The 124,214-nt window shown below is 40.5% G+C and overlaps 4 protein-coding genes across 12 annotated transcripts; 2 read left to right on the forward strand and 2 right to left on the reverse strand.

Annotated features, from left to right (window-relative positions):
- Positions 1 to 32,340: 32,340 nt before the first annotated feature.
- KRAS (KRAS proto-oncogene, GTPase) lies at positions 32,341 to 56,719 on the forward strand. Of its 3 annotated transcripts, XM_052690603.1 has the most exons (7): positions 32,341 to 32,477; positions 33,244 to 33,366; positions 39,905 to 40,083; positions 42,323 to 42,482; positions 48,203 to 48,318; position 51,042; positions 54,100 to 56,719. In XM_052690603.1, exons 2-7 carry the CDS (start codon positions 33,256 to 33,258, stop codon positions 54,214 to 54,216), a joined length of 684 nt encoding a protein of 227 aa, XP_052546563.1. In that variant the 5' UTR covers positions 32,341 to 32,477; positions 33,244 to 33,255; the 3' UTR covers positions 54,217 to 56,719. The 3 variants fall into 3 exon arrangements, with proteins under 3 accessions (XP_052546563.1, XP_052546561.1, XP_052546562.1); XM_052690601.1 differs by lacking the exon at position 51,042 and having other exon boundaries at positions 32,342 to 32,477; positions 48,203 to 48,326; positions 54,100 to 54,218; XM_052690602.1 differs by lacking the exons at positions 48,203 to 48,318; position 51,042 and having other exon boundaries at positions 32,342 to 32,477.
- ETFRF1 (electron transfer flavoprotein regulatory factor 1) lies at positions 55,568 to 60,708 on the reverse strand. 3 transcript variants are annotated; one of them, XM_052690606.1, is made up of 4 exons: positions 60,639 to 60,708; positions 60,109 to 60,204; positions 59,635 to 60,011; positions 55,568 to 58,634 (listed from the first exon to the last, which is right to left on the reverse strand). In XM_052690606.1, exons 2-3 carry the CDS (start codon positions 60,151 to 60,153, stop codon positions 59,796 to 59,798), a joined length of 261 nt encoding a protein of 86 aa, XP_052546566.1. In that variant the 5' UTR covers positions 60,154 to 60,204; positions 60,639 to 60,708; the 3' UTR covers positions 55,568 to 58,634; positions 59,635 to 59,795. The 3 variants fall into 3 exon arrangements, with proteins under 3 accessions (XP_052546566.1, XP_052546567.1, XP_052546565.1); XM_052690607.1 differs by lacking the exon at positions 60,639 to 60,708 and adding an exon at positions 60,421 to 60,616 and having other exon boundaries at positions 55,568 to 58,518; XM_052690605.1 differs by lacking the exon at positions 60,639 to 60,708 and adding an exon at positions 60,421 to 60,616.
- Positions 60,709 to 60,847: 139 nt separating this feature from the next.
- DNAI7 (dynein axonemal intermediate chain 7) lies at positions 60,848 to 78,929 on the forward strand. 3 transcript variants are annotated; one of them, XM_052690616.1, is made up of 15 exons: positions 60,848 to 60,926; positions 63,705 to 63,786; positions 64,755 to 64,846; positions 65,800 to 65,901; positions 66,380 to 66,517; positions 69,210 to 69,356; positions 70,124 to 70,227; positions 71,194 to 71,470; positions 73,110 to 73,215; positions 74,374 to 74,540; positions 75,574 to 75,718; positions 76,383 to 76,597; positions 77,228 to 77,395; positions 77,597 to 77,710; positions 78,654 to 78,929. In XM_052690616.1, exons 3-15 carry the CDS (start codon positions 64,826 to 64,828, stop codon positions 78,927 to 78,929), a joined length of 1,980 nt encoding a protein of 659 aa, XP_052546576.1. In that variant the 5' UTR covers positions 60,848 to 60,926; positions 63,705 to 63,786; positions 64,755 to 64,825. The 3 variants fall into 3 exon arrangements, with proteins under 3 accessions (XP_052546576.1, XP_052546577.1, XP_052546578.1); XM_052690617.1 differs by lacking the exon at positions 60,848 to 60,926 and adding an exon at positions 60,937 to 61,080; XM_052690618.1 differs by lacking the exon at positions 60,848 to 60,926 and having other exon boundaries at positions 62,939 to 63,786.
- An 11-nt stretch (positions 78,930 to 78,940) lies between these two features.
- Positions 78,941 to 117,592, reverse strand: IRAG2 (inositol 1,4,5-triphosphate receptor associated 2). Of its 3 annotated transcripts, none has more exons than XM_052690614.1 (41): positions 117,485 to 117,592; positions 115,338 to 115,959; positions 114,540 to 114,650; positions 113,627 to 113,807; positions 113,338 to 113,414; positions 113,181 to 113,259; positions 111,975 to 112,133; positions 110,672 to 110,789; positions 109,212 to 109,262; positions 107,610 to 107,687; positions 107,105 to 107,161; positions 105,268 to 105,327; positions 105,094 to 105,158; positions 104,904 to 105,003; positions 103,275 to 103,388; positions 102,910 to 103,011; positions 100,477 to 100,640; positions 98,826 to 98,940; positions 98,230 to 98,392; positions 96,397 to 96,474; positions 96,125 to 96,186; positions 95,210 to 95,275; positions 94,146 to 94,260; positions 92,909 to 93,056; positions 92,047 to 92,128; positions 89,173 to 89,219; positions 89,027 to 89,091; positions 88,785 to 88,901; positions 86,787 to 86,860; positions 86,578 to 86,644; positions 85,737 to 85,791; positions 85,624 to 85,651; positions 84,860 to 85,000; positions 84,316 to 84,450; positions 83,359 to 83,506; positions 82,426 to 82,469; positions 81,690 to 81,767; positions 81,520 to 81,584; positions 80,994 to 81,095; positions 80,794 to 80,898; positions 78,941 to 79,623 (listed from the first exon to the last, which is right to left on the reverse strand). In XM_052690614.1, exons 2-41 carry the CDS (start codon positions 115,930 to 115,932, stop codon positions 79,380 to 79,382), a joined length of 4,455 nt encoding a protein of 1,484 aa, XP_052546574.1. In that variant the 5' UTR covers positions 115,933 to 115,959; positions 117,485 to 117,592; the 3' UTR covers positions 78,941 to 79,379. The 3 variants fall into 3 exon arrangements, with proteins under 3 accessions (XP_052546574.1, XP_052546573.1, XP_052546575.1); XM_052690613.1 differs by having other exon boundaries at positions 103,257 to 103,388; XM_052690615.1 differs by lacking the exon at positions 96,397 to 96,474 and having other exon boundaries at positions 103,257 to 103,388.
- Between the last annotated feature and the right edge of the window lie 6,622 nt (positions 117,593 to 124,214).

Consider the following 124,214-nt stretch of genomic DNA (forward strand, 5'->3'; position numbering starts at 1 on the left):
ACTTTGTGGTCTTTTCAGTACATGCAATTAACGAGGAGGGAAAATAAATCTAGCATCAGAATTAGTATTTTACTGGAACTGAATCCTGTGCATAATTTAACACTTTGGGGAGTGAACATTCTCTGCTTTCTTGAAATAATTTAGAGGTAGTTTTGAAATAGAACACATTTGTATAAACATGTCTTGGGATGAAAGATCTGGTATTTAGTTTTCTCCTACATTACTGTCTATAGGATGTGCCATGCACTAATCTCTAGACTGTGATTTGCAAAGTGTTTCTCTTGTAACTCAAAATAGTCTGGCATAATTTCACCCCCCTTCTCCTAAATAAAGGACTGCAGGATAAAAATCCAATGCAGTGTATTTCTGTGCTTGTATTATTGATGGGAACACAGAGGAGAAGCTTGGTTTACTGTGTCCTCAATCTAGTGGTTCACATTTTTCAGTACTTAGCAAGGAAAACAATTATTACCACACATGGATTTCTCCAAAACTGTAAGCTTCAGAGCTACAGATAGCTTTTAAAAACTGTCCCAAAGTTACCCAGTCAATCTGCAACAGAACCAAGTGTATCCTTCAAAGGCACTCCTTTGTCCTCTCCTGCCTCAGTGGGACAGCTGGCTTTATAGATCCATGGAGAGAGATACCACATTGATAAAATCAATAGTACTGGTATGACATTTGCATGAAATTGGATATGAAATTTCCAAATGTATTCATGCCCATTAAATATATTGTTCTGTTTATAAAAAGCTTTGTTTCTCCTAAATCCTTCTAAGACTAGCTTATTTAGGATCTGATATTGTTAACCTGACTCTTGGAAAAGCCTACAGATTCTGTTGAAGTGCTGAAGAAGCTCTCAGCGTGCACCAGAGCAGCAGAATCTGAATCTCAGGCAGCAGACCCTGGTGATGGCATTTAGAGAGAGCTTTTTGCTGTAACTATTGTGATGTTTACTCAGCTAAGAATATGTAGTTGTAATAAGTGTTTCATATGTGCTTTCAGTACCCGTAAACAAAAGCTTTCTCAAGTAAATGAACACATTTGTTGTTGTTTAATATGTTTGTAAAGCTGGGGCTCATTTATTTTAAAGTTAAATGAAACCTGTAGGGTAAGTTAGGGTGTCAGATACCACACTTCAAACTACACTAATTTGCACTCGTTTGCCCGTGACCTCAGCATTTACCTGCATCTATGTTATCTGCCAGAAAGCAGAAGCTTTGAATTTCTCCTGGATGAGGAATCCTGTAGATTAGCACAGAAATGCATTTTCAAATGCCTGGGTCAGAGCTATTTTTCCAGTGTCAGTGACACCATGCTTGTACCTCCTGCATGGAAGAGATTGTACTGAGTTACCCTGCTGTGCTGTGGGGCTGTAGGCTTGGAGCTATGCACAGAGCTGAAAGCCAGAACCAGCAAATTCAATCATAGACTCACTCAGGTTGGAAAAGACCATAAAGATCATCGAGTCCAACCATGACCTAACTAACCATACTACCCTAGCGAACAACCCTCTGCTAAATCATGTCCCTGAGCACCACATCCAGACGGATTTTGAACACATCTAGGGATGGTAACTCAATCACCTCGGTGGGGAGCCTATTCCAGTGGATAGAGGGTTATATCCCATGTAACCTTTAGAGGGCAAGTTAGGATTCAAATGGAGCAGGAAGTACACCAAGCTAAGGTGTCACGAGAATATCGCTTGGATACTTGCACGGTTGTCCTGGTCTGATCTGCTCAGGGAACAAACTCCTGAAGATGATGTATCAGAACTGTCATTCAATCCGCCTCTGTGCATTTTCATTTGGCATGTTGGGGATGAATTGCTGTTGGTCAGAGGAAACCTGCAAAGCCTGAACCTGATGGCTTGCTTTGTACAGTTGCAGTCAGGTTCCTGGTTCATCAGATACGGCTGACGTCATTTTCCTATTGATCCGGTAAGCAAGAATTTTCAGTCTGCTGTATTCAGGGTACAGAATATTCAGGACTTCAGCAAGGAATGCTCCTCTCTCGAGCACAAAAGCAAGGCAGCCTTCCTTCCTAGAACCAGTGGGGCAGCCTGCAGGGGCTCCCACTGATCTCCCCAAATCCGTGGGGATCTGCTGTGTTTTGTTCTTGTCAATGGTTTTCAGGCTGGTTTGGCCTGGTTTCATGACTAGTGGGGTGGAGGAACCCACAGATCTACACCCTGGAAAAGGGAAACAGGGAAAAGGATTGAGAGATGGGCCCAAAAACAAAAACAAACAGCAATGATCTGAGGAGAAACAAACTATTTTACTAAATAAGATATTGGGATGCAAGATAACATACCGTAATACAGTATAATTAGAATTGAAGCAAATAAATATAATGAGAGAGAGAGAGTCTGAAAGCTGAAGGCCTTACTCTAATGCTGAGGTGAGGTGATCTAGGGAGCACGCATACTGCCGAGGTCAAAAGGGAAGGGTGGAAAATGTTTTGTGGGTGGTATTTATCTTCTCCCACTGAGCAGAAATGGTAACAGAACAGTGAACAGTTCTCTGGAGGATGTAGTAGTTCTTCTCTTCTGGAACAAGTACCTGCAGCATTAACTCTTTAACTCCCAGTGCACTACATGGTGTTGTGATGTGGAATACCAATAACCAAACATCATAAAACCATGACAGTTCTTTTCTCCATCTTGTGCTTCTGTTCATCCAGAGCTGGCTATCTTTCTGCCCCACTCTTGGTACAGCTCTGGATGTATTAGTAGCCCATGGTTCCTGGAGAAACCCAAAATGGCACCATGTACTTGGTTTTGGCTATTAAATTATCAAAAGTGGGATTTTTTTATACTAGTATCACAATTGCTACTAATGATAGGGTTGTTTTGTTTTGCTTTGTTGGTATTTGTTTTGTTTTTGTTTTGTTTTTGTTTTGTTTTTGTTTTCTTTCAGGGTATAATTGCTTGATTGTAAAGCAAGTTGGAACTTTGCCAGGAATTAATTTGTCCAAGTGTTCTCAGAACTGCAGAACACCACCAGTGAAAACCTATACTAGTCTAGAGAGATGTTGTTAATGGCCGGAGGAAAGATACTTCTGCAAAGGAGACAAAAGCTGCATCAAACTACCTGCATGGAATATCACACCGAGAAAGAAAAGCACCTTTTGCAGAGTAGAGAAATGGCTAATTTGTGAGACTGACTACGTTGGATTCTCTTCTCTTGCCTGGCTGAGTTGTGTGCATGCAGCTTGAATTCTCTCACAATCAAATCTGAAATTCATTTGCTGCAGGTGTTTATGCGTACAACCAAGGAAGTGCCCAGGCATCTCATGTGTTTGCAGAAGCTCACAACAAAAATAAAACAAACAAAAAAGCTGTAAAGACTGATAAAGAGATGAACTGAATAAACCGAATATATTAGAATATTTGTATTTCCCGTTCCCATACTATAGCAAACAATACCTTTACAAGGTATTGTTGGAAGAAAAATGCTGGCTTTTGGAAGAAAAATGCATAGACAAGAAATACAGAAGCGAAACCACAAGGTTGTAAGTGAAGTCCGCTAACCATTGCTTCAGTAAACAGATCACACATACAAAAAGTTAAGACTGACAGTTTCACATGGACAGCTGCAGTTCTGTGATGTGTTATTCCTCATCAAACTGAAGTAATAAGAAAATGATATGCTGACAATTCCTATCATTATCTTATGACTTTCTTGGGTTTTATTGCTGGGCTGTTGCAGATTTACTGTGTCATCTTGGGCAAGTGATTCAAACCTGTGGTGTGATGCCTCAGTTTCCACTTCTGCAAAATGAAGGCAATTCGTAAAGGTGCATAAGGATGATTTGGCCACTGAAAGAAGCTTGCAAAATCAAATTGAGAGCTGTTGAAACAGCCAACATGTAAGATGGCAAGATGCTTTTCTGTGGATTGTAATTAAAAAAATAGCTTCATTTCTTAATGTCAGGCCATGTCTTGACCAGTATCCATTTTCTATGTAAAACTCATGATGCCATATGCAAGTCGTTGCTGAAAATGTCTGCTTTCATACTGCCAGGCTAACTTACTAGCACAAAAGCTCTCACATCTGTAGTGTAAAACAGTGTACTTTTAGTATCTTTAGTACTTTGTATCACAGGCTGAGTAGTGCTGATTTTTCCTTCCTCCTTCTTTCCCTCCTTCCTTCCCTCCCTTCCTCTCTCTCTCCCATCCATCCACCCATGCATCCATTGAATGTAGTTTTGGTGAGGGAAGGACCTGTTTCTGAATTCAGTGGATATGCTCATTCAAATGTAGGAAAAGTGCTGGAACAGTTAAATGTTTCAGTTAAATTCAAGGTGAACTGAATAATAAACAATAAAAAACAATGAATTGGTTTTTGTTTTGGGAATTACCAAAATAACACAATAGCAAAGTTTAGGAAGCAAAAAACTGCATGAGGTGTTCTCTTTTTTTTAGGGGGGTGGAGGGGAGAGGGTGTTTTTGGTTGGTTGTTTTTTTTTTTTTTTTTTTTTTAATTAAAAGGGAAAAAAAATCTAAATTGAAAGGATTATTTTTTCTTTCTTTCTTTTTTTTTTTTTTTTTTTCCCCCCATATCCATACAGACAGCACATAAAAGGCCAGGCTAATCACTGTGGGGCATTATAAAGTGAAAATGTACTTATGCCTATGATAAGGGACAAACAGAGTTTCAAGATAAGAGCTAATTCAAATCAGAAAGTAGGATCCAAACACTGAGTGCTTATGAGGACTTCTGACATTGGCACTCCAGGATTAAAGAATAAAGCAGAACCTTGTCAAAAACTGAGATGATTACTTAACGTTTGTCTCTCTGTTCTTCAGCTTTTCATCTTCTGTTGTCTAACTCTTTTTCAGTAGCTATGGTAGCCATTTAGATGGTGTCTTCCTTTCAGAGCAACTCTAGAAATCAGAAACTGGTGGACCTATTCTTTCTGTCAACAGATTCCCACTGAAGATCCACTGAGATCTCCGTCGCTTGGTGTCAACACTGTTTTCACTCACCAGGGCTGTCCTTTGCTGCATCGCTGGCGGTGAGAGTCTGCTTGGATTGGACATGCTGCAACGTGGTCTGCAGTGGGACGTGTTACCACCTTGGCTTTGAGAAATATCAACAGAAGGTGACTTTGATTAATTGTTATTATTTATACAGTCATTACTTCAGGGTATTCTGCTAGAATACTGAAAACATCACTGTTTTAACTTAGTTGGGCAAAGTGTACAATATTACTGAGGTTTTGAAGTATTGTAGGGATGGCTCTCTTTTACTAAATGCTCTTATTCATCATGTTACCTTGTCATCATATAAATAGCTTAGTCTATACTTTTATTTATTGCAGATCTGATCTTCAGTCTATCATGTGTTTCAGTTTTAAATGGAAACAGTAGTACAGGAAGGTACGGCCTATCTTTCATTGTGTTTCTACAAGAACAATTTGGAGACAATAAGGAAGAGAACATTGCAGAAAAACTCTCTCACGGGGATTTCAGTCTTTCTAGCACCTGGTGGCATTCTTTACCGTAGTTTATCCGGGGGATGGACACTGGGAAAATGCCTTTGGAGACTTTGTTACAGTTTTGTCCACTAAGAAGAGTGTGAAGGTTTGACTCTGGAGTGGAAATGAGAAACAAAGAGAACAGTTCACCTCTTCCGAACTCTGTTCCCCCCCAGTGTCTTTGAAGCTGTTCACATAGTAGAAATGGTTTTCTTTGGAGTGCTGTGTTGAGAGAGAGAACTAAAACAGTTGTTGGCTGCTTACCGTTCTCCCGCCTTGCTCCCAACGTTGCTATGTGCCAAACACGGAGCAGATGAACAGGGCAGAGATTACATGGAGAGTGTTTGCCTACTCCTTGTGGTATAATCCTCCAGCTCTTCTAACGTATGCTGAACTCTAGGCCAGCTCTGTTAAGAGACAAACATCAGAGGGCACTATGGTGGTCTAGAGTAAGGGAGGTGCTGTGATGTAGAGTCTGATATGAGCTTGAAACAAAGCATGTAAAATCCTTTCAGTACTTTGAGCTTAATATGAAGGTATTAAGGGTGAAACTGATGGCATTAAAATGCTTTCTGCTTTCCTAGTTACAAAGCAGGCTGTTTGCAGCAAAGATTATAGACCATGGAAAATTGATTTGGGAGCATTGATGTTGAATCACACTGCGTTACCTCCATTGAAATCATCATAGGATCATTAGAACTGAGTACTGTATGTGTTTCCAGTGCCACACAGGACACAAAGACACTCTGCTTACCCAAAGAGAATTGGCAGGATACGCTGTAGAGCTATGTAGAACCAATTTGTTGTCACAAAAAATTTTTTTGACAGCATATATTATGTCATCTGGAAGAACTGATGAACTCTCCTTTTCCTGATGGTGCAAAAAGTGTTTTTTTCAAGGAAAGCTGTTCTGGAAAGAAGTGGAGGATTTATTCCCACGTATCTACACAGAAACTCTTGTTTTCCTGTAACTATACTGGATTTATTTTTAATTGCAGAACTGAACAAAAACTTAGTACCTTCACCATTAGCAGTTGCAAATGGACATGATGTAAGGACTAACTTTTACTCAAAATTTTATTTTTTGTCTAATTTAGATGGATGATTTCATGTATGAAATAACATGAATGAAAGTCTTAGCCTCTTCACTGAGGCTTCAACAGAATGTGCCTGAGTCCTTAGAGCTTAGCACCTGAAGCTTCTAATGTTTCCAGGATAGCCTGATGTAGCTGAAATAAGTGCACAGTTCTGCATTAACAATCCTGTTCTAGAAATGAGTTAATAAACCTGTGGAACTTTGACCATCACTGATGTTGAAGTAGGTAAGATCTGTAGCCTTGCCCTTAAGCAAACTCTTGCCAGCTCTTTGTACACTAGCAAGGTTGAATATGGCTGTTAAGCTCATTTTAGGTCTAAACTGTTGTTGTCTGTTTGGGACAAACTCGACTGCAGTTCTAGATTTAAGCTTCCCTTTTTTTTTTTTTAAACTACAGATTAATGTGCACTGCCCATCCCATCACCATGATTGGTGGGAGAGCAGAGAACAAAATCGAACAATGTGTTTAAACCTAGGAGATAAAATGCTGGATTCTTTCTCCAGGTGATTTTTTATGATGGGAGAAATTATTCTGTTATTTGGTACAACATTAATTAAGGTGAAGATGATGTTGTAGGACAGGAGACTGATGTAGTCTTCAGATAACCTTGAAATAGGAAGCATAAGTAGATGCAGCAGCCTACTGTATGAAAGCCAGCAATTAGGAATTTCAGTGAGACAGTTAGATGAATGCACAAAACATTGCAAAGTAAAGAAAAGGGAAAGAAAAATGAAAGAGTAATTCTCAAGGGAGACGTTATAAGGAGAAGCAATAAAGTTGTCTTCTATGCTGTCAAGAGCTGGCCTGTTTCCAGACATGATTAGGTGAGGCTGCGTGGCTGCTGGAATACCTGTAAGTGGTGTGAATACTGCCGTGTGAATTGTTTCCTTACAAGACTGCCCCTGGATAAGAGGTGCAGTCTTCAGCTCCAGAGTAATAGCTGAGAACAAACAGGCAAGAACTGTAGTCAGTACAAAATTTCACTGAAGTCACTGGTGGCTTGTAGGTGTAGGAGCTTGCTGGCTCACTTTTGATTGCAGGTTCCTGGGCCTTAGCTGCCAAAAAATCTTATGAATTGCTAGTCTCGGAATCTGTTATTTCTCAATCTTTCAAACATGCCAGAACTTGGCTGGCAATGAACTATTCTTGCTGGACAGGACCATATAAAACGTTAACATAAACCTCTTTGAGTGAACTGATCACTTGATTAGATTGTCTCCTAGGGAACTGATCTGGTGTAATAATGATAGTGAATGAAAGTGGCTCTTGCTTCACTGGAACGAGACTGTTCTGCTGCTCATTGGCGGCTTCTTTGATCAGTGTTCAAGGGTTAAGCTAATGGAAGCTAGCAGGTATGCTAGTGTTGAGTAGATATTACACTCCTAACTATGCCTTTGGTGAGGGCATGATGAAATGAGAATGGCGTGTGAGTATTTTTGCTCTTGTCTTTTGAGTAATCAGGGCTCTCTCCTGCAACTTTTACAAAACTGAAATTCTGAAATGTCTGAGATAATAGATCCAGAAGAGATGAGCAAGGAGTACAGAGGTAGCAGGAGGTCAGAGCAGGTGACCTGTTTTGTTGTTGTTATTTTGTTGTTTTGGGGTTTTTGCAGTTCGATTACTGATTTTTATGTCTGTCTAAAATATTTACGTACAGCTTCCTGTGCCTTACATTTCCATACAAAGGGAACAGTAGTATTTCCTTTATTTAATAACAGTGATCTGTAGTCCTTGGACAATGTGCTGCTATGGTTAAAAGTACAGTGGGGGCTCCTTGTGATGGGAGGTATACTCCTCACAGTGTTTTGGGTAGGGCAAATCATCTGGTACACATTCACAGACTTGCAGTCAGATCTCCCTAGCCCAGGTTTTTTGAGGTCTCTGTGGGGTAGGAAGCGAGATCAGCAGGGGTTAATGTGGTGATGACCTTTGCAGCTGGACTCCAGCTGCTGGTCCCAGCTGCCACTTGCACAAAGAAGGGAAGGGGGTGGGGAGAAATGCTACTAGTCCAAAGGTAGGGAAAGCTTTGCACTGAAGAAATTAAAGAGCTCTATGCTCATTTGCCTCCTGAGAAGCCCATTGTACTTCATTTTCCCCCAGTTCCCTGGGGGAAAGGATCCTTTCTAAACATGGTTTCCTGGGAAAGACAGAGACCATCCTCTGTAATGAGAGCAAACATAGCAGACTGTGTAGAAAAGCCTGAAAGTGAGCTGCCTTCCATACTGAAGACCTACGTATACCTGACATAGCCTTGGAGCAGCTGTTTTCAGTCTAAGTTGATATGATTCGTCTTTGTTCCATTTACCTTTCTATTGCTTAAATGGAAGGTCTTTTTTTCTGGGGATGACTGTGAAACTGTCTCTAAAAGTATTTTTTTCAGCTGTATTTCTACAAGGAGTGCAGAGCAAAGCTTAATTGATTAGTGTAAAGTCTAGGAGTAATAAACTCTAAAAAAATGTTCTGGAAATAATATCATTACCTATGTTTACTGTCAAACCTTACATCCCTTCCTCTCTCTAATGTGACATTTGCTTTTTACACCTCTGCACAAAGGCCTGAAAACAGGCTATGTGTTCACTGTAATTATGAGTCAGCCTTTACCAACGGTGACTCAAATATGCGACTCTGGCACCTGTTTCATGTCTGTCTGGGTTTTGGATAGCACTGATGGTGGCACATAAAGCAAAGGTAAATACGAGTGTGTTCCTTTCCTGGAAGCTATTTGTTCAATGCGTTGGATGATAAAGAACAAAAGCTGTTATAAAAAAAGGTGTTTACAAAATTGCAGCTGCAATAATAGGACTTTGTGGGGGGTGTCTTGTATCACTTGCTTCCGAGAGGGAGCGGCGTTCAGACTGAGTGCCACTGACTCTAACACTTCCTTTGGAGTGTCGTTTTGTCTGCTTTATGCAATTTTGGCAAAAGGAGGAGTGAGAATAATGTTAGCTAATTGTATTAACACTAGCAAGGCATATTGTGAATGAAGAATGCTATTTAAGTGTCCACTATTGCTATTATTCTCAAGGGGAAAAAAAAATCTCAAGTGAGTAAAATGTTCTGCATCTTGCCCAGAAACTGCAGGTCTGTGAAAGAAGGCAGAATCAAGGCAACATTCTACCCTAGTTTTCCCATATATATCATTCCTTGAAGTAACAAATTACTGTTGTGTGCAATCTCAATCATAGTCAGCACTGCACGAAGAAGATCCAGATAGGTATCTGTCTGAAGTGTGGCTGCTGATGTACAAATTCACATGAAAAGTAAGTTGAAGTGTAGGGAAATGCTCCTCGCTGAGTGTTGCATTTGATCCTGGCAGGTAAAAAGGCTTTTTACACCTTCTCAAGGACATCTGTGATACAACAAATGGCAAATTATTAGTATTTGCAAAAAAAGTTACGATTTCAGTAAATCAAGTTTGAAACCAGTTCTTGAATAGGAATCCATCTTTACTGAAAGCAGGGTCAAGGTGGGAGAAGTGCAAGACATGAGTCTGAGTCAGGCTCCAGTTAAAATCTAAACAAAGGTAAAGCTAAAAAGCCTGTGTGGTTATTCTGCCTGCAAATACTGTCCAAGGGCAGGAGTGTGCAGAGGAGGTTGAGTCCTGATCAAGTAGGTTAAGAGTGGATCTGCAGCTTATCAGCTTATGAATGCGGGGGAGGAGGACTTAAGGATTTGGTCTTGGGACAAATGGTTTTCTTTCTGTCTTTGTCACTTCTACCTTTATGAACCTTTACAAACCATAACATTTTGGATTTTGCACATAAATGCTCTTAATTGCTTTTACTTGATTATGTTTAAGGCAACTGTAAGGTAAGGGTCTAACATCAACACATACACTACTGGCATGATTGGCAGACTTAAAATCAGGACACTGGAACACTGTCACTGTGTCAGCAATTAAAAAGCCATTCCACAGGATTCCAAGAGCTCTCCAACATATCTCCAGTGATCCCCATTGCCTGTTTATGTCTCATTGTTCAGGAGTCTATGTACAAGTGTTTTCTAGTGGTCGGCATTAATCATAACAGTCAGAACAATGCCAGAAGCCCAGAGCTGTGGAAGAAATCTTTATGGTTGTGGTAGAATTAACTAGGACATGTTTTTTTGCCAGTTAGCATGAATCACAGTCTATTCCTGATAAATACAGTGATAGCTGAGCTGTAGTGCTTCACTAGCAGAGGGGGAACATTACAGGTGTTTGTTTTTCCTGTGTTTTTTAAGTGCACGTTTGCTAGCATAAAACACAATTCCAAGAAGCAGTATTCTTCCAAGGACCTAGGGCACAGACACAGAGAAAACATTTGGGAAATTCTCCCAAAGGAAAAAGTATGCTTCTGTTTACCCTAAGATGGATTTGGTTTGGCTTCTCAAGGAATAGAAGATACCATCTTGCACTTCACATGTGTCATGCAGAATATTTTAACTGAGAGAAATAGCACAATGCACCAATATAGTCTAAGGGCTAATCAGCTGGAAGTAGCTTTGTCAAAAAGAACCTGTGACTGGTGGCCAAGTTGTCTCTCAGCCAGCAATGTGTCTTGTGTTAAGGAAGGCAAGAGCCTCCATTGTAGCATTAGGAGAAACGTTCCAAGCAGATTAAAGAAGGTTATCCATCCTTTTTGTTCAGCAATGGATGAGAGACTTCTGGCATGCTGGATTCAGTTCTAGAATCCTCAACATGAGCAAGATATGGAAATATGGAAGTGAGCCCAGCAAAAGGTTACTAAGATGATTAAGGGATTGGAGCATCTGTCATGTAAGGAGAAGCTGAGAGCTGGGCTGAGGAAGCTCCACAGGTTTTTGTCAGTGTGTATAAATATCTGACAGAGGGATATAAAGCAAAGCATGTGCAACCTGTGGGCTGTCCAGAACAACTACTGTGGCCTGACCCCTGCAGCCGTGCCATCTTGGAGGTTGCTCTTCCCCACCGAGCAGCTCAGCCCAGCCCATCATTCAGCAACAACCAAAACATTAGCCCCAGACAATTCCTATTCTCTCAATGCAGCCCAGACAAGCCAAAACATTGGTCTCTCAGGATATAAAGCAAATGGAGACAGGCCTTTTCAAGTAGCGTCCAGTGACAGAAGAGAAAATGGGCACAAACTTTCTACTTCAATCAGGAAAAAGCTTTTTCACTGTATGGGTGATGAAACAGGAGAACAGATTGCACTAGAGGTGCTATCTCTGTCCTTGGAGCTATTCAACACTCAGTTGTGCATGGTCCTGAGCAACCTGATCTGGGCGACCCTGCTTTGAGCAGAGGGCTGGACAAGTCATGAGTGTCCAACCGTTTGGCTTACCTGGGCTGTACTGAGTGAAGAGGAATTGTCTTGGGCTACATATGAAATATATAGTATAGTTCATTATATAAGTAACAAAAATTTTACTTTTTAATATATTTTTTATTAAAGCAACCGAAAAGGGGGCAACAATACAACATAGAACTAGTGGGTTGGACAGGTATGGACTAAATGATTTTCAGATTTGCTTTCCAGCCGTAATCATTCTGATTTTGTGCAGGAAATGCTAGTTCAGGACAGAGAAATGAGAAGTGATTTGCTTCCTTTAAGACCAGCTAGACAAATCCTGATGTAGCATGCTGGAACGTGCATGGAGTCAATGAATGAGGCTCTGAAAATTTTAGAAAGTTATTCAGACGTGGAGGCATTGTTGGTGTGAGGAAAAGCCACAGTTAACTCTGTGTGTTGCTAATTGCACATGACCATATAGAAGCTGATGGGTCAGGTTTGTTCCTTGTTGGTAAGCCATGATTTGGGACAGACAAAAATATCTTTAGCTTTCTTGGCTGGTTGTGTGGTTGAAGAGACTGGATTCAAGCCAGGCGTCATGGCAGGCTTAAGCTATTCTAAGCCAGAAGTGAGAAAAGCGGGTGCTCACCAGAAAGCCTCAGAAATGAGATTTGGTGAGATGAGTGGAACTGAGGGAACAGGGACAAAGATCCAGCCAGAGTAGGATATGTTGCAACAGAGGCAAATTGGCATTGAGCAGCTCAGCAGCACCAGCTCACCTGTTGCATCATCCGTCCGTGGGGGAATGCATTACAAGGGAGGCTCCTGTTAGCGTGATATCTTGCATCTTTCAAAAGGCTATGAGACTGTGCCTGCATTACTCTCCCAGGGAGAAAGAGCAGCTCTGGCCATTTTTAGCCCTCTAAGTCCATAACGAGTGTTACTTACAGAAGCTCCTTTAGCCAAAGTTTTGCACTGGTTGAAGGACACTTCCTCAGAATATCTGGAGTTTCAAGAAACAAAAAGATGCAAGTATTGTGGAAGATCATGTTAAAATTTGTATTCATGCAAAGAAATTAGCTAATAACAATAGAACAGTAAGAAACAGTATTTATTTTTATTATTATTATTTTTTAATGTCCTTCTTTTTTTCCTTGAATAGGAGACAGAAGGGAAAGAAAAGTAAGGTTAAAAAAGTAAGGTAAAAAAGTAAGGTCCGGGCTCAGGCACCTTCTGGTCTTTATCCTTGATGAATTGATAACCTGGGAAGATTTAAAATGTTCTTTGCCTTTCTTGGTGATGTGATGACCTCAGTCTGAAGTGTGTCCTTCCTGAATGTATGGATGTGTGAACAGAGGGCCATACTTCATGCGCACACGCATCTGGGATCCAAGGACCTGGTTCTTGATAGAACTACATCCTGTGGCAGTCAGCTGCTCTGGTTGACAAAGGGTGTAGAGTGAAGCAGCCCATTTTCCCATTAGAGAGAGGCTTCTGCAAATAAACAGTTGATGTCTATGCCGCATGGGTGGGCTGTTCGAGTGTTTGAAAAGGCTTTCCAGAGGACTGAAGCATTTCAGAAGCAGTGGTGAGCTTTGCCCAGAAGCAGAAATGAGGGGACGGAAAGTTCTTCATTTTGTGGAGACCCCAACAGCTAATTAACAAGAACAAAGTGCTCTAGTTTGCCTTGACCACTCCTTAGCCCTCTAGGCAAATCCAAGGGGACACAAGGCAGTTCACTGAGTTGCAGTATGCATACGTTTCAAACTGCCACTGAAGTCATCATTTTCTTTGCTAAAATCATTTTAACTCACTGAGACAGACTTATTTTTTCCCACAAACACATCAACAAATAGCTTGCTCCCACCCACGAACATGCAAACAAATGTATAAGTTACACTAAGTGTTTCTCCTCCTGGCTGCCAAAAAAGAAAAGGAGATTGTTACTGTGACTTCTATTTTTAAATACTTGGGAGGTGCTCTAGTGCTACAGCTAGAGGGACTGTATAATACCTAGGCTCAGTCTGAAAAACCTCCAGTGGTACTGCAAAGGCTCACAGAAATAGCTGAGTGGTGAAATTCTCCGCCTAAATGATGTTAGCAGAATCATACCTTCTGCTTTAAGTTGAATGCATGTATCAACCTCCTTTAGGGTAGCTACCTTGCTAACTGCTAGCAGGCTGCAAATATCCTAAGTGCTTTCCACAGCTTTGTTGTATGTGAAACCCAGCCTATTAAAGCATAGCCCAAACCTGGCTCAGCCATCCCCCTCCTTTCTCTATTTTGGGCTGTGGCTAGGTGTATGGACTAAGATGTTTCACCGGACAGAAGCTGGAAGAAAGGGCCTGTTGTTCTGAATGGGAGGTGTGCTATGTGACATAGTGCGCAAAGGATGTGTGCTTGGAAGGGCTGATGTGCAGAAATCATTAGCAGGGTGTGTCAGCACAGAGGGGGGAACCCAGACCCAGGAGAAAGAGCCAGAGAAGTGAGAGCAAGGGAAGATGAGGCTGGAAGGAGCAAGGGGTGGAGAAGCAGAGACTAAGACTTTCCTCTTTTAGCTGTTGGTTTGGTACAGCCTTCATGTGCAATAGCACTCTTAATAGACCTCAGTAATCTGATCCAAGTATTCAATGGACTTATTGATACGAAGAAAGGAGACTTACTACAGAGCTAATTTGTAAGTGACATTTATTCAAGGAAAATAAATGATTCAGTGATGACAGTTGAAGTTAGTGGCAGCATTTGGGCCTACAGAAGTCACTGCTGGGTGTAAAATACCTGAAGACACACAAAGAAGCAAACTCTGGAGTGCATAAAAAAGAGATTTGCACTTAACTGTTGATTTGCCCACCTTTGTTAGCTAGATCTTCTGCTCAGAGAAGCTGAGTTGAATGAGAACCTGTTGCAAGATGTAAATAGAGCCAACTTTTCCTTTCCCTTAGAACTTTGTGAGGTTGGGATTAATTTGTCTCATATGCGTGGTTCTGTTGCAAGAAGTACCTCAGTACTGATCCAAGCAGTACCCTAAAGATTTTCCTGGTCTACACTTGGAGCAAGTGGTGTGAACCATCTTTACATTGATAATCCAACCACATTTGAATTGCTCTTGGTGTCAAGATATTGCCAGCTTCTCCTTTAGGACAGCCCTTTGTCCTGCAGGTACAACACAAAGAGGCTCGTGGTAGGAGGCAGTGCTGAATTTGGCCTGCTACGTGAAAGGGACTCTCAGTAACAGAAAGGTAATTGTGCAGGAGGAGCAAACAAGAGTGTAAGTTAAGGTCCAGAAATGGATAATTCCTGTTTGCTCTCCCTGCTCCACACCTTTTCTGACCACTCTCCTTAGTTCTACCTGTGGCTTAGCTTCTAGTTTCCCTGGAACCACTAATTCAAATCCTGGCAGGATTACTCAGCCCCGCTGTAATTTTGAGGTTAAATGAAACTGTAAACCAAAGATTTTGTGGCAAAGTGTTTGCCCTGGTATGCTTACCCAAAGTTGTCCCAGTGCTTTTTGTACGTGGCATGCTGAATTCACTGCTGTCCTGTCACTGGTTCTTCATTCCTCCTGATGTATTCATTTATTTAATTGCTCTACTTCAGTACTATTAGATTAGTCATGTGTTTTGAGGGAGATAGCGTAATATACATTTACTGTCCACAACTTCTGCATGTCCTAATTGATGTAGTTTTCTTTCCATTCCTGAATTTATAATGAATTAATTGTATATGAGTTGAATATCTGCTCATTTAACATAGCCATTAATTTTCACAAAGGTACTTTCAGTTCAATGTTTAAGAATTATCAGCTGAGATGGATTCTTTATTCTTGAATATGAAATAGGACTGTGGGCAATTTGGAAAGGACAAATCTGAAATGTTTTTCATTATCTGTCAAGCTAGAAGCAGATTGGATGGAGATTTTGTTGTTTTCCTGTAAGAGAAAAAAAACAACAGCAAAATATGGGTGTCAAATTGTGACCCAACCCATGCTTTTTTAAACTCTCTAGCTTTCTAAACTTAAAAACAACCTTCTATGCTTTTCTTTTTTTTTTTTTTTTTAAATAAAATATTGCCAAAAATATTCTCCTGACCCGAAATCTTTAGCTGCCAAGATTCAAGTCTTCAACCATGCTTTTATAGCCAAGTTACAAATCCATAAAAAATAGATTTATTGTCTAAGTAGAAATTAACTCGAACATCCTTAAGCCAAGATTCACATAATTCCTCTATATTTCAGGATAAAATGTCTGTTATTCGCCCTCTTCCCACCCAACTCTTGAAATGCTGTATATAAAAGCCAGGTATAAAAACAAATGCTTTTTAAAAATGGGTAATAACTCATGTTGTTAAAAGATAAAGCTTTGCAACCTAAAAACAACTCAAGGCAACTTATCATTCATTTATTTTCTCAAAAGGTCTTCCATGCTTTAAGTGAAATAATGAAAACTAAGTCATGATGATGTCTCCAAAACCAGTGGTGACTGAGTGGACTCCTGAGCAATTGCAGCACTTAACTTGTTGTTCAGGAGTTCATGTTATTACGCTTTTTTGCAAATGAAATCCTAGCCCCATGGGACAAAGATTTAACCCTCTAGGCTTCTGGGACTCTTAGAGGGCAAATCATCATGGTGGAGGTTTGCCAGCACATAAAGCTGTTCTTACCATACCTCATATGTTCCATGTGCTATTCTGGCTCATGTTCAGCTTTCAATTCAGAAGTCAATGAATCTATTAATGAGTTTCTTTGTGCGTGGGTACGTGGCTGTAGCAGCTCCTGGGGAGCCCCAGCACCCCTGCAGCCACTCTTGGGTCCTGCTGCAGCAAGTCCTTTGAATTCTGTTGTGAACCCCACAAGCAATCAGTACAGAGTTTTGAACTGATCTACCGTCTTTCTAACAGTACAAATAAAGATATGGAAGCTAAAGATAATTGATAGGATAGTAGCATTAATTAATTCTTGGTGACCTGTCTAATTGGAAATTTCTGTTTAACCCATGCAAATACAACTTTGGTCCCAATCATCCCCACTATTCATCCAAAGCCCATTTCCCACCAGCACACTCTGCTCCTTCCAAAGCCCAAAGCCCTTCCTCGGGACGCACCCTAGAAGCACCTGTCTCTCCCTAATTGTGCACTTACTCTGCCTGCTTGACTCCTCCAGCTCTGCCTGCTGAAATGCTGCTGCCTCATGAGAACTGCAGAAAACTTGGCTTAGTTTGCACTTCCTACGAAGTGTGCACAGATGGGACTCTGGGAGAATAAAAGGACACACCAGAGAAAAATCCCTATTTGCAGTAGCTCTCTTCAAGATTCCTGCTGATTGGTCGGTTGGTTGATTTTCAGAGCTGCAAAGGATGTAAGTATTTGTCTTGTTTTTCCCCCCATCACAATGGTTGCAGATTAAAGCTGTTTGTATTTTAATAATTTCCATAGCAACATCTCACCAGCATTAATTTGGCTAAAAAAAGCTGTGTTTTATTTGTGATATTGCAGTAAAGTCTATAAAACGCCACTCATCAAAGGCATTTTGAAATACGAGCGAAAAAAGTAGGGAAATCATAGGGAGATATTTTATGGAGCCAGACAAAGTTGCTGGCATTTGGTAGCGTGGAAGAGATAACAGAAAATAGGGTTTGTTTGTATGTTTTATAAAAATATACAGTATTTAATTCAGAAATGTAGAGTTGGAATAATAATCTTCATATATGTAGCAAGGAATAGCTACTCTGTACTATTTTTTTCACGTAGATGAGTCCATGTGGCTTTAGCATAGGCTATTTAGGAACCACAAAAAGGCCCTTTTAGTACAGAGTATGAGCATTCACATAGGCACTTAGACCACAGTAACTAAATTCACACCCTGGCAAGTGTCACAATAGATTCCCCAAACAGTAACAAGTAATTGCTGTGAGCTGGCTGCTGTTGAGAGAGACTTGAAGGACTCCCATGGTGGAGAGGTGGTTAGTGTCACTTGTAGGCTAAAAGAGCTTGAAGCTACGGAAGAGGAAATGACTCAGGGTAAGAGAGGAAAATCAACTGATGGCACTGTTTATTAAAGGAGGTGGAGGAAAAATAAGCATAACATCATCAGGTCTGTGCAAAGTATTTCCAAGGTATGAAATTGCTAGCGTGAATTATGTATCAGTATATCAGAGAATCCTGTATTTAGAACATAGATAGACAACAACTGAAATGTCCTTGTTTTTTTTTTCCCCCTGGCCTCCCCTTCCTTTTCTTCTCCTTCCACCCACTCTTTTTCTCCTTTGTAAACTCTGGTGGTTTAGATAAACTGAAACACTGATCTAGCCTCATCTCCCATTAGAATCTGCAAAAGGAAATATCTGCAAGCAAGATGTTATATAACCAGGACCAGTTAACCATGTGCATCTTTCCTTTATAGTGACTCCTCTGTTGTGGATTCAGCGTTCAAGTTATGCATTTTCAGTACAAGTAGAACATGCAATTTGAAAATTAAAGTATAAACAGTCTACCTTATTTATTCATACCCCAATTTGTAAATGAACAACAGCAGCATAACCACTTACATTAGTCTGATTGTAAACCAAAAGAAAAAATGCCTTGAAATGAGCAAAAAGCAGTTCTCTATGTCATTTATAAAAATCCCTTCACACAAAGAGATTTCAAAGCCGTTGACTACACTATGCTCTGAGCAAATTTTTACTCCCTTTTGTGCCTGTGTTTGAAATAGAGCACATTTTGACAGGCTATACATTTACACTGTATGAGCTTTGTAAAAAAAAAACTGCAGTGTAAAAACTGCTGCACAGATTTGTTTGTGTTTTATTTATTAATTTAAATTAAGTAGGCTAAGCAGAGAGAATGCATTTGTTAGCTGAAGTTTCGACAGGATTTTGAGTTTAATATTACTCTTGTTAGTCTGGGAAAAGCTTGGAATAGTCTAGGAAGTAGGATTTAGGTAAAAGGTACCATTAGTTTATGTAGGAGCCAGCCTCCTACATAATAGGCTAGAGGACAAATAAGGCGTCAGCGTTCACAAGAAAGAGCTAAATCTAAGCATGTAATTTGGTGTCTGGCAGTTCATATTGACATAAACACACCCATTTGGGTCAATTTTTGTGTTTGGGGATAGGGCACAGTACTTTGTTGAGCTTATGTTTGGAAACTGTCCTTCAAGCATTAGACTTTGTAACACTGGCTTCTTTCCTCAAGCATCTGAGCTAATTGGTTTGCCACGTTTTCATTGTAACAGGTTTAGCAGTGAAGAAGTATGCTTTGAAAAAGAGTATTTGATAAAGCAATAGCATCTGTTAAGGGCTGAAGAGAGACTTCTGATGTGACATCGTTAAATGCCACACAAAATATTTCAAAAATTTGCCAGAAACCATTCTTGAAATGTTGCTAAAGAAAAGATGCATTCTTACCCTGCCCCCACACAGCTAAAACTCTGCTTTTCTCCATGTATCCATTGTAGCTCATGCATTCAGTGTAGGATTTGTGTACCTTCTCCTTTTCATAGAGCAGCTTGTTTAAATGAAAATGCATGCCTGTTTTGCTCTATAAAAATACCTTATTTCTAGTCTCCTTTGCTACTTTTCAAGACAGATCTTCCCTCATTACCTGCTTCTGTCATAATACAACTGTTGGAAGCACACATATTTGAAGAGAATGGCAGCAATTAAACAATGTAGGTATTGATTTCATTGCTGGGTAAAGCCTGGATTCCTATTTCAGTATGATCTTGTACTCTAATATGCACAGTTGCTGTCACTCCAAGACCTGCTTAAGTTAAATGTAAACGTAGGCGGAACGGTTTTTTTTGGTGTATGTGTGCACACACACGTGTATGGACAGATATGGTCTGAAATCAAGAGAAGTCAATGGAAAGACTCAGCACTGACATTACTGTGCTTTATGTTAAGATTTACCTCTGTAAAAATTGATTTTTCTTCCCTTTTGCCTTTAATGTGTCATCAGACAGGAATTCTGTTTGTCTCTATGCATGTCTTGTACAATACAGCTTTTGAATAGGATTTTACTAACTGATTCCTGCATGTGAATGCATGTGATACACATTTGTACTCACCTAGCCAGCCTTTATCTTGTTTCTCCTTAAAGCAAAGAAACTGCAGAACAGAGTAGACTCAAATCAAGTCAGCTGAATTAGATTTCTGTAATGCACTCTAACTATATTGTTTGTTCACATATATATGCAGAACCTCTATTTGTGATTGTACTGTGATACTAATTCTTTCTCTGCCTTCAGTCAATGAGTATTTTTGTAATTAAAGTTTAAAGGACGGACAGAAACTGCAAAGTTCATGTGCAAATATGACCGTATCTTTTTAAGGAGTAAAGTTAATTCTAAGCTTTTTTAAAACTGCAAAAAATATATATTTGAGCTTCATAGACAAATGAAATTTCAGACTGATTTCACTCTCTAAGCTTGGGGAAACTTAGATATTAACTATTTCTAAGGAGTGGTTCTCTGTTAAAAAGATGGTTTTGATGAAAATACAAGAGTGATGTAAGATGATACTGGTCTACAAGGAGCAGGAGCAGGACAAATATAGGACATGCAATCTGAAAAAGAAAATCGAAAGACTCGTGAAAGCAAGTCAGAAATTACTCTTTCATTTAGGAATCTATGTGGCAAAGGGGAATTTTTATCTCAAAGAGAGCTATTGAAGAAAAAGAGCAAGCTAAGCTCATTCTCTGCTACCTTCTGTCAGACTGACTGACTGTAGGCTCTTGAAATCTGTTTGAAATGGTAAGAGATCTTCTAGCTTTAAGGTGATACAGCAAGAATGCAATGGAAGAGTAGAGAGCAAGAAGGAACATAAGAAAGTAATCTTGCATTACATGCTTTAGCTGTCAAGAAAGCATGAGTTAAGTGACCTAAGTGGGTAGAGATGGGGGTCGGTTTGTTTCTAGGATAAAAAATGTAAGAGAAAAAGCAAAAGAGAAGAGAGAAATTATTTTACTGCCTTGATTATTTCCCACCCCCCAAAAATCTCTTTGTTCTATTTTTTTCCAGAGCCATGTGTCCTAAATAAACATCAGCATCCTTGCTAATTATGTATGTCAAGGTGCTCTGAGAACTGCCTGGAAGCCAAAAGTATTCCACGGTGTCCTAAACACCGTGCTCCACAGTCATTCGCTCTCCATAACTGTAGGGTGAGGACAGGGGTAACAGTCTTCAGGATCTTATTTTTGGTGAACTATACTATTTGCACAATGACGTTTTGCAGTCCTATATCATCTTCCATTCCTGGGTCTCAAACAGATTTGTAAGCTTTACTAGCAGAGATGCTTTATAGGCATTTCAGAAGAATTCTTTTAAGGCCACTAAGTGACATTCCTTGTTTGTGAAGAACTGCTCTTGACAAAAAACAGAGCTGTGCTTCTGTGTTTGTCTTCCTGATAGAAAATGATCTGTCAGCTCTTATGCTGATACATTGCTATATCCACCTTTCACATCATCAGGCTTTCACTCTTCCCCTTGCCCCATCCACGTGCCCTGGTTAAGTAGATCATTCTTCTCGTGCTCCTTGCATTAGCAGCATTGGTGGCAGGTGAGCCCTCCCTGGCAAGCATGCTGTGGAAAGAGTAAAGTACATCTCCTATAGAAATGTATTTGCCTCAGCATTTCTATCCTTTTGTACCACAAAGCTTAAGTCAATACATGACATGAAGAAAGATTTAGCATCGCTAGTAGGTGATGCTTTCACAGGCATGTGAAATCTCACAGAGAAGCTCTGAGCCTGCTGCAGAAGTGCCTGGGCAAGCTTTGCTCTATGCTGTGTGAGAGGTCAGGCTGGCCTCCCTCCACAAAAGCAGGGAGGTCAGACCATGGGGTTCAAGTTGCTTGTGCTCATCAGTGGCTTACAGGATTAATGGTTATAGAGGGCTGCTAACCTGCACACAGGACCTACTGGGAAGAGATAGTGTAAATGAATTTAGATTGTTACTTTGGGGCTGATCTGTGAATGTGAGTAACTCTGTACGCAAAAAATCACATGGAGAATGCCACCAAAATTATCTAGCCTCTTAAAACATAATTTGGAAACTTAAACAAGGCCATAGAGAATCTCAGAATCTTGTACTGACAGTGTGCTTAGGAGCACTCTTCACGTGTGACTTCTCAGCAGTTGTGAATAAGGCTTTCAAACACATCTATGGTGCCTGCAGTAGGTGGGAGAAAACCCATGCCAGTCATGAGTGGGATAGTTCCAACAAGAAAAAGAAAACTTTTGAGGATTTCATTAGCTCTTTAGCTACATTCTCCTACATTCTCCATAAAGCTGTGCAGTCTCTGCTCCTTAAAAATCAACTAGCCATATACTATATCTTCCAGACAGGCCAAATAAAACAGAAGCCTGCACAGTGTCATGTCAGAAACACGTATGCTACATCTACATACATAGGGCAACTACCTACACAGCATAGGGCAACTCTCCGTTCTCCAGTTTTGACACTACTTGCATCCAAATGGATGCAAACTGCGTGTGATAACATTTCTTAAGCATTCCCATAAGCCAGTCTGTCTCCTCACAAGTGGGACCCGGGGGCAAGTGCCACATTGGTCCCCATTCCTGGTATGGTTCAGCCTTCCTTCAGAAGCAAGAAGATTGGGAGCATCTTTATCAGTAATCACATGCTTCCATCTCCACAACTGGCAATACTGGCTGCTGCAGAGCTCAGAGCACAGCAGGAGATGCAAGTCAGAAGCCTGGCCTCTCACCGAAGTGAGATCTTGCCTCTGAGAGGAGGAGGGATGCCTGCCATCTGGACAGACTTAAGACAAGGCCAGAAGGGTGGTTTGGCCACAGCTCAGTCATGCTCAGTCCTCATGCCGCATGTGAGGGTGAATGCAGCAAAATCAGGAGCTGCCAGGGTGACAAACCCAGTGATTCACATTTGCTTCTTAACAATGATACTTTTCATCCTTTGACCTATTCAGAGAAGGTCCACTGACAAGGAACTGCTCCAGAAGTGTGTATCTCTCTGACTTGGGGCTACATGAATAAAGTGGGATGTCAACTAAGTCCGAGGAGTCACTTAGATGCCTTTGAAAACTGAGAATGTGAATTAACAATTCAAAAGGCAAATTTGGGATAAAGATGGGCTTTATTGGAAGGAGGGAAATGTAAGGAATTCCCACTTTAACATTTGAGAGGCTGAAGTGTATGTTTGTAAAGCTGATTTCCCTGGACTTACTCTTACAAAAAAAACTTGAAGTGTATTTGTTTCCTTGGGAAGCTGAATTGGCATATTTATTGCATTTCCTCCAAAAAATACATTTTTATAAGTGGTGGATTTTTCAGGCAAGTCTGAATAATGTCTGGCAAATAATAAAGGAAGAGTGTGAGGGAAGAAAAAAACATTTCTCTCACTGAATCTGATGTTAATGAAGTTTTAAGAAATAATATGCTTTTATACTTACTTCTGATCTCACTTATAATAGGACCATTCCTGAGTAGCTTCATTGACTTCAGTATATTTCTGTTGGTTTATACAACTAGATTCTGATGTAAAACACTGTACGAAATATCTCGTGTACTAAGCTGTCTGCTTCTTGTTCATAACTGCTAGGTTCCTGACTACACTGAGATAACAAAATTCAGTTTTAATGGATATGCCTATTGCTACAGTCCAAAACGCCTTTTCTGTGCTTTTTTTTTTTTTTTTTTTTCCCCCCCTTCTCTCTGCTTTATATATGTACTTAAATACTATTTTAGAAGTCACATTTTTCCAAGCGTCACCTGGTTACGAGGACCTCTTTAGAGAGAAGTATTTCAGTGAAGCTCCTTTTGGAATTACTGTCCCAAGCATCATGGCAGTTTAAAATCTCCAGTACAAAACTTGACTTCTGTAAACAGTGAGAAAGGGGAAAGACTGTCCTGTCTGTTTTCCTGATCAGCTGTAACTTTGTCTTCATTTTGCTCAACACAGTCTCTGGTGGTTTGTCTTGTCCAGTTTTAAATGATTCATGTGGTAAATGTTGCATATTAGACAAAAGAGCACTAACTGTGGGATAAATATTTGGAAATATATATTTTCAACAGAAATTAGTGAGAAGAAAAATGAGGCAGGTAGAATCTAATCAATTACTGGATCACAGCCTTCTTCCTTTTCTTAGGAAGCAGGTGCTTGAAGCTGGGTTCTTCTCTCATTGCTACTCTTGTGATTATGGAGCAATTCCTCTAAGTAACTGCAATCACTCCACTGGAAAACTGACACTTGTGAGAACAGAGCTGAGTGTGATGGCCACATCTCTCCAAGAAAAGCAAGCAGCAGCTTTAGTTTAAGTATTTTGGCCCCTTCACCAAGCAGCAGCAAATTTTGATGCTTTGTAGGTCAGATTTCCTCTCTGAGAGCAGGATACAGAGGTGCTGACTTGGGTATTTCCTTAGGGTAATGTGTCTATTTAAAGTTCATACAGACACTTGCTGATTACCACAAGGGTGGCTAAAAACAGCATGCAGTCAATTCCCCTTTGCACAAACACTACTTGCCCCAAGAAACTGATGCTTTGGCATCCTTTCTATTCAGGGTGCTCCCAAAACCCAGAGCAGCTGCTCAGGCACATCCAACACCCCTTTCTTGCCTCCATCCCAGCCTTTGACTGGGAGGAATCCTCCAGGACTGACCCCACGGTGTGGAAAAGTGACTGGACCATTATGCCCGGCTTTTATATTGCTGCTTCATTACACAAAGGGAATTAAGAAAGGTCTAAATTCCCAGACAAAGAGGAGAGCTTCAACCCACAGAGTGTCCTTAACAATTTTGCGTGCGTGGTTACTGCTTGGGATTCTCAACTTTTCTGTGAAGAAATTCATCGGGGTGTGATACATCATGTGCAAGTCATTAACTCCTTTCACCATAGCAATATATTTTCAAACAACAATAGTGCTCTTTATTAAAGCACTTAAAAATAGCGTTCTAGTGCAAAAGGTTATCCAGTGCCTTTCTACTGTATAGTGTGTGTCTATGGCTCTGACAATTTGCACTGCGTATCAGTGATTTATTTGGGAAATTCCTAGAGAGAAGGGGCAACCTGCGTTAAAGCCTTAATGCATCAAATTCAATGACATATAATAAAAAAATTAACAGTTGATAATGTAAACATATTGAGGAGATTGTGAAGAATATTCTTTCTCCCTTTAAAGATGTTGAGAATTAGTATCTAAGGCTAAACAACCTGGCATCTCTATTGCAAAGCTCAAGTTTTATTTTAATGCGATATGAGAGACTTACCAGGGTGGTGGGAGGAGAGAAAGAGGCTGAGACTCAGTGGCACACAGCAAGGCACTGGGGCTGCTCCCTGGCTCCACTGCCACAGATCTGATCTGGATCTGACCCTAGGGTGATACCCTGGCCTTGCCCTGGTGCAGGACACTGGCCCGTAGCAGTGCTCTGCAATGCTGGCCCTTCTTAGGGCCTCAAAGCACCAACCAGTGGAACTCATCACTGCAGGATTGCTTTCTGTCGATGCAGGACATGAACTGCTTCCAATAATTTTAACCTAGACTGCAGATTTACACCAGCTGAAAACCTGGCTCCAAGCGGACTGCGAGGGAATTTCCTTGACTTTTCTCCTCCTTCCCTTTAGAAATGAATTACTGCTGCATGTTTTCCATTTTCCTATAAGCTTTCTATCCAGTGACCCAAACACTCCAAAATAAACATGTACATTTCCTTCCTTGGTACTCTATGTCAGGATCTATTTAACTGCCTCTACAAAAGCAAGTGATCCTAAAAATCCCACAGTCGTGGTTAAACACAAGTTTCCTTTATATTTTTAGGGCCATCTCTAAGTATATGCGCTACCCTTCAGCACGCATTCCCGTTCTTGCAGCAGTTATAGGTGCCTTTCTAGGGCTGCATACTGCTGCTGGATTCTACTAACTGGCGTTAGACAATTTTGCTGTGATTTATTCCAGTTCATGTCTGGAACAAATGCAGCTGTTCCTGATCGATTCTGAGTGTGTGAGCCGATAAATAAATGTACAGTGGAATCTTCTGAAATGAAATGGGATGAAAACTGAGTTACAGTGCAGCAAAGCAGGACCTATTATCTCCATGATGGTGACCTTTCCTGAAAATGCAATTCTAGCATTGGAGTGTGTCAAGGTGTGAGGAAACAGTTATCTGTGCTGCTGCTGCTGCTGCAGATACATGCTACTTCTTTCTGTGTTTGTTTGTATATTATCACTTGTACTATAGTAGCAACTAAAGGCCTAAACTGAGATCAAAGAATTGTTTTGAGGGTTGCTGTAAAATACATGCTTTAAGATAAATGTAATTGGTCTGGCTGTAGGTGTTGTGCAAGGACAGCAGAGCAGGATGGTGAGGCAAGGGGCAGGAGCTGTATGTCGAAAGCCATGCTGTTGCTGCTGCTACACTAAAGAAGCACTTGCTACAAGGAAACATGCTGGTATCACCCTGCTTGTACCATATTTCATCATGCTGCTGGAGGGTCTGGCCACAGGACTTGTTCCATGTAGTTTACCTTCTACCAAGTGAGAGCACAAAAATTAGTATATTCAGACTTGGTTTTGGTTTACAGGATAATCTACTAAGAGTACAAACAGGCTCTGTTTTAAGGGTCCTGTGTCTGCAAACGTGGTTGATGCTTGCTTCTCTCCCCACATAAAATCCCTTCACTGTGATTCAATGGTGTGGTAAATGCACTGTGACCACACAGATTTTGGCACTGGTGTGCATGAACACTGAAGTCACAGGGATTCGATGCTGCCATCATTTGGACAACCCAACTGTGGGCCACATTCTAGCCACAGAGCTGTATATGTGTGCCACTCACGCAGCACCTCTTGCTGTGTGCAGGTTTTCTGGCTTTTCCAGCAACTAGGTCTCCTAGGCTGGTTCATACCTTGACTCAGCCACCTCCCAAATGAAGCAGTTTGTGATGAAGGCTTGCCCTGGGATTCTGCTTTCATTTTCCCAGGGGAGATTGGGAAATACATCCTGTCCAAGACATATGTGAACAGCTACTTCTGCTGGAATGCTTTCAACTTCTTTTAAAAAGACACATTAGGTCCTCATGCACTGTCCTGAGTTGCAGCAACATGCTCAACCTGCTTAAACAGAAGTTTAAGAGGTCTAGGCAAAACAGGTAAAAGACCATTGGTGAGGAAAAGGAGATGTAATTTTCAAAGTCCTGACAACATTTTTTTTTTCCTGAAGTAAAAAGTTTGCAGCAAGAGTAGCTGGAAAGAAAGAAATTCATTCTTTTTCTCTTTGTGCAACATTTTAATATTTTTCCATATGTTTCTGATTATCTCAAGGAGATGTATAGTTTTACCACACTCCAGAGAAACAAAACCCTTGGTGAGCTAGAAATCAGCTAGGTCTCACAGATTTTAATAATACTCAGGGATGTGTGTGAAGGCCAGCGAATGAAGGCCAGCGATGCTGAAGGGAAGGTGAAGCTAACACATAGAGCCAGACATGTGCAGGTGACAGAACTGCCATTTCCTGAGAGCTGGACTGCTATTAAAATGCAGGATTAATCCAGTGTTTGGCTGCAGTGTGGCTCCTACCCTGGATCAGCCACACATGTAGAATCCCCTCACCGCTGGCACAGTGCTTTAAGCAGGAGGGATTTTGCTGACACTGTTTTGCTCTGGGCAAAGTACAGGATCTGCTCAGGCACTCGTCCTTCTCCCAAGATCTCCCCAGCTGAAGAAGGAATCACAAAATTCATCAGCAGAGCATCACCGAGCAGCCAACCCTCACACAACACAGAAGACACAGCAACATGCAAGTGTGCTGGCAGCACGCACAGAGGTTTTGGAAAGTTGGCTTCAGCTTTCATGTAGCAATTCATGGCTCAGTTGAGGTGCCACTCATGTGAATTAGCACTCGTATTTTAATTTCAACGTGCCATTTTCCCTTCTCCACTTGATTTCTCCAGTCAGTTTCTATTTGGCATGGGCACAAAGCGATGGTGAACTCATACTGTATCCAATGCTCTCTTTCCCATTCAGATGTAGTCTTCAGTCCCATGGGAGACACATCAGCTCTGCAGAGCTGCATATCAGGGTGTCTTGGGTGCTGTGCTGCACCAACAATAGGAGCTAAGTACCTAATTCCTTGATTTAGAGAGGCAGTTTGGACATACCGCTGATTTTTCCAAATGTTTTTTGGGCCAAATCTGAAGAAAGCCCATTAACTTCATTGGGTTTGGATGATATCCCATATACACACAAAACTTGAAGAATGATGCTTTAAAAGAAATACCAGAGTTAAATTGGGACATTTTAACAATTCTCTTTGTATTTGAATTTAGTGGCTGTATGCTGACAATGTAATTAGCAAGATGCTATGTTAATTAATGCCAGATGACATTGGTGGGATGGCAAAACATCCAGTTTTCTGAAGAATAGCTCACAGTTGAACTGTTCCTCTCTCCCCACCCCATTTTTAGCAGAGAAACATACTCAAAAAGTCAGAGACATCTGAATTAAACCAAAAGTCAAACCATTTACGAATATTTAAAATGTGGCATAGCTCAGTGCCTCACTTTCAAGCCAAATCTAATGTTACTGCAGAAAAATACATCAACCATCTCTCCTTAGATCCTACATACAGAAAAGGAGAATTTGAAAAGCATTGCACAGTGGACAAATTAGCTGTCACTGAAGCTGAAGGAGCAGAATTTAGACTTGTCCTTCACACAGAGGAGTATTTAAAAGGTAATTTTCAGTTTAAGGATTGTGGATTTCTTGGGATCAATCAGATAATTTGTAAAGAATTTGCAATAAATGGAAAAATACATTCACATACAGTCTGAATTCATACATGTTAAACTTCAGTCTGTACATGTAAAATTACTGAGCAAATTTGATAGGGCACAGAAATTAATACCACGTGAGAACTATAGTGTGTATAATTTTAATTCATATATTTTAAATCGCATGCATAGAGATATTTACCTATGGATATGAAAACTTCTGTATTTAAGTTCATGGTCTTTTACTGTACACCTATTGTGAGTAGAATTAGAGACTATGATTGTATTCTACTGTGTCAGATGAGAAAAATTTGTAAGGGCATTTGTGCTGCTCTAGATAGGACTTCAAATCTAGTGGTTTTACTAGCAGTAGGGTGGTAAAATGAAGTTGGCAGGATTTCCTTAAAAGTCTTTATTTTCCTGGGAGGGTAAGCCAAAATGATAAAAACTAAAGGCTGGTACACCCCACACTGCAGAGATGTCTCCAGTGCCACTCAGGGGTGACACATGGACTTGTATCAGAGCCAAATAATGTGCCTGCATGAAACCAAATGCACAGCCAATACAAACTCACACAGCCAGGTCAGGAACATTGTCATCTACACACCTTACCTGCCACTTCAGGCATCGTCTGTCCTTGAACAAGGCACCATAATGATAGCCTAAAAGCACAAAACCACCAGAAACCCTAGCACTGTGGCCTCTGACAAAATTACATGCTCATGCCTGGCCAGGACAGAAGGTCTGATGGTGATGATCTGACAAGATGTGCCACACTGCTGGTTGCAATGGCCACGAACCCTTGGCCTAACTGTATGTGACAAATTCTCTTTACTGGTATTTTTTTTTAATTCACAGCAGGCAAACTTTTAAGTTGCACAAACCCACCCATCCTCCTGTAGTCATTCTCCATTGGCTTTGCATCTGCTTTGCATAGGGTTAGACACCAGGAAAAACCACAGGAAAATTAACTCTTGTCTCAGCTTGTCCAATCTCTGTCAGAGAAAGCTTATTATTTATCCTGAGTCTGGAGCTGTATTTTTACATTTCCTCTCCCCACCCCACAAGCGCTGACAGTCAGGTGGTGAAAGCTCATGCATTGTCATTGTTAAAATGATATTAGCTTTCTTGTATAATGTTTGGGATTGGGTATATCTGAATAAGGTAAATGTGTGGTTGAAGGGGTTATAGCTGCATTTGGGCCTGGTACATGATTTCAGAAGGGAACTGGGATTGGTGGTTTGCCCTGCGTGTCCTCAAAGATCCATATCCTGGGAGGATCCAGAGGACTGAAATATTTCAATGCAAATATGAGGAAGCCTTTGAATTCATAAATATGCTTTAACTTTACAAAAGCATTTAGCTTCAGCACATGGAAGTGTCTGGTATTTTAGACATCTTCACCTGTGCAAAGATAATAACTGTCTGTGCTCTGAAATTGCTCTGAAGAAACAATCACTAGAATGTGGTATCTCATTGAACAACAGTTCTGTAAAATCTAGGAAGCTTTGCATCACTTGTGCCGACTTTTCAACAACATGTAACTTAATATTTTTGACCAGTTCATTTATTTCAGCTTGTTGTTAAACCACTTTACCCATAAGCCTGAGAAGGCATCTCTAAAATCACTGTTAATGAGAGCAAACAGCAAGTTTGTGGTGGACGTTTATGAACAAATCTGTACACAGCAAAGAAATAAAACCTTGCATCCTGCTTCTTCCAGAACCCCAGCAATTCCTTTCGTCTTCCAACTATTCGCACAGTGATTGTTTGCACATTTCACTGAGATCATATGGAGACACGGGGATTCAAGCTGTCATCAGGACCTGAATCTTTCACAGAGGAGGTTCTCTTCTCTTCTGATCCTAGCAGTGACTGCGTGGGCTTAAAGATGAACAGCCTCTCCCCATATAAATTCCATAGATGAGAGCAAGCATCAAAGCTGTTTGTGGAACATCAGCATTATGTACGGGACTGGGAAAGTTCTCCTGTGACACAGGCATTTTCCCACTGTGTTAGGAAGAACCACAACACTCACACAGTTTTCCTAGGGGGAGCAAAATACCAAAGTTGAGATCCTGTTATCCTAAGAGAGCTGATCAGGGCACTTAACTTCAGTTACCGAACATCTGCATTCAAATCCTTTCTTTGCTTCTTTCACACCACAGATGGGAATGTGGGCTTTCCACATCCCAAGCTTGTGGTTTTACCACCAGGCTACTTGTTCTTTGAAAGCAGGTTTTTCTTTAGGTTTTTACATCTGCTCATGCGAGACAGTCTACTTAATAAGCAATCTGAATCACTCCGTTTTAGCACTCATTTGTGAGATGATTCTGTATGTTCCACTGTCATATGCATTTTCATGAGTATTAGAAACAGTCTAGTAAGAACACTGAACACAAAAATGACGTCTAAGGAGTGAGGAGAAACAGGGATCATAAGATGCTTACCAATTTCATTTCCTCTACAGGAATATGTTCATAATAACATATTCATAATAACATATACCCTCCCACTGCATATATGCATCCTTACACAGGCTTCCATAGGAGTGCATAGGACTTCTGTCACTGGGTTCAATGACAGAGAAAACTGATTTCCAGAACACAAGGAGAGCAGCTCGTCCGACCTTTCCTAGGCTCTGCCTGAAAAGAACAGCATTTTTCACTCAACAGCTCCAAGATGCGTTTGCTATCTCAACAAATCTTAACACCTTAGCATCAGGGAGCAGTGTTAAAAAGCAGCAAGGGGGCTCCAGCTTATTTCAGTGAATTAATCACAGGAATACACTTTCTAAATTAGATGGCACAGTCCCAAAGGGTTAATGGCTTTGCTGCTCAGATAGGTACAGCCCAGAATCACGCTGAGAACCAAAGAAGCTGGAAGTTGGGTCACACACAGTTGTGGAGAACAAAGCTCCGGCCTCTCAAATTAAATCTCTTGATCACCAGATGTGTAGGCATGCTGTGTTTGTTTTTGACCTTCCATTTTCAAGAGGGAAAGCAAAACGGCTCCAATTAATCCCTGGTGTAAGCCAGTCAGCATGGCTGCAGTCAGCCCCGGAGCAGGCTGTTATTAGGAGCAAGCTTCGCCATCTGAAAAAATCCCACGGCTTTGGGTGCAGTGCGTGCGTTGAGAGGGTCCCGTGTCACATCTCCTCAGATACCAGGAATTACGCTTTTGGGCTTTAGTAAGAAAACAGGCTTAATTATGCAATTTTCAGCTCGTTTAACAACAAAACAAAGCAGAACGTTTATGTTCGTTAACTTTTGGACTGAACATCTCAGCGGCTAAATGCCGGAGCCTCGCACGTTATTTTGAAATCAGCCAATGGCCATCGGCTGCCTGAGCTTCGCGACGACTCCGCGAAGCCCGTCTGACATTTCTCTGACCGGCTACGGATAAAACTGCTTTATTTTATTCTTGCCGAGGCGGCTTCCCACGCCTCCACGGCCCGACAGCCGGCGCGGCCCGCTCGGGGCAGGGAGCATCGCCCGCAAGGCGAAGGCGGGCGCAGGCCCCGTTCGCCCAGCGCCCCGCTTCTCGGGAGAACGCGCGCCCCTGCCGCCCCTGCCGCCCCTGCCGCCCCTGCCGCCGCCGCCGCAGCCCTCCAAGCGGGTGGCCCCACCAACGGGCTGCGGAGGGAAGCGCCACCCTCCCCCCTCCACACCCTCTCTCACCCCCGGCCGGCTGAGGCGGCGCGGCGAGGGGAGGGGCCGAGGAGCGCGGAGCGCATCGATCGCTCTCATCCATCGGACGGCTCGCTCGGCGCTCGGCTCCCTCGGCAGCTCCAGCTCCGGCCCTCCCCGTCCCCCGCCATTTCAGACCGGGACGGAAAGGGACGCGGAGCGGGCGCCGCGCGCGGCGGGCAGGGAGACGCCGGCGTGCTCCCGCGGCCCGCAGAGCGCCGGGCAGGTACCGGTACCCGACCCCCCGGGCCGCGCTTTCCCCTCCCCCCCCTCTTTCCCTCTCTCCCCGCCAAGGCGGGGCAGGAGAAGCGACTCCCCGCAGCCGGTCGCCCCCTCGCCCCCCCCCCTCGCCCTCGGTGCCGCTGATCGCGGGGAGCGGCCGGACGGCGGTCACCCAAGCGGCCCGCGCCCGCCCCTCGCCTTCCGTCCCCGCGGCGCGGCGGGACAGGTGGCCAACGCCCTCCGGGAGCCCGGCACCTGGTGCTGAGTCAATCCCGCGCCTCGCGCCGCTCCCCCTTTCCTCCTCTCATCACCCCGCATCCTGCCCGCGAGGTCGGCTCGCAAACTTAGGCGGCCCCGGCGGCTCCGCGCTGGGGGAGCCGGGGCGGGGAGGGCGGCGGCCGGGCCGCGGAGGTGCCGAGCCCGTGCTAGCGCCCTCGCAGCGCTGCGGTGCCGGGGCTGGGCGGGATGAGGGGAGAGAGGTGAGAGCCGCGGCCCCGTCCCGCCGAGCCTCTGCGGCTGGCGGCTGCGCTCCCTGCTCGATGGACGGAGGGGCGGGCTGCCGTGCCGCTGGAACTTGAGAAGAAAGCGGTGGGGAACGAGAGCCTGTCTGAGGAATCTCTTCCCTTCGTAGCTTTTTGTCCTTTTTTCCGGGAGGGAACCGCTTTCCGGTAGTAGTAAAGGAACGCGATAGTGAATGAAGCTACACCGACGGCATCCTCGCTGGTCTGATCCCAACCCTTTCTGCCTAACGTTGCTTTCTTTGCCTCCAGGTCTGCTAAAAAATGACAGAGTATAAGCTTGTTGTCGTTGGAGCTGGTGGTGTGGGCAAGAGCGCCTTGACAATACAGCTCATTCAGAACCACTTTGTGGATGAGTATGACCCTACCATAGAGGTAAACACCTCCGTCTTCGTGTGCTGGGAGGTTAGCAGTGCTGGTGGGAGTTGTTTGCTGTTGGACATTACTGCAAAAACGCTATGGAACAAGACTGTATTAAATAAAAAGTAAAGAATAGCATCACACTGGCATTAGCAAACTGCTGTATTTCTTGAGCTGGCTGTATAACAACAGCTACAGTGAAAAATGAGCAGTTCTGTGAAGTGGAAATGTGGCGCGTGTTAGTTGCTGTGTTGTGTTGGACACTTTGAACGTGAGTTTGCAGGATCTTGGTAAGGAAGTACTTGCCAAACTCTAATGGAGAAAGGGTGCCAAAACTCACTGTAGCTCCACATCGGTCTCTTAATATCAAAATGGAAAGTCACACGTAAGGAGAGATTTTACTTCTGAAATGCATGTGTCAGGCTTTCTCAGCTCTTATCATCAGGATCTGTGTCACATGGTGAGGAATGTGTTCTGGGTTGTTATGCTGAATGAGGCAAAAATTTGGAATTCAATTTTTTTTTTCTTTTTTTTTTTTTTTAACAAGCAGTTGTATGTTTCTGTGGGTCTAGAAAAAGATGCAGGATAGCTGCTATCGTGAATTCTTTTCTGTACATGGCACAGTCCTTCAGAATCTGAAAATCTGTTTGAACTTACACAGTTCTGTTATTTTAGAGGCTTTTAATGAGTAGGCAGGTCTGGCTTTGTAAATAGTGTTGTCTGAAATCTCCAGTGGGTAGTTTGATGTAATAACCTCAGACTGTATGAAAGGAGAAATGACATTATAACTTACCCGGGATTTTTATGTTCCCAGCACTGAAATATTCTGCAGCTTATGACTTCACTTATATGTTTACACAATGAGGTGCTTCCAACCTCACTTGAAGGGATCGCAAGGGTATAAATCTGGGCTTAATGTGGTGACTCAGAAATGGTTCTGGAGTCATTCTCAGGTAGGCACGAGTGAAAGGAGCCAGTGTCCCAAGATGGTAGGAGGCTGTCTTACTTCAGTGAAGTACAGGCCTGAGTTGGTGTTCCACAAAGGGGGACGCACCAGGCTGTGTTTGGGATTACCTTTAATGTGCCTGTGTACTTTGTCTGACGCGTGGCCAGGTAGATTACCCTATGCTTGCTGAAGGTTTTGTGAATGGATAGGAAGAATGTTTACCTTGCACTAGCAAGGTAGCTCTTTCAGTTATTAAGATTTGAAATCTGAAAACAAAATGTCAACCCAGAACAGTCTTAAAAAACAAGAAACACAACTCATTGAGAGGAACAGGCAAAATGGGATTTTACTTTTTGGTTGCAAAAGGAACTTACAGAGTTGTTGGTAACACTTGTACTACTTGCTCATCATCTAGGTTTCTTGGATTAGAGGTACATTTAAATTTTGCAGAAAGCACTGTTGAGGTTCTACGTTAGAAGTTGTCTGAAAAGGACAAACCTGTGTAAACCGTTCAGGAACGCAAGAACTTAAATGTCAGTTCTAAATCACTTGAGGGATTTTTGCTAATCAGCAAGTTGAGTATTTTGAGGAATGCTGAAGGAATTTTAATGATAATAAAACATACGGTTCTTGTAGGAAGGACATTGAATTCTAGAGCAGCGGCTTTTATTCACTAATGGACAGGGTAAGTTGTCTGTAAGGCTGTGGTGTGGTCTGCAGTCAACCAATATGATTTTCTGGGAGAAACCTACAGCCTAATGGATTTTACCTGCATCAACAGCTTGTTGAATGTAACAGTATTAGTCTGCTTGTACTCAGCCAAGAACTTGTAGGGAGCTGGTTGCTGTTTTTGCCTTGTAAATCCTGAGACCTTATGGATGGTTATTCTATCTACCCACCTGGTAGATCACTTTGTGTGCTCATGGTGTTATAATTCTGTAACTTGCTTAGGTTTGTAGGGAGTGCATACTTCAGTTACTGTGGGGTGCTCTGTTATTTGGAGAAGCAGATGGGTTCCAGCTAGGGGGCTTGTAGTTGGGTTTAAATGCTTCACTTCTGGCTTGAGCACAATCCCTTCAGAAGGGTTTGGTTGTGCTTCCTGTGTATAGGTGTAGTTCTGGTATGGGGCTGCCCAAAGAACAGTAGCTGTAGAAAGGCTCACTTTTTGTGCAATGAGGAAATAAGGCTACGGTTGTGACCAGTAAATAAGTGGTTCAGTAGTGTCACAACTATTGTTTTTCACTGACTACTGTTTCTTTTTCTGGTTGTTTTTTTTTTTGTTGTTGTTGTTGTTGCCAAAACATGCCTTTTCCTCAAAAATAATGAGGTATTTTGGAGTAGGCATAGAAAAGAGCTGAGTGTTTGTTGTATACTGTGGGTTTGTTGTATACTGTGGGTTCCATACCTACCTGGTTGTTCAGTTGTTTTAAATCTTTCATGGTAACCATTGTGAAATTCATCTCTTCTTAAATTCTTACATTGCTGAAACAGTGCAGGAGAGGAAAAAAAAAAAAACAAAAAACAACTGGTTGCTTAACTACAGATGCATTCTCTAACATTCACGTCTGTACTCTTTTCAGTGGAATTAGTGAATGAACAAATAACTTACCTGATTGGGAAGCTTCATGTCTCATGATCCAGTCAAAAAAACATGTATTTATTTTGTACTTTGTATCTGAATTTATTACAGTTGATGACAGGGAAAAAAATGAAATTGCTGTGTGCTTGAGTAACTCCTGTTATTCAGAAATAAATTTGTTGTGTTTATCACAATTTCGTATCTTTCTTGAAATGGATGTCAAAGCACATTTACAGCCAAGCAATTTTAAGTGTTTTTTTTCTAAGTGTGTACACTCACCCTTTGAGCTCTGGCTTAATGCACAGAGCAGTTGGACTGATGCCCTCTACTGGTCGAGATTCGTTAAATCTTTATTTGCAATATCTTCCGTGATTACTTTAAAATCAATTCTTTTTATAGTGTCAGCATACATGTACTAGCATTTAGGTCATGTTTTCAGTGACTTGGAGAAGGAGTTGTCCTCCTTGCTGGCTGTCAAAGGATTTTTCAATTGGATTAGCAAAATCCCTTGAGTGATTTAGGAATACTGATATTTAAGTCTGTGTGTTTTTCAGTGACCTGTGCACCTGTGGAACTTCCACCAACATGTAGTAGCTTCATAATAATTATGATATTTTAATATTTAATCATTGGTAGAGTGGATTCCTAAAAAAAAGTAGTTACTCTCCTAGATGGGGTTTCTTTAGTCAGTGGGTTGTTTTTTTTTTTCCAGATAAACTCAATTTGTGACAGGAAGCTGAGATGCCATCTTTAGTTATGGGTAATTGTTGTGAACAAATGGAATTATCATTGTTCCTTTAGCATAATGTGTGTGTTTTATGTTTTTTATGGCTTGAAAGCAGACTGTGTGATTAATTAAATTGAAACTCTTTGATGTAGATAGTGTCTGCATACTCAGAGAAGTGAAAGTTCATATTTGGAGTCATGTATAGTGTTGCATTTAATTTCTAGTTTGCATTTTGTTTTATATACAGTAGTCCTACGTTAGGTGCTTTTCCATTGCCATATCTTCCAGTGTGCAGTGAAGCTGCTGGATTTCAAAAACATCATGAGAAGGGTTTTTTTGTTGTTAAAAGGGAGTCTGCCCATGTTGGGGGATACTTCTGATACTCCATTTTGAAGTAGAGGGCCAGTAAGATGATCAGAGGGCTGGAGCACCTCTCCTGTGAGGAAAGGCTGAGGGAACTGGGCTTGGTTAGCTTGGAGAAGAGAAGGCTCTGGGGAAACCTCATTTTGGCCTTCCAGTACATGAAGAGAGCATATAAACAGGAGGGGGAATGGCTGTTTACGAGGGTGGACAGTGATAGGACAAGAGGGAATGATTTTAAACTGAGACATGGGAGGTTTAGGTTACATATTAGGAGGAAGTTTTTCACACAGAGGGTGGTGACACACTGGAACAGGTTGCCCAAGGAGGCTGTGGATGCCCCATTCCTGGAGGCATTCAAGACCAGGCTTTATGTGGATGTGGCAGCCTGGTCTGGTGGTTGACAACCCTGCACGTAGCAAGGGGGTTGAAACTAGATGACCATTGTGGTCCTTTTCCACCAAGGTCATTCCGTGATTCCTTGATGATTCTATGACAGGTATTGTAGCAGTGTAACTAGCTTTGAGTTCTTCAGTTCATCCTGCACTATTTTTTTTTTTCTTGGACTTGGTAATTTCTTACAGTATGGTAACATTTGAATGTTATCTGCGCTTGGGCTGTGTGGGCAGGTATTCACTGTGGTGCTGCTGTGGGGGTCTCAGCAACCTGAGCTGTTGATGTGGTGGTTTGGTTTTCATATAGTGCCAAATAGGATTTTTTAGGCTTGACTCTTTTGCAGGGGAGAGGGTGGAAAAAAACAGCAATTGAAAAAGCCATATATTTATTTTTTCAGCAACTTGGTAGGAAATCATAAACTTGAGTTTTCTCTCCCACATCCTTAGTCTTTTCCATCTCAGATCCTCTCTTCTAGTTTTCTTTCAGAACAAACTATCTGAAGGCATTCCTTGCTCATCTACCTGTGCTGTGTTTTGTGTTCATGCAGCTTTGCTGCTGCTGGTGTGGCATATTAAAACTAGCATTTCTTGCAGGAAGAATTTTAAAGTGGTTTTCTTTGATGAAAATTACTTAAAGCTTTTGTTTAGAGCTCAGCTTTGGAGAGTTGCTTTCCCTCTAGAGTGATGAATTGCACAGAAATTCATATTTTTAAAGTAGCAGTCAAATTGTAAGAAGAAAATGAAATGGGCTTTTTTTATGACTGATGCAATGCCAGAAGATCTGTTAATACATTGCTGAACTGTGATAAAGTTGATAGGATGTGGGAGATCTCCTGTTGATTGAAGTGAGTTGGGATAAAGATGGGCAGGCTTTTTTCCTTCTCATGTAAGCGCTGAGATGGAATGTTAGCCTTACTTTAAAATACACTGGAGATTGTGTATTTCTCTCAGCTTTTATATTTCAAAGACTGCCAACTGCTTACTTGAACACTGAATTTGCACTTCTGTGACATTAATACTTCCAGAATCACGTTGGAGCTGTACTTGTGTGTTAAGGGTAAGAAGTCAATATCGTTTTACCTGGTATTGTTGAATTGTATCAAGGCTCGAGATAAATAAGAGCCCAGCATTTGTTTACTTGAACATACTGATTCTATACAGCTGTCTTTTGATTGTTTTTAGGATTAGCAACAAGAAAGAATGAACTTCTGTGTTAAAAAACAAACCAAACCACCAAATTGATAAAGTGCACAGCGTATAGTGCTTAAAATTGATGCAAAGGAAGGAAGGCCGTGCAGAATTCATCTTGAAGTTGGCTAGAATTGCAACTTCAGTTCCCCTCACAGTAGCTTCAGTTCGTGGTTGTTTTGTTTTGTTTTTTTTTTGTAGAGTATTAAAAAGATCCTGCTTATATAACAAGAGCACAAGCAATATTATGTTAATCTCTAGCTAAAGGATCTGAAAGGTTATGCCATGATTTCCTCTTGACGCCTTTTATTTGCTATATTATTAACTGAGAATAGTTTGTGGTGCTCAGTGACATTTTTAAAGTTTACTGACGTCGTCTTATTATAATAGTGCTTGTAGGAAATAGAGGTTTGGATGAAAAAATAGGACTCGTGCTCTCGTTATTGCTAAAACTATGTGCTTACAGAAGTCTAGCACCAAAAGGCCTGTAAATAAGCATTACTTTTAGCTGCTTCGGACTCTGTACAGATTTCGGCTACTTGAGTCAGTGACCTGAAAACTTTGAGTTGATAGTGTTGAAATAATTTGTTCCAGCATCTCTCGGAACCTATCAGGGCTTGTGTCTGATTTTGTGCTTTGTGTTGCTCTGTCTTGTCTGAAAAACTTGAACTTCAAATGTGTTCACTAATTTTTGGTGATTTGATAACAAATGTTATATGCAGCTGCTTAGGGATATAAAACAGCTTTTTCCGTCTCAAACTCTGAAGGTTTCTTATGCTTTACTTCCTTTTCAGGGGCATAGATTTTTGGAGTAGTTGTTCTGCTTGTGAACTTTTTCTATTTTATTATTTTGTACATTGTTGTGGCATGATGTTTTTATTAACATCCATAGAATGAAGGCCACATTTCACTTATTTTTTTTTTCCAATTGAGTTAGCTCATAGTTAAATCTTTTAAAATCAGGATTACAGCTTTCTTCAATTCTCATATGAACAAAGGGAGAGGTTTTTGATCTGGATTCAATTTGAACTTTTTGTCTCTTTGTACAAAATGAGAAATAAGAATGCTGTGTGTATGTGCATACGTGCATATGCATGCAGTGTTACTTGCTGAAGACACGGAATGCAGATCAGAACAGAACATGTCCTTCCAGTAGCATTTTCATTTCTGGATTAATGTCTGAGCAGAAAGATATGGTACCAGTTATGCTTTCATTTGCCTATCTGTAAAATTGGATTATAAGTGTTTTCAGGTATGATCAACTACTGGAAAACAACTTTAACATCTTTTGAACTATCTGTGCTTAAAAACTTTGTTTGTATTTAACCATGTTTTTTTTTTTTCTCTCTCTTCTTTAGGATTCCTACAGAAAGCAAGTAGTAATTGATGGGGAAACCTGTCTCTTGGATATTCTTGATACAGCAGGTCAAGAAGAATATAGTGCAATGAGGGACCAATATATGAGAACAGGAGAAGGCTTCCTGTGTGTATTTGCTATAAACAATACAAAATCTTTTGAAGATATTCACCATTATAGGTGTGTATGCTGAAAGATAAATGACTAACTCTTGTATTAGCTGTGTGGGTTGCTTGCTTTTTACACTGGATAATGAATTGACCTCTCATGAAATAGCACTTAAAGGAAAATTTGCAAATTAGCAGTGTTACAATTTACTTGTCCATTTGTAAGTCTGTAATTTTCGGTAATTGAAAATCTCTTGTTTCATTCTGGAGTTAAGCAGGCAATGTATCTGAAAGCTCTCTGTTATGAATGGCTGTTACTGCCTTAATGGATATTATTTTTGTAGTAAGAAATTATCTGAAAGTAAACTCTGCCTATTCCATAAATAAAATTGAGGGTTAAAGATGAAAAACACAGTTTAAAATTTACAGATAATATATTGTTAGCCTTTCTTCTCTGGGGGAAGAGGAGGAAAATACCCATGCAAGAGTATCTAAGTGGGTACCTAAGTGGTAACCTGGGCTCTGACACCTTAAAGAAAAAAAAATAAAAAGGATCCCCATATGAAATTTCACATCCAGGATGATGGCTGATTGAGTTAGTTAAAAATTGAAACTCGTGCTTGCTTGATGGCAGCTACACTAAAATGGAAGAGAAGCAGTCTCTACTTCTGTTATCAATACCAGCAAGTTATAGCTTTTTAGCTTCATATTACATTGAATTCTGCTTGGGAGTTGTGTTAGAAGGCAAATCCCACCAAAGATCACTGATTTTAGCAGCATCAGTTTAAGGCTGTTCCCAAATGCATAAGTTAAGCTATTCCAAGTTAAATATTTAAATGCTCTTGAGTTTGTGTTGCTGTGTAGCATAGGAATGACTTGCTGTAAGTAATAACCACAAACTCAACATCTACTTTTAAACTGAAGTTGCCCATTTTGTAACAAATTAAAGTCACTGATTCCTCACTTAAGGTGGGATACCTTATGATAGTTCAAGGTAATCAGAGTGAGGAGCTGTAGCTGTCTGGATTGTGTAGCTTTATTTCTCCTGTATGCTAGCAGTTCAGCTCATTTGGTAGCGTAGTGTTGATTTCAGTTGCTAAACTGGTAGATTTCTATCTACAAAATTAGTTTACTGCTGGCTTACCTTCCTGTAGCAACTGTGGGGTCAGGAGAGTTCTGTACGCCCTTTGTTTCAGGACTGTTACTTTTCCAAACTGAAATTGAGCTAGCCAGTCTTTATATACCTTTCACTATATCTAAAATGTAGTAAGTGAAGAATGTGATGTACCAGCAGCTTCCTAATAAAAATGGAATAGATCAGAGTTCTCAAGTAGAGATAAAAAAATATCTCGCTCTCAGAAAAACACCCTACATCTCCACTGTCTAACCAGATTATTAGAAAGGAGTTTCCTATGTCTGTAGAGGAGGAAGGAAATGGTAAGGTGTTGACATAAGGCAAAAAGGAGTGTGAAGTTTGCTTTTAAGCTTCATAAAGAAATAGTTGTAGACTTGCACGAGGAGGCCTTCTGGGTTTTAACTCAGCGCTGTGAGCTGAATGCAGGAGCTCCTCCTGTGCATTCCCACACCTGTGGATGACTTTGCTGACTGAAGCTGAATGTTTCTAAATAAATAACTGAAAACAACGACTGCATTAAGGAGAAGGCTTATAGACTGTTTAAGAAAGCAAGGAAAGAAAAGAAGAAATAAATGATTGTTATTTGAGATTCTTTACAAGTACATCTAAATGATATGGTAAAAACATTTTCTTTCTTTTAAAAGACTCTACCAGATTTCTCTTTTCAGAGAATCAGACCAGTGGTCTTCGGAGTTTAAAATCCCTTTATCTAAGTGCATAGTTTATGATGCTGACCTAGCCTGAAAAACACAGTACAGGCAGAGGGCTTTTGACTGTTTTATCTCAGCAAATGAACTGGGTATTGTGAGTGCAAAGTATGGGAGATGGGTAGTAAGATTTATACCAGAGCTGACATTACTGACATTAACTGTTGTTTTTGGGGAAGATTCTTGTGTAGTGACATGAGAAGCTATGGCAGTTCGGCTTACTGAGCACTGCTGATAGAAACACTTGCTGCAACATGCCAGCCTTTTAAGAATAAAGTAATAAACTTGATAGTGATAGGACTTGATCAATTTATTTATTTTTTAGTAGCTTCTAATAGTGAATGTGCAGTGAATTAATATAAGGAATGATGTTGAAATGCCATAATTTCATTTGTTTTAGTGTTTTATAATCTACTGTATAAACTATTAATATCTGTTAAATAAACTCTTCTTTTTTTTTTTTTCTTTAGGGAACAAATAAAAAGAGTTAAAGACTCTGAAGATGTCCCAATGGTGCTAGTAGGAAACAAATGTGATTTGCCTTCCAGAACAGTAGATACAAAACAAGCTCAGGATTTAGCAAGAAGTTATGGAATTCCTTTTATTGAAACATCAGCAAAGACAAGACAGGTAAAGCTCACAACTTACAAATCAAAATGTAGCACTCAGCTTAGTTTTCATCAAGTTAATCATTCTGAGCATTACCAATCATTACAGCAATGGATTTGTTTCTTCAGAGTAGAAATTCTTGTGGTGTCTTTTCTTTCTGTCAGCTCTCTGACTGCTGATAATTGTGTATTAATTTGTGATTTGCTTCTGTTGCGCAAACTGAAAGAATGAGACCTGGGCTGCTGGTACTCTCCACTGTCAGTTGCAGAATTCTTATTATGCTAGGCTTTATATGTAAAAAGTACACCTGTTTAGAGGTGAAATGTTTGTTTTCTCTCCTCTGCAAGAGGATTAAGCAGACAGTACATTAGTTTATTCTAAGCCTCAATAACAAAAGAAAGAATCTTTTAAGGTGTTAATTTAACATGAGTGGAACGTGCTTCAAATACCTTTTTATAAGTAAGCAACTGACCGTAAGTCTTTTTTTTGAAGCTACAGGTGGTTTGGATATTAGATACTAGGAGGGAATTCTTTACTATTCTTTACTCAGAGGGCGGTGAGATGCTGGAGCACAGGCTGCCCAGGGAAGCTGTGGATGCCCCATCCCTGGAGGTGTTCAGGATCAGGTTGGATGCGGCTCTGGGCAGCCTGAGCTGTTGGGTGCAGTCCTGCCCATGGCAGGGAGTGGAATTAGGTAGGCTTTAAGGTCCGTAAGTCATTCTATGATTTCTGCAGGGTGAATTGATTGTGTCAAGCGATAACTTTCCAAATCTTTAGAGCACACGTTTGTTGTACTCAGCTGCTGTAGATGGAAGAGACAGTATTAGAGCTCTTCCAGTATTTCTGTAACTCTGGGAGAAAGGTGAAGGAGGTGGTATATCTGCACTCAAAAGAAGATAAGTATACAGTATAAATGAAACTGGTTATGTACTGAAGAAACCATTCCTTTAAATAAAAAAAAAAAAAGTTGGTTTGCATTGGGGTTTGATATTTTTCACAGGAGAACAGGGACTTACACTCAGTCCACGGTGTACACAGTCCCTGCTGTACACGGAATTACAGCAGATCTGAGTGGTCAAATAACTTTTATTCTCTGCCTCTTCAGAAGTATTGCATGTAAATCGGTACATACGTGTAGCAGAAAAATGCAATTAAGGGCAGAGTGCTGCAGTTTGAGTAATGTCATGCATCTGCTGAATAGATGGAGCTGCATCACTTGACAGAACTTCTTCGTAAACAGTACATAAATTATTTCTATATTAAAAGGAATGACAATTTTATTAGTGCAAATATGCTGTACCCACCTAAGTTTCTGACAAGTTGAGGCCTGGACCAATTACTGAAACTTTGCTGAGGATTCAATGGAATTCTAACTTCAGGCAATAAGGAAGAGCCAGTAAACCCTTGTCAGGTAGGGTAAGTAAAATAGAGTTACAGAACTTCAATGGCTGATGATCAATGAGGCACAAGAAAGAGTGTGGCATATAAATGGTCTGGATAATTATGGTGGTTAGAAGCTCCTGTGTTAGTGGCTGTCACTGAGATGTTAAGATAAAAAGGAAGAACTCTGAAATTGCATCTGAGGTTTGAAATACAAAGTCTGTATTAACATCTAGATGTAACTTTGTTCAGCCTGCTATATAGTGTCACATCTTGTTTAAGGAATACTCTTCTCAAATCCTCTAATGAAAGTGGATTGAAAATGATGTAATGTTCAAAGAAGTCCCAGTCTTCACATTATCCTATAAGCCTACCTAGTGAAAAATTTCACACTCACAGATTGCCATTCCTGTTCAGTTTTCTGGTCTTCAGTTATGCAAAGTAGTATCAGCTTTGTTTCTCTTTAACCCAGGTGTGCCTCTAAGGGGTCTGCTGGAGCTTTGTACTTTTCACTGCACAATCATGACTCATGTATGAACTGCTGCAACTTATTTCTTGGTGTTTTTTTACTTCATATTTCTAGAGGTGTCAACTGAAATATTATAGAAAGGGGATGGCCTTTAGTTTTTCAGTGCTGATCTTTACACCCTCTGCAGATGAGTAATCGCTCAAAAGCCTCAGATTTTATGGTAGGGATACCTGCTGGTCTATTCTGGAAGGTAACATTCTCAAAAGGTGAACCATTAGATATGCTTATTTCACAGTGTGGCATTAAACCTCCTAATGATGCAGTGTATTAAAATGGTAAGATTGAATGGAATTGAAAGAAGGAGCTGATCTTTAAGTACAGCAAGCTCATCTAAATATTTGTGTTTGTGTATATATATATATATATATATGTGTGTGTGTGTGTTATGACTTTTAAGTCACATTAATTGATATAAAATACATATGAACATTTACCTTCTTCCAAAGTAATTCTCTGAAGTGGGGGTGTAGAGGAGTCAAGCCATTTTATGAGCTGGATGTGGCCCATAGAATGTATTTCTAGTAGGCAGAATTCAGTCCTTGGTGTAAAAAGAAATGAGAGAGAGAGAAGGAGATATCTATACATCTGATCCTTTCTGTGGCTATATGAAGAACTTGTGCCATTGGGCAAGTGTAGCTGATGGCCTAATAACTTTGAGAGTCTATATAAGGCCCGAGAAGATTATTCAGCAGCAGGAACATTCTTACTCTTCTGTTTATGCAGCTGCTGGCACTAATGCCCTGCTGGAGGGCTCCCCGCTGCCCACTTGCTTTTGCCATTCCTTTTGCCCTGGCTTTGCTGGAGACCAACAAGAAGCAAAAGGGCTTCAGGGTGAGGAAGTGAGGGAGGTGAAACTGCAGTGGAGTTACCTGTCTATTCCTTTTTGATTGCCGAGATGTGTCTTTTAAAAGACAGTGCAGTGTGCTGAGGCATTACCTTGTATCTCTTTCAACTAATCCCGATTTTAAGATTATATATAATTGATAGGTGGGGCCAGAAGTAGGAAAGGAAATAACACTGAAATGGAAGTGTTTTAAAAGCTAATGTAATTGGTTTTCATTCCATTCTGACTGGCATAAAAGTCATGTTGTTACACAAATCCTTGTGTGATTTTTTTTCTTTTCTTTTTTCATACAAATTGTTGAGTTGAGCAGTGAAGTATTAACTTGGTGGATCTTACAGGTTGGGTATAGGGCTATAGATTATTGGTTGTGGTTAATGGGGTGTTCGTTCTTCTCTTGTTAGCTAAACCACTGACTAAAGTGAATATTATGTGACTTTTATAAATAGCACTAACACTATTTTGTATATGTAAGCCAGTGTCTGTACTGGTGGTTTTATAGTGCATGTTGCATCACTTATCCTTTCATAGTCCTTATGCAGAAGAGTATGAATTGTCAGGGTTTATTTTTATAGCTGTTCTTACTTCTCCCTGTCTGACACAACCTTTAATTTTAAATTCTTCCCTGTGCATATAGTGCATAGTCCCCCATCATGGGAGTGAGAGAGGAGGGGCAGGATTATCCTGACAAAGGGCTACTAGATCTGACGTTTGTTACTGTGCCATTTACCTCAGTTACATGACTTTGAGTGGAATGTTTGACTACCTTCTAAGTCAGAAGCATGTTGAAAACATTGCCATTGAGATCATGGGTTCTTCACGTTGCTGAAATTCTAAACTCTGCCAAAGGGTATTTTTTGCTTCCATTTCTGTTGGCTGGTTAATTATATTTTAGATGTGTAAACCAGGCTTGTTTAAGAAGGTAATATTGAAAACTCTTAAAGGAAATTGGTATTAAAATGACTCGTGTTTATAAAAGCTTGGCACCTGGCTCTCTAAAAATGTCACCTTGTGCTATTGAAATTAGCACAGATGTTTCTTTGTATGCATTTGTTTTCAGAATAATTTTCCTCAACAGCATTCATAAGACTGTTCTCGATGGTGGCAGTAGTAGCGATTTCTTTTTTTCACTCTGTCTGTCTCTCTGCATCTCTCTGCATTGCTAAAGCAAATCATGGCTCCTGTTGGTGATGGGAAAGATGGCAATAAACATAGAGTGATGAACTGTTGCCTGATTATTTATGTGAAATCTCCATAATCAAATTATGTATTTCTACTGCAAAACAGTAGATTTGCAAAGCGTTGATTCTCGTACAGCCTGTGCTTTGGCACGTAGCAGCTGATCAATATTGAATCTTTCCTCCTCAGGAATAAGTTTCCATGCCTTCTAGGAAAACATGAAAGCATGAGCTTTACTTGAGTTTTGATGTTTGCAATAGCTCGTTTAAAGTTTTCAAGACCTACAACCTAAGAAGGCTCAACTTGTCAGTAGTTCACTACATGCTTACTGGACACATCTTGTGTAACAGATATCACCCAAGAAATAAATTAATTTAGTCTTTAAATTCGAATGGCTGTAGTTTGGAAGAACTCACAAATAAGCAGCAGTCTTAAGATAGCCCGTGGTGTGGTTCATGCAAAGTGACCCACTAACTGTAGCAGCGAATGTTAGCTATTTTCATTATTGGGTGCACAATAAAAAGATGAGCAGGAGAGGAACTTAAAGAAAATCTGTCATACAGAAGCTCAGATTTTGAGTAATAATAAAGTTCTGGGGTTTAAATTAATCTTGATGTTCAGTCTCTTTCATTTTTATTTCCAGATAGTGAGCTTGTGTTAAATTAACAACAGTGTTGATCTGACTGAAGAGACAAGTCATGAGGTTGACTGAGGAGAGATTTGCTTCTCCTTTAATAGCTGTAGCTAAACATTGCCACCAACTTAACGATAGCGCTGTACTTCCCTATTTGCTGAAATAAACCAATCCTCATTATTTTTTCTTTAAATGCTTATGGTATCCTTATCTGTAAGTGGTGTAAAGGCATAGCTGTGGAGAGGTAGTATGTGAGACCAGAGGTGAAATGCTGCTCTGTTGGCCCTGGTGTGCTTGAGCAGCTGTCTGTTGCCGAACGAAGACGAGAGCAGCAGCAGGTCAGAGTCTGTATGGATGTAGTGCTGCCATAGGGCCTGACTCTGGCCCAGAGAGAAGAACTCAGGTGTGCCTTACATGTGGATCTGAACCAAGCTCTTACACATCATCAGTAATGAACTTGTTGCCTTGTCAGCGTGGAAGAATAACTTCTCTTATTACAGTATTTACATTGGAAAGTTATTCTGAAATACCATTGAGATACTTCTTAGAAAGCACTTTGCCATGACTCAGAAACCCATTCTTCTAAACTTGCTAGCATAATCCTTGCTCTCTAAAAAAGCTTTAAAAACAGTTTTCTCTGGAATTTTATATTCTTAAGGGAATTTATTTCTTTATCAACTCATATGAACTTTTTCTACACTTTAGTAGCCTGCTGCACAAATTTTGCAAAGCAAGTAGTTATTTAAAGTACAGAAGGTAAACAAGATTACTTTTCTTTGCCAGCCCAAACAGTGACAGGTTCTGGCTTTGGCTAAGAAGTGAAAATAGTTGGCTAGCTGTACGTAAGTGCCCCCTAGTTACCAGTCTCATAGGGCTTTTTGTCTGCAAAATACATTCACACCCACAAAATTATGCAAAAATATTCAGAAATTGAAGCTCTGTTTTCAACACTGGAAGAAATGGGAGAAAATTCTCCATCTATTCTGATGGATGGGATCTTTGATTATCATCTCTGGACCCAGTATGAGTGCAGACTTTCTGTGGGCCATCTGGATATCCATAGACTTCTCTCAAGTAAAGCTCATAATTTTGGTATTTTTTTTTTCCCTGCCATGGTGTTCCAATATGTAAAGATTGTCAATAAAGCAGTTTTTAAGGAGTTGTGTTTTACAATGCAGAGAGTGGAGGATGCTTTTTATACATTGGTGCGAGAGATTCGACAGTACAGAGTGAAAAAAATCAGCAAAGAAGAAAAGACTCCAGGGTGCATGAAAATTAAAAAATGCCTTGTAATGTAACAGGGTAAGTTTTGTAATGTAATAGGGTAAGTTTTAAAGTCATTTGCTGAATAACACTGATCAACAGTATTTTGCAAATCAGATATTTTATGATTAACTGATTACATTATGTAATATCATTCAGATTTCAGTATGGCAGTCCTGAATAATATACCTAGCAAACACCTATAGATTTACTTTGTTTTTCCTGTTTCTTTTTGTGATAAATAGGTTAAAAGAAGATCTTTACTGCATATCAAGTTCTCCATCTGTAAAAATAGAGATTTTGTTTTGTGCCTCAGGAATTTGGGAGGAAAATATTTTAACACGGATTAGTTGCAGATACTACAGAAGCTGTATGTTGAGTGCATCCTCAGGCTGATGAACTGAGGGGAGAGGATCATAAAACTTACAATCTTTCTGAGATGTAGAAGGAGGTTTCTTGATTATTTTATTTATCTTTTTTTTGGAGCCTTTATACAGGGGAGGAAAAGGCAGTGGTGAAGTACAACTGGAAAGAACAGTTGCAGGATTCTCACAAATAATCATTTTTTTAAATCAATACACTGCAGGAAGGGGAGAGGGAAGAATTGGCAGTGTGTGAGAAGTGCTAGTCTAAATGATTGCCAGTGATGTTTGGGTAAACCATCGCAATAGCCCCTTGAGTTGATTCTTTGCCTCTTACTGTGAGAGTGTGGTCTATTACTCCTCTAATGGAGGATGATGTGGAGTTTCCTATTGCTTAAAAACCCATTGAAAAAGTTTTTTCACACTGTAAAACAGCTTGCAGAAAGTAAGAGGAATTTGACTTCTGTCTTTAAGAAGACTGTTGTAACTGAAGGAAGATTTCCTTTAATAAGGAGTGGGGGTGGAAGGGGAGAATCTTCTTTTATAAGCATGAGCACATCCAGTAAAAACTTATTATATTCATAGCTTTTTAGTGATGAATGACTGCTTTGAGCTGCATCATTAGATGTTTTAAAAAAAAGAAAAAAAAGAAAAAAGAAAAAAGATGCTTTGTGATACTATTTGTATCAAAGGCTTCCTTTTCGTGAAACTGGAAACTCTAGTAATGACGCTACCCAAGTTTTGCATCCAAGTACCAATAAAATTAGTGCCAATAAAAAACTTTTTTTTTTTTGTAGTTATTTAAAAAATAACTAAAAGCAGCTTGGCAAGACTGCTTTTGATGAGAGTAATATGAATTAAAATTGCTTAAGCGTCCTTAAAGTAGCATTCTTAAGGCCAGCTTTTCCATGTCTTGCTCTTTGCTAGTATAGTCTCAATGTGAAATGTCTTTTATTTCCTTGGAAGGGCTTTTAAGTGTTATACTGAGCCCCTGCCCTACACCTTGTTAATGGATTGACCTTGTTCTCTGAGCCCCTCTTCCTATGGGAAAGTTTATTTCTTTTTACTTATTTACAGAAACTTATTGGACTAATTCTGATAATGGGGAGTGATGGAAGCATTTATTTGTAAAACCCAAACTAAAATTTCCTTTGTATATTCGTACTTTAATGCTGTTTGATTTTCCTTTTTGTGGACTTTCCTGTGAGGAGTATAGGTTTTTTGTTTGTGTTTTTTTTGAGTGGAGGAATGTTTTCTTTTTTCTTTTCAATTCTTTTTTTTTTTTTTTTCCTTTAACAGCTCAGAGAACATGTAGGTAGGTCACTTTGAAAGCCATGCCTCCTATTTATTTCTATGGAAACTGCAACAGATACAAAGAGCACAATAACACTATTTGATAGAGCACATTCTCAGGTACAAAATGCTCTTTTTCAACATAGTCACCACTACTAGCAATGCTTTTTCACCAGAAATGAACAAGAGCTGCACGACTCATTCCTGAAAATGTGCACTAGCAAAGGTGCCACCGCTGTCATCGCTGCTGAAGAGCACCACCTCACTGTTTGGTCTCTGTAAACATTCAGAAAGTGTTGAGGAATGTCAGTGGGTGCCATTTTTCAACAAGGACAAATTCAGTGGCACAACCTTCATATGCACTTTTGTGTCAGACACCATTCTGTCAGACTGCCTGCTCTGCTGCCATCTGTCACACAACAACAAAATGTAAAGGAATATTGGTAGGGAAGTTCAACCTCTGCTGCCATATCAACAAACATACATCTGAAGTCATGGGCCAGCATCATGAAGTCGGAGGCATTACTTTCAGAGCAGCTCTTGTACTTCCTTTCCATCTGCTTCCAACTTTTTCTGTCTACTTCAAAGAGAAATGAGTTTTTAGTTTTTTTCCCCTCTGAGGAAGATCTTTTGTCAGCAATCGGTATCTTTTTTTTCCTTTTTCTGTTACATACCTTACTTAAAAAACAGAAGGCTGTAGTGCTTTCAGTATCTGCTCAGCAGAGGAAACACTTGTCTTCATTTTCAAATGAATTCTACATAAATACCTTCAAGTTACTGATAGTCTTTGCAGCAACTTCATATTTGGAGATTAAGCTAGGGATGATATACTCCAAAATTCTTGCACTACAGCTGTAGTGATGATGTAGACAGTAGTGATGATAGTGGCATGAGAAATCCAGCATTTAAAACACTCCGGCTTGTATTACTGCCCACTTAATAAGACTAAATGCATTCTATTTCAGCCTGCTGTATGTTAGATGAGCTGAGGTGAGCAGCACCTAATGGTGTATTTGAGGCTTGCTCGTTGTAACAAGTGTTGGAGTGATGCACAGTGTATGTCTTCCTTTCTTGCCTATGGGTTATCAAATTTGTTCAGGGTGTTTTTTGTACCTCTTGGAATATCCAGTTTATGAAAGCTCATTAACTTACCAGTTCTTAATTAAAACTAATTTCATGATTTTTCAGTAGCACTGTGGAAGTGTATGCGTAATTTCTTTTTCTCATGACTCTGTGTGTGTATGAGATATACTTTTAAGGACTCTATTTGAGGCTGTAGTCCTTAGGAATCCGAATTCCTTGAGAATTTAGGGTGTGTAGGGTGACAGATTCAGGCTACTTGGCATGTCTGTAAACACATAACCAGACATCCAGACTTCTGTACTGCCACTAGATAACGCAATTGTAGTGCTCCAAAGAGAAGCTGTAGCCAGGATTGGACTGCTTTCTGAACATTCTGATTTTTCTGTTCCCTTCACTTAGTTGCCCTTTGGAAAAACAAATGCTATGAGCAAGCTGTCTTGTACGCAGCAAGTTGCTCTAAACCACTGTTTTCCAGAACAGTGTGCTGCAGCTCTGAGCATGCTCTCTGAATTCTGAGTTTCTAATCCTGAGCGTGGATTGAAAGCGCTCGTTTGGTACATCTCATGCTTTCTGAAAAGTTTGTACACAGTGACTCCAGTGTTAGAGGGAGAAAGCTCTGCTGCGTGTGGGCCCTTGCTGCTGAAAGAGGTAACTGGGAAATTGACCACTCTTGATCTTGTTTGTAGTACTAACACCATCGGAGATCTTCTGTAATTGTGGAGTGTCCACTACTTGTATTCTACTTGCATTTTTAAGATTTAATTCACAGACTGAAAAGTGAAGGACCTCCGTTTTTCTTGAATCTCCAGTTCTAACACACAAATACTCTAAATATTTTCTATGTTGTATTTACAGTTTATGCTTAAAATGAATTGTGACAGAACCAAAACTACCTAGTTAACAACTATAAAGGCTTGCTCTGCAAAGGTATGAATGCAAGGACAAAAGCAAGTTATTCCCAAGTATTTTGCAACATGTGCTGTCTTTGAGATTACTACCTTAGGAGATGCAATGGAAGATTTCAGCCTTAACTGTGAAGTCACATGCTTAAAGGGCCACAGTATTACTTAAAACACAGATAAAATACCTTGTATGAAAACTAGTTTGAGGAGAGAAGGTTGCTCATTTGAAGACTAGAGTTACAGTTTCTGTTAAGCGCATCTTGCTTGAAGACACTGCTGAAAGCCATCAACTATCCTTGTAATGAATGTTGTAATGTGTAACACAGTAATGATGAGCCTGAAGTGCTGAAGGGTAGTTTTGTAACAAAATGTGAACAGTCACATAGAAGAATATTGTGCAAAGATCGTTCTTACATCATTCTTATGTTGTAAGAATGAAACTCTGTTGTTGACCGTTGTGACAAACTCTGTTGGTGAGGTGCTGGAACAGGCTGCCCAGGGAGGTGTTCAAGGCCAGGTTGGATGGGGCCCTGGGCAGCCTGGTCTAGTATTAAATGTGGAGGTTGGTGGCCCTGCATGTGGCAGGAGATTTGGAGCTTGATGATCCTTGAGGCCCTTCCAACCTAAGCCCTTGTATGACTGGTTCTTAATACTTCCCTCCTGGTTGGCTGGGATAAGAACTGCAAAAGATGCACTGTGATCTGTTGCTATTTGTGGATCATTTCCCTGCATGAACTTTGCTAAATATTCACTTTGTGCATTAAGGCTGAAATTATAAGTAAAATATTCTCCCTCTATAAAATAACGCCAACCTTTTCTGATTCTCAAAAAACTTCACCTTTTACAGAGCCATGCATACTTCTTACGAGGTACACTACATCAATTTTATTTTAGCAAATAATATTTTCAAATATAGAGCAACTTAATTGCACATGTATTTCATGTGTTATAAGACTTTGCGAAACTCTATTACCAGTTTTAGAGGATAGGCAATGAAGGGCTTTGATCTAACATTGCTTATTTGTAAGTGTTAATATGCACAGGAGCAAACCAAGAGTGCTCATTTCTATTGGCAGCTTGAGGGCACGGTAGCTGACAGGAGGTCTGCTGGCTGCAGGGCTGGATTTCTCAGCCCAGTTCTGTGCTGGTGCAGCTGGCTGCTGTGATATGATAACGTTATGCAGCTACTGCACATAAATAGGTCATTACAAAGTAAAGCCTGTAAAATTGCACTTGATTATGAGTCACATCAGGTTTATGGGCGTCTGGTCAAAAGTAATAAATTTTGTCAGTTACAGTTATCCCCCAAAAGTAGACAAACTATTCAGTGTGAAGAAACATTAGCTTTTGTGTCTGTAGCATAACTGTTGGAGCTCTGAAGGTTTTAAGTGGCTGTACATGATATATGATAGACTACAGACAGTTTGTTCCACGTGTCTTTGCATAAGTTGAACGGAAAGATTTATCAAATGTTAACTGATCATTGCAACATGATTGATTCGAATGACTTGTTTATGTAGAGTTTTTAAGAAACCTGTGGTATGATAAAAGGAGCTGAGTACATGGATGAGTCATATCTATCTCTTTGGTACTGAATTCCTGCTCTCGTGTTTGTATTTTAAAGCTATGTATAGATTTTTAGGCGTAAGCAAAGCTAACAAATGCTTCAGAGCTTTATTCTGAAATCCAGCAGTAGTACTATACATCCTTATAATCTAAACGTGGTTCATTCAGGTGGCTGATCCTCAGCCTGCAGCCAGGAGGATTTGCTCACACAGTGGCCACCTGCTCCCTAGAGCTGCTCTCCTGCAGAGCTGCACACAGGGATGCCATCAGACGTGTGCATTCTCATGTAACTTCTCATGCAACAGGAGACAGCTGCAGTCTCCCACCATCTCAGTTTTTCCCAAGATGCCCATTCCCAAAGACAAGGGAATGCTCAAAAAGGTGTTGGTGTCCCGACAACTCCTACAACCCACAGCCTGTTCTTGGGGTGTTGTAAGGGCCTCAGCGAGGAGAGGATGCTGTCAGCTCTCCTGACACAGCTTCCTGCAGGGCAGGCTGCCGATTGAAAACACTTCACCTGGTCAGCTCAGGTGAAACGAGGCTGTACATGAGCAGGCAGCCGAGTCTGTTAAGGTGATCATAACGTGTGTATCTGTATCTTTTTAGGGTGTTGACGATGCCTTCTATACATTAGTTCGAGAAATCAGAAAACACAAAGAGAAGATGAGCAAAGACGGTAAAAAGAAGAAAAAGAAGACAAAGACAAAGTGTATAATTATGTAAATACAGTGTATCCTTATTCTTAAGACGTACTGAAGTAATTTTTGTACATTACACTAAATTATTAGCATTTGTTTTTAGCATTACTTTACTTTCTGCTTCATGATCCTGTTAGCTTTACCTGAATGCTTGTTTTAAATGACAGTGGAAACTTCATTCCTCTTAAAGTGCCAGTATTCTTTGAGTGTTGGTTCTTGAACTAGCAATGCCTGTGAAGAAAAATAAAAACAGAAAAAAAACACACAAAAACCTGAGAACTGTCTTAGGACTCTTTGGTGCATGCACAGTTGCTAACTTACTACTTTTCTTACTGATTGTGAACTTCTGTTCTGTGTGTAAACAAAACAATGAAATGATGCTCTACATGTTCTAACATCCCCCTTAATTTTTACTATTTTTTATTTTTTAAATCTGGTTGGGAAAACAGACTAGTTAGCAAACAAAGAATTTATTTTCAGATTTTCTTTTAGTTTAGACTGACTGCAATATAGAGAGACCAGAAGCCTTTATAGTCTTCCTGTAGATTTTGCTTCTAGGCATCTAGTCTTGTAGCATTTCAGATCAACTTTATTGAATGTAAAGATAAAACTTTCACAAAAAATTTTTTTCACTGCAATTTGTCTCAGTCACTCCTTAAATACTATATTTTTTCTATTAAAAAAAAAAAAAAGAAAAATTAAAAAAAAGACACTAATGCACATCTGGCAATGGAAAAAGTAAAAGTTCTGATTAGATTGATTTCCTGTTGTTAATGTATTGCTTTAAAACTTTCACTGAACTTTTTCTGTCTGAAGACACCAAGGTGAAATCTTAGCTCTGCTGAGCTCCCAGGTAGTTCAGTAGGATGAGATTTCACCCTTAGTGTCTCCAGAAAATACTAGAAAGCCTTAATAGATAAGTTGATTCAATTTCTTAGGTTACTTCATACATGGATCCAGAATTTATCATAAGAATTAAATCAGAATGAATCCTAAATTGTATAGTAAATCAAAACCATTTGATTTTTTTTCCCCAAGGGTGGCATGAAATGTTTCCACATGCCCATTTTATGTAAAAATAGGAGCGGAATTTTAAATTCTAGTAACCTCAAATCAGTGAATGAATGAGCTTGAACTTAGCTGCTTCATGCAAATAATTTGGAAATCCACTATGCCATAAAAATGGTGTGGAATTTGCACTAATCTTCAGCATAGAACATGGTTTCCAGATTCAGTGTTGTTTATGTGATGTCTGTGAAGTGCTAGTTTTGTGGCACAGATTAAATGGTTGGTGAGTGGCATTCCAATGTCTAGACTGTCATGAAAATAGACCAAGGTTTTAATGTTGTCTTTCTCCGTGATTAAGTCTCTTGTGATTCTTTTTTTTTTTTTTTTTTCCTTTCTGATCAGAATTAATGCAGAATTCAGGTTTCCTTTTTGGTACTGTAGTCTAACTATTCTGCACCCAAGTAAGAGCTAGTGTTTGCAGTGCTGCCTGTTCCTGTTTTCTTCCTGCAAAAGTTACAGCGCTAGGCTGTGTTAGTTGCCTCAGTGCCATAAGGCTCACTGGTACCCAGTCAGCTGCAGAACAGAATTGGAAGCGTGAGTTCGTGTACCAAAAGTAAAACAGAAGTCACTGAAGGAGGGTGGTACAGGACAGTGCACTGGTAAGTTCTGAAAGCTTGGAAAAGGGAATAGCAGCATTGCCCAAACTTAACCTATAACTAAACCATTACGTGGAAAATTTACACAGTATCGCTTGAATCTACCAGTGTAACTTAGACCATTTGTGTGATGTCAAAGGTGCGACTGCAGGCACACATTTTGCTTCCTACAGCAAAAATCAGCAGTGACTGTTAGGTGGAGAGCTGCAAAGCTGGCAGGGGAAGTGTGCTGTCTGCATTGCTGCACGTTCTTTCATGCGCCTGAGAAGTTAACAAATGAGTGCCTTTCCCTGCCTGCACTGACTGCTCTCCCAGCCCCCCATCAGCCCCCATCTTTTCAGCATCAGTGTGAGATATATTTTAGCTTATGAAAAAGAAAATTGAAAAATTGTAACAGGAGAACATAACTTTATACCTGTTAAGGGCCAACGAGGAATACTGATAAATTTTTAATGTCCTACAACATTTTACAGCTTCCAAGGCTAAAAACATTTTGGAGGCAGTTATTTGCACGTTGTAGTTAGTATATGATTAGATATGAGGAAGATAGCAAAGCTGGATAGTATACCTGAGCTAACAACAGCGATCTTAAGGTGATTTTAAAGATTTTTGGTAACCGAGTCATACTGTATGTAAAACTCTGAAATTCTCACGTTAATTTAACTAAAAATTGTTGGGGGAAATAAATTTAGCAGAAATATCTTAATAATCAAGCGTGGATTGATACAGCTCTGCTATCAAGATATATATAAAATAAGTTTTTCAGTAAGTCTGATCTGTAGCTACCAATCTAATCGAATGGTTATAAAATTGCCCTATAATAGCCCTTATTGACTTAAAGGAAAAAAAAAAAAAAAAGAAAAATACTCATCCTTGCCACTGTTGTGCAGTTTTGTCTTAATATTTGTAGAGATTTGGTGAAGCATGTTGGATTGCAGCTTGCACAAGTTGATCTCAGTTATTCTGTCTTTCCCTATTTGAAATGTTTTCAAAGGACATACCTGGATGCTTTCTTTTCTGGCAGTAACTGCTAACTGAACATGTGAATCACTTGCTGCGTTAATACATTACATTGCCATATGTCAGGGAGTAACACCTTCTTTCAGTAGCTTTATGTAACCCTGGTAAACATAACTGAACATTATTTTAACCAGTCTCATTGCCCTAACTTAGGAAAAAAAGAAGTTACGTCACATAGGATCTCTGCAATAGGTAAATACACACAATCTTCTGCACTTCATTCTGTGAAGCAATACAGTTATTACCTTCAAAGACCATCAAACTGTATACCAATCATTTTGTCTGAAGTTTACATAAAGCTACATAGATGGTAAACCTTTCCTAACATTTCTTTATTCCACTGTCTTGTGTTTTCATGTTGAAAATACTTCTGCTTTTTCCTCTTGAGTGCCAACTTCTTACTAGAATGACTTCTTAATGTAATATGTTTACCTGGAATGTATTTTAACTATTTTTGTATAGTGTAAACTGAAACATGCACATTTTGTACATCGTGCTTTATTTGATGTGGAACATATGCAGTGTGATCCAGTTTTTCCATCATTGGTTGCGTGACCTAGGAATGTTGGTAATACCAGATACTACATTTAAAAAAAAAAAGAAAAAAAAAACACAAAAAACCTCTGTTTGTTTTAAAATTTTTAATGTTTTTAGGAGTATGTGCTGTGAGGTGATCTGGAATTTGTCTTTTTTTTTTTTTTTTTGTCAAACTGTACTGCTCCTATTTATTGTAATGTAATAAAAAAATAGTTATTGTGAACTTCTGTCCCTGTTTGCTTTTCTCTCCAAGAATTTCAGTGTTTCATCTCTGCAGTGGAGTACTCTGTGCCACTGTACTCGGCTCCAGTGATGCATCACCTTGAGTACTCTGTTCACTTTTGGGCACCTCAGTACAGAAAGGACATTGAGGTGCTGAAGCACGTCCAAAGAAGGGCAACAAGGTTTGTGAGAATATGGCCCACGAGGAGAGACTGGAGGAACTGGGGCTGTTCAGTCTGGTGAAGAGGAGACTGAGGGAGACCTTACTGCTCTCTTCCAATACCTGAGGTGCTTACAGCGAGAGCGGGGTTGGTCTCTTCTCATTGGTGACAGGTGACAGGATGAGGGGAAATGGCCTCAAGTGCCAGGGTAAGTTTAGGTTGGATATCAGGAAAAACTTCTTTACAGAAAGGGTTGTTAAGCAGTGGAATGGGCTCCCCAGGGAGGTGTTTGAGTCACCATCCCTGGGTGTGTTTAAAAACCTTTCAGATGTGGTGCTCAGGAACATGATTTAGTGGAGAGTTGTTAGAGTTAGGGTTGTATGGTTAGGCTGTGGTTGGACGCGATGATCTTGAATGTCTTTTCCAACCTGAGCGATTCTATGAAGTACACACGTGTTTGGCAGTTGTTTGCAGCTTATTTCTCCTACTTGTCATTGCCTGCCATAAGCAGCACTGACACAGCACAGCGCATGACAACGCTGAGCCCTCTGGTGGGCCATGCTGGCTCTGCACTCTGAGCAGGGCCCGGCCTCAGGTGCATCTCGGTTGCAGGTGCGTGTAGACATCTCTTCCCTGAATCGAAGGGCCGTCGCTCCCAGCCAGGCACAGAGACCAGGTTTTCCTTACTCTAATAGCAGAAGGAATTTGTATCTGTCTGCAAGCCTGAAATGGTCAGAAGAGTCATTCTGTACTCATTTCCAGCTGTGCACAACACCTCTATCAAATGCCTTTTGTGAACTTAGGGAAAATAAAAGCATTTCCTTAGTACTGATTGTGTCCTAGGGAAAAAAAGAAACAAAACAACCTGTAGAATTGTTACTGTTCCTGCAAGTTGGCCCTTTGTATCTATAATCACATCTAGACAATCTTTTACCAGTTATTGGGCAGGGTTAGTTACATTTTTTATGTAAAGGTATTTCTGCAGAGTAGGTTTCACTGCAACATATTGTAGGGGAGTTAATCCAACTGATACGGAAGGGCTTTGTCAGATCAGTGCAGTATGAAACAAAACACACATCTCAAGTCTCCTATTGGCCTTTTGCTTAAAAAAAAACTTTTCTGCTTTTCTGGAACCTAGGCATCTTAACACTGTGGCTGTTGCCAACAGTTCTGCTGCAGTGATTATTTACCTATACTTCAAAGATCTTTTCTGTTCTATCATCTCCAGCGTCATTTAATTCTATGTGAGAAAAACCTAAAGCAGCAAATCAGCAGAGCATGTAGAGAGGAATAGTTAAGGTGAAAGTCTGCCTGTTGTGCCAAAGTTCACAAAGTTATCCATGGAGCAAACAGCCAGGGTCAATCTTCTCCTGCAGGGGAGAGGATCAAGTTCTAAACTCTTGCTAAGAAGTTAAGCAGCATCAGAAATCAGTAGCTGCAGGAATTGTCTTTGGGGTCTGAGTACTCAAACCATTTATATTCCTGTCCATTCCCTTCCTGACCCACTGGTGTTCTTTGTATCACAGTAAGACGTCAGCATGTTGATGTATTGCACGCTATGCAGATATAGCCAAAATCTTAATATCCTTTTGAGAAGGTGCTCAATTGTGGTGAAAAATATTCATCAAATGTGGAAGACTTTCAAATTCAGATTCCTCTTCTAACTGACAAAAGATGTGCAGCACCTCAAATCAGCACTGCAACGCACAGCTGAACCAATATAGAAGCAGTGATCTGCTCAGCACGTATAGGGAAACACAACCTTATCACCACTTCTGCCTGCAGAATTATTCTCAGTTAGAGCTCAAGAAGGCCAAAAGAAGTTGAGAAAAAAATTACCTGAGTAATACAGACCCCAAATCTTTCCAACACCTCCTTAAGGGTAAATGAAGTCCCAATTTGTATTCTAAATGAGGTGGAAGGATTTACTGTTCATTTCTTGTGAAGTTTCACTTCTTTTATTGGCTGTTTATGGCTTTGTATCATTAGGGTCGCAGCAGTTATTCTTTGTCATCACTGTAGTAGCGCTTTTTCATAGCTCTGTATTTCCTGAGGAAGTATAAAGCCTCCAACTCTTTTATAACAAACTCTCCTCGTGCAATTAGCTGCTTAATTTTTTCAGGATCTTTCACATCTTTGTTTTTTAGAAAAGCTGCTTTCAACCGGCTTCTAAAGTAGTCTGCTCCTTTGGGATACTCCCTTCCAAGGTACAGCAGCTTGAAGGGGAAAAGAATGATAGGCTTTTAGATAGGCTTCAAAATACAAGGATTTTGTTTAGCCAAGGGAAGTTCTTGTGGCACTTCAGACACTTACATTTTTATAAAGGTTCAGTACTTCACCTCTTAAAGAGCCGGCCATTGCACATGTCACTCAACTCTTAGTTCTTACGCGTGGCAACGCTTAATTTACCTGCAGGATAACCAACGCGACGTTAGCCTGTTACGGAAGCCAGCACACCCCAGTCTCACTTCCCACACCGACTGCAGCTTCTCTCCAGCCTCGCCTCAGCGCAGCCCCCTTTGCCCTAACCACCCCCACCCTCCTCAGCGCCCGTCTCCCCCCGCCCGCAGCTCTGCCCCGCGCCTCCCCGCCCGCCACACCGGCACGGCCGCCCTGCCCGCTTACGTTTCCGTGGCCTGCTACAGAAACGCTTGCTGCCAAAGCGCTGTTAGTAACGACATATCAATAAAGAAGCGTTAGTCGTTAAGCGCGATGCTTTTTTATTTCTATAAATCGGAGCCAGCCCCAGCTCGCTGCCCGTCGGTGCGGCCGGTCCCTCCCCCTCAGGCCGCCCCCCGCCCCGCCAAAAGGAGAGAAGGGCGAAAGGAAGGTCGTCGCCTCACCCGCTCCGCGCCCCGCCGTAAAGCGCGCTGCTTTACGACGCGGCCGTCACGTGATGCACCGTGTTCCGCGCCATAGGCGGCCAGAAGCTCGCGGGCCGTCGCCATGGCAACACGGCGGCGCCATGGTAAGGGCGGGCGGGGGTTGGATTAGCTCCGGAGTAGTCGCGTTATTTAGCGACGGGGTGGGCGGCTTTTGTGATGATTTTTGTGCTCTGTGCCCCGTTCTCTGACTCTTCCTTTCTTTTGTTTTTGTCCCCAAACTTCTAGGGTCCAAAAAAGCGAAAAAAGGTAGGTGGAAGCGTGCTGCGGTGATCGCCCCGCGCCCCGCGGTGCTCATTGCGATGCACCAGGGCAGTTCTGTCAGTACAGACACAGAGTCCTCATGCTGAAGCTGAAGAAAGCGTCTGTCACTTCTTGATTCAGCGCATCCAAAAACAGTATTGTAAGGACTTTTTTTTTTGTCACAGTAAAGCTGTTGTGACGACGTTATTGTATGCAAATATGTTTAAAAACAAAAAGATTCAGGCTAACCCTGCTGGGCGCATGTTGTGGGCACTGAACTCCCACCAGCGGTGTGAGCCTTCTGATAGCCTTGGTATCCCGAGTCACGTTCATGCATTTATTTATCACTGTGCAAAGTGATGTGAATAGCTTTCCAAATAGTTATGCGTGTTACCTTTCCAGACTGAACCCTTGTAAGCACTTGTCTCTCACCTGTGGGGATGCACGGTCCTAATTTCAGTTCTCCAAAATGAAACACCCAGGGTAGCTGCCTGAAATGGTGATGCATCTTCCCCTCACGTTGTCGTGTCTGCTGAACTCATGTACACTCCCCATGCACACTCCCTATTTTCTCTGTTTTTAAATATCAAACACACATTCTTTGAATTTTTTTTCCTTGCTTGCTAGCAGCAGAATGCTGTTGTTCAGCCAGTGCAAACATACCCCACCTGATGTAAGTCATTCCTTTTCCTTCATGTCTTCTCTTTTGTCATCTGCAGCTTTGCTTTCAGCTATAGCTCAGTCTTCTGTCATTCCTTGTTATCTCCAGACCCTGGAGCCTGTACAGAATATAATTTTTTGTTCCTCACCTATACAAAAAAAAAAATAATAGCAATCCCAACCACACTCAGCCAACACTGTAGGCTGTGAATTCATTTTGCAGTACAAAACCAGCCGCCTTGTTTTCACAAGTTCCATAAACTTGATTTACTTCTCGGCCCATCCTTCCTTTTCATAGAATGACTTGGGTTGGAGAGGATCTTAAGGATCATCTTGTTCCGACATCTCTCACTGTAGTAGTCTCTTACTGTTTTTTGTGTGCTTTTCTTTGTGGTCACTGATTGCTGTTGTGTTGGGGCCTTGTCTTTGCAGCACCTGCCTTCAGGATTGGCACTCCTCCCCAGTGGCATGTCACCCACTCATGTAGAATCAGGCTGCACATTGCCCATCCAGTGCTACTGCACCACTAAATGCTAAAAAATAATACTTGAAGTAGTAACACCTACTTTCTTACCAGATCTACTTATTTATTATTCAATTTCCAGATTAAAAATTATTGTTCTGTATTCAGGAAACCTAGCACAAAATTATATGAGGGCTGCTCTGAAAGTAATGCCTCCTATTTTATTATGTTGGCCCGTGATGTCAGGCAGATATTGGTTGTATGGCAGGAGAAGTTAAACCTTCCTGCCAATATTCCATTACATTTTGTTGCCATGTGATAGATGGCAGCAGAGGGACAGTCTGACAAAATGATGCCTGACATGGAAGTGCATATGAAGCAAAGGGATGCCACTGAATTTATCCATGCAGAAAAAAATGGCATCCATTGACATTCATCAGCACTTGGTGAATGTTTATGGAGACCAGCAGTGGATATGAGCACAGAGAGGCACTGTGTGGTGCGTTTCAGCAGTGGCAACTATGATGTGAAATCCAAGCTACATTTGGGATGGCCGCACACAGGTGGCACACCACAAAACAATGAGCTTACATGCTCATCTGCACGAATTGACAGAGTATACGACCAAGGAACTGTGTGCAGAGCTAGGTATCTGCTTCAATGTGTTGAAAATAATGGTGGCAGTGTTGGATCACAAAGTTCCTGCCGGGTGGGTCCCACAAATCCTCACACAGTAACAGAAGAAACATTGAATACAAGTTTGTCAGGACCTACTGAACTAATACAAGGCCAAAGATTACAGTTTCCTGGATCACATCGTTATTGGTGATGATATGTGGTGTCACCGCTACAAGCCAGAATCAAAATTACAGTTAATGAAGTGGTGACACTTTTGGGATAGGAACGAGGTGATCCTTCTGAATTTCATGGAATGTGGACGAACCATTGACTCTGACTGCTGCATCAATCACAACACTGACTAAGCTGAAGGCTTGAACTTCCAGAGCCAGGCCAGAGAAGAAGACAGCCTTTCTTTTGGAATGTGATAATGCCAGGCAGTTGGAAGGCTGTGGAGCACGTTGCCTATTTTGGCTGGAATGTCCTAACATACCCACCATATAGTCTGGATTTGGTTCCTTTCGACTTCATCTGCTCAGGCCAATGAAAGGTGGATTGTATGGGTGACATTTTCCTAGCAGCAACTCCATCACAGCAGCTGTGAAACAGTGGGTCACCTCTGCTGGTGCAGATTTTTTATGAGCATAGCATGCAGGCTCTTGTTCATCGCTGGTGAAAATGCATAGCTAAAGGTGGTGACTGTGTTGAAGAGGTGTTTTGTAGCTGAAAATTTGCTCTATCAAACAATGTTACTGTGGTCTGTGTATCTGGTGTAGTTTCCATGGTATTAAACGGGAGGCAATGCTTTCAGAGCAACCTACGTATAATAGCTGTAAGAGCATGCATCACACCATGAAAATAAGAACAAAAATGGATTTGGGTGTATATTGCAATTCTGGAGGCTTCAATGACTGTGTAGGAAGTCAAAAATCTTTATTCAGGGTTTACATTAGATGGGCAGAGTTATAGAGGGTCAATACCTCCCCAAATGCATTTAAATAATTCTGACATTTGGTTTCTTTTAATTTATTGCAAACATTAAGGCCAGTGGAAAAAACAAAGTTGACAAAGCTGAAAAACTGAGATTACAGAAAGAAGAGGAGGAAAGGAAGCTGAAAGAGGAAGGTACCGTGCACTTCATTTACAAGGAATGTGATGACACAGTCATTTATTTTAATTAAACAGAAAGAAGTTACCTGCCGAGCTGTAGTACACTGATGTTAACACTGTATTTCAAAAAATGCATTTCTCTTCTTTTGTGTGGGTCAAATTCTGTGTTACCTCTTACTGCCTCCCCATCTCACTTTCCTGCTAGAGCCATACTTTTTCCTCTAATTACTTCTGCCATGATTAGGAGCCTGGGGATGAGAGTGTCAGGAAGAATTAGATTTTTTTCCTCTCTCTTACCATTACATTTTGAAATATTCTCAGTGGGATGGAAATGCAGTGTTCTGTGTTTTTCTTCTCTCAATCCTCATTAGCAGAAGGTAAGAGAAATTCTCTGGAAAGGCCTTTTTCAGAGAAGGTTGACAGGGTACACCTATTGTCAAGAGCTAGCTGGGTGTCTGCTATCCCTTTGCTGTCCTTGTGGCAGTTAAAGCTGTGATCAAAGTTGCTGATCCTAAGGAGAATTGACAGCCATTGAGACAGGCCTAAAAACTCATCTATTTCATTGAATAAACATCTGTAAGATGGAGTTTCCATCAAAGGATGTAGGAAAGCAGAAGAGTAGCTGGGAACTGAACCACTCAGGTGATTTCACAGCAGACATCGGATTAAAACTGTGGGCCTACTCAAGCTGTAGGGATGGGGAGAGGGAACATCTGTTGTTGTTTCTGAGGGGAAAAAGGCAGCCTGCTGATCCCTTTCTGCACTTTCTTTGTCATGGGCTGATTAGGGCAGTGCTGTAGTAGTGGGTTTTAGTACTGTGATTCAAATGAGTTTATCTAATCCCATTTGGAAGATTCTGGGTAATATCAGATATGTTGCTTCATATTATACTTGTTTTTATCATTACAGCTAATAAGAAAATAATGTGTCTCGTTCTAATAAGAAAATGTAATTGTGCTCTTGATGTATTTCCCAAACGTCAGAGGAAGCCCGACTGCAAGCTAAACAAGAAGAAGCAGCTAGACTTGAAAAGGAGAGGATTGAACGGGAGCATATGGAAAAGCTTCAGGCAAAAGTTAGTTCATAGGCAATAGTGACTGCAAAATGCTAATTCCATTTCTAAACTTATGGCAAGGTCTGTAAAACATTAGCAATTTAATATGAGAATGAAAAGGAATTTCCTTTTCATTAGTGTTGGAAAGGAAGGAGATTTTCTAGCATCACTAGATCAAAATCACAAAAGCAAAAAGAAAAATTGGGAAGGCAAACGAAGCAGTAGTGCTTAAATAAAGCACAGTACAAGTGCAATCAAGAGAAATGGTGCTGCAGTGGTAGTGTGTTGTATTCCTTCTCTAAGGCAGTGGCTTGGTTCAGAAAAATTCCCTAAGGCAAGGTAGTTTTGTTACACAAAGGTACTGTGGTTAAAGATGTTAACTTTGGGGATATGTCATACTCCAGTTTGAATAAATAATTATTTTTATCAAAATTCCCCCCTAGCTTAAATTGGATAATTTTTTCATGTTCCCCAAAATTTTGTGTTGCATCTGTTTTGAGGTTTTTGTTGTCTTTTCTCTTCAGTAAAAGCCACTTTGCCTGTGCACCTTTGTCCTTCACACAGTGTTTTTTCCCTTACACCCTAAAAAAGAAAATTTAAATCATAGAAGTTGTAAGGAAAAAAAAACCAAACACAAAACATCTTGCATTCTTTTTTCAACATGTGCTTACATTTTATATCAGCTCTTGTTAGAGGTAGTTGTAGGATGATGATGATGTGAAAACTGTTGATGTGATAACAGTCATGTGGCACGTGTTTGTCATATGGCTCAGTAAGTAGTGTGATGACAATAACATATTGCTAACTACTGCAGCTTACAAATTGAATGCTTCTTTAAAAAGCAACGTTTGGATTTGTTTAAATAGTAGCTCACTCAAATATTCCTGATTATTTTCTTTGATAGAAAATGCTTGTAAGAAGGGGAAAGAAAAAAAAGTTGAATTCCTCTGCTTGATAAACAAATATTTTATCAGGATCAAGAACGGAGGGAAGTTGAACTGGCCGAACTTAATGCACTGGAAGAGAAGTTTGTGTGTGCACAAAGGTGGAAAACAGAATTTAGAGCTTATACAAAGGTAAGCTTTCGAGATCTGCCCACTGTCATAGAGTTTAGACAACACAGAGGCTTTAGGCTATGTCTGTTTATAGGACCTAGGAATACTTCAATTTCTTGAATTCATCCATCTCAAGGTAGGAATTTGCCCTGCTCACTCTCCTTTTTATACTTCGTTGTACATGGAAAAGAAGCGTGACAGTGAGGAGGCTGTGTGGGTGAGTAGGGCCCCACAGTTTATGCCAGCAGTAAGAACGATGTTAGTGGAGCAGAAGTATCTGAACACATTACTGTGAAAATAAGCCATTTCTTTCTGGCATAATGATGATGATGGGAGTACAGGTAGCATTACAGTCCTGCTTAGACACAGGTGTGAATGTATCACTAAATATCACTAAATAAATCACTAGATTTGTCTTTCAGAATCCTTCTTGTCGTAACTATGGAAGTCATTTGCACCATGTGCCCGTATCTACTTTTCTTTTATGCTTTTTCTGTAGTGGGAACATTATATTGCTTGTGATGGAAGTCCTGACCCAACTGTACTGCAGGAAATAAATACTTTCATGAACTTATGGCGCGAAGATCAAAATAAGGACATTCCATTTGTGATGGAGAGGGGAGAGCAGGTGCTAAATGTAAGTGTTACATATAAGTGGTATTCTTCAGTATAAAATCACTAACCATATCCTTAATACTGCTCATCAGTACCCTCTTCCCCTTTTCCTTTTTCCAAAGACTGAAATCAGTTATAACCTTCAGCTTCCTTTTCTTTCTTCACCTATTTTTTTTTTATTAATTACAAATTTATTGTAAAGTATAAAGAAGGAGACTATAGACTTTAAACATGCTGTGTATTTAAGGGACTTCTGTGTAACATTTCTACACTGAGCTCTTCCATGCTATCTACATCTTAAAAAGTCTTGAGCCAGCTAGAAACGGGGTGAAAGTTGGTTGTGTATTACAACTTCTGCTGGACTGCTTTTTTCTGCATGTTAAACTTCCCTTCCTGCAATGCTTGCTGGATTGCTAAGATTTTCATCTGTCACCTATTGTCCTCTTCTGAGCCAGCAGGGAATATGGTAGGCCTTTCCAAGAACACCAACAGCTAACAGGATCCCTGCAGGTATTCAAGGCCAGGCTGGATGGGACCTGGGGCAGCCTGACCTTGCGGACAGCAATCTTGGCCACAGCTGCGAGCTTGGAACTGGGTGGGCTTTAATGCCCCTGCCAACCCAAGCCATTCTGTGATTCTATGATTCTATGGTTCTGTGAACGCCATGAATTTCTCTCTTACATTGCAACCCAAACAGAATGTATAGCAGTTGCTCACTTCCATTCCTTCTCTCCCGCTGCCATGTCTTTCCCCGATGTACTTCTTCCTTACTCCTCTGTGTTTCCCATTCAACACTGAAGAGTTACAGGTCTTTCGCGTCCTACGAAAGTATCCTTACCCTACACGATAAGATCAGTAGAGTTTTATGTGATACTGAAAGACAGGCATTTTCACTTTGCCCCCACTGGAAGTCAAGGTGATGTCGGAGAGTGTTAAAACAGTGGCTATTTTCTCATGGTGCAAAAGGTTTCATAGAATCATAGGATGGTTTGGGTTGGAAGGGACCTCTAAAATCATCAAGTTCCAACGCCCTGCTTAGGCTGGGACACCTCCCTCTAGACCAGGTTGCTCAAAGCCCCATCCAGCCTGGCCTTGAATGATTCCAGGGAGGGAGCATTCAGAACCTCACTGGGCAACCTGTTCCACTGTCTCACCACCCTCACAGTAAAGAATTTCTTCCTGATCTCTAGTCTAAATCTACCCTTACAGTTTAAAGCCATTTCCCCTCATCCTGTCACTACATGCCCTTATAAAAAGTCCTTCCCCAGCTCTCCTGTACTGGAAGGCCATTATAAGGTCTCGTGGCAGCATTCTCTTCTCCAGGCTGAAGAGCCCCAGCTGATCATCCTTGTTGCCCTCCTCTGGATGTGCTCCAGCGGCTGCATGTCCTTTTTGTGTTGGGGGCTCCCAACACGATTTGAGCATTTCTTTCCTGCTCTGTACTTGTTTCTGGAGAAAAATTCTGAACACTCAGGGCTGTGAGAAGCTGTAGATCAGCAGCTCCTAACTGGTAGGGACCTCCTGATAAGGACTGAGTGAAAGGTAAAATCTAAAGACAGTGGCAATGCTAGTTATTATCCTGCTGTTCAGTGAGTGGTAGCACTACAGCGCCTCAGGTTAAGAGGGAAAAGGGTCTGGCAAATCTGGAAGGGATGCATGAAATATAATCTGGCTGTCTTTCTCAGTGCTGCAGATCTGGGTGAAGAAAAGTGGTATGTAAGATGTCTTTGTAGTGATAGCTCTCCTTTGCTTTGCTATGTTAGTTACCATATAGCATTTTGGGTGTGTGTTTTGAAGGGTTTCATAGCATCAGTTAACATAATAACAGTAGCACGTGTGATCTGCTTCCCATGTCATTCACAGCTGACAGCAGCTCCTGATGATTGTCATTAAGCAGAACAGATCAGTTAATATTTCCAGTTAGAGTTAGTATTCCACTGTGACAGCTGTTGAGCAAGAAACAGGTCACATAGATAAAGTGAAGCAAGTTATTCTTCTCTCTGTGCAGCATCTGTTAACATGAATGGGTGTAATTTGTGGATGGGGAGTGAATAGTAATAAAAATTCCATCAAGAGTTTTGAAATTTAGTTTTACTGGAGAGTGTGTTAGTAAGTGCATCCTGTGATAGATCAATGTCTTTAAAACTTCAGCCAAATAGGAATTTTTTAGTCTTCCACGCTCATTTAGAAGTTCAGGTATTGGCATGTATTGGAAGACAAAAGTGTTACCGTGGAGTCCCAAACTTCACACTAAGGATTATTCTCAGAATTAAAGCATAATTGCTGTATGTCTCAGTACTGTATATTCTCTAGATTTCAGAGCTGAGATAATTGATGCAGAAAATATGTTTCAAAAACAGGTCTGTAAGATTTTCATTAAAGAAATGTTGGCCAACAAGCGTCTTCGAAGACATGACAAACTGGTTCAACATGTGGTCTGTTTTATAAGTTAAAATTTCACATCTCCATCTTGAGGAATGGAGGAATTGGGCTGCAGGAATGAAGGAAGGCAGACTTGACCTGGATTTTCCAGCATTTTGCATGGTTGCTGTCTATGCTGGTTTAGTACAATCTCAATGCATATGATGAATTATCTCTGTAACAAAGATACGCCTAGATGCAAAAGAAGCAAATCTGCCTCTGTTTTTATGATGGAACAGCCTGTATGGCAGGATTGGTGGCAAAACAGAGATATTTTTCTCAATGTCTTCTAGTTAATTGAGAAGTTGCAGTTTCTTTTGTTGGACACACCACCAAGTGAGATAACAGAAAAAGAAACAGCTCAGTACCAGGAAACGATTCTGGAATTGGAGAATCTTCTTCATCAGAAGTACAATGAAGCGACAGAACAGCTGCTTAAAGTAAGATTTACTGCTTCCAAGTTGCAACACGTGCAGTGCATGGAAATTTTGTTTCAAGTTTTTTGCTGTGATGGTTGTTCTTGGTGTGTTGTTTTGTTTTGTTTCTTATATTGTGACACAAGCCACGTATGGAACAGCTACCAGACCTCAAATCTTCTGAGAATCTTAGCTTTCCTTTGGAAATTGCTATTTAAATTAAGGCATTTAATATTCCATTACTGTGATCTTAGGAGATGTTGGAAGCAAGTGGCTCCCTCTGAAATTTGTTTCCTTTTGTCTCCATGAGTTGAATTAGAAGTTGGCTGAGCGCACAGAAATTTGCAAGTGTGAAAAGTGGGTCATAAGTTTTGACAAAAAATATCATCTGTGCAGTAAGGACTGTAAAAAAATATTATCTGTGCAGTAAAGCATAGGACTGTTGTATTACTCAGTAAACACTGTTTTTTAAAAAAACTTCCACTGAGAAATACAAAACAAACTACTAATGAAGACAGGCAGTCCCATGGAAGGGGATGATGTAAGACTCATATTTGGTGGTATTTTGATTGACAGACTTGATGATGTCTGAGGAAGAAAAGATTTTAGCAAAGAGATCTGAATTTATAACCTGGCACGTTCTAGTACATAAATAAAACTTAGCTGAGCTTGGTCTGCTGTCATTTTTTGCTCCTATGTGTTCTCTTTTTTTAATTTACTCCAGTGTAGATTTAAGTAAGTCCAAGTAATGTAAGAAGAGAACGTGATTCCATCTGCTTTCTTCTTTGTAGTCAGCTATTATGTATGAAGATTCTGACACTGGAAATATGCAGACAGTCATAAAGGATAAAAATGTTACTTTCTGTATTTGGGCCAATCTGAAGAAGAAAGCAAGGTACAGCATGTTGAAATTCTTCATTTACTTTGAGACTTGGCTTTGTCCAAGTACTCCAAGAACCAGTTTCTTGTAATTGTTTTCGTGTTGAATAGGATTTATTCTACAGCCTTCCAGCTTCCTAAGCTGTCTCAGTTTCTTACGAAGTGGTGCATGATGCTTTACACTCAGTTCTCAGTAATGATAAAAGAAGACAGAACCTGCGCTGGGAATATTCTCCACAGTCGGTTCTGAATTTAAGATTTTTTATTAGATTGCCATTTTCCTGAGACATTTTTCAAAACAAGTCCTGAAACAACATTTTTTTCTTTGAGACTTCCCGCTCCCAGCCTGAAAATAGGAGATTTGGTAAATGGTCTTTGCCTTGACTGAGGACCCACTGCTATAAGCGTTGCTAAGATAGCTGCAAGGCTGGGTCTTGAGCAAAGTCAGACTGACTGGCAGCAAGTGCCCACTGGAGTTTGTGTCTGCCATGGCTGGCCTCCTGTGCTGCTCTCAGCCTGACTCCTGGGCTGTCCCAAGGATTGGTGGGTGTGTAGTGCTGCTGCTGATCAGAATTGTCTTTGGATTTCATATGGAAGATGCTGAGGCTGATGTAATTCAGACAGCGGTGATTTCACCTGTATGGGACTTTGCCCATTAAATTAGTCTGTTTTAGCAGAAATGTCCTGTGTAGAACAGCTGTTGTCTGATTCTGCTGCATTGTCTTCCTATTGGGATCATTACTTTTTGGCAACTCCTGATCCCCTTAATGCCTCTACAGGTTTTCTGGAGAAGCATACTGACAGTTGTCAGTACAGGACAGGAGGTGCAGTGTGACACCCATTTCTTATACTGTGCCATGTGGCAATAGAGAATTTAGGTGACTTTTAGTGCAGAACATCAACAAGAATAGTCATGAGAAAATGTAAAAGTGAGTGCTGCCGATCTTACTAGGGAACTTCTTTTTCTTTAACTCATGTACAGATTCAAGAATCATGTCTTTTGTGGCACACATCATGGATTTGATCTTCCAAAGTCACTGGCTGTGAGCAGCATTGCTGTTCGCATATTGCACACCCACTACGACCACATATCTCCACTTTGGCTGCAGTGCCAGAGAGTGCCAAGACTGGAAGTCTTAGATAGTGAAGAGTTGACTCAGCATTCACAAGACAATGCAGGAGAACCACAAGAGGAAAAGGAAGTCAGAGAGGAGCCCAAAGTGACTACTGAAGAAGAAATGCTTCCTGTCGAGAGAAATGTAGGTAAATCAGCTCCTGAAAGGATGTTCTACAGCACTGCTCCCACTGGAGACCAGCTGCTGTGTGATTGCTTCTTAATGTGCCCTGTACAACTTTCTGAAACTTCTAAGGGTAAAGACAACTTGTGTTAACACTGTGCCATGAATCTTCTGAGGGGATGGAAAAGTGAATGACCAAAGACTGCCTAAAAATGGTAGAAGGGGAAGTTTTGACAGGACATAGCAGTTGTTGTCTGTTGGCATGCATGAGATGGCATTTGGTCAGCATTTTGTGAGCAGGATCAAGCAGTGATGATTGTTAGGCATTTGCTGCAGTCTGTGATGTATATCAAGATGATTATATTCTGCACCCCATACATTGGCAGCCCCATAAAATAATTGCAAGAATGTAATCTTAGGAAAATCAAAAGAATGCAAAATAGGATTCAGAGCTCACTGGGGCTTGGTTGAGCAGTTTACCTGCTCAGTTCCTGTATGTTGATGTTTTTGCCACTAGAGGGCTTTCAAAATCTGCTTCTGACTGCTGGATTCTCTTTCTTTGCAGTCTTCAATGAAGTGTAATGGCATTTGGGCATTTGGTTGTGGAGTTTCTTGGGTGTTTTTTGTTTTTGTTTTTGTTTGTTTGTTTGTTTGTTATTGGGTTTGGGTTTTCCACTTTTGGTATCATCAGTGACCTCCAGATAAGTGACCTGACCACTGCCTAGAATACCATTTTTCTTGTTCTTTTGTATGACAAGACTTGTCCATTGACAGTTTTCACCTATGTTTTTCAGTCCTACGTACACTTTCATTGCTTCTATTTTTTTTCCAGGTTTTACTCTCTTTCTCTCTTTTTTGTGCATTACCACGTTCTCTCTGAAGCCTCCGCTTCTCTCAGCCACTGCAGCCACTCCTCCTGTCTGGCTCAGCCTTCAGCTCCCCCATGTTTCTGTGGGTAACACCTTCTCTCCTCCCAACCCAGGTCAGGAGGTGCGTGCTCCTCCTGCTCCCAGGCAGGCACACAGGGGGTGCCTGTGCCTCCACATGCATGGTGTGTGTGCTGAACTATTGTTTGCTTATTGCTGTGCTTCCAGAAGAGTCAGCTATGCCAGGGATGAAATCATATCTGGACTGGAAATTTGGCTGGAAATCTATGGTGATGTTTTAGAAATAGAGAACAGTATGAGAGGGAGTAAGTATCACAGGCAAGGCACAGACTGAGACTGTAAGCTGAGGTTCTGGCAGAGTTATCAGTGTGGCTTTGGATTGAACAGTTCAGTTTTCTTTGTGGCACTCTTTAGCTCTAAAGTCAGCATAAATGTTAGTTTTGAGTACACACACTGCTAGTGAAAAGATCGGATGCTAAATGCTGAGGGTGGATTAAATGCTGGAGGTGGAATTTGCAATTGAAACAATTATGTTTATCTCTATTTACATGTTAAATTCTAAAATTGAGGGGTATCTTCAATACAATTTATTTTTCTCAGGTAGGTAAAAAGGATTTCTCCTAAAACCTTAATCCTGTGGCAAGATCAGTGCAAATACTGCTGCAGGAGTGGAGCTGTGCTCTTTCTCTTTGAGCCACTGTTTTTAACAAAGTGATACTCTCTTTTTTTATTGAGTGTCTCTACCTAATTAAAAATCTTTTCCTTTTTTATAGAGTGCCATTTCATTTAGAGGAAATACAAATAGCATAACTGATATAAATGAGGTGACAAAAGAGGAAACTGAGAAGAAATCAGAAAGCTTTGATATACCACCAGAAGGTACTGTGTTCTTATTTGCAACACTACGACACTGCTTATTCTAAATGTCTTGTTGACAATATGGAAGGATGGTGATACAGATCTCCACTGGAATAGAACAAATTTGGTAACTATACTGCTGTCTAGCTAATGGCACTCTTGTTGACATTTCTGTTAATGATTGCTAAAGACAGGAGAAAACTGGACAAAGAGGCAAATGGCAAATGGGCAAACTCACACAGCCACTTTTGGGAGGAGTCTGAAAGGACACCACTAAGTTACCACAAATCCACTGACAGCAGGCAGCCAAGGGACGAGAGAGGAAAATAGGAGAGGGCAGCAGTGAGAACAGCAAGAACTTTTGCAGGTTATTATCTGGATTTAATTTAGTTGTACCAGTGTTAAGAAGTTAATGTAGCTTGGAAAAATTAACAGCTTTGTTTAGAAGACATTTAAACATTATTGTATGGTAACATTCTTTCTTCTTCTGCAACATCTGGTACAATGGTTTGTGTTTGTTGTTTTTTTTTTTTAAATACATTTTTCTGGGCATTTTTATCCATGGTATCAATGCCATCTAATTTATTTTTATTTTTATTTTTTTAGTTAATTGAGGAAAAACTTGAATTTATACATCTGTTATACATAGAAAAATACTACAAATTACTTTTTCTAAAAATTTTGTTTCACTTAAGTGCCTTTTGTCCTCAAATACCATCTACCTTCCACCTTCAGCACGTGGCCTGTAGTTGCACTATATCTTTTTTCTTTCCCTTATTTGTCATCTCACCAATACAATCTTACTGAACTTGGCCAGAATTTACTGTCTTGTTCACCTGTGAAATTCTTCTGTGATTAGTGATGCAACCGGTTTCTGTCACTGGAACTGTGTTTCAGTATGAAGTACTTGGAGTTGACCACAAAGTGTGAATAGGGATTAATCTTCAGACGCTCAGTACTAAAACACAAGAAATGCTTTTCATGGTCCAGCATCCTTTCTGTGCCAATCAGCTGTTAATGGATACGTGGCACACCAGTAGGTGGAGCTGAAATGCCACAGAAGGAGAAGCACTTCAAGCACACGATTTCTGGTGCAAATGTAAAAAATAATAGAAGCATGAAATGTCAGTGGCTTTGTTTAAGCACCACGATAACTCACCTTGCTTGGCTATTATGTAGTTCAAATTCTACAGATGCAGGAAAAGACCAGTGAAGAAGAGGAGATGATAACTGATGAAAACACTGTTGATTTGCAACAATTTGTCCCTGTGGGTGGTGTGTACCACATCGATGGGCTACAACTTCCACCTCAGGTCCAGCAAATCAACAGCTGGAGTGTGGTGGAGGTAAGTGAGGAAATACTGCATCTCGTGCAGCCTTTTTCCCTGCCATCCTCAGAGAGCCATTCCTAGAGCTGGCACCAGGGCATACACACAGTTTTTACATGTGTTGATCTCTTGAACAGTTAATCAATTGAAGCTCCAAAGTTGACAAATCATGTTTTCAATTAGACTTGGTCAATTTTTGCAGCAGCTGAGGTAAACAAATGTGCATACAGTAAGGTGTGCACTTGGACTCTGCTCACTAGCACAGCTAACACAGATAACTTAAATTGTTGTGCTGGAAAATGCTCTTGGGAAGTAAAACTTACTTTTTCATATGTGAAAAGGAAATATATAAGGAAAGATGGTAAGAGCATTTAGCAAATCCACTTCCAGACTCCACAAGATGTTTGTAATCAAATGGGCACAAATGGTGAACGTATCTTTTTTCTCCCACATGTAGTCTCAGTTTTTATTGTGAAGATGAAAACAATAAGTGGAATGAACTTACAGGCTAAAGAAAGCAGGACTGGGGGCAGACTGGCAAAGCTCTCATGTCTCTCACTCACATTTGACCTCTTTCATTCCTTTTGACACTGTGCAGACATACAGAAGTTGTCTTGGCTTTTACCAGCTAGGAGCCCTTGTTTGTCTTGTAGACTCCAGCTCTATTAAATACCTTCACTTACCACATAGCACTGCCTGAAAGGGCCAATGGAGCACACGAAGGGTGACTACCAGTGGGACCTTTGAACCCTCCTACTGCTTGCACCACTGTAGTTCCAATGAAGGGAAACATGCACTGCGGCAGAACTTGTACCAAGTGCTACTGTTTCACATTAGTGTTTGGTAAAAGTCTAGCAAAATACTTTAGCAGGAGTATGCAATAAGGAAAAATATTTGTTGGAGATATGCACTATTAGCACACCATTTATACTAGCAAATTTTAAGTTGTACATCATGAAGATCTACAGGTGGTTAGGTGGACTTCAGTCAGTTCAGGCTATTTCTTTTTCTGATCAAACATTTTGTCTGTTCTCTTCCTACTTTGTCAAAGTTACTGGATAGTGGCTTGGAGGCATACCCGTATCCCCCAGAAGAGTCTGAAGACACCACACATCCACCAATTCAGATAACACTTGCACTGCCTGACAGTGTGATCTTCTGGAAGGAGCCTGTGATAGCCCGCTGGGATCCTGCTGGTACCAAGTTAAAATAAATTCATTTTGTTTGGCTAAGAGAATTTCTAGCTGAGTTTGAATCTTCTAGAATGTAAAAGCCAGCTCAGAGCTAAGAAATACTTTAAAGATTTCAGTCTGTGGAGTCATTTTTTTTCCTCTTGGTTCTGTTTTGCTCCTGCACTGTGTGTAGTCAAGGGCTGCTTTGAGGCTTTTGATATTGATAGAAAAACCCTGCACTATTTAATGGGGCAGCAGAACACCCCTGTAGCACAAATCAAGTTTTGCTAGGATGAAGCCTGCTCTGAGCCAAATTAGTCCCTACCATACAGTCACGTTACTTCAAAATTCTGAAGTTAAAAACAAATGTGATATTCAGTTATTAAAATCTGACTTCACAAAAATAGGCAGTTTAAGATAGTTTGATGGCTGAAGTTACTGTTGAAGATAAGACTGCAGACTCCTGTTACTACATAAAAAGCAACAGTTACATTAGTCCATGTTGTTCTTTTGAGTTTAAGGAGAACCTTTAAAGTCAGGATTAGTCCAATTTTGTGTTTATTAAACTAAGGGAAGCTTTTGCCCCAAAATACTAGGCATAAAGTAAAGAGAATTGATTTATCTCAACTCATTCTGACTGTAAGGAGTTTCCCATGTACAGCTTTTTCTTTTTGCCTCTTTCGTAAAGGCCAGCAGTGGAGAACAGATGGCATCAGCAACGTAAAATATGAAACAGAGGAGGAAAACATCACTTTTGAGATAGATGCCTTTTATACAATAGCATTTCTCCAGGACATTCATCTCAACATGCCCTATCAAGCATGGGAATTGCGACCCACCAGTACAGAGGAAGCAGTATTTGTAATTACCACAGTCTTTGCAGAGGTTCAGATACAAATTAAGGTACTGTAATTTAGTTATTTAATATAAAAGACTTGTAGGCTTTTTTTGAAAATATAGAACTACCATGCTGTCCCTTGTTAAGAACTACATGTGCTTCTACAAGAAGTCCTTCTCTGTTGAAAATAAGGAAGGATTCTCCTCATTTCCAAGCATTAATTCAACCAAAATTACAGGTGACTTAAATTATTTTCAGTGGACTGTTCAGAACAAAGCATCTGTTGTGCAACATTCCAATAAAGTTCTTTGATATTGATACTATTTTAGCAAAGTCAAAACTGCTCCACCAGCACTGAAAAACTGCTGCTTTGCCCTCCAAACTGTGCCAAAAGAAATAAACCTCTATTTTATGCTACTCATTCTTTCCAAAGGTTCAAATTATGCACAACTTTCATATTCCTGTTGACATATAAATTGGTTAAAATCATGTCTGTTACTGAAAAGTCAGCGTGACTGTAAGTATGGGGCAGTAAAGTGGCTTTCTGCAAGATCTGTGAATTAAGATCTGAAGATCAGGGTGATGCCTGATGTAGGCAGTATCCAGAATAGCCATGAGGCAATAAACAGTTGATGCCTGAAGCAGAAAAATACCTTTGTTCACCAGCAAGATGCTTTCATTGGTTTATGCAACAGGGTAATCAATGCATGCTGGCTGCAGTAGTGGTGGGAGAGAAGAAAGCACTTTCCCAGTTGGTAGGAAAATGGATGTGCCCTGTCACCTTCAGAAGAGTTTTGAAGAAGTGTGGCCTGAATATTTTCCCAGAGGAGTATTCATACAAATATGTCTGTGTGAATAAAAAGGTGCGTGCAAACAAGTGGTTTTGCCTTTTTTTTTCCTTCCACCTCTTCTTGTAGGCATTTTCATATAGCAAGCTGTATAGAGGCAGCAGGCAGAGTTGTGAGTGGCAGCTTAGACAAGTGTCTGCTTAAAGGAAGTTGGTTTTTTTTTTTTAAGCTTTATTAGGCAGAAAATGATGCATATTTTCTAACTTTGTATTACAGGCTCCTCTAACAGAATTTAGGGCATATCAACAAATGGCCCTGGTTGCATCTGCTTTTGCTTTTGGCTGGAGCAAGTGGAATCTGGAATCAGGTCAAGATCAAGTAGTGTTCAAGGTTCGTAGCTTTAGACCAAATTTCCAGGGACAAACCAGTATAGAAACATACCACACAGAAGTGCAGATGATGGAAGGTGTTTCTGTCTCAGTCTTCAAGCCCTGTCCTGATCTATATACATAGGACATCAGTTCTAAGATTTCAGGTTAGCTATTTAGGGTAAAAAAAAAAAAAAAAAAAACACAAACACAAACGAGCACATCTGTGTTCAGCAGAACTTTAAAGCTTTCTCTCCTGCATTTGTGAGGAACAAGTCTGAGAGCTGTAATGGTACAATTCTCAATAACAAAGGCACTTACTAATGTGCTAAGATGTACAGCTGATACAGGTCAACTACTGGGGCTAGGAGACACTGGTAGATGCTGATTTCTCAAAGTAACCTATAAGAAGGTCCTCTGAATTACCACCCAGTTACCACCTGAAAGCTACTTCTTAGCTTCATAGGTGTTTTCATTAGTTCTGTACTGTAAAGAAGGGAACACACAACTTGATTTGTTTCCTGACTGAATGGCATACGGTCAAAACTTCTCCCAGACAGAGAAATACCTCCATTTGTGGCTGTAGGTACAGAACATACTGTTGAAATACTGAGAAGCTCTTCCCCCCGTGTTAATATTTGTCTGAATGTCACATGCCTTCAAGCCCACTACTTCATCTAAGCAGAACAGAAATACATGATGCCCATTGCAGCTAGCTCTTCTTTATGTATAAGTGAGAACAGCAAGAAAGGCAGTGACTGATACTTGCAGTTTACAGAGGCAAACCATGGAATAAGCTGGTGTTGATGTTACTCTACACAGTCATTTAGGTAAAGACCTAATGTTACATTAAGAGTTCAGAAAAAAAAAAAAAAAAATACTGATTTTCTGTAGTAAACTCAAACACGTACTAGAATTAGTTCTCTGTCAGCTTTATCTTACAGCCCATTTTTTTTCCACATCAGGTAAGTGAGCATCTTAAAGCAGATTTTGTCAAAGATGAAGACTGGTCTCTTTACATGTTTAATGGTCAGAGAGCACAGAAGCTGAAGATCACTGAAGTCAGTGAAGCTTTTTCAATGGAACTAGAAGAAGATTCTGAATTTCACTCCTCTCTCTACCACATGCTGAAAGATTTTGCCAGCAAAGCAGCAATTGATAAAGTGAATACAGCTAACTTTCTGTTTGTTGATGTTGTCTATCAGCTGCTCCTTGCTACAAGAGTTTTAACATACTCTTAAATACTTCATGCTTTCATTTAAAACTTTATTATCAAAAACTTCCAATAAAGTCACATTTCAAGTCTTCAGTCTTTTTCTATTCGAACTATTGGAACAGCTTTAATGACTAAAATGTAACCATTGCATCTTTGTTAAAATAAGTTACTTATGCTTCTGTGGCTGGACCATTTAGTCATATTTATTGGAGCCACATTCAAAATCACTACCTGTTTTATTCTAAACCTGAATAGAACTAAGACTCCCCCCTCCCCCCATTACTTGAAAAGTTAACTTTTGCCAGAATGAGAAGAAAAAAGTATTTTTCAAGTCATGAAAAAACAAAAACACAAAAAACCCTCAAAAGGCCCACAACCCAAACCATGACCTTAAATATATTACCTATCTCAGTGTAGCTTCTCATACTGTCAACTAGAACTCAGACGTGTCACTTCACACAGGTCCAAACCTTGGTTATACTGGGGGCGGCCCATTGTGTTGAAGTCCTGTATACGGCCACAACAGTTGCTGTAGTGAAGTCCAGGAGTCCCCTGTTCCTACAGGTGCTGCATCTGCTGGTCGCTGAAGAGACAGCCCAGTGAGGAAGCTTGTAAAAGCAGCAAGCAGTACCAGGATGGACACGGAAACCCAGAGAGTTTTGTTAGCGTTGGAAAAGGAAGTCTTGAAATGGGATGCCCACGATGACACTAAATTGCACCTGCAGAACACAGTAAGTCATGTAATGCTCCTTCCATTCTTCTTCAGAACTCGGAACTCCCAACCCTCAAACAGAAACAAAAAACACCAACCGAAAACTCCCACAAACCAAAAAATAACACAATAACTCTCCAAGACAGTAAGCCAAGATTTGAAAAAGCACATACATCATTAATTATCACAGGTGACAGACAAGGATTCTGTTGCACTAGGAGCTCTGCACAGTGCTAGCTGACATTTTGCAGATCAGTAAGTTTTCGATACAGGATTTAGGTGACACACCTAAAGCCCAGTTCAGGCAGCCACCTGCTCCATTCTACACTATTTCTGAAGAGGATTCACAAGTGCTGCCTTGCAGATTGCGAAAAATTCTGTCTTTCACTGCTTTCTAGGACTTTGGTGCCTCCCATGAAATTAGGGAATAGTCTTTTCTCACCTACTTTTCGGTGACTTTTCTTTCCTACTTTTCCTCTCTTAAAGCTGTCATGAAATTGGGAACATGTATTCTTTGTCCAACAATAGAACGAAAGTAAATGTATTGTATTGTTCTTTCTGCTGCCTTTTCAGTTTTACATGCTAGCGTGCAATTGTCTCCTTGCCCAGGAATGCTTGAACTATAGGTTTAGCTTAGGATATTCATGCAGTTTTTCCTGTACAGAACACAATTCCTTTCCTGTAAAAGGATTCTTGAAAGGATTCTTCTTCTTGAGGACAGCCTTCTTTGACCCGGGAGGCCCAGAGAAATTAGCTGCAATAATCTAGACTCGGTGGTGATAACTGCTTGTCTCTCAGTTTGTGCCTGCTACTAGGTGCTGCACAGGCCTCAATAAAAAAAAAATCCAGGGTGTTTTTTTGTGTGCGTTTTTAAAATGAGAGTAGATGTCACACGCCCCAGTAGCTCAAAGCTCAGCTATACAGGCACAGAGTAGTAAAAGTAGGATTGCAGCATGAAGCTCCCATTTATCTCCCCATTACCTTCCCACTTAAGGTTGCTAACAGATCCCTCGTGAGGCGAGTCTGGCATCTGATGTTATTCATTCCTGGTTCATTTTTTTTTCAGCAGTCAGTGTTGAGAACAAAAGCCAAAGTGACACCTTTGGTTCCACTTCCCACAGCCATCCACTGCTTTACCTCACAACCACGTGAGGGGAAAAAAACAAAAGAAACTTACGCTGACTTCAGGTTCCATTTTGACGGACACTTTCCTTTTTCAGAGGTACTTTCCTTTCTTGATAGCTGTTCTTGCATTTCAGCAGGCAACTCCAGCTGCTCATTTCTAAAAGCAAGCAAGCAAGCAACAGTTCCAAAGCTTTTCCATCAAGCATTTGATTTGACAGCTCATAACACGGAGGACATTGCCATGGAACTTACTTAGTTTCTGAATGTTCATCCTCATACTCTGTCCAGGAATAGGTGCTAATGAATCGCTGCAGGGAAGGACGCTTCTCATTTTGCCTTGCTCCTAGTCGTCCCCTGTCATATTTTAAACGTACTTGCCTGAATTTCCCCACCAGAAACATATCATGAAAGTACAAGTTTAGCAGCAGCCTACTCATTTGGTTGGGACTTAGACAAATAAGTTTCAAGATTAGTCACCTAAAATCAGGGATTTTTAAAAATTAAATCCAATCCATTAACATTAGCTGCCTGGTTTTTGTATTTTAGTTCTAATGTAAGAGAACATAGTTTTTCAATTAAGGGTTGAGAGATTTAAAAAAGAAAAGCTGCAGCATTTAGTCACAAAAGCTCATTTACCTACTGAAGCACATAGAGCTAACGTGAAAGATGCAGCCTAATGTTATTATACCTCAGAATGCTCCATAGGTTGCTTTATATAGGCACAGCTTGAGCTGAAAATTATTTAACCCTAGACAAAGAAGAAGCCGAGCAACTTTACCAACTGCTTGATCTCCTGTTGAATTTATCACTCCATTCATCTCCAACAGGTTCTTGCAGTTGGGCCTAGAGAAGAAGCACAAGCCACTTAGTGCAGCTGCCTTTTCCCAGTGAAACTCAGCCACTTCTGAGAAGGGACACATGCCTCACCACACAAGAGCCCTTACTCACCAGTGGCACCCCAACACCTGCGTTTCCGGAGCTCCTAGGCAATGTTGCAATGCTAACTCTTCGTAAGGATGGTGATGGCTGCAGGAATAAAAGGCATTACTGGCTCAAAGAATGACTGGATTACTCACTGAGTGCACAAGACACCATCTGTTTTGGCACAAACTGTGAAAACTCAACACTGATACTTAGCTTGAAGTGACACACAACAAGCAATTAAATGATGCACACAGCCCCAAATGCATGTATTTATTTATTTATTTATTTTAAGTAGCATCTTCCCAGATTAACTGCTCCTCCCCACTTAAGTAGAGGCTGGGCACACAGCTTCCAGCAAAACACCAAAAGTGAATGCATTCCCTCACAGGAATTCCTCCAGTCAACAGGAATTGAATTCATTTTTTCATCTGTGCTAAACCCTTCTCTTGTAACACCAATAGGAGAACCACATGTGAACAATATTTCTTAGCTGCTACATGAGAACACAGTCATTTCAGCTTTTGTGAACCCCTCATTTGCCCTAAGAGGGGCCACACACAACTCCCTTGGGTCTGGAGGAAAAGGGGGAATCAAGGCAAATGAGAAAATATGTCTGTGTTTGATGACACCAGCCCATATTTGAGAGAAAACCATCATGTCAAGCATGCACCACAGTGCCAGTGCATGACTTGGCAAAGGAAACCACACACACACACGCACACACACACACACACACCACATTAAACTAAAAGGGCCATACCTTGAAGTTAAAGGAATTGGGGAGCTTCTTGTTTGTAGATTCATCTGTGAACAGATTAGACATCAGGAAGGTTTACACAAATGCAGTGTGTTTTAGTTGCAACTAGAGGTCTGACTTTCTGCAGTATCTGCCTAAGCAGAGAGTACATCAAAATGCTCCCAGAAAGCAGAAATGAGATTTCAGGGGGGAAAAAAGCTCTCTATTTCTAGATAAGTTCTGAATATATGCATATATTACACATCCTCTGCAAGGATCAATTCCTGTTGCTATCAGCGTTTCTACCATTATCAAGTCAAACACCCTGTTTTAGGCCAATCTCTACAGTAATTTATGGTTCGTAGACAAAATTTAAGAATAACCTGTGGTTTAGGCTCCTGATTTTTAGCAGTGCACAACTAAGACCACCTTATCTGCTCTTAAAATGCACGCTTCATTTCAGAGGAAATTCACACTCCTCCTGGAAAAGCCACAAGTTCATGACACTGTCTGAGAACCCAACCACTCTACCATTTGCTGAATGGGGGAAACTCAGAGCACCTGCAGTTCAGCAGCTGAAATTCAAATTTAGAAAAGACTGCAAGCACCTACAAAATCAAAACTAAACTACATAGCAATAACAGCTGGGAACACTGCAGAGTGAGCAAGCACCTAAATGTACTGCTCAGAAGCAGTAAGATTACCATCACCATACCCAATGCACTTGTGGAAAAGCCAGAACACTGCCACATCCTTGCAGTGTTTCTTCCCACTATCCCACAGTTCCTCACACTTTATATACAACTTTGCTTGTAACATAGTATTTTTCCTCTAGTTTTAGAAAAGGAGATACATCAGTCATACAAATCTCTCTACCTCAGAGGTTGAGCCTTAACTAGACAGGCCTGCCTGGCAAACCGCAACAAGAGGAGGGCCCAACAGGCTGGTTTGAGTTACCTCGATCTCCAAGAGAACTGAATGACCTCTCATTCTGGAGCAGGACCTGCTTCAGCTCCTCAAGTTCTGCATGTTCTTTTGCGTACATGCGCTTCAGGTTTTCCACGTGCTGAATCATTACTTCCACAGCCTTGCTGATACGGCTCTCCTGACAGAGTGAAACGGCCGTAAGTCAATGAAGTGGCCCTCTGAGGAGCTACACTGTGCTTAGATTTTAAGATTCTATTTTCCCCGTCATCATCTATCCACTCCCATCTTGTACCATAGTGGACAGAAGTGAGAGGATGTTGCATCACATCTACAAAGTTTCACTGCAACCCATCTCTCATTTCACACCAAAGTTACGCAAATTTCATTTCTTCAGTGACTTTTCTTATTCTAACGTGGTTCATACTTTAATGTTCTGAGTCCTTATAACTCACCTTCTTTGAGCTACAGTCTGAACACCCACTACACATTCACTAGTATTGTCAAGACTTATCTTCATGCTGTTCTTCCACATGCTTACACACAACATTTGACTAGATTTTTAAAAAGTTTCCATATATTTCACTTACGCTTCCTCCAAAGCCCTGTTAGGACCCTTCCCAGAAGGCAGGGAATTATCATTAGAGCAACAAGACTGCTGTTGCCACATTATATCTTTGTGCTCTCTATTGTAAGCAGCCCTAGGCTACCAGTTTTCTTTTGTTTTGTTTCACTTTTTATTTTAAATCAGGACCACATTGGTGCTGTGTTCCTCCATAATGCAGTCGTTCTCACAATGCCTGTGATTCCCAATAGCAATACATGCAGCAGTCTGAGAAGGCAGAGCCAGGACTAGACCTTACTGGTCAGTTTCCTCTGCATACATGAGTTCCCACATCTAGTCCTGAAACCAGAAGCCCAGCCAACAGGTACTGCTAACCCTCAACAACTAGAAGCTTTTATACAAAAGGTGTATGTGGGAAGCATTACCTGGTTAATAGCTCCCAGCATCTCTGCTCTGCTGGCAACTCTGGCTGCATACTGGCTGAGAAACTGCAAGCTTTTCTGCAGCTTCTTAATAATTTCCTGTGCTTGGTTATCTTCTTCACACAAAGGAACTAAAGCCTAACAAACACACGGAAAAGAAAAATAAATGTGAGCTGTCTTTAGAGAACAATGGGCAAACTCAACTGATGATGCTGAAGGGCAGTGTTCAAGCTCAGAGTCACCACACTGGCACTCAACAGCCTCACTCAGTGTACCCTGATAGCAAGCTCCAGTGGGCAGAGATTTCAGCTTAACTAGCATAAAATCAATCAAGTACAGGGTTCTTTCTGGACACCTGTGCAATAGAAAAATTCCCTACTGCCTGAGCACTCAGATGCAGGTTAACCCTCCAATACTAAGTTCCTCCTACTTTAAATTCATCACTTAATTTTGTTCAGATTAGTTCATGATGTACTACAAATTCTGGAGAAAGAGTGCCATACTGGAAGACACTGATAACCACTGTTTCCGTGCACCTCACACTCACCTCCAGCATCTTCAAAGCATTTGTAATCTCCTTTTTCAAGTTCTCTTCAGCCAACTCTCGGGATCTTTCTTCAAGCCTCACCCTCTTGTCCAAAGTGAACAAGTCACACTTAAAACCTAAAGACAGCCTTAGAAATTCTGCCTATCGTGGAAACAAAATGATTTCAGAACAATCCAAGCAGTGCAGAGTTGTGGTTTTTTTTTTTTTTTTTTTTTTTTTTTTTTTTTTAAAGTAGATATGAATGCTGAAATGACATTTTGGAATATACTCCATAATGAAGTTACAGAAGAGATACAGAAGATAAAACAAACATGGCTTGCTTCCCCAAAGCCAGTCCTTCCATCTATAGCGATGGAGAAAATAATCTGTAGCCAGGACAGATGAGATCCTGGCAGCATGCAGCCTGCCATCTGTCCTTTGAAAAATGGGCCAAACCAATACACTCTGCCAGGAGGAGGTCACAGCTCTGCTCTCCTTCACCCTTGCAAATGAGTGTTTCAGTTGTAACAGTGTTTTAGTCAGTCTAACAGATTTCCACCTTTTCACATAGCAGCCCTTCCATATTTGTGCCATACAGACACATTGTTTATGTCAACATACTTGGGAACAACACTTCAAAAGCCAATTCACAAAAGTAGACTGGGTTTAAGTTACTCAGCACCCTCCTTTTATATGGGAAAAGATAGCAATCCACAATTAATGGCTTATGTACGAGGCCCTTCTGTTGTCCATGATACGTAAGGATACAGGCAGTAGAGACTTACCTCCACCTCCTTCTCACTCGGAGAGTCACTGTGAGATAAGAAGAAGCAATCATGAAACAGACTGCCACTCCGAATTCCCATATGCAGGTATCACTGAAAATCAGAACACTTACGGCTCATTTTGCTTTGCTTTATCTCCTTTAAGGCCACCTGTAGTGGGTGAACTCCCTGAAAAGAAAAGAAAAAAAAAAAACTTTCTCAACCAAAATGAAAAAAAAAAACAAACCAAAAACCCAACAGCCCACCAAAATGGTTTGTGTCAGTTTTTGGAGCTCCAGCAGAAGCCACGGCTGTAATTCCTCTGTGTTAAACTCTTTTTTTTCCTTGTGTACCCCAGTAGAACAGCAACAACAAAGCACTGACACTTGCATGGAACCACAGAAGTTAGTTCAAGTGATTTCAACTCACATCTTGCGTGCATGGGAAAGCTTAATATAAACTTTGGATTAAGCTTTCAACCCTTAGGTTCAGAATGTTACACCATCACTCGCTGCTGTTCTCCTCCAAAGGCAAAAGGTGAGGTGACAGAGCGGGGATCACTAAGCACAGTTCAGCAGAAGCATTTTCCAGTTAATCTGGAACACAGTACCCTAAATTTTAGTTAGCATAAAGGATGCTGCTTTACAAATCTCGGGAGGAGGCATGTCAGTTTCAGACAGCCCAGCTCCTCTGCAGCTCTTAAGTTCTTCCTCCTGCCTAGAGGAAGCTGGAGCTGGTTAGATCAGTATCTGCAGAAATCAGAGAAGCAAGTCTTTGTATGCTAACATCTTTCCTTTCTCTACTGCTAATCCAATTCTGGTGTTCAACTGCAACATCCATCCCTAAAAACAGAAACCTCATACAACTACTGGCACAGCCCAGGCAGTTTTCTACACCCACTCGCACAGCTCTTGGCACAGGTGACCAAGGCACACACCTGGTAAGTTAAGCAAACGAACTCAACAAATCTCTTACCTTTCCTGCTGGGAACCACGGCTGGTGTTACCTCAATCTGTTCTTTAGTAGCTTCATTTTCCATCTCCTAAACCCAAAAAAAAACAAAACATGAGCACACAGACCAAGGCAAAAGCTGCAGAAGCCCTGGAGGGGCCCATCCTCTGCTGCTTTGCATCACCACCACTCAGCCAAACAATTCAACATTTCCACATCACCAGGACTCTCACCAGGTCTTTCTTCATGGGATCTGCTTTGTGTTCTTCCATCATGGAGGTGGACTCCTTCTTGATGAGGTCAGGTTCTGGAAAAAAAACGTTCCAGAAAAGAAATGTAATACAATCAAAACAAGCCTCCAACACACCAACACCCAGAGTACCAGCCACTGACCAACAGACCTCAAAAAAAAAGTGTAGTAACACGCAGTACATGTTTATGAGCAAGACTTACTTCTGACCGGAGTTGCTCCAGGTGAAGTCACAGAAGTTCAAGTAATAGTCTCTTGGATTTTCTGTCCTTCCCCCCCCCCCGCCCAGCTGTTTTCTTTGTTATTTAGAGAGAGAGTTTATAATGAGTTTTATTTCAACTTCAATTAGCACAGGAGATAAATTCCCATGCACAAGCTAGAGAAGAAGCAGAGAGCGTTTGTAATTCTTCAACTTCATGCTATGAAACATCAGACAACACATCAGATACAAAACTTAATTCAGCTACCAAATTACAGAGCATCTCGAGCACAACCAGGTCAAGAAATGCACAGAGTTGTGGTATATCAGGAGCCTATAAGCTTCCAACACCTGACACCTGGGCTGCCCTTCCTACTCAGAAAAACCACCAACCAGTAGGGTGCTGGCAGAGCCAACAGAAGGGCTCTCCTTGCCAAAAGGCTGGTGGCAACAAATCGCTCAGTTCAGGAACTGATGATGCCAATTCGAATTCTTTCAAGTGCCATAGTGTAGAAAGCATTTAAAGCAGTCAAAAATAACCTCCAAAAAGACAGCTATTAAAGGGAAAATATTTAAGAAACTGAAGGAAATCTTGGAGAGTTAAACTGATTTCTTGTGTGCAAGTAACTCTGGCAGCTATTTATAGCTCTTAGAACATCTAGAATTCTTTTTTCTTTTTGCTGTTTATATAGTCACACACACCCACATACACAGATGCACAGAAAGAAATAGCACAAGAAAAGAAAAGTTTCAGGTCTGAAGTGCTCTCTCTCTTCATCCTTCACATAAGCAACGTCCCCTGCTCAGTGCTCCCTATGCCCCTGCTGTTTTTTCCACAGCTCCAAGTATCCAACCTGGCTCCCAAGCACCTTTAGAAGACATTGTGTATTAGTATTAAAGATCACAAATGCAGATTCAACAACACTCCCATCCTAATGCTAGAAATGCTTTCTGCTGGGAGATGTAAAGCTAGCAGCAGGATCTCAGACTTTAAAGCTATTTGGACTCTTCCTGATCTGCTTTGCATGTCTGTTTCCTCCTTGCTAAAGGTACTTTCATCAACTATGAAAATTAACTGCAAAGGCAAATTAGTAGAAAGAAAATATATTAAGAAAGGAGACTGAATTAGATTTCAGGAAGATAGCACCCAAGAAACAAAACAAAACAAGAAACGACGACAAGAAAAGAGCCCTATATTTGGGTAAAGGTTAAAGATAGTTACAAACAACCACGAGTTCTGTGGTGCTTATTCAGATCAGCCACGCACACGCTCTAGTTTTGTTTTGCTTTTAGTTTTTAAGTGAGAGAAGCCCCAGCAAATCTGGTAAAAGTGATAATTATGGATACATGTTACTATAGGGAAAGACAGGACCATACACAAAGGTCTCCATCTCATCTCTCCTCCAGGCCCACCCCATCCTTTTACACTCTAAATATCAACTTCAAAGGAAAATGCCATTTAGTACAGTTACCAAACCTCATGAAACAATGAAAAGATTTTTTCCTCCCCAAATGCCCTGGGGTTTAGCACCCACACAGTGTTACACCAGCTGATTTCACCAAGTTATTTCATGCTTACATACAACACTATAAGGCACCTTCCTGGGCACAGCCTTACTCCTACTTAGCTTTGAGAGCACTTGCAGGTGTGAGTGTTTGCAACAGCAGAAATTCAGAAGTTGAAGTTAGTTTCTTACTCAGCTTCTTCATTTTAAAGGCATTCTGAAAGCAAACTGCTTCCTCACTGCACGAACACCAGTGTGGCTGCAGCAGTTACTGTACCTGACACAGAACCAGCTGCATCCTGATCGTTGTTTCTCTCCATTGTCGCAGAAGTTGGCACAACTTCCTCCTCTGCGCATGAGTTCTTGGGTGGCTTTTCCTCCATCACAAGGCTGCCTAGGTATCAGGCCACAGAAGACAGAGCACTTATCAGTCAGTAAATGCAGAGACTTCACCATATCTATTTTGAGAGTTTCAGCACAAGACATTTACACACCTGCACTTTGGTTTAAGGGCCCTACCTGTTACCGGCGCAGTGCTTTCTGAAGAGGATGTAAGAACTTCTTGGGGAGAAGTTAAGCCATCACTGTCAAAACAAAGTTACTTTTTAGATGCTCATCCATATTATACAATCTTAATACTTTTAAAGCCTCACACAAAACCTGACCTGGATGGGATCAGACCAAGTGGTACTGACGGCTCTGCACAGTCCATCTTAACAGGAAGAGAAAAGAGTTAGTATCAGGTTGCCTTGCAAGTAGAAAATTTTTTATGCCATCAAATGTCTTGTGCAGAAGGCACCTTAAAGCCCACCCAGCCAAACCCCTGCCATGGACAGGGCTGCTCCCTCACCAGCCCAGCTGCCCAGGGCCACATCCAACCTGGCCTTGAGCACCTCCAGGGATGGGGCACCCGCACCTTCTCTGGGCAGCTGTGCCAGCGCCTCACTGCCCTCTGAGTAAAGAATTTCCTCCTGACATCTAAACTAAATTTCCCCTCTTACAGTTCAAAGCCATTCCCCCTTGTCCTATCACTACCAAACCAGAGTCAGTTTCCTGTTCATAAGCTTCCTTTAAATACCAGAAGGCCACAATGAGGTCTTTTTGGACCATTCTTTTCTCCAGGCTGAATAAGCCCAGCTTCCTCAGCCTTTCTTCATAACAGATATGCTCCAGCCCTCTGATCGTGTCATCTCAAAATCTTAATTACTCCAGCTGTACCTGAATTACCTCAGCAGCAGAAAACCAGATGGTACATGAGCACAAAGTCTATAGCCACCTCTACTCATATCATACAGCTTACTGTGACACTACTGTTAGGAGTGATAACTCTCAGCAGAAATTTAATGAGATAATTTTGTTCCTGAAAACACATTTAGCTTCTAACACATTTTCACATGACCAAAGCATGTATTACTATACCACTTTACTATCCCAATGCTATGCTTAAGGGTGCACCCATTTTTCAAGGTCATAAGTGCACAGAACTCCATTCAGCTATAAATATTCCACTCATTTAGGTAGATAAGTGCATTACTTTTAACAACTTGACTGCACAGACAAAAAAAAAAAAAACAACTAGTTTTGCTCATGTGCCTTTAGCCACTGCAGTGTGGTTCCGGTCCCAAGTCTTACTGCATCACAGCTGAGAACAAGATCATCTTTAGCCTTTCAATATGCAAGGAGAGACACTGAATGGGAAATATCCTTCTTTCCCCTCCACTAGAGCTTGACTGCCCTCGCAGAGTCTGTGCCTCAGCCAGCCAATGTTTCCTCTAATGCAAATGCAGGCTATTTTTATTCCTATTTGAATTCTCTATTAAGCTTAAGGAAGTTCAGCATTGTGTTAGTCTTGTTCAGGCCAGTAGGACTACAGGAGTAGTTGAGGAGAAGAAAAGAGATGAATGGTGCACTGGAATGAAGAAGAGAATTCTGAAGGATTCCTGAAGCACAAACATGCACTGCCAACACAAAGCAGATGGCACCTGGAGCTGACTAACACAACACAGCATCCTGCATGACCTCTCTGGGTAACCTCAGTAGTTTCCTGTTTTGCAATTAAGGAAAATCCTCAACTCCATTTTTGAAGACCTCATACTGGCTGCTTGTATTGGGATTGCAAAGTCTACACTTAAAACAACCACAACTAAAACACTTTATACATTTTACTTTCATACCATCAAAACAAGTATAAAATGCCCAATTCTGATCTAGCTTCACAAGCATTCCTTTATTTAGTATCTCCTGATCTATCTCCTACAATGACATCACTGACAAAGCCCTGGAGTTACTTACATGCAGAAGGTCTCAGCCTGGTCAAGCACATCCGCAACCACAGTGCAAAATAAAAAGAACTAGAGATACCTTTCCTATTAATCTGGGTTATTCAAATGTCTCCACACATCACAGGTTTCAGAACAGGTACTGGACACAGTCTGTTTACCTCCTCCTTAGGGCAAGCTTTAATACTTACATTTTTCCTTTTTTTCCTTGTTTTCCTTTAGGAAAAGGAAAATGCCACTTGCAAGTCCAGTTGGAATTACAGAAAACTCCAGAACGATGAAGGACAGACATTTTGAACAACTTTGCAAAGCTGCCGCTTCCCAGGAGGATTAAAATCACTGCAATTACCCCTCTAAGACAACGTAAGCAGCAGCAGCAGCACCAGGGAGTGAATTCCCCACCTTCTCTTTCCCAGCTGAGCAGTGTGCTGAGACCACAGGCAGTATCTATCTCCCACTTTCTACCTTCATTGCACTTTCTGCCTCACTTTGCGCTGCACTGAGACCAGGGCAGCTCTGAGGCTGCATGCTCACTGGTGCTGCACAACTTGTTTCCAGGTTGACAGAAACCACCGACCAATTTTTACCCCTGCCCATGCTATAGCTTGTCAAGCTAATTAGAAAGCCACGCTGTGTAGCAGGGCTGAGGTCTGGATTTCAGCAGTGAGTGAAGCAGCACTGAGCACAGTGCTGAGCCATGGCTCATGTGGCTATCACCATGAGAAAGCTGACTGACAGTTCAAACAGTAGGAGGAAGCAGTTTGATAGATGCAGGATTCACTACAGCAGTGAAAGCATATCCGAGCACATGACTGAAGGAAGGGCTTACATACAGCAAATACATCATTTTTCAGCTGTTACAGACATAGGAGAAAGTGCAGAGAAAGGCAGCATTCACAACTAAAGAATCCTGTCATCACTTACAGGTGTATAAATGTGGTGAGGTCACAGACTTTCCTGGCAAAACAGAGCATTTCTGTTCAAAGAGCACTGGCTGAAGCCTATAAACCATTTAAAAGTCATCTCCCAGCTAAAACCATAACCCAGTGGCACATGAACATCAATACTTTTAGGTCAGTAACAGTATTCCAGGATAGAGCCCAAGCAGAAGGAAATATCCCAGAAAAAAACATCTCTGCACCCTGCTGGCTAGTGCCAGCTCCATTGCAGTGCTGATAAATCTCCATCTGTCTGTTTGTAAGGCACAAAGTGCACGAACCCATTCAGAACTACATTTGGGGTATCAGAGACAGCACTCACCTCAGTAAGTGAAGAGTCCATCATTGTAATGGAAACAGGAAGGTCTGAATCAGTATAGCCACCAGCAGAGTATATTTTCCACCTGGCAATACACATTTTATTTGCATATTGCCTGAACAACAGTGAGATACATTGCCTTAAGCACATAACAACCAAAGTCACCGCTATCTGTACAGTCAGACAGCTGGTCTCCAAGAGAAATTCATGACAAACATCAATCCCTCCTCCCCCAGACAGCAAGAACCACCACCTGTCCTTCCCAACCTCCTCCACACTGCACTGCTCTAGAGAAAACCTATGGCAAAAGCTTCAAAAGCTGCTGAGTTTCCTCAGAAGCTGCAGACTGCCTGCTTCTACATCTCCAGGAACATCCTTAGCTTGCTTTTTAAATATTCACTGACATTAGTTAGCTTGCTTACAGAGTCTTAAATAGTTCAATCTGTTTAAGAGATCTAAGGAGGCAGTTTGATAGGCAAGATTTTAGAATTCTTGCACTAAATTCTGCCAAAAAAAGTTCTCCTTAAAATGGATAAGAATTTGGCTCCAAAATGCAAGTGTCATCATGAGTTAAATACTGAAATAGACACAAGAACACCTACCTTCTGCCTCAGCATGAAATGCTGTTCACTGCCACCATATCTGCCTGATGGCCGTACCAGTGGTTCAGTAAAGTTTTAATAATACTCTTGAAAAGAGGAGCAAAGTGTTCCCCCCAAAACACCATTAGCTGGCCATTGAGTGCCCAATATATTAAGAGATGCTCATCTTTTGAACCTAGCGTGTGCTGAGCTTCTTCCAGGACCTGCTGTATCCCAAGCAGTCTTCCACCCTTTACCCGAAAGAGGTTATCCTGCCATCTTACTTGTACCCTACTGATGTCACATCTGAAATGGATGCATGCCACAGACCACAGCTTTCAAAGAGGCTGGTGACAGATCTCCATCTGCAAGGGGGATTCCAGCTGTGCACAGGAAAGTTAATTGGGCAGGAGGTTTCCAGGTTTAGAGCATCTGTAGAAAGTGAAAGCAGCATGAAGAGGCATGGCCACAAGCAAAGTTGTTACAGTCACATCAATTTTCATTTATTTGGTCTGAGATAATAAAGAAACAGACCAATCTAAAAGATTAAGAAAGTTTTTGCCTTGTATGAAGGGTTGGATTACCCGGGCTTTGCCTATTTTTGTACATGGAGGTATGTACAGGGTGTTACTTCTCTGTAGCACCCAAGGAAAGGGATTTGTCCATCAGTCAGGTCACAGAAACCATGCATTCTGTATGGCAAAGTATTGGTCTAGTGAAGTGTTGTTTTATGGTAAAGGGCAGTGGAAAAAATAGATCTTTGAGGACTTCTTAAAACAATATTTGACTGATGCAAGACACAAAAACCTGCCTTCTTTGTGGCAGGATCACAATAATACAGCAAGTTGCAGCCACACTGTGTTAGTGCATTTTAGAAAGCACATACAATCAAACAAGTTTATCCTCTATTTCCCCCCAGTATGGGGCTAGATTACATTTGGGTATTTCACAGCTTGTACTAGAACAGTCACTGTGTTCTACCAGCTTTACTTATGGAGGAAATACTGTCCCAAGTGCACTCTGCTGTGCAGTGGAGTAAGGCTTGAGAGTTGCAGGAAAGCACAAACAACATATAAAGAAAGAAGTCAGAAATACTACTATTTGATTCTCAAAAACTATGCTACCCATCTGAGTTTTTAAATCAGGATTGTCCCCATCTCAGTAGCAGGATGCCACTCACTGCCTTAAGCGTGTTCAACAGGATGAATAGGAAGAACATAAGTCCCATCAATTCAAGTACCTTGCCAGGAGTATACTTGCGTGTGTGACTTGTTCAATAGGCTCCCTATGCTTTTGAGGACCACTGGTAGACTAACAGACAGCCACCTTTTGAGACCTTTATTTGAAAGCATTAAAAGCATGGTTCAACCTCAGATCATATGCAAAATAGGCTAAAGCCAACAGCAGGCTTTCCACAATCTAGAAGCACATTTGGCTGCAGCAAGACTGCTCTATACAACTTATTAACTCCTCTGTACTTCAGGAAGAGGCAGAAAATTGGCAGAGATCACTAGGTCTTACCTAGCAGAGGAGTAAGACTCCAGTATGAAATATCAGATGGCAAGGTCCTGGGAAAGTCAGTGCACAGGGTAGGTCTCTCACTCCACAGTGTTTTTCTATTAGCAGCTTTGCTGCCCTAAAAAAAAGTACTTAAGTTCAACCATGATAAATGTACTGGTGCCATCAGCGCCACACACATGCAGAATTGTTTTTGCATTATATAATACTAATTTATGCTATTTCCCTCCACCCACACTTTTTCTAGAAAAAACTTAAATCCTTCATGGGCAGAACTGATAAAAGAGGTAGAATAATTCAAGTTCCAACTTCACAATTGTAGCAGGTAATATTGGTTTCAGCTACATTTGGGAGTAGATAACACGAAAAAAGGATGGAAGGTATAAATGCAGGGTGTGAAGGACAGGAGAGGAAAGAAACCAAACCAAAGCCACCCCATTCTTTCCCCCTTCTCTGTCTCCAGTAAAGCCAGAGTAAGACCAACGATGAGGCAGACCAAGATAGGGAGCACTTGCCCAATGCCTGGCACCTACTAAGCAGAAAGAGTTTCCTTCAGCTGGGGTAGCTGGACAGCTCCAGCTTAAGCCCTGTTGCATGGAGAGAAGGCACTGCCCACATACCCTACAGACACACACCATTTATTTGCCATATAGTGCTGAAGAGGGATTATCTCCAGATGGCTAAAAGAAACATCTGAAATATTAACACAGCTGCATTTTATCAAATGTTGTATAAAGTGATTAATAGAAGACAAATTGAGAAATGCAGCTCCATCTTCAGTCTCTGATCCTTCTCAAAAGGCACCTTATCAAGTGCCTTATCAAGTGACAGCACTGTTCAGAAGCAATAGTAAACTTTGAAATATATATTTGAATATACTTTTGTGTATGTGCACATATACATAAACATACAAAAAAAATATGTATATAAAACATACAATCAAGTAACTTAATTGACTTGGCAAAGTTTCTCATGAGGAGAGACTTCTTCCCCCAAGTAATGAAGGAAAATACTACTAAAACAAGCATCAAGTTTTAGCAGCCTTGGCAATGGTCAGAACCACTTACCTTCCCTCTCACTGGTTCCACTGATGTAGGTAGCAGACTGTAAACAGATTCTTCATCTACACAGAGCTGTTGCAGTGGAGAAACAGTAGAAAGAAAGAAAAAAAAGAGTTTTATCTAATTTAATTATTTTCAACTATTAGGAAAAACACACAATTGTTTCCCCTTGCTGTCTTCAGTCTTTAATTCTGCAGACTTCTACGCACAAATAGAACTTTTATTTCACATGCAGCTGGTCCACAGTTTTGATTCTGCTCCTCTGATGCTCTCGTTACAGTCTAAGATACATTTTAGGATCTTATGTTTGTCTTTATAAACACGTTCCTATTCTCTTTTAAATTCAGACTGCTCAGACCATAAGCTATAACATTTTTTTTACTAGAGCCAGTTGAGAAAGTCTTCCCACTACGTCTCCTCCTCCACCTCCTCCTAAAGATGAAGAAAGTATTTTTATTCAAAGCAAATTATTCTAGAGTTATATAATTTCCAACATATCTCCACAGAGGAGCATGAGGTAAAAATCATTTTTTATCTTTTATCCTAATCCCTTTATGCTGGAAGCATTTTTTAAGGAGCCTCTCTGCAGAAGAAGGATATGACTGGGAAAGGGGACAGTTGGGGAAAAAAAGTAATAAATCACATCATGCATCAGGGAAAGCTCCCTGAATCTATATTCAATATCATCATGTAGAACTGCTTACATTGAGACCAACAGCACACCAGTGAGTTCTAGTCCATCTTTACTGGGAGAGAAGAATGTCATGCAGCTTGGCAAATAGATCTCATTTGGATTCCACAGCCAAAGAAGTAATAGAACCACAAGTGATTTGGCAGCATAGCTCAGCTATAGATGCCCTTTCACCAAAGCACCTCTTGTGCAAGCCTACCTTTTCTTCCCCAACCAGACAAGCTTCATACCTGATATAGCCTTTCACAGAGTCGCTCTGTAAGCAGCTCCCCTCTCAGCGCAATAACAGTGGCTATGAAGAGACATTTGTCAGTTTTAGAGTGCCCCTTACAATTTGATAAAGAGCAGTCCAGTATTAAAGTGCCTGTAAACTCAATGCTGCCTGTCACAAACTTATCACGTTTTGCTTTGGTGTTGTTATACTTACAATAGCTTTCACAGGAAATAGTTTTAAAAGCATACTTTGTTTCGAAAGTTCCATCAGGCAGACAAAATTGGGAACCTTTTAACTTGTGATTATGCCTCCTTTGTTCTTCTATGAAGGGGGGATTCCTCCCCACACTGTCAGTGTTACAGTTCCCTATGGAAATGAATGATTATTACAGATTTTTGGAAGAGAAAGTTTTGTACGAAGAGTTTACACACAACGGCTTGGGTTGGAAAGGACCTTAAAGCCCATAGAGTTCTGCACTTCCACCATTGCTGGGATAAGGTTACATGAAATAAGGTTGCCCACAGCCCTATCCAAACCAGCTTTGAACACTTCCAGGGATAGGCTTCACTTCATACTTAAAAACATTCTTTGTTCAAGTTTGGTTACGCTGGGGCCTGCCCCTGGTGGTTTTTATTTTGATACAAGACTCTTGGGATATAAAAACTAAATCTAGTACTGCGCAAGTAAGCAGAAGGAAGAAAGATTTCTATAAGCAGTGTCAGCACCCAAGTAAAAACCAAAGGCAGGTCATTCAGCTTTTTCACTGAATGATGGCATTAGCAGTTAGCTTCAAGTCATCACTCCACATTTGAAACACACAAGGAGTTGTGCCACGCTGACACGGGTTTAATAGCAATCTTCCTCATCTATCAGGTTTTCTGATCTGTTACCTCATCATGTAGGATGAGGAAGTGGGGAAATGGAGTGAGAGTCAGGGAGAAAAAAAAACAAACAAACAAGCAAGCAATCCAGGCCTTTTGTCAGAAGAGGCAGTAGCCCACCAACCTTTTTGCAGGAGTCAATATAAAGCACTGTTCTTGTCCTGACCCCAACCCTGTTTATCCTGTTCTTTATAACAAATTCCAACTTTCCTACAGAGCTACCAATTTATTTCTGTTTATCTTAGAAAGACTCCTACAAACTACCTGGAGCCATTTATAGCCTAAGTCTTGGCCATTTTCAAGGCAGGAAACTTCAGGTCTTGTTTATTTATTTTAGATCAGTGGCATCAGCCTCCTTTGTAGTATCTGGAGTTCTCTTGATTCATGCTAGCTTGACTTGCAGAAACACTTCATCTATTTAGTGCCATCTTTCAGTTCTATTTCCATTGTTATGCCCTTTGGTTACAAAACACCGTATAGCTTGAAGAAAGCAGCAAACACGAAAGCATGCACATGTGACTGATGTTTTGGCATTGTCCATAAGTCAGGACAGCTAAGGGTGTGTAAGAGCTATTTCACACTCATGTGCCTTGAGCTTATTGCCAACACAAATCACACTGCACACTGCACTTTGAAATGCATGTCTGAGGCCAAATATTTAGTGGGCATAAATTAGCTTTACCTGGCAGCAAAAGCTACTTGTGTATTTGGACAGGAAAAGCCATGTACACTGGAATTAAACCAACAACTTATTCAACCAACTCTGTAAAGTGGGGACATTAGCAAGCAAGATGTTGAAATAAATTTTCATAGTTCCATAGCAGAAGTTGCACATGTACAATGAAGTGACATGATTGCTTTCTAACAAAGATACCACGCAGTTATTTGTGTACACAGAGCAAATCTAAACATCAAGCAGAACACAGAGCATAAAACCCAAGTCTCCTTGACACAGGAAGCTTAAGACACAGAGATGACTGTTAGGGCTATGCAGGTATATGAAAAGCACTTCAGTAAAGGTGAGGCTCCCATGGAATTACTAAACCTTCCTCGTAGGTAGTGTTAGGAGTCCACAGCTCCAGCCCAGCCACACTCATGGGAATCCCACCCAACTCACTTTCACAGAGCATTTTACCACAGGTGACCTGCAGGTCAGTACTATTCCCTTTTGCCATAACTTATCCATAAAGTATTTGCCCACGGAAAGATGAATGCTGTCACATCGCCAATAGTTACTCACTTTTCTGCTCTTCCATCTTTTCCTGAAGCAACTGGCAAGTGCTTGTTAGAGCTGCATTCACATCCTTGAGCTTTTGCTGCTCAGAAATGGCTTCCTTTAACTTGCACTTCAGGGATGCAGCTTCCTCACAGGCAGAGCGAAAGGCTTCAGCTTGGTCCTCTCTCTAAGCACAAAACAATATTTAACAAAAAAAGAAAAAAAAAAAAAAGGAAAATAAGAAAAATACCCTGCCTAATACAAGGAGCCTCTACAGTTCATGTAGATAAAACCGAACTGCATCTGTTTTCTCTCAGGAAGTGATAAAGCTCTCTCTGAACTTCTGCATTTTTACAGTTGGGGTGGACTGTGTATGGAAGCTATTTTTGGCTTTTTTTTTTTTTTTAAAGCCACCACAAATATGCGATGCTGCCTCTTTCATCAGCAAACTGTTGTCACCACCCCCTCACATTTTACTTCCTTCGCTGGTTCCACTTTCGCAATAAGGCTCTCCATTCTGAACGCAGGACTTCCTTTCCCAAGAGCAGCAATGCACTGTATGCAGTGTTTTGCATCTGCCTGCATCTTTTCGGCAAAGAGGAAACTAGTCTGCCCCTTACCTGTTTGTTGGCATCCTCAAGCTGCTTTGTAGCTTTTTGCAGCTCCAAACCAAGAGCTTCTGCCTGGCCAGCAGCTTCTTCTTGCAACTGTTTGACAGTTTCTATCTCACGTTGCCTGCAGGGTGCGAGAGCACAAACCACAATCCGTTACTGACATTTTAGAGCAGGCATGCCTGGGAGATGACACATGCTAGTCGTTGAGACACACATTAAGAACCATATTCAGCCATTACATCTCTAGGGCTGAGCAACAGAGGCTTTCAGCTTAGGAAGAACAATTTAACCTAGTAGGCAAGCAGTTTGTTTGTTTGTTTGTTTTTCCCCCCCTATAGTAGCTTTGGAAGTAGGAAGAGAATTAAGATTCTTCCCTGGTTTCTAACTAAGCAGAAAAAGAGCTGTGCCAGTCTCTGCCAACTGGGCGTCACAGTGAAAGCTTATAGACTATTCAGAGACATCTCAAAATTAAAAATCTTATTTGATCAAATTGTGAAAGCTTGGTCTAAGTTCATAAAATTATCAATATTGAGTCAGTCATTCTAGCAAAAACACCCTGGAGCTGTGCCTGCAGGTAATAGCTTCCTCTGGTTGATCTCCCAGTACTCCAGAAGGTATTTCACTTGGCAGTGAGCAGATTCCGTACCACAGAACAGGTGCTAAAGTTGACCACTTTCAAAAAGCCTCTTTCACTCTGCACAAGCATTTTACTTGCTTATTTTTTTGTCTCGTTTATACGATTATTTCTTTTTCTTGTTGCAGCCACCACAAAGAATGGTGATGTAGAGGCAGCTCTATGAAAGCAGTATTCTTTAAGAAATTGGTATTTTTTGCCAGCTCCTTCTTCAGTGAAGGAAGAGCAGGTGGGAGGTCTACATTAACAATGTGAGTTGTATCTGAGTGAAGTGAGAGCGCAGTGTGACTGCTCTGCATTAGCTCACAGGAATGCAAAGCCTTGCTAGTAAGCTGCTTGCATCCTGAACCTAGGGAATGGCAAGCATGTAAAAATTTACAGTTTAGCATAGGATGGTGGAAGACTGACACTATAAATAAGTTTAGGACAAAGATCTGAGATCAATTTTTCTGGAAAGAAAATTAGAAAAAAAAATCCCAACTTGGCTAGCTCACTTCTTAAGTGTCTGAGAAGAGGTGAGAAGGAAGAAAGAAAGATTTCAGGTTTATTATCACTTGCTGTCATATTTGTTATATTAAATCTCCCAGCAGGAACTACAGGCTAAAAAACCTCAGATTTAAAGCTATATTTTCATATTTAGTGAGGTACCTCACTGTCTTGTTTTCTCAGGAGTACAGCTTCAGTTATACCAAAAACAGTAACAGCCACAGATATGTATTTCACAGGTCTTGCTTCACATGCAATCAGCAGTTTATGTAACAGTTGCACCTGCGAGGTAGGCAGTGCTCTCCCCCACTTATCCCCTTCTAACTTCTCAGCTTGTGGTCTTCCCTCATATTTTCAAGTAAGAATTCAAGATCATAAGTTATTTCATACACAAACCTGAACTCTCACATGCTGTAATGTTACACTAAAACCAGATCCATTCTCCAAAAATCCATGGGGAAAATAAAAATGCTTTCAGAATTCACTAAGCTTTAATACACTTAATACAAATGAAATACATTATTTTTTAAGGGGTACCTGGCAGAGAGCTCTTTCCTTAGGTGAAGCTGCTCTGTTTTGGTTCTCCTCAGGTTGCTTGCCATTCGAATAAAATCCTTATCTAGAGATTCTTTGTGTTTTTCCAAGAGATTGAGTTTTTGGATCCAAAGGTGCTTTTTCTCTCCTAACTCCTGCTTGAGAACCTGTGGAATTTTGAGATTGAGTTGCCACGTGTTTAGAGGAAGAGCAGATACACAGGGTAAACTAGAACCCTGAATTACGTGATGCAGGATAAAATATCAAGAAAGAAGAATTCAGTCCTCTTAATCCGTTACCGCAAAAAAAATGGAGGCCTCTGACTTTAAAGAATGCTTAACATGGAAGCCATATTTGCTTACATTGGTTCAAAGGGAACAGACACTGATCCCACAGATGTGGGCCACATTAGAGTTTAACATTGTTCACAAGCTTCAAACAAAAGAAAAGCAGCGCATAACGTACCACACTGCAGAACTAAAAAAGCCTGAGCATTTTCATTAGATCGGTTTACTGGAGTGACATGGGACATGGCCACAAGCAAATGCCCACATCCTGAAGATAAGTTCCTCAGCCAAAGCAGGCAGCACTTGCTATTAGAAATACCATAGCTTGACACATAAGTGGCAGAGACTTATATCAAGACTGTTATGCTGTACACATGCCCTATCTTCCAGCAGAATGAGGCAAAAAATGTTTACTGTCATCACATATATATGCTTAAACACACATACACACACAGATATATTTGAAACTTACTTGTTTATAATAATTTAAAGCATTCCAGCAAAGCATGCACATAATGTATTTTACAGAAGACAGGGGGTAAAAAGAAGTGTTTAAGCTTAAAGTGACAGTGGCTGGTCCCAGTTTCCAAAGACCTCACCAACTTTCCACAAAAGCTGCCTGTAAGACTAAAAAGAGTGCTTTTTTTCTTGCATCTTCTATTGTTCAGCTCCCTGTACCATATTTCACACACATCCACTGCATTCTAAGTGAAGACAATATGCTTGACATGAAGTCATTCCATGCTTCCAGAACCCTGAGGATGGGAGACCTGTTTTTAAAGCATCCTGCTATTTCTCGAACCTCTGCTACTCTAGTTTCTAATTGTATAAAACTCGGTGAGCCAGAACAGATCAACACTTAAAACAAAAGTTCTCAGCTCTACATGCTTAATGGGAATACGACCACGTCATGAAAGGTAAATCAACATGCATCTTTCAGCTGAGAAATATTGCAGGAGGAAGTTTTTCAAGACCAAAATCCTTCCAGTGCAGGAAGGCTGGATGACTCTAACAATTGTTTCCTCCTGCCCAAGAAAGGATGGAGAGGACAGCTATAATATTTTGCAACACTGGAGGAAAGAAAAAGGAGTATCTTTCTGCTTCAAAGCTAACAGCTTAAAGCAGTATGTTTTGTGGTGTAACCTGTTATTACCGAAGTAGGCTGAATAGAGGTTTTGCATCTACTTGAGAAATAAAAAGATTATATATAGCATTAATACGCAGTACAATGGATTAGCATGTAAAAGAGTTCTTAACAGATTAGAGGAAAAAAACCTACATCCAGTATGATGGCCATCTGAGAAACCACTGTTATGTGGAAAACCAGGGGAGAAGTCAGGGAGAGAACAAGAGCAAGAGGGTTGAGCAGTATCCACAGACTGTTGCTAACAAAGGGAGAAGTTCTTGCCACAGTTACTTTGATTCTATACCCTCAAGTCTTAAGAGAAAATGAGAGTAATAGTAAGTATACATTATGGCCCATCCCTGGAGACACTCAAGGCCAGGCTGGTTGGGTCCTTGGGCAGCCTGAGCCAATGGGTGGCAGCCCTGTCCATGGCGAGGACTGTGCTTTAAAGGTTCCTTCCAACCCAAACTATTCCATGATTCTATGATTTTATGATTAAATCTTATATTCCTGTAGAAACCTTTTCTGATGCACATCTAGTAATAGCTGAACATTTTGCTTTTTAAAAGAGAATCTGGTTAAAAAGCCTGCTCTCTTCCTCCTCCTGGTGGAGGAACCATCTGCCTTGTAGTCAAATAGAGCAAAAAGAGAAAACTGGTGTTTTAGAAACACAGAAGTTTCAAACAATGGACAGAAAAGCTTCACACTAGACTGCGTTGTCATCTGACTTCAAACCTACTTGCTTCATCTACCCTTTCCTTCAAGCACAGAGTTACCAAAGAGATGTGTCATACAAGACAAGTCAAGAAAAGCCCAACAGTTGAGTAAAAAGTTGTTCCTTCCCCTTCCCCTTGCTCCCTAAGAGTTAGAACAAAATATACTTTTCCCTATATACCATATCTGACCCATAAATGGACTGCCATACCTCTAATAACACATATAGGATGCAACAGTAAGATATACTGGGGCAGTACACAAAACTTTAAGCAAGTCTGACAGAAAATAGCATTAGAAAAACGTTACCACAAGTTTTCTCTCCCAGGCCTGCTGCACATTCACATCAGGATCTTCTACCCATTCTAAAGAAGTCTTGACAAGCTCTTCTGCTGCAGAAGCTTCTTCTTGCTGAAAATAAAGATTAAAAAAAAAAATAATAATAATCCAACTACTAGTCTAATGCTACTCATCATTACCCAATTAATAAGCAGTGGAATAGTATATACCAAATAATATTGTTAGAAGTGCCCCAACTCTACATCCAAGTAAGTTGCTTGCATTTACTTTTTGTAAAGAGAGCGAATATGAGCTGATTAATAATGTTTGAACGGGTTGTAATTAAAAGACTGACAACAGACCACAACCTTACTCACATAAGATAGATCACTGACCAGGTTTTGCATGACAGCCTTAAACTTCTCTCCTGCATATTCAGGTCCCTGAAGTAAGAACAATACTTCACGGTCCAGTGTTTCATCCAGGGACATCCATTCAGTCTTGGTAATCTTTGAAGACACAGAAGAGCCAGCTAGCTTATTCTGACATCCTTATTACAAACCAGCATCAGTGACATTTAGATTTCTCTGAAGTATCCTAGCATTGTATTTACCAGAAGGTCAGAGCTACTGAAACTTGAAGCCTGCAAAAGCTTTTCAAACACATTATGTCCTGGAGATTTAGTAAAGAAAAAAAGCAAGCAAGCCAAGCTCTTGAATGATCCAATATAAGTTTCAAGTCAGAAGTAGGCAAGAAGTCAATACTTGTTTTCCTCTTATTCAGAGTAGGTTTTACCAAGCGAAGTAAAAGCAAGAACTCCTACTTCCTTTACAGGTCATTAGGTGGAGTTGTATCTCATTCAGTACTTGAGAGGTAAACACAACAACTTGCTGCAGCTGTGTAGAGTTGCAATAGGTAGCAGGACATTACTTTTGAATCCAAGGTATACCAAATATACCTCTCACTCCTGGACCTGCATTTTCAGTCCTTCACAGGATCTTCTACCTCAAATGCTACCTACCTCTTGAAAAATGCAGCAACCACAAAAACAAGTAGCAAAGTTATAGTGAAGACTTGCAGGGAACTAATTAAAAAATAAAAGCACTGCAATAAGGCATTCGTTATCAGCACTACTGAATAACTTGCATCTGAAGAGAAAACAACACTGCAAGGAAGGATAAGACTCCATGAAGTGCTTTTAGGGAAGTGGGCACAGAATAGCCGAAACCAAAACCACAACATAAAAGCAGACTGCTGGTGCAGCAGTTCTCCAGAGTACTGAAAAGCTACGAGAATCACAGATTAAACTTCCAGTGCGCATGACCAAAGTGCTGCTCATAGAAATTAACTGCAGAGAACATAGGCAACACTACACCTCCAACCCGACAGGCACAGCTGCACCACTAAGATCCACCAGCTTGTGCCTCACTTATCAGACGAACGCTTCTCACACTCTCTTCCAAGTTACTATCAAAAGACTTCAGAAAAAACAGCTGGACAGGACTTCCAGATGTGAGGAACATCTTTCCTATTGAGAGGCAAAGGAACGCTACCTGCAAATAGATGCTCATCAGTTTCTAAAGAATAAATTAAATGAAGACTACAACCTTCTCAGCTGTTTACTTTGGTGCTTAGTCTTCTTCTTCTCTACACTAAATTTCAAGAAACATCTGTCCTCCCGCACTGCAAAAGTCATTGTTTGCATCCAGTGTAGGCAGTATTTACTGTCTTAATTAGCCTGTTAAATGTTTGATGACTCATCTCCTGTCAGTCTCTTCTTCTGCCAGATAAATAAGTGACCAAAGCACTTTCAGATGCACATCAGCAAGGGTTTGCTCTGCTTTTATCTGGGCTTTCTCTAACATACTTAAAACAACACTCTAACCCTCACATTCTATGCTTATGTGCGAGGACTAATGAATCCTAACTCTGGGATTATCTAACAATCTGCAGAGAATGAGCTTTGTTTTTAATTTACTGATGCAAGACAACTGGGATAAGATTCAATAGGATCTGATTCACACCTCAGAAGACTGAGCAAGCTCCAGTTCACAGTCCAGTGAATTCATCTCTTCAGGAATATTGCCATTAACCTTACTCATCAACGGGAAGCTCAAACCATTTCTAAAAGAAAATGGAGAAGATAAAAATAAGAATCAGTCCTTTTTGATTTTTCATGAACTATTTTTCCTGGGACTCTCTCTCAGTACTCACGAGATCAACTCTTGCTGCATGTGCCGCATGTCCTCCAGTAGTTTACTCTTCTCTGCCCGCAAAGTCTAAAATATATTTATCAGAGCTAGTTAGAGAGTTAGCCTGGCATGCAGAGGCAGCACAGGATATGCACATTTTCCCCCAATTAGACAGCAACTAAGCTTATTCCCATACCTCTATAATCGAGGTACACTCCACAATGGTTAATTTCAGTTCTTTGATGTCCTGCTCCTTCTGCAAAGAATGTGGAGAAAAGCTTTAAAGCGTACAACCTGATCATTAGCACACTGAGCTATAGTTGTAGCTATCTATTTTGTAGTATTGTTTTAGTTACAAAGCATACTCAATATTACACCACAGATGCAAGCTGCAGAAGAATGCCTGGCCTACTGGCCAATAGGAAGCACTTGGTAGATCTCTTCCAGAAGTCCTAGAATTAAGAGCATAGGAAAATGCTTTCTAGGTGCTATGTTTTAACTTATCAGTTATCTGGTTGCTGTATCAGCATTCTACTTCTAGTTGAAAATCTGGACCATATCGTGCATAGCATAAGTGGGTTTTTTTTGTTTGTTTGTTTGTTTTTTTATGCCAGCTGATCCTTAAATTTACTTGTGTTCTCCAAGATGTTTATTCTCGTTAGCTTTCATGATTACAGGGATAGAGCATGGGGGGCTTCGTAAATTAAACAATGTCTAGTGAAAGGTCTGACAGAGAACACATCAACCCTCACAACACTACTGACTTGGTAGAATTAGAAGCTTTCTTAGGGTTATGCACTGGGCTTCAGTTGCATTATGTGCTACACATACAACTGAAACATTTCTTGGAGAAAATACAAACTTGAAGTAAAGAGCTGTCTCCTCTCATCCCTTTAATGACCTCTATCTTCTCTTCTCACTTGTTTTCAGTGAGCTGAAACTATTTAATCAAACTGATGAAACTATTTCTCTTTGGACACAGAGCTGTATTTTTCTTGTTGTTGTTTTGCTTTTTAATAAAAATACCTTTGAGGTAAACCCTTGTCCCACTGATCCTAAAGCCAGCTATTTGCTGGTTTCAAATTTTCTACACTAATTTCCTCAAGTTGATGCAAACCAATCACCCTGACCTACAGAAATACACACTCTAGTATTCAGCATTTAATATTCCCTTCTTGACAACAGACTAAATAAACATTGAAAAGAAGAATACATAGCCCATGGAAGTTTAAAATTGTTCAAATAGGGGGAAGTACAAGCTATTAAGCTGCTTCTGGGAGCAGAAGTGAGGGTGAGAAGAACACCTTGTCAGCTATAAAGTTATCAGCTAGATCACAGTCTCATTCTGTCTTGTCACTATTTGAATTCAAACCACACATTTTTTGTAGTGAACTGATAGTCAAGTATTTCATCAGCTGATTTAGAGCATCTTCAGCTAAATGGAAACTTCATTAGCCCAGAAAGCACTTTGCACAATTCACTATGCCAAAACCTGCATGTGGTCTTACGTTTTTGTATTTAAGTACAAAATACATAACAAGTGCACAAGTACACAAATCATCACAAAAGTAGTTAACTAGGCTTTCCTGAAGCATACAGATCTCAATATGGAGAAAACAGATTTTCTTTTCCACTGAGTTCTGGATCGCTATTTTGACACAAAATTAAGTCATTTAAAGCTAATCAGATGATGGAGAAAGATCATTTGCAGGTACATTCTTTTACTGTCTAGTGAAGGAAGTAGCTTTCAGAAGCCTTTGCACTTTTTCTGAAGTTTGGAAGTTTGTTTTAAAAGATTCTGATATATATATATTTTAATAAGGAACAGCAAATTCCAGCAACCTTTAGTTATGCTGACTCACTATCAGGTTCTAAAGCAGATCTCGCCTACTTTGAAGACATTTATAGGATCAGGTTCTGTCATGTGAGAACACTAGAAATCAAAGCACTACAGCAAAGACCACAGCCTTGCCTTTTCATAAAGCATCCCATCTCAGTATTTTCAAGGCATCAACAAAACAAAAGCAACTAACCTGCATTAAGCTTGTCTCTTTATTCACCACAGTGCTCTCATAGATATGTATCTGCATCTGAAGAATAGAGAGAACAAAGTCACCAGCATGAACTATAACACAATTCTACTCTTACCTGGTATGATATATCTCAAAGTTCAAATCTCGCACCCAATAAAAAGTGTTCTCAGGTCTCAATCAACCCTTCTCTTTTCTTGCCTGTGTGTGCCAGCAGTGTCAGCAACACTAACCAAAGTGCAACTTCCTAATGCATCTCCTCAAACAGTGAAGAAAGGGTTTTCTGAAAGTCTAACTTTGAGGGATGAAATAAAAATGTGGTTTGCCTATATTCTCAGTTTTTAGCCTCCAGACAGCAATTTCCTTTGTCAAAGGTGTCAACTGGCCAAATAAGGATCACGCTGCATCTCTTTAATACACACAAGTTCAGGGTTGCCTACCTTTCAAAGAACAAAGCTAGATCTGAATAAGCCATAGTCTAACTTCTCATGTCTCCTGAAACTCTTACTTGAAGCTCTGCCACATTTTTGGAGAGATCCAAAATCTTCTTTTGAAGTCCATCAGTGTCCATGCTATTCCTAATGTTCTGAACAAAATAAAGAATGTTTAGGCATAGCTGAACAGATTGACAGCTTCTCTTTGAAGAAATGAGGAATAATAACACATCCACCCCCAAGATACTGCCTACTCTAAAGCAGTAACAGCATTTATGCACATACAAACTTTATTCTCCTACTTTCTCTCATGCTTCTACACCTATCAAAATACCTGATGCTGCAAACATGTTGGACAATAGGAATTGCACTGCAGTTTTTTGCTTTTTTTTTTTTCCTTCAGCAAGTCCTATAAGTTAAAGGCAAAAAAGTATAAATGTTTAGGGTAACAACCTCTATCTTAAGGCATATATTCACTGCGGACAAGCTTTTAGTCAGAAAGCAAAATGGTAAGGGTGAAGTTAACTTGATGACACCAGCATCTCCAATTCAGTTCAAAGCAGTCTATTTCTCATCTACATGAGCTAAGCTCACCCTACTGGAATAGTTTCTATTTTCCAGTTTCCCCAAACCCCTGTTAGAACTGAAGGACAAAATGCCAGAAAACATCAGCTTTTCAGGCCCACCATGAGTGTAAGAACAGAAACATGCTGTTAATCAGTGCCTATTGAGACATACTAGTATTTGAGAAAGACTAATCTCAACACAGCAAGCATGCAGTGAACAACAACTACTATATAGTATATAAGTATATAGTAAATAAGTATAGTAGATAGTATACTACACACGCTATATACTTAGTGAGAACTATTGGTAATCAGTGGACGGTTGGACTGGGTGATCCTATGGGTCTTTTCCAATCTTGATGATTCTATGATTCTATATTTTGGCATAATGATAGATTCCCAAAAACCACATTTTTAGATTATTTTTTATGATCTGTTTCTGTAATCTCACTTTAAATACCATACAAGTACAGTCTGTAAGCGAGTATTAACATTTTATCATCTGATGAAGACTTCTTTATAGAATATTTACTTAAGTAAGAATTAATAACTCCCCTCTGAAAAGGAGCACACACAACAAAAGCTCAACTAATAAACAGCCTATAGAGAGCTCCATTAGCCTCCTGCAGATCCATTATGGGCCAAGGACAGATGTGGGAGCGGAATTCCCAGCCACCATATTTCTTTAGAACTACAGCTCCATAAAGAACTCCTCCTTTGGATCTTACAGAAGGGTTACAGAAGTGAATATCAATCAAGAAGTGTTAATTGGAGGTTGTTTTGATATAGAGTTAGTGTATTCACAGCTGTACAAACTAAGCTTAGTTGAAGTTTGTTTCTAAAGCTTTGAATTTGAAAAATAAATTCAAAAGCTGCTTTGATCCCTTCCCTTCATGCTTCCCACCTCATACTCTTGCTTGTCCAGCCAGTGGAAAGTCTGAAGCATAGTACAATTTCAAGATAAGGAGTATTACAGCAAGTCATTGTTGTTAAACATAAGATATCTTGACAATCCAATTAGCATGTCAGGCTTCAAAGTCTCACAAATAATTTATTACTAATAAGCATTTAGCTAGACAAGAACATGTACTTGCAAGGTCATTATTTTACCTCTTCTTGAAGAGAAGCTATTTTGATGAGAAGAGTTTGATTTTCTTTTTCCTGATTAATAGAAAAAAAAAAACACCACAGAAACAGAACAGTCATTTTTTGTACATAAAGTTCAAAATGCAAAGCCAAACTAAGCAAAAGCATTGGAGCACAAACACATGAGGCCCAGTACAAAGCTGTTTCTTTGCATTCCTTTGTCTCAGAGAGAAGAACAGAGAGTGCTGAAACCTATGCAGCTTCTACACTAGCTACACTCAGAGTGTGACTCCAACAGTTCAAATCAGAATAAAACTTAGACTATTAGATGATAGGAGGAAGGGATTCAAGATCAGAGAGAGCAAGGGTAGTTATGCTCATGCTTCAGACAAGTCTGAAAACCTTGTGCGTCACATTATATTTCTCCATCACTGCCCTCCATTTCAGAGGAAGAAGAATAGTAGTGTCCTACTCAGTGCTTCCACAGCTCAGGAGACAATAACTAAGCATCTTGTAAGCAGAACTACAGAACTTCTCATATTTCTCCCTCCCATTTTATCTCCTTTTCACAAGGAAAAGACTGTATAAACCAAACCAGAAAACAGAAAAAAACGAACGCATGCACAGTGGAGCAGAATAGCTGCTCTGTATGGAAGAGCTTTTTTGCTTTCATGTAAATGCCCATCTGAATACTGTGCCCCATCAGCAGCACACAGCTGTGGAATTTTACAGCTACCCCCATGCAGCAAGACAGATGTCACTGAACATTGTGCATGGCAGCAACACAGAAATATGATCTTCAGCTAGACTGCTTTGGCATCTAGCAACACCTGCTAGAACTGCTGCAGCATCAACATCTCTACTGTGCTGCTTTATATATCTTACAATCACATGGGCTTTGCCACTCAGACATCTAGTGTGCAATTCAGATGCCTTCATGTGGGCTTCCTGTGCTGTATGAGAGATGCTGTCTGGCTTCTGGCTGTCAGAATCAGAATAGACAGATGTCCACTGGGCCCTTGCTATTGCTACCAGCTCACATTGATAATTCCAAGAGCCCACTGATGACTTTGGAAAAACAGCTCCTTTGTGTGTGCATCTGAACAGACCCTCCTGCCCTGATGGTTCTTTAAAAAAGAAGCAATGTGCAAAACCTAAACTTCTGGCAGAACACTGCCAACATTAAATTAGACGGAGCTTAATGATGGCAGTGTGGTTATCATTAAAAACAGTTCTTAATGTCAACTTCCATGGTAGGCTGACCCTTTTAAATCTTTACTGCAGTTTATGTTAGTTCCATACAATAACTTCACAGTGTTTTCCCTAATACTGTGAAACTACATTTTGAACATATTTAAATGCCTCAGTACCTACTGACATAGGGAAAGTCATATTACTGAGTTTTTATGGTCTGAATGGTCATGGCAGTGCTACAGATGGCATGAGAAATTGTGCAACACAACCTGAGAAGTAAAAGCACCTACCAGCTGTTTATTCTGACAAAGCATCTTCTGCCCCTTCGCTTCCAAAAGGTTCAGGTTGTTCTTTGCTTCTTCTAGTTCTTCTTCCAGTGATTTGGCTTTCAGCACAGAATGTTGGATGCTGTTTGAAGGGAAATAAATCCAAGAAAACTTCAGCAAGTTACACGTGGTCATTAGATAGGGCTGACATACTAAGAACATTGTATTTTTAGAAGCTGCTTGGGACTTATTCTTTGGCACAGATATTTAACAAAAGTTACGGGCTTTGCTTTAAGTAAAGGCTCACAGATTCATTACCCACTTTATCACATCTCTTCCACACTTGCAATAAGGGATGAGAGCCCAAGCAGGCATAGCACTAAAGACAGTATGCTTTTGTTTGCATCCACCTACCAATCTAGCTTACTGTAGTCAACTACCAGATTAACCTGAGCAAGAAAATTAATCTTCAACACTTTATCAATAGCAGTTAAGAAAGCCACTTCAATTCAGTTTTCAAGGATAAGCTTTGTATCATGTTATTTTCTCAGCCTGACACCCTAACCTATATACATTTAGTCAGTGTGGCAAGGCCCTTTTTCTGCCTCGCTCGGGGCCTGTGCAGCATCGCAAAGCACACAGTCTGACATGAGGGTACACATCCCACACCAGCACTGCTGCAGGCCTGTTGCCTTAATATCCCCAGAAGATGCTGGGAATGTTTTGCCAGTTGACATAACTACATCACATTTGAATTAATTGGCTAAGATGAACATTATGAACTCACTGTAAAAAAAGCCCTATACTCATGGCATTGACGGTTCCCCTGGCTGCAGCAATACTTGCAAGTGGGACAACATACTTTAGTTCCTCAGGAAACTAAGAGAATAGCTCTTACACAGTTATTTCCTCCCTGCTTGGCAGTAAGCAAAATGAATAGTTCCCCCCAAAATGGAGCACAGAACTGGAAACTTTACAGGGCATAACTCTTCTCTTGGTAGTATTAAGACTTTCACCCCATCACCTCAGTTTTTATTTTCCCTTCAGGTTTATTTATATTTACTCCAAAATTTTGCCTAGATGCAAGTCAGCCTGCAAGAACCAGGCTAAAAAAATGAGTAACTGCTGTAATAAGAACCAGGAGGTACAGAGCAGAACAATCAGGCAAGAGGATTAAGCCTCACAAACACAATATGAAGCCAAGAAAGTTGCTGGCAAGAAGCACTAGTGAGGCCGCAAGCACAAAGCAAGGCTGGACTACTTGGTAGAATATAGATCCACCCACATTACACTCCACAGTAGAACAGATGGTGCCAGGGTCTCCCACCTTTTTATTTGTTGGCATAAATTCTCGTTATCTGCCAGTAATTTGTTGTTGGTCTCATCCACAGCTTCCAGGGTAAGCTTCAGCTTGTTGTTCTCTTCCTGGAGCTTCAGGTTGTTGTACTGCAGGTCTGCGACACAGGTTATCAAGTCAGATGTCTCCCTGTTTCAGTACCAAAACCAGAGGAAAAAAAAACAAACAACAACCAAAGTCAAGGAAAGTGACTGACTAACTTAGACTTTTTTTTTTTTTTAAATCCTGAAGCTGAGTGGTAGCTATTAGAGGGGCAAGATAACAGCTTGTAAAGGACTATCAATGCTTGCAGTGAACAGCCATTTGCAGTCAAAATCCAAAATATCAAATCATAGGTAAGTTCTAAAACTCCACATACACTAGCACTAGGCAAATATTTTGTCTTTAAGAAGTGTTTTTTACTCCCTACAATGAAAGTATGCCACCAGGTGAGTGTCACATCCCTATGCCTGCAAGGCAGCACCTTCAGCCTTTATTTTTATCTTTTACTTTACTTCAGCCTTTACTTTTACCCACTCTTAGGCTCTAGCTAATACTTCCAACTCCTTGAGTACTGAGTCCTTTCACTTTCCCAAAACCACCCTGCAACTACACTTTCAACTGAAACTTGAACAAGGACCACTTTTCTGAGGTCCTAAAAATGAGAGAAGTGTCAGAAAGTAGATCTGAAGATTTGTGACTACACAAAGCGCAAAAAGTGATCTTTAAAAATTCCAGTGTTAAGTACTTCAGTATCAACTTAATCCAAATCTGAGTCATGATTATTAATAAAGAAATAACCTAAGCAAAACTAATGATCAGATTTTTCAGGAGATAACACTACTCTATTATCATGTACCTAAGAACTTGGAAAAAAAAAAAATAATAATTAGGAAAGAGGAAGGGAGAGTTTAAGAAGAAAAACCATAATTTTCCCCTCTCAGAAAAACTCTGACCACAGGAAATTAACAAGGCAGACAGATACAAAAGGACTAAGATACCAGTGGGGAAAATTACTACTGTTTTTCACTTCGAGTAGAAGCTGTAAGGAAGAATGTGGCACTATCAAGAGCATCAGGATTTCCACCAAAATAGTTTTCCAAAACCATCAGCTTCAGTGGTTCTACGAATTGCTCTTAAGTAATCCAAAAGACAAGAGTACTAAATTCTGCAAAAGAATTGCTTTAACAGACTTACATGTCTCCTTTGGACACATCACCCCCAAATGCCTCCAAGCTTCCTGACGTAACATTCATCCAAAGTGGTGTCTTTTTTACTGAAAAAGATTTGTTTTTGGTTATGGAATAGAGACAAAGTACTTTCCTGAATAATATTAGAATAAAGTGGTCTTCACCTTCAAAGGTGTTTCTATGCACTTTAAACTCCTGGTCTTCTATGCTTGCTGTTGGTTCCTCAGTAGTACTACCATCCCTGAAATACAGAAGCATCAAGAGTCACATCCAAGAGTACAAGAGAGGTGCTTGCTGATCTTGCTTACCAAATTGCAATACTTAAAGTTTTCAGCCAAACACCACCTCATGGTCATGACTGGACATCATGAGCATGTTCCAAAGTACAGGAAGTACAAACCACAGGAAAACTTTTCACAAAATATTTGAGATAAATTGATAAGAAGCTCTTACCACTTCCTCTTACAGTCTTCAATCCACTCTTTCATGATGGCATGATAGGTTTCAAGGTCCACAGAGACATCTTTCTGATCTGGGTCAAGCATGCTGCACAGCTCTTCAAGACCACTGTCTTCTAGTCCTCGACTTGTTGTGTGTCTCAAATAATCAACTATCTTGGAAACTGCTACTTTTCCTGAAATAGATACATGGGACCATGTACCAGATTGTGAAGACTAGTAGGCTAATGAAAAAAAGCTGCAATTACTGATCTGCCATAGCGAACACAAAATTGTCCTCTAGAGCTGTAGACAAGCAATCAATCACTACAGCTCAAATGAAATGCTCTTTCTATTGTTGGTGGTGGTGCCTTTTCTTTCTTTCTTCCCCTAATGCAGAAGCATGAAAGTTACTAATTTTGTGGAAATCAATTTAAGAACAACAAACATGCCTTATTTACTGTGTTACTGCATTCAGGCCACTCATCAAATTGAGAAAAACACGTGACATCATCTTACTCTGCTGGACTTCTCTGCCTAGCAATGTTATTCATGTTTGAGATGGAACCTGGAAGAATAACCTCCTGCTCTGAAGCTTCCCAGAGTTCGTTCCTAACGGGAAAAACTCTAAGAAATAAGGGATCATCTCCAATATGGCTGATTGTCAGAAATGCTTGCTACTCTACTTGCTCTGCACTTCTGTACAGCAAAAGTTATCTGGGGTGGAGGAGAAATGAGGGGAGAAGGAAAGGGATGCATCATAAAAAAGGAGACATGATCATATAATGTGCCACATGTACAGCCACCTAGCTAAGGCAGCTATTCTTTCTAAACATACCACAGATCACAATGCCCCAAGATGTAACATATCTTAGTTTTGAAAACGTATTGACTGAAAGCTGGAAAAACAGCAACAAAAAGCACCAAACCTGTACGTTTAATGTCACACGCGTGAAATATGGTGGTCAGTAAGTCTTCTTCACAGATCAAGCTCACATCATACATGTCATCAGTTTTGCAGCCCCGTGACTGCTTCTGCCCTGTGAAGAATAAATTTGTCATTATCCATCTTCATTTGCTCATAGTAATTTCCATGCACGATACCTTCTAACTGCAGTATTGTTTCTGCAATAGCATAAGGCTGCACAGCATACCACAGCTTGGACAATGCATTTTTTTCAGGTGACAAAAAAACAAAAACAAAAACAACCAAGAAATAACAGCAGGAAAACTGATAATAGCTGAGGACTTGAATTTGGGAACCAGCCTACATGTCTACTTCTACACATGCATGTTTGGGAACTGTAGCTTTTCCTTTGAGGCAAATACTACGTAAATAGAACACGTTATGAAGCCAGGTCTCTATTTCTTCCCTTCCAATCTTCCCATATCTTGGTTAGGTTGAGAAAACAAGCCCAAAGCTTCAATAATAAGAATTAAAAAGTCCATGTGTATACTTTGATCTTTTTATATTAAAGGTGGACTACACAGATAGCTAAAGCCCCCCTTCCTCAACAAGGAATCAGCAAGTCTGAAGAAGTATTTTTTATTCATGTTTTACATTGAGATTCACATTTCTCAGGGAAAAAAACGAGATTTTGTTCAGCTTTTTAACAGACTTATCAGGTTAGACTTATCCTAAAACATATTGTTACCCATTTAAAGAGTAAAGAAGTTAATCTGTTTAAGTTTATGTACTCAGAAGCTTTTGTTTCCAGAACTTTTACCTCTTTCGCTCAGAGATAATCTCTTTGGCACAGGGGGCTGGATCGCAGGACTTTCCAACTTTTTATCAGATGCAAACAACAGTAGATGTGGACTGGACGTCATGTACTTCTGTTCGCGGTGCACATCTTCAGATTCAATGCTTGCTAAAGCACACCGCTGGTTTTGGGCATTCTCCTCTCTGGATGTGAAGTAAGGTGGAGAACAGCTGTCCATGGAACATACTGGCAACCATGTGTTGCTGGTCCTCTCTTCCCTTTCAATGACAGAGTATGTAGCATCTGCAGAGCTGCAGTCTGAGATACGTCTGGAACAAGGTGACAGCAACTGCAAGTCTGCAGAGAAAACGCTGTCACTGCTGGGACTGAAGAAGGGGGGACTGGCACTATTACGACTTCTGAAAGTTCTTCTCTTCAGTATTTCTTCTAGATTTTTTTTGATATTGCACTGTGGACTGTCAAAGTTGCGAGACTGAAATTTTGGTATTTGCAAAGCAGGGTTAGAGACTTGATCCATCATTTGGATTGATTTGATCTTCCTACATATACTGTCCACTGGGTTGTGATGCCGTTTGCTAGCACCACGTTCTGAAGACATTATCAATTCCCCACTCTTGCAAAGTGTCTGAAAAGAACAAGGACAAGATGTAATAGTCAAAACAATGGGCACACATCCTTCGTGCCATTTTGTTCACTGAGCAGAGAGCTCAAAGCTTGGCTATCAAGGGATGTGAAAATCCTTGGTCCTCACACCAGCCATGACAGCAGCCTTCAACTACAACATTTGGCTCTCCAGGGAACTAGAAGTGCTGCAGATTTGGAAGGGGTGGGAAATACATTTTGAAATCTTCCTACTCATTCTTAAATGCAACATCCAAGATAAGATGGATAGGATTGTGAGCAACCTGGTCGAGACGGAGGTGTCCCTCCCTGTAACAAGGGGATTGGAACTAGATGATCTTAAATATCCCTTCCAACCCAAACCATTCTATGATCCGTAACCATGTCAAGGGGTAGGGGGAGGGTAAGGAATAAAGGAGTTAAACTGAAATCCCCCCTCCAGCCTAATAGTTACCTATCTTCTTAAAGGGATCAGTAAGCATCTTTACCCCTCATCCCAGTTTATTTGAAATTATATATTTAACATAGACCATTATATATATATAAAAAAAAAAAAAACAACAGAAATCCACATAACTTCCCTAGTTATTACTTCTGACCATATTTGTAGCATACGCTTCCTCTTGATCCCATAGGATCAAAACTTCTGTTTAACAGCAACCAGCAACAGCTATTTACTCAAGATATCTTCTACAGCTTCAGGTACCTATAGATTTTAGTTTCATTCTATTGCATCTTTTTACTCAGACTGAGGATCACAAAACAAAACAAATTAATAGCAGTTTCCCTAGGAACTTAACTCCCCATTTTCCCTTTAGATACATAAAAAATGGTTTAAACAATTCCTTGCTATTTCTTTTATCAAATATTTATTTTCCTCTAATACAGCAACATGCTTCATTAGCATTTAATGTAAGATATACTGCTTGTACAATCCTGTAGCGTAAAGAGGAAGAGCACAAGCAAGTATTTATGAATCCAGACTGCCAGAAAATACTCAGTTATTTTATCTATTGTAAGCTATGTGCATACTAACTGTTTGGTTTTACAGATGGAGGAGATCTTCACTGCTTCAGTCATATATATATTTTTTCCTACTATTAATTCTTTAAGCAGCAACATTTACATATGGACCACATCCTTGGTCTGAGCAATACTTTAGGATTAATAACAACAGTAAGATACTCAGCATGCTTTTTAGAGGAAAAAAAAAAAAAAAAACAAGTTCATTTTTAATTACCATTGTGGTTGATTTGCAGAATTTAGTCCTAAAAACAAATGCTAGGAAGTAACGCAGTTTTCTATATTAATAATACACAACATACCTTAAATGAAAAAACACAAACACATTGCAGTTAGGCTTAATTACGTTCTTTAAGCTTACAAACGCCTTCAGATACAAGTAACAGATCATAAAAGAACACTGATCACTTAACAATAATGCTGTTTAAGTATTACCTGCATTTCCCTGATTAAAAATTAGCATAAGACTTATACTCACAACAGCAGAATAAAACACAGAAAAATACCTTCACTTTCTCTCAGACAAGAACAGCACACACTAACTAAACCTATTTTAGCTGTTCCTCTGACTAGGACTTAAATAAAGGAACCTTGGTAGTGATACAGGCAGAGAGGGTTCACCTTCTGGAAAATCACCTTAACAAGGTACACCTGCTGCTGCCTGCCACTCAGCTGTAGGGCCAATGGGGCAACAAGTTGCAATGAGGTGCAAATAAAATGTCAGCTTGCAACTTTCTTGCTACCTTATTTGTTTTCTATTGCACCTGCTAGGTGTGCTACCCAGATTTACAACGCACTTAGTTTCACTGCCCTAGTACTCTAATTTCTAAAGGGAAAATAACAGTACAGTTTATTGCTTTGCTCAGATCTGAGGTCCCCAAGATGTTCCTCACTTCAATTAACAGTTTTCTTATTTTTCCCCAGTACTGTAAGCTTCTAGGCAGATCTCACCTAGTTTTTCCTGTACAGAAGCTGAACAGGGAATGTAAAAATCATATGAAAACTCATAGCTCTTATCAGTTTCTAAAGAATTCAGAAGGTGAAATTTGCAGGTTATAGTCTCTGTGTTGCCATCTGATCTGAAACTTGGTTCTATGAGAAAACAAGTTTTGCTATAAAGACTGCTAGCATGCTTCTCTTTTCAACATTATATTCTCAATCAAGATTTGTTTTTCAACACTGTGGATCATTAGGTATATGTTTTACAAATAACAAAAAATAGAATCAGTTAATACAATGCTTTTGAGAGAACATTACTGCTTGTCACATAACTTCTAACCATGCACCCCACCAGGCTCCAAGTTCTTGGAGAAATGGCACCTCCCTGTCTACCACAGGCTGCTTTGGCACACCTACAGAAAACTAGAATTGATGTCACTTTGTGATTAAACTCCAAATGTGGAAATGCACTGACATTTCTGTTTTGTGGAAAAATGTTAACTAAAACAAGAAGTAGGCACTGCCATTCAGTAGTGTTGCCAGATACCAGGTGTTGGTACAATCGGTTCTGGCTTAAATAGCAGGTGAGTGAGCACTGTGACTAGACACTTTTTTCCAGGAGTAAAGCTGATTCTAATACAGAGGTATTATCTCCAACAGCAAGCCAGTCCAGCTGAGGGCATCATCTCTTACTTCTTTTATCTTTGAGCAATTCATTATGTGTACAGGAAGCTATTCAACTTCTCAATTTGAAGAGGAGGCCTCCCACATTAAAAAAGCACTCACACCTTCATACCTTGACAGAAACAAGTGGCCTGTTCTCAAGAGGTTCCTCCAGGTGATGATGATACCCATGCAGTGTGCAGCTAGCAGAGCAGGCACTGAGCAATCACAGGGCAAACAGTCCTTGCCTACTGACCACGTAATCTATACTGAGAAAGATGGAGTCAAAAACAGGGCGACAGATAAAAGTGCTTCACTAATAGGGTCTGAGGTTTAATATTAGGACTGAGGACCCTAATATGTACTCTTCTAATAGTCACATCAACATACTATACAAAAGTTAGTGTGCCATGTATTCTAGAGGTGTGAGAAAGTATTGAGGACCAACATTTTAGAAGTTTTACAAGTGCTAATATAGCAGAGATCCTAAGATACTTGGCTTCTCTTGAAAGCACTCCCTGATTCAGCGTTTAATATTTTTCTCTACGCAAGTTATGTACTTTGTATATAAATACAAGTATACAAATATATAAAACCCTTCTCCACCCCTCCTGGTATCCATGGGTAAGGAAAAAGCACATTTTACAGATGGTGCTTGTACAGTTTGGGCACTATGTCAAGAACGCGGAGCAGACTGCTTCCATCTCTGACTCCTGACTGCCCATTTATCACTCAGGTTCTCTGTGTAACCTCCACAGTTCCACCCAGCAAAATGTTGGCATCCAGCTTCTCAGTGATAGTGTTTATGTTTCTTGCCCAGCTCCATGGGTGAGACTGTGTGACAAACATACTGCTCTGCCAAGAGCACATGACTACATGCGTAACGCTTACTATAGTTGGTAGCCCTCTAGGTAACTTTTTGACAAAGACAAGAATCCTTTTTGCCAAGTTCATGGGGATGGAAGTAAAGGTCAGAGGACTCCTTGGCCTCTGGTGCTTCTGTCACTACAGAAAGGCACGCTCTGTGTGATGTGTTTGATAGCATATGCTTCTGCTAACTTACTTAGGTGGTCAGATCTCTTTTCCAGCTTGCAAACTGAAGAAAACTTTTTCAGCTGGACTCTTCTTCCTGGTGTTTGCCCCAGACATTTCCAACCATGAAAAAAATGTTGTACTATTCTATGGGTCACTGAACTTCACAACTAATACTTCTTTTTGTGATGTTTGCACCTTTCAAATATTTATTTCTCTTCTTTCCTGATACTTACAAATATCCCTTGCCTCATCTAATATCTTCAATATAACTTATCGATTAATTAATTCATTCATTTACTTTACCTTTTGAAATTTCTTCCTTCTTTTCAAACTCTTCTGAAAACAGTAGTAACTGGACACAGCACTGGTCACATTGTAGATCTCAACAAAGGCTCTGTGTGAGGCAATTTCCACAGTCCCTAGCAGACAAACTTTTCTACATCTTGCACTGTAACTCAAGCAGTTTTTAGTACAGTTCTTCTTGTAAAGTCTAGAGAAAAGAAGAAAAGCAGCTTCAGAAATGATGCAGTAGAATAGGAATCATGCAGATATTATTGTGTTGAACGGGCAACAGAGTAGTTAAGTTTTACTCCAGCTACTCATGATCTCTGTAATTGTATGCCTTGCTTCTCTTCCCTTCAGAACTGCACCATGAAAATACAAGTGCTCAGAGAATTTGGGTCCATTCTGAAAAACAGTGCTGAAAAGCGTGTTCACATGACATTTTAGGCTTCTTCTATGTCAACTGATGACAGATAATTTTACTCAGAGAACAGATTTTACAAGGTTTACCCCATTCTGGATGTATGGTGCTAAAATCTAGAGTGAGCTTTGAAACACCACAGAATTATAAAAAACAGAGCCAGATAAAGATGTTCAGAAACGATACAGTTCATCACTCTGTCCCAGGGCAAGATCAGTTTACCAACTAATCCTAGAACTGGCTTGGCTAATCTATTCTCTAAGCTTCTCAGTGATTATAGATCCACAGCCTTTTAAGGCAATCTATATTTCACTGTGCTACCACTGGAAACGCCTTATCAACAAGCTTAAATTCCCTTGCTGTGTGTTAAACGAAAATCTTAGTTGTTTGCCATTTCCTACTTTGCAGACTCTGCCTCAAGTAGTTCAATCTTTTAAGACATAATGGGTATAGCTATAGCAATGCTGTGGTAGATGCTGTTCACATACCAGACAGCAGTGAGATGAAATTGCCAAAGAGTTAACATACTAGGAGGAATGCACAGAAGAAATGAGGGTAAGAGAAAAGGGTCATGGTAACGGTACATTTGTACCTTGATACTATAAGAATACCATACTTGCTGATGTATCTACTGGCCACCTACATACAACAGCTACACCTTTCACTCAAGAGCAAAAAACAGATCATCAACAGGGAAAACACACGGTCGTGACAAAAGTCACCGATATATATTTGGCTCCAAAAGGTAAATCTCCACCACGCAATAACTTTCACACACGTCAGCACTGAGTGCCAATCCCAGAAATTGGCTTTTTATCATTTACAGGGCCAGGATAAGCAGCCTCTGCCCTTTAGATCATCTTTAAGAATAAGCATAGGTTATGTTCTTTCTAATAAGGGATCATGCTGCTACAGTGAGCTTCACTCTACTTCCCTCACTTAGAGTATTGATTACATGCCAGAGCCATTTCCTCATTTATGTGAATCAGCTGAGAAATGGCAGGATTGACAATGAGTGTTTCATGCACAGCTCATCACCCTGAAGTCCTGTAGAATTTAGTGTGTTATGATCCGTAACCCAATTATAGGCTACTTCATTTTTCAACAGTATAAGTTTATACATGCCTATGCACATCCACTGGGTGGGGTTTGGGGTTTTTTTCTGGTGAATGCAAGTACTCTGCATTTCCTTCTGAAAGTACTGTCTTCTGTTGCAGTTTGCAAATAAATCATGTCTCACCTGCCATCCCAGAAGTAGCTAGATTTCTGAGAAGAGTGAGATGCCCAACTTCTCACAGACTCACAGCAAGAAAGCTATAAAGGGAAAAGTGTCTAAATTTTTAATCACTAAGGTAGAATTGACAAATCTGGAGTTCCTTGTTCTGCACACAGATTTCTTATTTCTTTCCAGGGAAATGGTTTTGAGATACATTTGTTAAAATATCTAGGCAACTTAGAATACTTACTCATACTAAAACTAAATAGATTCAAGGCTCAAAAGTCACAAAGGCATTAAGAATTTAAGGAAATAGAAAATCTTTTTTCTTTAGCCTCTGCTGATTTCCACACTTGTTGGGTTTAAGATTATGAAGGTCCTAATGTTATACCAATAAGGAAATTTAACTGGGAATTGGGTTCATTTCAATTGATCAGGTCTGTGTAAAAAGCCATCTGTCTAGGCTCTGTCTGAAGCCAACAAAGAGAAATGGACATCTTCAGATGGGTATTCTCTCCTGATGTTGTAAGTTCTGTGGCCAGGAGGTGTGTTTCAAGGTCCTGTTTCTCTCCACTGAAAGGCAGACTGCAGAAGTGCTTCAGCTCCTAGTCACAAGGAAATTGTGACATTTTAGGTACGTTAGGAATCCTACCTACCCTCCAGCTTCTTCCTCACAAGGTCTTGGGTCTCCTGCAGGTCCTATGTGGTGTCCTAGGTGTTCTGGACTGTGTTTAGGCAAGGAAGCCTGTCTCTTGCTAATGACAGAAAAGAAACTTTACACTTTTAGACACTTTACTGCCATTAAGAAACCCGACATGACAGCATTAAAACAGTTCTGGCTAATTTAAGAGGATGCTGGCAAGGTCCTGCGTTTGCTCTTGAGATGATGGTCACTTAATCTTACAGTAAGTCAGTTTAGGGTCTGACCTGTGTCCTCCCTGCTGTCTTCTGCATAGTCACAAACAAGCTGCAGTTGCTATGAGAAGATGACAACATGGCAACATAGCCATGCTTGCAAGAGCCTGGGATTTCAACACCACCAAATTCAAGCAGCTCAGGACTTAAGAAAGTGGTCAGAAGATAAGAAAGGCTGAAGTTTTCTTTCTACAATACAGTAGTTATCTAAATCATTTTCCATATTTCCCATTCTCTTCCTCTTCCCCCTCAGTTCCTACAGGAGAAGTAGAGCTGAATGTCTCCGTAGATTGTGTTAACTTGTCCCATCTCTCTGGCAGGAGAACAGGAGTTTATTTTCAGTGCCTAGTACATTCTGGTTGTTTTCCACAAGGGCAATAATCATGAAGACAATATATTTTATACTGAGAAGAAGTGAAATTTGGATGTTAATTTTCACAGACTCTGTTGTGCGTTGTGATTCTGTACCTTTGGTCTGTGCATAAAGAGCAGCACCGAGGCAGCTACAAAGGGAGTATTTGAGGAGCTGTATCTTTTCCGAGTTCCTGCTTGTCAAATGTCTCATGAATGCACTGCATAACCCTCTCCTAAGGCTGAGGGTTAACTGTCATCAAGAAAAGTCTCTGATCTGTCAGAGCATGAAGAAAATAGCATGGAAAATGTAAATTTCACATTGAAGAAGATGCAAGTAGAATACATTCTGCTGCATAAAGCTCCATCTTGGCATGGCCTTTTTAAAGGATAGAGGTACAGTGGCAGTTCCCAATCACCATGAGAACTGCATGAGATCAAAACCTAAACTTTCATTTAATTTACTGCATCTATGCCAGAGCAAGCTACAGCTAATGTGAGTTATGTGGGATGACCAATTATGACTGGAATTAGCACAGAACAGAGCAAAATTGCCCCAAAAGCAGGAGAGTAATTTTACCTTCAGTAGTGGTGTCCTTCAGAGCAGTCTAATACATATACCTCATGTCAGGGAAAAGTTCCTAACAAATCTTAACATTGCCTGTATACTCTTCATTCAAACTGCACATACATGAGTGTGCATTTGTCCCACATACAGGCTGACTCTTATTTTTGCTACTAAACAAGCTGCTTCTGTTTGTGAAGGTCCCACAGTAAATTTTTTATTGCTCAGTCTTCTAATCAACAAATTTCTCACTTCCCATTTGCACCTTTTCCCCTTCTGATACCCTCTCTCATTTTACAAAGGAAAACAGTGAAGATAAAAATGTCAAATACAGAACCAGCAAGGCTAAGTACCAGGTATGATGAGCTCTTTGTCTGAGGATCAAAACAACTACACATGACTGTGGCAAGTCCAATAGAAGCAGCTTATGGAAATGATTTCTCTCTTCCTACTTCCTGCCGTTCTGTTAACAGCTACACCACTTGACCTCCTCAAGCCATGATTTGGCTTTTACTCCAACAAATCCATGAGACAGCAAAGGGTTGGTGGTTTTTCAAAATTATTATTTTTTGGTTACTCAGCTTTGTATTTTCATTTGTGTGTAAGAAAACCATATGCAAGAGATTGTTAGAGAAGTGAACAAGAAGCTGCATTCTCTGAGTGTAAAGTAGGAATAACCTCAAGCTAGTAGCATGGGATATGCCACCTTTTTCTCAGTGTTGGCATATTATCACTGGGGAGTAATTTACTACCTTTTCCAGCTACCGAAATGGATAACAACCTGTTATATAATATGTTATATTATCCTGGGTAAATACTCATTATTCATATTAATACCTGCCTCTGGCC

This window comes from Tympanuchus pallidicinctus, unplaced genomic scaffold (genome assembly GCF_026119805.1).
Source record: "Tympanuchus pallidicinctus isolate F22 unplaced genomic scaffold, pur_lepc_1.0 scaffold27, whole genome shotgun sequence".
NCBI classification, from domain to species: Eukaryota; Metazoa; Chordata; class Aves; order Galliformes; family Phasianidae; genus Tympanuchus; species Tympanuchus pallidicinctus.

Bases quoted from the DNA above. Each gene is read 5' to 3' on its own strand.
- DNAI7 (XM_052690616.1), top strand. From the start codon at position 64,826: ATGGAAAAGCTTCAGGCAAAA. The intron at 65,902-66,379 runs GTAAGCTTTCGA...CTTTTTCTGTAG, and splicing joins AATTTAGAGCTTATACAAAG to TGGGAACATTATATTGCTTG. The intron at 74,541-75,573 runs GTAAGTGAGGAA...ACTTTGTCAAAG, and splicing joins ACAGCTGGAGTGTGGTGGAG to TTACTGGATAGTGGCTTGGA.
- IRAG2 (XM_052690613.1), bottom strand. From the start codon at position 115,932: ATGTCTTCAGAACGTGGTGCTAGCAAACGGCATCACAACCCAGTGGAC. The intron at 103,012-103,256 runs GTGAGTAAGGTT...CTTTATTTTCAG, and splicing joins TGGTCAGTGATCTATCTTAT to CAAGAAGAAGCTTCTGCAGC. The intron at 81,096-81,519 runs GTAAAGTTGCTC...AAAATATGACAG, and splicing joins AACAGGAGATCAAGCAGTTG to GGGACGACTAGGAGCAAGGC.
- KRAS (XM_052690603.1), top strand. From the start codon at position 33,256: ATGACAGAGTATAAGCTTGTTGTCGTTGGAGCTGGTGGTGTGGGCAAG. The intron at 33,367-39,904 runs GTAAACACCTCC...TCTCTTCTTTAG, and splicing joins AGTATGACCCTACCATAGAG to GATTCCTACAGAAAGCAAGT. The intron at 42,483-48,202 runs GTAAAGCTCACA...TTTACAATGCAG, and splicing joins CATCAGCAAAGACAAGACAG to AGAGTGGAGGATGCTTTTTA.
- ETFRF1 (XM_052690606.1), bottom strand. From the start codon at position 60,153: ATGGCCGGCTCTTTAAGAGGTGAAGTACTGAACCTTTATAAAAAT. The intron at 60,012-60,108 runs GTAAGTGTCTGA...TTCCCCTTCAAG, and splicing joins TACTGAACCTTTATAAAAAT to CTGCTGTACCTTGGAAGGGA.